The 126,876-nt window shown below is 39.8% G+C and overlaps 3 protein-coding genes across 3 annotated transcripts; 1 reads left to right on the top strand and 2 right to left on the bottom strand.

Moving 5' to 3' along the window:
• Positions 1-52,310: 52,310 nt before the first annotated feature.
• Positions 52,311-54,774, top strand: svbp (small vasohibin binding protein). Its single transcript, XM_008410225.3, has 3 exons — positions 52,311-52,465; positions 53,522-53,654; positions 53,775-54,774. Exons 2-3 carry the CDS (start codon positions 53,541-53,543, stop codon positions 53,859-53,861), a joined length of 201 nt encoding a protein of 66 aa, XP_008408447.1. The 5' UTR covers positions 52,311-52,465; positions 53,522-53,540; the 3' UTR covers positions 53,862-54,774.
• A 1,191-nt stretch (positions 54,775-55,965) lies between these two features.
• Positions 55,966-60,692, bottom strand: fbxo2 (F-box protein 2). Its single transcript, XM_008410221.3, has 6 exons — positions 60,324-60,692; positions 59,719-59,785; positions 58,727-58,853; positions 57,723-57,815; positions 56,533-56,668; positions 55,966-56,432 (listed from the first exon to the last, which is right to left on the bottom strand). The coding sequence occupies exons 2-6, from the start codon at positions 59,753-59,755 to the stop codon at positions 56,298-56,300; spliced, it is 528 nt and encodes a 175-aa protein (XP_008408443.1). The 5' UTR covers positions 59,756-59,785; positions 60,324-60,692; the 3' UTR covers positions 55,966-56,297.
• Positions 60,693-62,503: 1,811 nt separating this feature from the next.
• On the bottom strand, positions 62,504-118,517 carry LOC103465419 (integrin alpha-5-like). Its single transcript, XM_008410222.3, has 30 exons — positions 118,076-118,517; positions 105,866-105,990; positions 98,035-98,135; positions 95,882-96,005; positions 95,729-95,790; positions 95,136-95,181; positions 94,921-95,046; positions 93,570-93,614; positions 93,386-93,429; positions 93,210-93,266; positions 91,444-91,496; positions 89,815-90,023; positions 89,076-89,267; positions 88,948-88,993; positions 88,339-88,452; positions 86,139-86,194; positions 85,497-85,654; positions 83,516-83,653; positions 75,956-76,023; positions 72,835-72,985; positions 72,521-72,613; positions 70,864-70,943; positions 70,302-70,382; positions 70,099-70,204; positions 69,826-69,984; positions 68,827-68,934; positions 66,336-66,449; positions 65,541-65,642; positions 65,327-65,449; positions 62,504-63,221 (listed from the first exon to the last, which is right to left on the bottom strand). The coding sequence occupies exons 1-30, from the start codon at positions 118,276-118,278 to the stop codon at positions 63,138-63,140; spliced, it is 3,168 nt and encodes a 1,055-aa protein (XP_008408444.1). The 5' UTR covers positions 118,279-118,517; the 3' UTR covers positions 62,504-63,137.
• Between the last annotated feature and the right edge of the window lie 8,359 nt (positions 118,518-126,876).

The raw sequence follows: 126,876 nt of genomic DNA, 5'->3' as shown, positions 1-126,876 counted from the left end.
TTGTTGACAGCGCACAACATTTCCAAAAAGCTTCGTCAAACGGCTAAACATTGGCAATTTGGTTAAAATCTGTTAAAATAACTTACAACTTAACAGAGTATAAGTTTTAAGCAATTGTTTTCAATAGCCAATGGTTCAGACTGTCTATACGAAGCAAAGCGTAGAACAAGAGACAGATTTTTATCAGGCTTTTTATGGTACCAAACCTCACATTGACTAAGGTATTTGAGTACTTTCCAAATGCTTTTGTCATCCTGGAGCACGATGCAGTGACTCATTGTTATTGCAATAGTCACAGCATGTTTGAACATTTATTTCCTCAGTGAGTCAGTATGCTGTACCTTTTTATTTGGAACAAACGCATCTACTTATTCGCCATTGTTTTAAAGAACTACATTTGAGCCATCCTAAACTATCAGATGCCCTTGCTTGTAATTAGGACCTCCCTCGCACAATGAGCACTGCATCTAATAACTAAATGGAAATTTAAGTCGGTGTGTCCCAACTGATAAAAGAACTAAAAGTTTTAGTCCTTAGATGTAAAAGTGGTCACTGTTTCCAATTTCCCATTGAACATCTTTCCTAATTGAAGGAAAGCTTGAGTGTAGTGTTTAAACTAGTAGTGGGACTTGATTAAAATGTTTAATCAAGTTTATTGTGGGGTCTGTAATTAGCACAATTTTAATCAAAACCCATACGTCAACAAAAATATTTTCAAAATATTGAATAGACAGATGAGCCCAACAGAAAGATATTTGTTTTTCATCTGTTATTTAGATTCTTAAACCATCAGATTGGTACAAAGTGTTTCCCTTCCCATTCATCTTTCCAGTGTTTCAGGAACTCCTCGTCATTCATGGAACTTCTTCAGAAATGTGGACTGTGGACACAGTCCTGCGTCCACAGTCCACGTTTACCATTGAGATACTATGATAGGCTTAAATAACTTCATTGATAGGTTAACTTCCTTTAGCATAACTTGAAAACAACAACAGTCTTTTCCATCATCCAAATTCACCTCTGCTGGGCCAAGAGCAACAGCTATGTTGTCCATCGCTGTTGTTGCAGATGTTGCTTGTGCATCAGATCTGAGACACAAAGGATAGGTTCCAGATTGGGACTTTTGAACAAAGTCCCAGCCCTACTTCTTAAGAGATTAAAGTTTTAGGTAGCAGTCTGAACTGTCACACATGGTTCTAGTATCAGTGGTTTGTTCATATTTGACCTCGGGGAGCTTTTGGCCACCTAAAGAAATCCCTCAGACTGAAACCCTGTTCAACTTTCCTCCATTCTCTCTTTCTTTCTCTTTGGTGCAACCTTTTATTCCTTTTTTATGTCCAGTTCCCATCTATTTTCTGTTATTTTTCTCATGTCTCTCAACCTTCCTTGCTTTGTTGCAGAATAAACCAATTTAACCAGCTTGTGAAATTCAAGTGCCATCACACAGCACTGAGAGCAGTGCACCTCTTAAAAGGGTTCACTTCAAACAGCTTGAGATTAAAGGGCCCCGTCTGTTTACTTGCAACTCTTTCTGCTGCTCTTTACATTCCCACCACTTCCTAATTCAATTACAGAGGAAAGCTGTAGACAAGGCTAAATTATCAAGATGTGGACTTTCCCTGCATCGCACTGACCGAGAGCACTGGGTCACTGGTGTTTACATTGGAGTTATGAAAAGTCATGACAGGAAATAATGACATGAGTAAGTAGGATTTTGTATATTTTTATTATTCTTTCAAAATTGTGGGCCGCAGGTGGACATCAGTGTGCAAAGCACAGATGAGAAAATCTATGTCACGTGGTCGAGCAGACTTGGTTGTATGAATTACGTTTTTTGTGACTCAAAAAGAAGTAATGACTCATCGGTGCCAAAGAGGATACGGCAACATACCATTGGATCCGATTTCACCCAATTGCTAATCAAATTGCTTATCAAGCTTGGTCGTGACGTTTGTAGTGTGCCTGCTTGATGAAGCTATGAGTAGGGCAATGCCATTTTTATCAGCATTGAAATGTCTTGAGCATTCCTCTTGCTCTTACTTTAGTTGTTCAACGTGGACTGAACGGCTTCGTTCTTTTCCTCCGCTGTCTTTGACAAGCTACAGCCCTGCATAGGCAAAATAATTCTAAAACAGAGCAGAAAATCATCAGGAATCGGAAGTCGACGTTAGTCAATCTCAATGTCAGAATTGAGTGGAACTGCGTAGAAAGTAGGGTTGTCAACATTAACACTCATGATTAATCTGAAAAGTTTTAACTCGTTATTAAATAATGCAAATTACTCGTCTTAACTATTTTGACCTAAAAGCCTCTCTCCCACAGAGGATTGCTTAGTTCAAACCAACAAACATGTTGGTTTGTAACAATAAGGTCTTTTACTGCAGTCAACAATGCACAGTCACAAATGTGGCAAATGGAGATGGACATTTGGATTAAACAAGGTAGTACTTATTGCTACAATTAATTATCCTTCCACCAAAGCACAACCAGTTTATAGTTAACATTTCTAAATTATGTTAGAAACAAAATGACTTATTTTAGACCAGAGGTTCCCAAACTGTGGGGGAGCCTAGGGGGAGCGCCATGCCATTGCAGGGGGGGACAATATGGATGAATGGAAAAAAAAAAAAGATGAACGCTGTGTGCACTGGTCAGGGAGTCTCTAAGAATCTCCCGAGAACACCCCTCCCCCCACGCCACACAACGTAATTCTAAGAGTCTAATTCTGCCGATTTATAATCCAATGGTGGGCGGGGGCCAAAATGTTTGGAAACCACCGGGGGGGCCCAGGAGAAAAAGTTTGGGAACTACTGTTTTAGACCTTCCTGAATATAAAAACCTGGAAAACTTATATGGGACAACAAAATATTTTCTTCAGCATTTTTAGTACAATGTGTAGTTATAAATTTCAAGCTTTCTAAGTTAAGCATGGTGATTAATCTAATTACTTTTTTTAATTGATTTAACAGCACTTGTAGGAAGGACGGTAATGGCATATATATGTAGATGCCCATTTGTAATGACAATAGATTTTTATCTATCTATCATTTCTCCCAGTGATTGTTCCCCAGATAAAACGAATTACAGTTTGGTCAAAAACCAACAAAACCGATCCACAGATTCCTTCAAAGAGCCATGGATACCATCTTTATATATAATCCGCTGAAAACACATCGACACTTTTGGTTTCGATGTTGCAATATGTCAACAGGTTAGATCACAGGTGTGATCTAACTCCAGTCCTGGAGGGTCACTGACCTGAAACTTTTAGATATGCCTCAGTTGCACCACACCTGAATAGAATAATTAGGTCATTAGCAAGGCTCTGGAGAACTTATCTACACAAGAAGGAGGTAATTAAGCCACTTCATCCCAGTGTTTTGTACTTGTGTCACATCTAAAAACTGCAGGACAGCGGCCCTTCAGGAACGGAGTTTGAGGGATACGAGTATTCTTGCAGGAAAGCATTAGACCAGTGGTGGCCAAAGTTGGTCCTCGAGGGTCTGCATCCTGCATGTTTTAGTTCTCTCCCTGATTTAACACACCTGGATCAAATGATGGCTCATTAGTGGTCTAAGAAGAACATTGACATGCTGAACAGGTTGTTACTACCACCAGGGAGAGAACTAAAACATGCAGGATGCAGGCCCTCGACGACCGACTTTGGGCACCCCTACATTAGATTATGAAGTCTCTTGCTCACTGAATTTAATCCAACAGCATTTTCAAGATTCACCTACAAAATGAATTTCATATTCCTTGTTATTGTTGGCTTTGTGAGCTTATAGACTGTGTTGCTGCTGTCAACAGATAATAAAAGAAATGAAGATAACTTTGTGAAGCTTATATTCATATTACCTTACGGGATTAATATCAGATCTCTCACTCTGACATAAGACAGACCTCTGCTGACAGCTATAGCTAAAATATGCAAAGCAAGACCATAATGGGTATGAATTATAGTCCTCAGGCTCACCCGAAAGAAATGGGTATCAGACACCAGCACATATGTAGATGGAAGGTGGGGGATGTGAAAGCACTGACTGGTTTTCAGTAGCTCAGCGTTAATTTGACAGAAGCTTCCTTGACAATGTGGTATTTGTGGTCAGACGTGAGTGTGTGTGTGTGGGTTTGTGAATGTGTGTTAATGAAACTGTAATTCCAAGTCCTATATTTTATCCATAAAAATACAAACACACACACACACACCTCTGGAAATCTACTTACATGCAATTAAATCATAATTTTGGTCTGAGAGTAATGCAGAAATCACAGACATGGTCACACAGACACACAATCCCGTCGTACTTGGTTTCATTTTATTATGCAATTGCTCTCAAAATCTGGCTTTACTGTTAAACACTGTGGTGTTTGTCTGCGTGTGTGTGTGCGTGTTTGTCAAAACCCAGAGATGGTTAAATGTAATTTCTTGTCGGTTTTAATCCAGAAGGTGTCAATCTTCATTCCTGGATAATTTTGACTGGAAACACATAAAGTCAGCACATTGCTTTTTCAGTAATCACCTTGGATTAGTGTGTGTGTGTGTGTGCGTGAGAGAGATTGTAAACACCACCGTTTCTTAAAACAATAAAACATTTCAGTGATTTGGTGTCTGAAATAGATTTGGGGTTGACCAGCAGTGTTTTCTGCCATGTGCAGTAAGATGTGACCATATTATATTTTCTAAGCGTATTATTTTGCAACTTATTAAACTATTAGAGTGTGGTCTAGTGTAATAAATAATGTATATATTAACCCAGTCAAGAACTAAAAAAAAAATGGGTGCCAGCGAAAATTATCTCATAAATGAAATAATGATTTAGAAAGTAGATGTTAATATGACTATGCAATAAATAATATTCATAAAACACTTTTTTATATCTCTATATATGAAAACACCCTGATCAAGTTTGTTTTCCTGTCGATCTCCAATGCCAATCACATAGATTGACAATTTTTTTTTATTTAGGCATAAATGTTACTGGCTATATGATCTGGCAAAACCATCTCATCACCTTAATAAGTCAAAAACATTTAAGAAACATGCAGGCACAATGCAGCAAGTTTTCGGTCCGAAGGACAACTGAAAAACCTCCCATTAGAAATATTTAACTGTAAGGCTCTCAACAGCCTAAAAGTATACATAAAATCAAAAATCTCACAACTCTGCCAATATCAGATAATGTCAAGTAAAAAGGACACATTCAAAGCCAAATGCAGGTTGCAATCAAACAATCTTAAATTACTGAATCAAAACTGAATGAGAGCATAGCTGGCTGCTTTATGAATGACAAATCTGCTGTGCGGTGTCAAAGTGTGATTGACAGCACTAAGCCCCTCCTCCTGGCTCTGATTGGCTGTTTCTCATCGAGTGGTGTATTTCAGCAAAACACAGGGTGGGACTCAATGTTTTTCACAGCTTATCTGATTCATGTTAGGACATATTGAAAGTTCTGATAGACATAAACATTTTCTTTTTTTGTTGAGTTCCATACCTCAGCTGCTGCTGTCAGAAGAGGGGGTCCAGTGGACTTTGTTTGAGCCAGGGGTCCCCAAACTTTTTCCTTTGAGGGTCACACAGGAAAAAGTTGACTCCGGCCCCCGACCATTTTCTGGTCGGGGGCCGGAGTCAGTTTGTAACAGAAAAAGTGTGACGATTGCAGGAGTGCCTAAATGTAAAAATGTATTGTTTTCCAGAAAGTACAATCAAATAACATTCTCTGGGTTCTTCACAGAACAAGTCAGGAAATAAATAAAAACCAAACATATGATGATACTCTGATGTCCCATTCTCCTGAACCACCACCAGAAATTGACAAACACTGAAGAGTTATGATGACCTGGATAAAGGCTGGGGGGGCGCTGGCCCAAAAAAGGTTGAGAAACACTGACTTAGTTGGTAATGTTGCATGTTCTAAATTACTTGCAAAAACATTGATTGAAAGGACTCTAATGTTGGAATTTAATGGGAATTAATGTTGAGGGGTTTTTGCCTGTAAGGCAAACCTTTAGGACATGTACTGAAGTATTATTTTAGTTTGAGCGTTTAGCTTGTTAATTGTATTGTTAGAAGCAATTGTTCACTATTCAAAGACACTTTTTATTAAACTGTGGTAATAGCAATGCTATAGTAAATTTCTATCATAACTATAAGTTTCAGGCTCAGGATTTTTATTTTAACTTTAAGCCCTGTTAATATAGGCATCATGAAGGAACTGGGTTTTACGCAAAATTTTTGAAGGTGCACCATCTTTGAATCCATGGCTGAGTGTTTAGATTGTTAAAGCTTCATATCCAAAACACTAAAAGTCAGCCAACAGTTCCCATTAACAAAATAAACCTGGAGGCACAATATGGAAAAAGACAACAAATATGTGTGCGTTTACTCTAGGGAACACAAGAACTTTGATTTATACCCTCACTTTATCATCTCAACCCTCATTACATTATGCATGGAGTGTTTTGTGTTTGTTACTTAGAGCAGCGTTTCCCAACCCTGGTCCTCAATGCACACTGACCTGCATGTTTTAGATGTTGCCCTCCTTCAGCACACATGATTTCAATTGATGGCTGATTAAAAGGGTTCTGCTGAATTGCAATCATCTGAATGGGGTGTGTTGAAGCAGGGGAACATCTAAAACATGCAGGTCAGTGTGCCTTGAGGACCAGGGTTGGGAAACACTGACTTAGAGCACTTCTTGTCTCCAACTTATAAATAGAGAAGCTCTTAATAGAACAAAGTCGGTGAAGTGATTTATTGACGTGTGTGTGCAGTCTGGCTCTCTTTTTTTCCTGTGCCTCACTAAGACAAACAACATGATGTCACCCTGAAACTCCTGGAGGATCTGGTTTCCGATGAATGGAAACACTTACAGATACATTATTTGTTTTTATGGGCTTTTCCGAATTGTCCCTGTTTTGCAGCACACATTGTCCTGTAGGTTAGTGAAACATGAGTTTGTCCAACAATAAGACCCAAAACATCCATGCAGAATTACAAGGGAATGTTTCCAGACAGATGAGAGATATCCAGGGCGGTGCATGTTTTTGATGTTTTTCTGCTTTAATGAATGACATGAAGTGGTCATTAGCAGTCTCCTGTAGCACTGATGACACCAAGGTGTATTGGAGCTAGCTGTTGATGACCAGGAGTCCAGACCTAAAGCAAATCAGATTTTATGTAAATTTTGACAAAGAAAAATTGATAAAAACCTCAGTTTCTTGATCTGTAAAACTGATGGACGTTTACCATGAAAGAAAATTACAAACTTTTCATGCAAACAATATATCGAATTATTTTTATCAAAAAAAATGTTTTACAAACAAGTACACATGAAGTCTTAAAAACTATGAGTACCATTGACACTCTAAAGCAGTGTTGTAGTACTCGAAATCGGTCTTGGTCTCGAGACCATTTTTTGATGGTCTCGTCTCGGACTCGATCGCATTTGGTCTCGGTCTTGTCTCGGTCTCGGGCGCTGAGGACTCAGCATTTTATTTCAAGACCGCAGCTGTGAAAATATCACTAAGCGTACAGCATACTCTCCAGTTTATTTGTTAACATCTTTGTTTTCAGTGGATGCAAAACGCATCGATTAAAATCCAAGCAATAACGTGTAGAAAATAGGACTGGAGTGTCACTGAGAGCCGTTCTTTGTTCTTGTTATGCTTTGCGTACACTGCAGTAGCTATCATTATTTTATTTAATCATGTACATTGATATTTTTTTAATTAACAAATAAAACTCAAGAACAAAAGAGCAGACAGAGCATGCAAATTGCTCTATGATTGTTTTCGTTCAAAGTGGCAGCTGTAATGTCTGCCATGGTGTCAGACTACCTGGCTTCGTGTAGCGAGAGAGGGTGAAAACAGTCACGGTGAGCGCCTTGTGCTTGGTTTCTTCTTTGTTGCTCCTTGGTCAGTGTTCATAGTTGAACGTTATTTACTGTCAGGGCATTGCCTCAATTGCTATGTGTAATGGTGCAGACAGTGATGGTTTCTGACATGAGCAATATGGGCAAACACCCAGGGTGTTATCTTTTTAGGAATGGCACGAGACCACCGCGGATTGTAGCACAAAGATGGAAGCACTTCATTTTAATATTGGTAAAATTGATTAAGTATTTAATATCTAGGTGTTTTTATGGGAATATGGATCTTTCAGATCAATTTGAGAAGCAATTTTGATCATATTTCACATTTTATCGTGTCATTTAGCGCAGGCTGCTGGTCTTGGTCATGACTCGGTCTCGACTTCCCTCGTTCTTGGTCTTGACTTGGTCTCAGACCCTAAAAGTCTTGGTCTTGTCTCGGTCTCGATATGCTCTGGTCTTGGTCTTGTCTTGGTCTCGGGTTAGGTGGTCTTGACCACAACACTGCTCTAAAGTGACTTAATAGTGAATCAAACATGAACCGATTAGCAAGCTAACTATTTATCTAGTAATCTAATTATTTAGTCAGCAAACTAAATATTTATGTTCAAGCTTAATATGCAGTTTGGAAAGTAAATATTTAGTGCAGCTAAATATTTAATTTGCTTATTTAATTTGGAGCTAAATATATGTAAACTATACATTTAGTTTGCCAACTAAATATGTAGCTCAGATTTCACTAAACACAACTGAGCATTTAGTTGGAAACTAAATGTTTAGTTTGGAAATTCAACTATATATATTCTAATTCTGAATTAAATATTCAGCTTGGAACTCTGACAATTATAAATGTGAATAACATGGTGAAAAATTCCATCCATCCATTTTCTTTACACCCTTCTGTCATGTTTCTGGCCCGTCTGCCTGCTATGTTTCTCTCCTCTGTACTCCTCATCAAGCTCATCTGGTTCACCTGCATGCTGCTGCGCTGGAGCACAATCAGGCTCATGTCTTCCACCTGTTCACCAGCAGTTATATTCAGCTCTCAGGCAGGCAGACGGTGCCAGATTTTTGAAAGCCACCGAGTGAGTAGATATCCAGCGTTCTTCCTGACCTGACCACGATCACGAACACATTTTTGACCCTTGGATTTTCCTGCCTTGCCTTGCCCATGTCGGATTCTTCACTGGCTTCTGTTTTCTGGTCTCGACCCTGTTTCTGCCTTTTGACCTCTGCCTCCTGCCTCGCCCTTGGATATTGTCTGCCTGAGATTGCCTGCTAGTACTGGACCCTTTTTCCGTGACCTGACCACTGCTCTTCGCCCAACCCTCAGATACGTTTGTCTGGTCCTGCCTGCCCCAAACCCTGTGCCTCCCAGTCCTGTCCTTCCCTAGGTGTGCCACTTGTCTCTTCCACTGTGCTACCTGGATCCCTCATCCCCCACAACACCAGGAAGGTTAGTGATCTTTTTTCCCTTACAGACTTTTGGCCTTCCCCTCCTACCTACAACCCTCTAACCTGTTTCTCTGTCCTCACAGGTTCCTGTTCCTTGCTCGTGGTTCCCCGTCCCTATACCTGGTCCTCAATAAAGACCTTATTGATTTTTACTTTGTGTCTGACTGAAATTTCGGGTCCTCAGGTCTGAACATTACACCTTCTTGCTGCAAGACAACAAACAGCTCTACAAACTGCGCCACTGTGCAGCCATTTGGTGAAAACATAACTTTGAGAAATGACAACCATTTTTTCCCTATGACAGGATAAATAATAAAATATTGCTGTTTATTTCCTACTGTGTAACTCTTCAAACTGCATTATATTTATGAGTGCAGCATTTTCGCTTAATCCTGTGGATGTGGAGTGGAAGTCAATGGGGACTAGGCAGGCTGAAATCTGAACGTGTCACCAGTCACAGGTCCAACTCAAGAGACATACGAGACAATAAAATCATTGATGGATAATCTTAGACAAATTAGAAGCTAACATTTGAGTCCTTTGGGAAGAAACACTCAGAGTGAAAGAGAGGGGTCCGGGCTCATTGCAGGGCTTTCTTGCAATGATGCAACACTGTTAAAGACTTTTACTCACTCTTAAGATAAAGTTGCCATCTTTAAAAAAAATCAAGTCAAAGGTCTAAAATGGCCTTGTACTTGAACATGTTACAGAGTTCACCCAAGAGAAGAACATGAATTTCTCCATCATGGAGCTGAAGGAATGGAGTCTGACAGTCTAGGTGGAATGTTTTGCTAAACACGAGGGGTGGTGTGATGGAATCCCATTCCCACCGTTTAGCGTAAATACCTCAGCATACCACGGTTGACCAAGGCTGTTTGTTTGCCAGTGTGCACATGTCTTTGTGTGTGTGCGTTGTGTTTGTTGAAATTCTTGAAGCTTTATGGAAATTTGCGGTTATCACATGTCAAGCTTCGTATCAGGTATACCAGATACAGACCATTTTGATATGAAGGCAACATTTCTGGTTGTACACAGGAAATGAATTCAGTGGAAAATTCTCTCAAAGAGGACACACACACATACTCACACACACACACACTGACTTAAGATGAGTGCTTCATTCATGAGGAAGACCTTATAAAGGGGCATTTATAGAGGGGGCCTTCAGTCTGTCCAACACTGATTTGCACAACATGTCAAAGTGATATATATATATATATATATATATATATATATATATTTCAATCTTGTATATGCGCTGCTCAATTTCCTAATGGCAGAAAACCAACTAACCGTTACAGGAAAACCATTTGTTCGACATGAATCTGTTATGAATGCTAACTAGCTAGTTAGCTGTCAGGAGGAAGCTGACTAGCATAGCAAAAAGCAGGTGTGAGCAATGTGTACACAAATTTGATTAACAGCACTAAGACCTTCCTCCAGGCTGTGATTGGTTGTTTCTGACTGAGCAGAGTTCCTGTCGTTATCTCGTTTTTTTGTTTTTTTTCCACATATTGTCTGTCTCAGGTTCTACTGTCACCAGATAGCGACGGTTTGATCAAATGTGTGGAGATGCAATATCTTTCTTTAACTTACCAAAAACAAAACTGAAGTTATTATCTTTGGATCAAAGGAGAAACGATGTAGCATTAGCACACATTTATCCGACGTTATCTTTTAGTGATGTCAGATAAATATTTGACTTTATTCAAAACAAAAAAAAAGAAACCAAAAATTTTTTTTTAGAAGTCATACCCAAACTTTAAGTAATGCAGATAAAAAAGAAGGAAAGAAGGACACTTTCTGAGTCGGGACCCACAGTTTGTGTTCCACGAGCAGACAAGTGAGTGACATCATGGGCCTTATGCGTTTATGTGCAGTGGTCTGTTTATAAACTATTATGAGTATCAGCACAATTCATATCTGTGCAGAGTGGACTCATAAATCCTGACTTTTGAGTGTGAGTGGGAATGAAAGAGAGCTCCATTTGCCAGGGACGCTAACTAAAGCAGTGCTAAAAGTTTTTAAACTGTTTTCGGTAAAGTGCATCAGGCTGAGTACTTTGCACTCATACAATGAGGTCCTGTCTAGCCAGTGAGCAATGCCAACCATGACTGGAAGTTTTGCAGAGTGGAGGCCAATTCCTTGTTTGTTTGATTGCATTGCCAACAACTTGGCAGCAAAATGTTGCACAACAACTTTCTGAAGTATAATGGAGAGTAGGCTGCTGCACGTCTATCAAAACTCCTCGCATTGTCACATGCTGCATCGAGATGGTATGAGTTTAGTTTCATAAGAAGAGGAAAGTTTCTGAAGTTTAGTTTTGATTTTTGAAGACTTCACCTCAACTGGAGTGGAATGAAATATTGCAAAGAAGCTCAGAATGACATCAGTTCTGGCTTTGTATGAAAAAAAAAGATTGATTTGGTAAACATTTTATACATTTTAAATATAGGCCATTAATTAATTGAAATTGACAAATTAACATCCCAGGCCTGGTAATTACATGATTTTTGTGAGGGAATGCAGTGAAAAGAAATCATCTGTATTCCCACTGGGATTTTGTGTTTTCTTGATGTGTATTACCTTTTAAAATGCAGTGTATGAAAGTACATGGGATTCATACGGATTGAGATTAGGGGCACGGAAAAAAATGTAATCTAAAAAATTCAGATTAAATAAATTAAATTCAGAATTCTGAACTTTGATCTTAGAAGACTAAAGTTAGACTACAAGTCAGAATTAGGTTTAAGGCCACTGAAAAGAAAAGATGACTTGATCTCAGAAGATTGAAGTTAGAATTCTGACCTTAAACCTTAATTCTGAGCCACAGAATAAAAGGACTTTAGAATAGAATAGAATTCAACTTTATTGTCATTGCACCGTCACAAGTACAAAGCAACGAAATGCAGTCTGCATCTATCCAGAAGTGCTATACAGGGTATAAATATGTATTTACAGGTGTACAATGGTGGTTATAAAAATGAAATGTTCAGTATAAATATATAATATAAATAAAAATATAGGAGCTATATGCACATATACAGATTATACAGAATATACAGAAATGTTAGGAATGAATTGTATATGTATTAGTAGATTTACAATACAAGATAGATAATGGCAATACGATTTCCAGATTATATACAGATTATGTATGAGTGTGAGGACAATCCGTATGTTATTGTTGTATGGGGAGATGAGGGGGTACAGTCCTTTATAGTTGTGTCAGGAGGCGTTCAAGAGCGTGACAACTGTGGGAAAGAAGCTGTTCCGATGCCTGGTGGTTCTGGTCCGTAGGCTTCTGTAACGCCTCCCAGAGGGCAGGAGGGAGAAGAGTGTGTGATAATCTCAGAATTCAGATTTTAATCTTATGATATCAACTGTCAGAATTCTGATATCAAAAGTCAAAAGATTTTTTTTAATGGCTCTATCTCTAATTTTAGCTTTTGTCTGACTTTATTCTCAGAATTCAGACTTTAATATTCTGAGATTAAAATCAGAATACTATTTTTTTTCCCAGTGACCCAGTCCTTGTCCATAGATTCAGTTGATCCATTCTTCCTGAATGTGTGTATACTGACTGCAGGAAAAAACTGAACTGTAAATGTTGTGGGGTTTTGGGTGTGTGGCTCTACACAGAGAAATGAGTCTGTTCTCCACCAGCGGGTCGCTGCAGCCTGTCGTCATTGGCAGCAGGCTTATCAAAGTCACTCTGACTCATTCCAGCGAGCGGAGACATGATGACTGATCTGCACCTATTTGTGTCTGCATCAGTGTGTTTGGTGGTCAGGTGAAAGAGGCTGCTGTGACTGAGTCGGCCTCATTATGGAGCCACCTGAAGCTCCGTCTGTATGGGTGCATGGATACAGGGTCAGGGGGTCATGTCTGAATTCTGTCTTTACAACACAGCATCTGTGTCCCCCACCCTCAATAAATAGAGACAGTCATTCATTCACACCACCCATCCATCAGGGCTCTCAGCGTATCGCCACAGGGGGAAAAAAACCTGCAGAGACAGCCTCATTGAATGAGACTGAAACACCTTAAGATTAAGTTTCTGGGACTAGAAATTACTTTAAATCGTAAAATGAACAAAATGTGCTGATTTGCTTTAAAAAGCCCATGTTATGCTACTCTTCATTAATTTTTTATTAACTTTTCCCCTCTGTTCAAATATAGCATATTAAAATACAGGTCCTTCTCAAAAAATTTGCATATTGTGATAAAGTTAATTATTTTTCATAACGTAATGATAAAAATTAAACCGTCATATATTTTATATTTATTGCACACCAACTGAAATATTTCAGGTCTTTTATTGTTTTAATACTGATGATTTTGGCATACAGCTCATGAAAACCCAAAATCCCTGTCTCAAAAAAATTAGCATATTTCATCCGACCAATAAAAGAAAAATGTTTTAATACCAAAAAAAGTCAACCTTCAAATAATTATGTTCAGTTATGCACTCAATACTTGGTCAGGAATCCTTTTGCAGCCTTCAATGCGGCATGGAGGCCATCAGCCTGTGGCTCTGCTGAGGTGTTATGGAGCCCAGGATGCTTCGATAGCCTTAAGCTCATCCAGAGTTTTGGGTCTTGCGTCTCTCAACTTTCTCTTCACAATATCCCACAGATTCTCTATGGGGTTCAGGTCAGGAGAGTTGGCAGGTCAATTGAGCACAGTAATACCACGGTCAGTAAACCAGTGGTCTTCTCACTGTGAGCAGGTGCCAGGTTGTGCTGAAAAATGAAATCTTTATCTCCATAAAGCTTTTCAGCAGATGGAAGCATGAAGTGCTCCAAAACCTCCTGATAGCTGCTGCATTGACCCTGCCCTTGATAAAACAGAGTGGACCAACACCAGCAGCTGACATGGCTCCCAGACCATCACTGACTGTGGGTACTTGACACTGGACTTCTGGCATTCTGGCATTTCCTTCTCCCCAGTTTTCCTCCAGACTTCTCTCCCGCATAGATATTCCAAATTCAATCATCATCCATCCCTCCATCCACATACATACATCCATCCATCCATCCATCCATCCATCCATTATCTATTATTGTTTTCATCTTTAATCGGCTCCTTAAGTCCTAACTCAGTCGACTCACTTGTAGCCATGAAAGCCAAAAGAAAGGTTAGATTAGATCATTAAATTCATTCGCTTAGCAAGCCAAGGCAATGGGCTCTCTAAAGCAGATATCACCCGCACATTCAAAGTCCTTTTCATTCACCAGATTCTGGCGTTTATCAGCATGTCTCAGGAAGGAGCTTCCACTTCAGTTTACCTCACTTTCGTTCATCATGTAACCCCGAAACCACTTCATTCTTCTCAATTATACCCACTGAAGGATGTTTCTAACAGTTCCATGAAACATGCTATTCGCATCATTCCTCAGAGAAACCCTACATTCCAGCCAGTACCCCTCTTGTTTAAGGCTCACTCATCCTCAGTTACTCTTGCAAGGGCAAGTTTTCTCTTCTACAATGACTTTCTCTTTCAACCCGAAGACATTCAACTCCCTCAGAGGCTTGGTGGCAATTTCAGAAGCAAATAGCTGAAGCAAATGGCCTAAGAATTAATTTTTTCTCACATTTTGAACTCTTCATTATGGCAGTGAAACTTTGGGGACATGAACGGCGTAAGAAGTCTACTCTCATCTATTCAGACTCATTCAGGTCTCAGCGCGGCATCAGTTCCAGGTTCAAGCAGCTCACATTCCAGTAACTCAGAACATCCTCAATGTTCCATCATTTCCTTCAAATTCCGACTGTCTGCTTCAGATTCAGAAATTCATTCATCTCCAATTCCTCAGTCTTCAATAATATCCAACCGACTCCCCTGTTCCTTTTCTTGAAGCATAATTCTTTATCCTCCCATACTCGTCAGGTATTCATCATTATAACATTTAGACATCAGTCTTCAGTTAACAGAAGTTAACCAATCAGTTCGCTTTCTCTCACCTATTTCATCTCTTCAAACCACACCTCTAACTCTTCAAGCGGCCTATTTATACTCTGCTCATCCACTCTACTCAGTCTGTCGTGTTTTGTCAAACCCACCCTCCCTTACCCTTTACCCCTTTCATTTAACCCTTCTTTATCCGTAACTGTGCATTGTTTTTTCCTTTCGCTGTAGGTTTCGTCTGGGGGCTTCTATGTTGGCTCGGGAATAAATAAGAGGAATCGCGTCCCGAAGACATACCCCCACTCAGAGTGTTCACATCCCAAGCCCTCTGTCATTCTCCCAGACGACCAAATCAAGATCCTCCATCCCTTCATCCCTCCATACTTTCATCCCTTCATCCCTCCATCCCTACATCCCTTCATCCCCTCACCCCTTCATCCCTAATGCATTCATAAATAAATCTTTAAATGCATAGGTCTGTGGCGTGGTCCTTATAGTGAACTGAAGTTAACATAGTTCTTTGATTGTGCTATCAAAAGGCACTATGTGGCTGGACACACATTATCCTGCCCCTTTAAATAATGTGACTCCATCAGAATAGTTTATTTAAAAAAACTAAAAGATCTGGAAGGCAAAATGACATACAACCTTTTATGTTGTGGCACAACAGTCTGATCAAAACGTTTACTCAGTTTTTAGAAAGCATTTCTGCTGCAAGGTGCAAATCAGCATCAGGTGGTTTAACATTAACTGATAGGTAATGAAAATGGATCTCATTACCAAAGTCTTAAAGCACATAATGGAATGACTGGTAAGAGCAAAGGAGCCTTTACAAGAAAGTCTTTCAATGAGTGCCATTGGAGCTGTAATCTAGAAGTGGATAAGAGCCATTAACCAACTAAGGCCAGATGCACCTCATAAAACTCCTGACAGAGGAGTCAAAAGAATATTTAAGAGTCGTCCAGGAGCCAAGGAGAACTAGCAGAGCGCCTCAGAAAGACTTACCAATAGGCAAGTACAATTCTTCTCATGATAGAAAGTCCATGGGCTGTCTTACAGTTCTGGCAGAATTTCTAGAACTGAAGGACGCATGAATGGAGAAACGCACTGCTGAATTTCTTGTTAAAAATCTGAGGACGAAAGCAGTGTGAATTTCCTAGCAAAACTTCCAAGCACGCAGCCTTAAAGTCAAACCACTAGAATTAAAATTTTACTGGTGTTTGAGAGGGTGAACTTGCATTATTATGCCATTACTGCTTGAAAATGGTCTTGAAATTACAATATTATATTTATTGCAATAATAATTGGGACAATTTATCATTCAGCAAAATTTGTTGTAGTAACAGGTTCTTCAAGAACCTTTAAGATTTGAAGACAAAATTAAATTAAAATCATGTTGCAATTAATTTATATCTTGTACGCATATTGAGCACCACTTTCACAATATTACCAACAAAGGGGGGTCATTTATGGAAAGTGAAGACTATAATTCTACATTTAAATCTATTCCTTTAAGTATGTCAACAGGTTATTTTCTTCAAAGTAAAAGTCATATCTCTGTCTACCAAAGAATAAAGCAGTCCTCAATATATCATCTGTTTACCGCCATCCATTTTCCTGCAGTGAAGTCATGTCTGTATGTGGTGTAATTTATGCTTCTGCTGAATAAACCTGCGTCTGTTAGAACCTCCCCGCTTACTCAAGAATGTACATACTTCATTTACCTCACTTTGAGGTTTTTCATGCTGGTATGTACAGTGAGATTATGTATCTGAGTTAAGTCAAATGAAGATGTCATCAAATAGGACGGTGCTTCTTTCGTTCAGTCTCAAGTCTATATTAACTTAATTTTCTGTAGCAGGAAGCATTTTCTTTAACCTGAAGCATTTTATTTGCATCACTGGCCTCGTGGAGATAAAAGCATGGACATAAAACTGTTTTCTCTCAGATTGTGCCCTCTTCTACCCTCAATACATTAACATCTTTTTCTCAAAACTTTCATTTCTTCTGGAAAGACTTCAAATTTTGCCATCGTCAGATTACATACGACCTTACTCCCTTACAGCTGAAAAGACTCTTTAAGGCTGTTATCAGTTACCGTTGGCTTATGCCTGAAGGAGAAAACAGGAATTCTGGAAGTTGGACAATACATCAATTTAATTTCTAACAATTGGAATTAAAACATTACTCACTGTTTCAACTGTGTTCCTTACATGTTTTAGCGTTTTGCCTTAAGTGGAATTTAATTTGGTGAAAAATGTGAATCGCCAGAAGAACTGGAAAAAGACGCACATATTGTGAAGGCATTCCTGTCTTCGTGTGGACCAGTTACTGATAGTGTGTGTAATTGTGAAAGCGAGAGAGGGCGGAGGAACAACGCTGCAAACAGGAGATGGATAGCGAAGTGGCCTAAGGATGACAAAGTCAGTGTTTTGGAAGAGTTGTGTGCAGATCTGAAAAGACGTGTGCTACTAAGGTAGCCTACAAACCTGACCCAGTTCCACCAGTTCTGTCTGGGGAGAGGACCAGAACTCCAGCAAACTATTGTGAAGAAGCTTGTGGATGGAATCCCAAAAAAGTTTCACCCAAGTCATACAGTTCAAAGGCATCACTACCAAATACTGGGGGAATTATTGAAAACGTATGATTTTGAAGATATTAATGGCAAAAGTATCACGGGCCAGGTAAAAACCAGTCCCGTGTTCTACGCTTCACTTCCTTCAAAGGGTCTCACAGGTATTGAGAAGCTCCACTTCTTGGAGGTGTGGACTTTGTTGAAGTTTGAAATTTTACCCAACCGCTAACGTTGGTCCATGATGTGTGTAGTGCGGCAGTTTGACGCTATGAACCATCCGGGGAGAGAAGTGCCAAGGTGAACAAGGCAGCTGTTAATGTTAATTACTTATTTGGAAGTGTGGTCAACACGGACTGAATTTCTGTGGTTGAGATAAACTTTTTGTCAAAAAACAGACAGCTAGCATGTGGAGGCCTAGCTCTGCCTCAGGTTTGAACTTGGCCCGAATTAAAGTTTAACAAGCGACAATGAGGTTAGTTTACAGCAGGATTGAATGTTTTAGAAGCTGCATAGCAAGAGATTAAAACAATGTTTTGAAAGAATGTTATTGTTTGTCATATAATTATAATTTTTTTCTGCTCGCTGCTAAAGTACCAAATGAGTTCTAAGCACATATATCTGGATGTTTTTGTCATTTGAATATCGGATTTTATAGAAAAGGCACAAGAATTGTCAGATAATAAATCAAAAGTTGTTTTTTTTACTGATTTTGTGACTTATGAAGACAAATGGCAGCACATAGGAGGCTGAAGTCAAATACAAACCACATTTTCCAGATGATCATTTTTAAAATATTTTGACTGCAATGTATTATTTTACTTCCGTATTACTGTTTTTAACTGCTTTATGCTGCTCTGTCTCATAAAATCAAAATAAAATATGTACATTTTTGGCAGTAATCATTTCAATTGGTATGAATACTTTTGCATGCACTCATTGATACTTCTATGTGAGAACAGAGAAGACTTTAAAATTCTGCATCAGGTGAATATTGTAAAGACTCACACTGAAATCATATTTCACTGGCCTAATGTTTGTAGTGGCTGCCTTAACTTTGACATGGAGACCTGATCTCCTGGCCAGTAGTATGAACTGGAACCTGCTCACTACTTAGCAGAGATGGCAAAAAGATCGGCATGAAAGTCGAGACAAATAATTTGAAATGGTCCTCGTAAATATTTTCCCCCTTTCAACACACACACGCACACACACCTTGGCAATGTGAACTGCCATGAAAGAGATGGAGAGCAAGAAAGAGAGAAGTCCAATTAAAAGTGAATTAGTAGGTATGTGAGTGCAGCTTCTCCAGGGATTCCACCACTTGTCAGGTCTTGTTAAAATCACTTTATTTCAGTCATGTTGAACCAATGGAAAACCCCACAGGTGATCTCTGGAGATTTTGGTTCTGATTTAGTTCTGGACTTTGGCTAGGCCATTCCAAAAATTATTATTTTTTGTTTCTTGAAGAAGCCATTCTTTTGATTTTGACATATGCTTGGACTCTGAAATATAAAATCCCTCTTCATCCTCAGCGTTGTAGCAGGTGCCTACACCTGCTACAACTAAGCTTGGGGTTAAAACTGGTATCTGCACTCTAAAAAGAATATAGTTGAACCAACTTAATTGAATTGCTTCTATGGGTAACAAGCAATTCAATTAAGTTCATCCAACTTAAATTATTAAGTTTAACCAATTCAATATATGATAATCATCCAACTCAATTTGTTTTTTTGTTTATTTTTTACAAATTTATTAAGTATGTTCAAGATAAGAGATTTAAGTCAGTCTTACTCAAATCATTTAGTTTACTTCAAAAAAATGGTAAATGGATTGAACTTATATAGCACTTTTCCAGTTATTTTGAAGCACTTTACACTTGTCACATTCACAGATTTATACACCAATACGCAGATTTGTAGGCAATTTGGGGTTAAGTGCCTTGCCCAGGGACACATTGACATGTGGCAGGAGGAAGCTGGAATCAAACCTACAACCTTCCGATCACAAGACAACTACTAGCACAGAACCACGGTCGCTTACTAGGGAAGCTGTCCCTGGTAAGCTTGAGTCATGGTATTGAACTTAATTACTTCAAGTAAAGTCAAAGTAAAAAGGTCATTTAAGGAAAAGATTTGTAACTTTTAAGTTAGAGTGTATTTAGAGGAAACTGTAAAAAGAGTATTAGGTTTGGGCCCAAAGTATTTAGTTTGGAACTACTTAAAATTTTGAGTTGACTTTCTGTAGAATTAAGTCAAAGAGATTTTAAATGTTTATTAGAACAAAATAAATGATTTGAGTAAGAGTGACTTAAATTTGTCATGTTAAATCCCCTTATGAATTAAGTTATAAAAACTTAGCAAATTGAGTTGAAAGGGTAGTGAATTGAATGGGATGATCATAATAAATTGAGTTGGTCAGAAATAGGATACAAAACTGGCATTGAACTCAATTGTTTTAAGTGAAGTCAAAGTGAAAAGTTCCTTTAGGTTAAAGATTTGTAAGTTTTGAGTTAAATGAACACAAAAAAGAAAGTTGTCATAGCAAAAGCAAAAGAATTAAGTGAAATTAATGTAAATAAGTCCATAAGATGAACTGCAGCCCAAATACACTTTTTAGAGTGTGGAACTGGTGAAAATGTCTTTAATCCAAAGAAAGATAGCTGTTGTGTTTTTTTTTTTATTTAATTTTGTTGAGTGTGTGTGATGTAAGATGAGTTGTCCCAAACTAGCAGCATTCACCCAGCAGATGAATGTAAGTCAAATTGAATTTGTTTTTGCCCACCATTTTGTTCTTTTTGTACAAACTATCTTTACCCAAAGAATGCACATGAGCAAGTCAGGAATTGTTGCTGCATTTTTATTTCCTTCCCTCAGCCTGCAGTTCTTCTCCCTTTCCCAGCTGTTTCTCATTTCCTCATTTACTTCTGCCTGCTCCTGTCCCCAGCTGCCTCTACTCACCTGTGATGAGCTCCTCTGTTCTCTGTCATTTTCACCTCTTTCCCAGTTTTTAAACTTTGCCAGTGATAGAAAAGTTTCTGCCACTGACAGTTTAGATCTTTATACATTAAGAACTACTAAAATAGAGCTAGTCTAGTTGCCAGTAAGTTCAATAGGGGCACTTGCCCCTGTTGGTCCTTGTGTAGAAAGGCCCATGCTAATGTGTGACAAGAAGTGTTGCGTAATCTCACAGTTTAGCAGAGTCTCTTTCGACCTGGTTTGATAAAAAAAAATTGGTAGAGAACGTCTCCATGTGTTAATGTGACTGAATGGATTTCAAACTTATGTCGGGTAAAATTACTCTGCAAATTTGACACAAAAACACAACTAGAGACTCCTGGAAGGTGTTACTGTTTAGACCTGAAGATCCTTTACCATGTTTACTATAAAAGGGTAAAGAACTGGCGGGTTCCTGCAGTTCGGACCGGACTGCATTTCACTGGAATATATCGTCACATTCCCCCATCTCCAGCCAAGAGAATCTGTGGTCTGCCACACATACGGTTTTATGGTGGGAGAGAGCATGTCAAACGGCACGACTGCCAAAGAAGTGATTGATTTAATCTATCCTGAGGACTGGGCTGTGTGTGTGCGTGTGGGTGTGTGTGTGTGCATGTGTCTGTGTGTGTTTGGTGTCATGTTCTCCGCTGTGCTTTGTGTTGAAGACACATGTTTGATACATTACTTGATTTGGACCCCTCACTCTTGCGTGTGGCAGACACTGATCAGAACTCTGTCAAATAACATCACCACGGTGTTGGCCAGCAGGACATTTCTAGGTGTGTGTGTGTGGGGTGTGGGGGTGTGTGTGTGCGTGTGTGTGAGTGTGTGTGTGTGTGGGGGGGAAGGGGGGGGTGGATGTAACGGGACAAAAAAGGTCAATGGAGGACAGATAAATAGAAAGCTATGAGACATTTATTATCATGAACTTTTCTGTGTGTGTGTGCGTGGGGGTGTGTGTGCGTGTGTATGCGTGTGTGCATGCGTGTGTGTGAGCATTCTTTGAGAATCTCATCACTCAGCAGAAAGACAACGTTGCTGTAACAAATCTGTCTTTCTCGTGATGCGTTCAGGTCTGATTAGCTGCAGGCGGGAAAACACTGGAGCTGAAAATAGATCTGAGAGTTTTCACTGACACAAATGTAAAAATGTGAATATTCAACAAGCAAACATAAGGACAGCTGCACTTAAAAGTGTGCAGAATCCTAATCACATTCCAGCTTTTCGAAAGTTAAGAAAACCGAGGCCATAAATTTTTTCCCAACGTTTTGTGTTTCTAACAGGAGATTGGGTCATGTTGCCTGGAGAATGGAGCATCCAAAGCACAGAGATGCAGCAGAGAAAGATTTCAGTAATTAGTGACAAAAAACGAAAACAAAGAGCAGTAAACACACGTGGTAAAACCCAGGAAGGACTAACACTCCAAGTTTGAGGTCAGGTAGTTAGGATAGTCCATTGGTTTGTGTCACACCTATAATGTTCCCTACTGAACAATACAATATTATTTATCTTATCAAAAACTCCAAAGGTCATACTGACACAAATCTAATCACACTGACAATTGAATGTACAACACTTTATATTTTAGACAGGTGTACAGGACAGGAAAAGCGTGCTATTTTCAGTATGCTTAGCCCATTTTACACCACATACAGTCATATTTAATAAATTAAAGGCCCTGATCGTTTGTCAGATTCAAAGTACTTTTTGAAAAATAATCTTCAAGAAAACATAGTTTTTATTGAGACCACCTTTCTGTTTTTAAATATATATGTTTTTGCATTGGTCTGATACAATATTTTAAATGTACTTTTATTGCTGTAAGTGGGAAATCATAAATAACAAAAATAAAGGCTCTCAGGTCCTGGATTGCTTGGGGGTTTGATGCTAGTTTCACTGTTCTGTGTTCCTTAGTCTCTGATTTAGTTCTGTTCCTTCTTAGTAATTGTAGTTTATTATGTTTATTTCTTATTTACTGTGTCTAGTTATTCTTTGTAGCTCCAATTTAATTATGTTCCATATGTCTACTCATCCTTTAGTATTAGATTTATTTCCTGGTCCCCTGTGCCACTTTCTCTCTCTCTCCTCACAGGTCCGTTGCTCCACATTAAGCACTTCTGTTCCCCTCTTTTTGCTGGTTCCTCCCATTGTTTTCCCATCATTGCCTTGCTGCGCTTTTTCTTTGGATTCATGGTTTGTGTTCTGCTCTGTCTCTCTTGGTTCCCTGTGATTTTGGTAAGTTTTTTGATAATCTTTTTTTTCTTTTTTCTTTTTTCTTTTTTTTATTGCAATGCAACTCGATATCCCAGGCTGCAGCATTTGGGTTCACCAACAAACACATGTCATAGCAACCTGTGAATAGTTAGTCTATTTTTTTTTACTTAAAAAAAAATAGTTCCTAAAATAACTTTTTAGGCTTTTCAACAATATTTAGATTTATTGAATGGGTGTGTAGAAGTATAGTTTAACCCACAAGTGTACCCACATGAATCTCCTGGTATACACACTGAGCCTATCATGCATGACTAATTACATACATAACTATTCAGTTAGACGGTAATATATATCATTCATAGTTCACACATACTTGACCAGAGGAAAAGTTGAAGCTTTTTTTGATGATTTAACAGAAAGGCTGCAGGTCAAGGTGAGGATGGGAGGTCAGTGTGTCTGAAGGATGCTGAGCTAATTCCTGGATTCAGCAGTTCCTCTGGGTCTGGTATCCCTGGGTTTGTTATGGATGGAGGTTTAGGTTATAAAGCAGTGTTGCAAGCTCTGCTGAGATCTGGTGTGTTCTCCACATAAACTGTTGGGCTGAGTGAGATGCACCTTACCCAAAGAATCAGCTAAGAGGCCTGTAAAAGAGTTTAAAACTGTGTTTAATTAAAGTGGCAGTATTACTTGCACATAGTATCATTTTGTAGCACAAGTAACTAACAAGTAAGTTTGAAGTAACTATGTTAACTCCATTTGTTCAATATATATATATATATATATATATATATATATATAACTCCTGCTCTTTGTGAAAGTCTGACTTCAGGAAGTCATCATAACATGGCTTCTCTATTAACCCTTTAACGTTTTTACCAGCGTTGCTCGGAGAAGTAGCTCCTATTATGAGCTCAGCAGCTCTGCATTTCCACCAGTTGTTTGTTAATTGCTGCTGGCTAGTTTGAAGGAGCTGAGTGCACACTTTTCCTTCCAGTTGAATAGTCTACAATCATGCACCATGTTGTAATTTTCTATCACACAAAGTCCCAAGATGCAGAAAAACATTGTGCAGTATAAAACATTTAGCGAGAACCGTATTATGTATTATACCTCACTCTCCAGATTGTTCAGTCTTAGATGGAAGCAGGTTTCAGCTGACATTTACCAATATAAGTCACTCCTCACCTTTCAAGAAAGTCTAATGCCAGTTTTTTTTTCTCCACCTCAAACTCATGTGACTGGCATGTTTGTAAATTACCTACAAGAAAGTAATTTGAGGGAATATTAACTTTTCTTGGAGATGAAACAAGAAAATCTTGATTTGTTGCCAAATAAGACACACCGATTTCCAGAGCAATCACACGACAAGACAGTTTTATTTTCTTTGGGAGTCCGTGCATGATCGCACCGTGCATGTGTGTGGTATCAGTGATCATCAGTGACTCAGTACTGGCCCGAACTCGCTGGCTGTAGATGGAAAATGGTGCCTTGCAATAATGAGAAAAATATGTCATGTGAACGTGAGAAAGATCTTGTAAAAAAAAAGGGAATTTTCTCTTGGCAGCTATTTGAGGACGTTTTGTTGTTGTCATAGCTGTAGAAAAATTCTACACGATATTATCTGTAAATTTGATCCTTGTAAATATCTAGAATCAGTGATCCAGCACGTTTAGGAGGATGTGTTCCCTATGACCAGCCTCATCCTTTCCCAACCTAACACATATACATCCATATGTTTGCCCCAGCAAGTTCAGGCAGCTGGGCTATCTGCAGAGGTTCGTCTGGCCGCTGGCCTGTCCTGGTTTCCCACAGTTCGGTGATTTTATGAGCGACTGGAAGCCATTATAGAGAGGAGGGTTGCTGCGGAGGGCTGAGCGGTCCTCTCTTAGCGATGACAGGCCTCTCAAACTGGGTCCCCTTCCCACACAGCGCAAATTGAACACAAATGGCTCCAGTACTGTCACACTCATATTTGATATGTACACAGTTTTAGTCATCCAACACCACAGTACATGTACATGTTCTATCCATGTGCACCATTGGTAAACATGTACATCATCCAACATTGTTCAGTCCCATTTTGAATCCTCTATCCATTTTTCTTTCCTTGTCTGAGATCAGGTTGCCAAGGTTACAAGTTTGAGAGGGGAATCCTCTTCCAGAGCCCTCAATGTACTAGAGGTAGAATCTAAGCGGACGTCTGCTGAACATGTCAGTGCAAAAATCTGTTTTTAGCATCATATGTGCATACTCAGTGTCGCACTGCTTGGCAGAAGACTGTTCACACTGAACTGTTACCCATGTGATCCCGAGCTGATAGGGTTAAGAGTAAGCATACCCAGTTAAACTATACATCACATACAAACTGCCTTCCAAGGTGGGTCAAGTGCAAAGTATTGGGATTTCAATGAGATTTTAGTCCAACTTTGACTAGATCTCTCCAGATTTTTTAGCCATTCAGAGCTTGGTTTCAATGTGTGGTTCTTATTATTCAACCTCAAGTGAGTTTGAACTTAAGGCAGGATGTTCTCCTTCAGGATCATCTTCTAGACAGCAGAATTCTGGTTCCACTAATTCTGAGCAGTGAGACATCTCAACTCCAAAACGATAAAATGGAAGCAGAGGAAAGAAAGAATGGTAAGTTTGAACCTTGAGGAGTTAACTGGAAAGAAAGGAAAGGATCCACAGATCATTAACAAAGGAAAGGAACTTGGTAAAAAAAAAAAAAAAACACCTTTTCTAACACCCTTGTCCCTTAGTGGGGTCAGGAGGGTTGCTGGTACCTCTCCAGCTAACGTTCTGGGCGAGAGGCGGGGTCACCCTGGACAGCTCACCAGTCTGTCGCAGTATGTATAAGAAAGCACATGAAAAGTAAGGGGGCACCACACCAGAGCACACAGGACAGAAAAAACAAAAGTGCAAAATAAGAGGAAGTATGGATGTAGAAAAGAAGACAAGTTATGTTAGAAGAGAAAATGGATGAAGAGAGGAGATAAGAAAAAGAAGGTAGATAAGAGAATGGAAGGAGGATATAAGAAGTAGGAAGATGAGAAGATGAGTGTTGATAAGACACTTGGAATGGGCAGGACAGCAAAGAAAAAAAAACAATCAGAAAAAATGAAAAGAAATAGGAGGAGGAAAGAAAACTATCAACCCAGAGCTCTTGATTTAAAATAAACCCTGTCTCATCTGTTGCCTTTGCTTGTCTTGCTATGTTAACACACAGTGAGGTGTTCCAGACCTCTCTGATATCCCATCCTGAGAGGTACTGTACACACACACATGCACCCACCCCCACACGCACACACACACATGCACCCACCCCCACACGCACACACACACACACACACACACACACACGCACACACACCCACACACACACACACACAGTTCACACACACAGTTCTCACTGCTGACACACAGGGTTCAGCGTTGGTTTTATTAGCCTCTTGTCAAGAAGATAAGGAGTCTGAAGAAGTGAGCCAGCAAGTGAAAGGTGAAATCACAAAATGAGGCTAACAGAGATGAGAATGAGTGGTAATTTCTCATGTTTTATTTATATGAGCAAGAACAATGGACTATGGTTCTATACTGGCCATGCAAATTATTATGACCACCTGGTTATTGGTTCTTTTGTCACTAAAACTTACCAATCCATGGATTCATGAAGGTGATGTTTCATACCAGTATCAGTGGCAGACTCAATTTCATATTGGGCCGTTTCAAGATTATGAATGTTCTGAAGAGCCGGTTCTGCCCCAATGTGTTGATAAAATCCATTAACAGACTGTTAAAATATTAAGAAATAACTGACTCTGCATTCAATAAGTTCTTACAATTTTAATACATTTTTAAATCTTGATGTGTGAACCAGGCATAACAAATGTGATTAGAAAGGAAGCATGAATTCTAGAATTTTGACAATAAATCCACCCACTAAACCTTGTGTGTGCAACTTTAGAGTGAGTGTGTGATCCAGCCACAAAGTGACCTACACAGAGATTACACTCAATGACTTCAGAGACTTTTACGGCTCCGTTTATTTGGCTCCATGTGAGTGTTTCTCTCCACAGTTTGACCTGTGGTCATCTTCGAAGGAACAGTTCTTTAAAAAGTCATTAGCTCTGTGAAGTTGATAAAACCGTTTTAAATACTTTGGGGTGAGATGAGTGAAACCTCACTGGAAAGTTTCTTCACATTCTCACGAGCATTTCCACTTAGTCTTCATGATGTGTTATTCATCTGGTGTCTTTGCTGCTGTAGCTGATGACAAGAGAAGCCACAGTAAGCATAAATAGTCCAAGCAGGCAAGAAACATATACGAACCAGCACATGGAGAGCCACAGTATATATACACAGACATGAGCAAAGGCTTCACATAAATCATTCATCACTCTTTTGCATCAATATCTTATACAACAGCAACATAGAGTGAATTTATTGCTTTGTTTTTGAAAGAAGGTATTCTTGTGTTTCTGAAATCAAGTGACTGATACATTAGTTTCATATTTGTAACGTTAACAGATTATAAAAGGTTTATAATTAAGACTAACAATGTGAATGGAACACATTTCCTTGCACTTAAAGGTGAAAAATAGTAGAGAAGGACGTTTTTTCCCCCAAGAAATGCATTTTAGTCACTAAAGACACAATTAAAGCTAATTGGGGTGTTGCAGTGGTTAGTGTATACAGAGGCATACTGTATTAGGGCCATCAATTTCCACTGAAAAACACTGAAATTTTCTAAAAAAAAAAACAAAAAACATCAAGTACATTTCTGAACTCCAAAAGTTAAAAATGTACAACTCCAAAATTTTCAAATTAATCTCAGATATTTTTTAGAAAAATGAAAAAAAATAATAATAATTTGACTTTTGAAAAAAAAAAAAAACTGAGATAAATCGCATTACTTATACCTAAAACAGCGCTAATATGCCGTTGTGTGCAACTGACCTGGTCCAAGTTCCACTCCCGTCCTCGGTTCCTTTGCTACATCATTCCCCCCTCGCTGCCCTCTTCCCGTCACATTACAGTCGAATGAAGGCCTCTAACGTCGAAAAAGAAATCTTAAAAAGAAATCAAATTAAAGCCATTGGTAACGGTATCACGCAGACCTGGGAAGAGCAGATAGAGCAGAGGCTGGAACAGCAGACCCATCACAGCACCCACAGAGCTCCTGCCTGCTGGCTGCTGGGGACTCTTCATGATGGTGGTCCAGCTTTGCAGGTGAGATGTTTTATAAACTAATAATCCTCTTATCTGGTTCATCTGCTGTGCTGCTCCGCTCTCTTCACGCTACACTACATGTGAGATACACACTCTCCTCACCTGTGCATAACCACGCACGGTCCAGCACCTTCGTTATCTGATGCTGCCGCGAGTTTTCTCTGCCTGCAGTGTGAACGTCAGCTGGACACACACAGGTGCTCACACCAAGAGATCTGGCAAAAAACAAAGCTACCATTTTTTTAAACAAACCTGCAAAACAAAAACAATCAACTCAGACTGGTAGAGGAAAAATGCTTTTGATTGTATTTATTTATTTGTTTGTTTGTTTTCAAGCTCTTTAACTCTTTATTTATGCGTCCAATAGACCAATCAAAGAAGTTCATATTTTAAAGCAGCACAACACTTGTTGTAATTTACAATATCAAAATTATCAGATCAATAAGTACCACCTTACATACTGCCACCTTCCTAAAATAATAACCCAAGTAATTTTTTGCTCAAAGTGATTTTTTTTTTTCACTTAAATTAGGTCATTATTTTTGGAAGCTGACAATATGACCTTCATCCATTATTGCTATGAAATGCTTTAAGAATATATCCTTTTAGTGTTTATAAATGTCATAATACCAATACATTTCTGCTAGTGATCATCTTTGCAGTATGGAAATAAGAATGTAGAGTTTCAAGTATACAGTATATCTACACAAGTTTGACCTAAATGTAGATTATCAGTGGCCATAAAAAGTTACAATAAAACTTAATGAATAGTCATACAATCATCTTTTGTTTGTTTTGCAAAGTTAAAGGTTCTATATTTGTATATCTGTAGCCAAAAATTAACACCGCTGGTCACAGATTTTCCATACCCATTCATCTCTTCAATTTTCGTGTTTCTTAATACAGATGTCAAGAAGCACAATAGTGGCAAAGTTTTGATTAATTCTCTTAGCCTTTTTTGTGCTGCATGTTGTATGTTCTGCTCAGAGTTGCTTCTTGCGAAGAGGTGTTTGGTTTTTCTCCACAGAGTTTTGAGCACAACAGCATCAAACATGTTTATGGTCTCATTTATTCTCAAACCGCAAATGATCACAAGATTTCCAGTAACACAAACACCTGCAGACAACACAATCAGAATGAAAATTATGTCACAAATTAACCTAAAACATGCATGTCTAGACAGTGGGAAGAAACCCGAGAAAGAAAAGAGAAAGAAAATCCAAATGAAAACAAACATGGGAATCATCCAGACTTTCTGACATTTTTTAGCCTAAGAGCTTTGCTATAATAATCCATCCATCCATTTTCTAACACCCTTGTCCCTCAGTGGGGTCAGGAGGGCTGCTGGTGCCCATCTCCAGCTAACGTTCCGGGCGAGAGGCGGGTCACCCTGGACAGGTCGCCAGTCTGTCACAGTTGCTATAATAATAACAATAATAAGTTTTTACCTGCATGTAGTTTTTAATTATACTACTATTACTTATTATTATTATTATTATTATTATTATTATTATTATTATTAGTAGTAGTAGTAGTAGTAGTAGTAGTAGTATAATTATAATTCTAGATTTTATTTATAATATCCGTTGAGATGTCAAAGGGCTAAAAAAATTCACAAAACTAAATATTAATTCATACTAGTAGAATGACCTTATAGAATGACCTTATGATGACAGAGAAATACTGCATCTTGGATACTTATTCATATATGTAACCTTTGAATGACCTCTATGTGCTATATTTGCTTAACATATGCAGTTTACATTACTATCAGTTACATCTCTGTCCCTCACCGTCGCCTTGGAAACAGCCAGGGCTGCTGTAGATTAAAAGGAAGGACTGCACTAGATGTTTGGTGGTTTGTGTGCTCACTGGTGTGTGAATGTATGTAGCATAGGGGTAACAACTGCATGTATAAACAAAAACCAAAAAACACTGTACATGTGGGACGGTGCTGTATACTAAAGCACCTTAAGTGGTTCACCAGATAAGAAAACTATCAAATATAAAAGGTTTCTTGTCTTACAGAGGCCTGTGTTTTATGTGTTTTCCAGGTAAGTATGTTACTGTCATTTGTTATAAAAATGCCAAATACATCAAATATGACTTTAAAAAAATTATTTTGTAATTTATTGACTTTTGTTTTTAGATTTGTATATTATAATGTTATTCCCTCATCAAAAACGTACCTGGAGTATTTCCTTAATTATTTCATGCATATCTGATAAATCCTTTAATCTCCTTGGCAACCATTCATCTGTGCAAAAATGCCTTGGTGGACCTTAGCTGCATCTTCAAGGCTCCTCCCCAGAGCTGCAGTTTTCAGGTTTCTGAGCTTCCGCCTCACAGAGCAGCCCTCCCCTGCTACTCCTCCACTCTGCTCCTTCAGACTAGCCAGTTTGCCAATTGCTGCTCAACAGCTGAGCTCCTTATAGGATCTACTTCTCAGTGCAATAATGGTAAAAACGTTGTTAAAAGGTTAATTGAGTAACCATGTTGTGATGGACTTCCTGAAGGCGGAGTCTCAGAAAAAGCAGGAGTTTCTTAAAGAGACAGAGGCCCAATTTCAAGGTGTTAAATTACAGTCAATTTTTTTTTAAGTTATATCTGATATATACTGTATGTATTTAGCATTTTAATGTCAACTCAAGATAACATAGTTACTTGATTGTGCTATAGAATTACATTATGTACCTGGAAAGTACATAATACTGTCCCTTTAAATATCAAGTCAGAACATTTTCAATTTAGGAGCATTGAAAATGTCCTAAACCTTATATAATAGATAACATTTCCAGATTTTGCCATACAGTTACCTTGTTGGAGACCAAATACCGATGGATATTGCTGTTTATCTAAACGGGTTTCAGCATAAGAAATGTGTCACCTATCAGACAGTGACTGTGTTCAGTGCCCTCTACTGGTTGCTGTTAAAAACTAACATTTTGGAACAAATAATTTGTACTTTAGCATTAAAATATTCAGCACCTTTCAAAAGTTTTTACACCCCTTAAATTATTAGTTTGTTCCATCATAACCACAGTAGTTGTTACATTGTTTGTGTTTTATTGCTATTTAAACCAACACAAAGTTATGAAAAATTGTCAAGTGGAATGAAAACGATAATATGGTTTTAAACTTTTTAGCTTTTTTCAATTAAACATCTGGTCCACACTTTCACAGGGCGTTTGGTGTTTGTCTCTACTTGCTCTTTACATCTGCAGACTGATGTTTTGGCCTGTTCTTTTTAGGGTCACATTCCATTGGATTGAATTGTGAGCATTTTTGTGTAGCCTGTTACAATGACCACTAGTTTAATCAATACATTTATATTCACTTCAATGTATTGTAAAGCAGCAATTCACAGCAAATATCATCTCCAGGCAATTTGCTAAACAAATTTCATCTCAGCCTGGAAATGCAGACAGAGGTTGTTGCATACATTCTACAGTTGATTAGAATGTTGTCAAATACAGTTTATAATTTCAGTTAAGTTTTATATCTATGGAAACGCAGCTGATTGCCTTGTCAGTATTTAATACGATTTTGTATTTTTTTTCTACGTATCCAGACTGTACAGAACTTTGACAGAATTTCTGAGGATTTGTTTTTTTCTGTGTTAATTTAGGTTCCTGTTTTCAGTTGAGTCTCTGTGATGTCCTGTCTACCCCTTGATTGTTCCCAGTTGTGTCTTGTTTGCCCTGATTACCTGCTTCTGTTTCACGTCTAATCAGTCATCAAAGTTTTTGTCTGTAGTTGTATTCCAGTTTCTACCAGTTCTGAGCTCCTAGCCTTCTGCCGATCTGTATTGCCTGGATTTTGTGCATTATCTTCATTAAACCATCATTTCATTCTACAAACCTGGGTCCACTGCGTCTGCCTCACCACCTTCACCACCCCAAAACATGATGATTTCTGTGAATTGCAGATTCAAACTTGGGTATAATAATAATATAATAATATCATGAACTAATTCAGGGCAATTCATTGTATTTACATAGCTCCAATTCACAACAAATGTCGTTTTGAGGCACTTAAAAAAAATAAAAAATAAAAAAAACCCTCTCAATTCAATCACACATACATTCCAGTTGATCCTAGTTATCAAACTGTACAATATGATCAATTAATTATTCAGAGTAGTCTGAAAAGTTGTCATCTAAGTAAAGTAATTTTCTTGAATAGGACTGGAGGATTGTGGGTTTACTGATCACCAAAGAAACACATCAACCGACAGTCTGTGAGGTGAGTCAAGCCGCTCTGTTGCCGTCACCCTCGGCTGTTAGAGATCTGAGAGTTTTTATCTGCTCTGCAGCTGGAGCGTGACGCTGCGGGCTGTGGGCTCAGATTCGTGCCAGCAGCCTCCTCTCCGGACCTGTATGCCTCGTTCTGTTTGTGTTTATTAATAAGCTGACACTGAATTGAGTGCCATGCTTATTTCACATGAAAGTTTTACACTAAACCCCATTCTATCATCGGTTCACCTTGTCAATTTGCTTAATGGACCTCTCCAACCTTTCATGTTGAGCAATTTATCTCGGTGTTCCCCGGCCAACTCTGTTCTCCCATGGCCTGAAGGAACAATATGTCGTGAGAAGACCTAACAGCCAGAAGAAAAGTGTCTGGAATGCCTCCAAATACGAGGGGTTTTTTTCTACTTATTATTTCTTGCCCGCTACTTTCTGAAAATCAACTTATGCAATCAACCTTGCATGTTATTATTTACATCCGGAAATGTCGCACATGCGCACACAGCTGAAGGGCAAAGAGATTATTCTTTTACATGCCGTCCATAGCCGCATCACTGCAGCAGTAGAATAATTCTGTTAACAAAATGAACCCTGGAGATTTTGCCATTATTAGTTTGATGCGGTGCGGCACAGCGAAGGGAAAAATAAAGCAGAAAAAACATTGAAGAACAACTCAATTCCACTGCTATTCTTCGTTTTTCTGGCTCTGTCGACTACTCTACACACACACCCGGTCTCATAGATACTCACTAACGACAGCTCTACTAATGTACCAGGAAATAACACCAAGAAACACGCAAACATAATTCGGTACAGTATCATGTTTTCAGGCTTTTATGTTCATTTTTATTTATGTAAAAAAGGTCTTTAAAAAACAAGAAAACAAGCAATCAGTAGAATAGAGAAATCATGTGCATACATAACAAAATAATTAGATTATTACTATTTTTCTATTTTAAAAAGAGTAGGAAGAAGTGAACACTTATTTAATTCTACCCCTTATCTCAATTTTGTGATTATTAAGTGATCATCTGAATACTGTGGTGATTGATTAGCTAATTTAAACACCTGCTCTACTGATGATCTGTCAGACTTGTTGTGTGGGTTGGCTTCTTTATTATTTTTATTTTTTTTCTAAACCGAAACATCAAATTCCGTGGCACATCTACATGTTAAGATTGTCAGAGTCAAGCTAACATTAATGGCCTACTTCCATCTCCCTTTCTATCATTTACAATCGTTCTGGTTCTGACTGCATGTTCTACTTTTTATCCGTCTGGCTGCATCCAATCAGGCGGCTGGATCCAGACTGAAGCTGGGCCAAGAGTAACTGTCTCTGGCTGCTGTGAGGAAGGCCGGCCGTGACTAACACGAACCACCGTCATCATTGCTGCCAGCCAGGAAATAAATACAGCTGGATAAGTCTGCTGACCAAACATACCTTCCATTTACGCTCGGTCCCAGGTGAGCTTCCACAGACAAGGAGCGAACAGGCCAACACTAAAACCACACATCATGTCTGTCACTGGCTTCATAAAAATTCATGTCTGTAGGCGCAGCAGATGTAATTAAAGTTTTGACCCGAGCAGAATTATGATCACTAAAACACCCAGATAAAAATCAGAGGCCATTAGAAATGCCAGTGATTTTACTCATCGTGGACAGCACAACTCCCCATGTGAAAACAATCAGAGGAGATGCTTCACGGCTCCAGCGGAGCCCTGATGTCTGAGAAAATAACCCTGATGGTGTCACAGAGGTGACCTCAGCTTGGAAATGAGGAGTAACGGGCTATTGACAAGGGGTGTGGAGTTCAGAGGCAGCAGCAGTACACTCATCTGGCATGGAGAGCTGAAGCCATGAATGTTAGCTGGTTTCTCAAAAGAGTGAATCCATATTTTGACTCAATTTCTTGGTTATAATCAGGGGGAAAACATGTAAAAGCACAATAGCTGGGATTCCATTCAATGGCAATGCTCTGTCTAGTTTCTAGTGGAAACATCTTGGTACAAAACTAACTGACAAGTCATTTCTCAGAAAGACATCATAGCTTGTTTTAAGTCAGTATATCCTTTAACATTGATGAAAAGGTGGTTATAAGTGAGATCATTTGCCAGTGGAATTAATCCTTTTCATCAATATGACAAGTTTATTTGTGTTGAAGCATTATCAATATTACATTTCGTCAAACACTATCATCAAAATCATCAATCAACTACAAATTAAACATATTGATATTGTTCCAGTTACTCCTAAACAGGTGAGGTTTTAGCCGTGATTTAAAGGAACTCAGTGGTTCAGTAGTGTTTTAGTTTTCTGGAAGTTTCCTCCAGATTTGTGGCACATAGAAGCTGAATGCTGCTTCTTCTATTAAGGAATTATTGACTTTAAAAAAAGCTCCTGTTTCCTGCTGAAAAGCTACTTGTAAGTTAGTTTTGTATTAGTTAAACATATAATTTAAAAAATAAAATAAAATTCAAATAAAACAATGTTTTTCCAATATTTTGCTGCTTCCATGGTTATTTCAGAGATGCACATGTTATTGAATTATGGTACTTCAGAATCTAAATCCGTCTAGTGTATGAATAATTTTGGGCATACCAGTAAAATACTGTCTGTAAAAGTTAGGGACAGATGTAAATGTTCTGCACGACATTTATTTTATTCAGTCCATGGCAGCGTCTGTAGTCAGTTTGGAAAGAGCTCTGATCCACAGACCATTTGAGATCCCCGCTGGAACCGCGCTGCCCAGGCCTGTACCGCTGAGTGACCCGTGTCCCGTTCTCTGTGGAAAGAGGTATTCCAGCAGCTGTCACGCTCAGATCCTAAAGTAAACCCTGCTGGCGCAATCCTCCCAGTGCCGCGGCCAGAGGAGCAGCTAAAACACTGGAATCACGCACTCGCTTTACAGCGCCCGCATTGGAAGGAGCTGGAGAAGCGAGGCGGTCCGGTGCAGATGTGCAACACCTGCAGCACCTGTCCGGTTTGACCCACTGTTGGCGTCATGTGGGAGGAGCAGAACGTCTGAGGAGGTTCACGATAGAATTCAGCCAAGAAATCTAATGCTTTGCAAACAGTTTTGTTTTGCTAACTGTAGCAAATTGGCTTTGGCTAAAGGCCCAGACCGCTATGATTCTTCAAACACGGACAAGCCTCAATAAATACCTGAGAGAACTTTGGACAGGAGTCATATTTATTTTTTTTGTCTTTTATTTATTTATCTTTGTCTATTTTGAATTTAGAGTTGGTGTACCCTAGATATTATTCAACTTTTATGATCTTACTTTGAAGGGTTCAAAAAAAGTCAGACTTTGCAAACTTATCGCAGTAGAAAATAATGCAGGACGAGCTGGTGTTATAATGAAGTGCTACGTAAACACTGTTACACTGCAATCAGATCATCTCATTGGGAATATAAAATGAAGAAAGTACTTTTCTGCTATAAGTATGAGAAAATGTGTGATTTGTTCTCTGCATACCATTCTCCCTCGGCTGTGAAACACCTGCTTCACATCAAGTAGAGCAACACTGAGTCTCACTCTGGTGTTTCCACTAATGATGACACTAATGGCTCTGTGAAGTCACAGTCTTCAGGAGCCGTTCACTTTAAAGAGCCATTCAAGTGATCTAGTTTTTGAAAATTTACATGTTATCCATAATCTAGTTTTAGTCTCTTAGTTTTTGTGGGTTAAATTCACAAAAAAGTTAAATAATCTGTATCGAGTCAATACCCACAATATGGTATTACAGAAGAAACTATGTATATATGTTCATAAAATGTAAAATTTCAAAATATAAAATTCAAATACACAAAAAATAAGTGTTAATGGCATTTGAGGGCTATTTGTAATGTAGAAACCAAAGAAAAGGAAAATGTAACAAACAGTAGAGCAAAGAAGTGAACTTGAGTTGCTTTGGCAGAAACAAAAATCCTTTTCTACTTAATTAAATACAACAATTAAGGCAACAAATTAATAGTAAACAACACTTAACTACTAACTTGAAGCAAAGAGCAAAAATGTAGCATCAGTGTACCGAGACTCGAGTCCTATCGTCCAGGTTAAAGAGCCGTTCAAAAAAATTGGATCGCTTGTGAACTTGGCATCACACTTGACAGTCCGGTAGACTAGGTTCAATTCAAGATAAACAAAAAGGATAGTTAGACCTCGATAATTCTGATCATGTTCTGGCAGAAAAGTTAATTTGATTTTATGCTAGGTTTGATTCAGGTGACTTACAGATAACTTGGCAGAATACAGGTTTGCTTCAACAAGTAGCCAGATGTGTGTTTAGCAATCAGTAGCTTGGAAGACATTTGAAAGGAAAAGTCAAGGCCTTGATCAGAATACTGGACACTTACTTAAACACTCTGCTCTCTACTTGTGTGGTATTTTCATATTCATCTTTGAGTGTTCTGTGGAAAACATCCCTACAATGTGGATCAGCCAGTACATTAGCATCCTTAGTGATGAAATTTGGACAGTGAAGAAGGAATTATTGCAGATGTTGTTTCTGTGCTACTGGTGCATTGTATCAGTTTCATTGACCAATGAGAAGAATGAAAACCTTGATATTCTCCTACTTCAGTTCAGATGAAGACCTGCATGGATGAAACAGAATTGGACAAAGTCTGGTTTTTAAATGGGCACAGTAAATTAGCATAAGCTTCCAAAAGGGTCACCGATCTGTGCACCAGGTTTAAAACAAATCAATTTCAACAGTTGCATGGAATTCACAGAAAAAAGCAATCAAATATCCAGTAAGATTTATTTCCAAAGCGTATAAATTGTCTACAAAAAGTTTGGCATTAAGCTACAGCTTGCTGAGGGACTTTATACAGGCTCATATTAGTGAAAATAGCACAATGTCAAACAAAAACAACATAATCTAAAAATCAATCAAAAAAGCTCTGAGAACCAACCCTTCATTTTTTTTTTGACCAGCATAGTGTCAAAAAGTTAGCTTTAGACGCCACAGACAGATACCCTGGCTTGTTCACCGAAGCAATTCTGCTGTTCTAAAGTCAGTCCGTAGCTTTTTGTCCAACTCACACATTCTCATTCTCTGTCCAACACACGCACACAGAGGAGGGTCTGTGGGCGTCCTCCTCAATTAGATGTGTTTAGCTTTGACATTGTGCCGCCGTCGGCTAAGCCACGACTCCCTCGTGGCTTAGCGACTCAGGAGCCGCCAATCTCCCTGAGTCAACACATTCATACATACTACAGTGGCCCTGACCCACAAAACAAGTCTCTCTTACACACATCATTTTACACACAATTTGCTGACAACTTCAATAGGTGCACCAAGTTATTTGGTACTTCAGCACAGACAGCCGGTCCCTTGAGGGCCCGCCAGTGTACACAATACACCACTGATCCGCAGAACTGATGCAAAGCAAATTAATGTGCAGAAGTGATACACTACTCTCATTCATACAGAGACACCTGGTTGTCTTGGCACGTGTTTGTGTGTGTTTTAATGTGTGTGTGTTGGTGTGTATATGTTTTGACAGCTGTTTTCAACCAAGCAGCACAATGTCCTCAGCTGTCCCACAGAAATGTCTTAATCTTTTGACCTGCCACCTCAGAGTATTGTTGGTTCTTTGCACACATGGAACAGATACAGTGGATATAAAAAGTCTACCAACCCAAGCAGCCCCAAGCACATTTCACCTGACATAAAAATTGAAACCATTAAAAATTATCTAAGCAATGTTTGCACCTTTAGTACCACAAACATGGACTCCTCCAGCTCTCCCCTTTGTCACCAACCTGGTGTGTGGTTTATGTGGACAGGATGTTAAGGCGTAGTCTGGTTTGGGACATCAGGATCTTCTCTTTGCTTTTTGCAGATGATGTAGTTCTGTTGGCTTCTTCAGGCCACATCCTCCAGCAAAAAGTTAGACAGATCCCTTTAAGTTGTGGGTCAGTTCCTGCCTCAAGTAAAGGAATTTAAGGATGCATTCACAGCCCTGTTTAGTCTGCTTTAATTGAACTCTAGTTTTTTGACTAGATTAGAAAGTCTGGTTTGTATGGTGCAGTGTGAATGTGTAATTGAACTATTATCCCAATGAAAACGGGAGCTCTGGTCTGTCTACAAACCTAGGTCTCTGTTCAGTTCAAATGAACTCTCGTGCAGTTTGAATCAATATGTGAATGCCAAGTGAACCAGAGACTGCTCCAAAAGCAGGAAGAGGACTATAGTGCAAAGCATTCTGGGTCAATAAAACCAAAACAAATGCAAACTCTGTGTTTCAACTGTTCTGCAGTTTTCTGGAAGTTTGTTCCAGATTTGTGGTGTATAGAAGCTGAATGCTGCTTCTCCATGTTTGGCTCTGGTTCTGGGGATTCAGACCAGAACCAGAAGATCTGAGAAGTTTGGAAGGTTGATACAACAACAGCAGATCTTTAATTTATTGTGGTGCTAAGCTGTTCAGTGATTTATAAACTAGCAACAGTATTTTATAGTCTATTCTCTGAGCTACAGGGAGCCAGTGTGGGGACTTTAGAACTGAGTGATGTTCTCTATCTTCCTGGTTTTAGTCAGAACACCAGCAGCAGCGTTTTGGATCAGCTGCAGTTGGAGGATTGATTTTTTTAGGCAGACCTGTGAAGACGCTGTGGCAATAATCGATGCAACTAAAGACAAACACATGGATGAGTTTCTCTAGAGCTTCCTGAGACATAATCCTGGAGATGTTCTTCAGGTGACAGAAGGCCGACTTTGTGACTGTCTTTATGTGGCTCTGAAGGTTCAGGTCAGAGTCCATCACTACTCCCAGATTTCGGGCCTGATTGCTGGTTTTTAGTTGTAATAATTGAAGCTCTGCATTGACCCTAGATCGTTTTTAGGTCCAAAAATAATAACTTCAGTTTTGTTTCTAAAATGTTGGATGTCACATCCACACATTTATCTGTTCTAAGAATCTATTCAGTGCTTGGATGGGTTCAGAGTCTCCTAGTGATATCATAATGTAGAGCTGTGTATCATCTGCACAGTTAAAGTAACTAAACTTATTTCCTGTTTTAACCTGAGCGAATGGGAGCTTACAGATATTGAATAAGAGGGGTTGAGCCTTGGGATACCCCACATGTGACTTCTGTCTGCTTTGATGACAAGTTTTTATTGAAACAAAGAAATCCCTGTTCCTAATGTAAGATACAAACCAGTGGAGGACTGGACTCCAGTGTCTAGTACCAGATCCAGTGTGACCTCGATTGTGTGTTGCTTGGTTAATAAGTTGAATTATACCAAAATTATCAAGAATATCGCTCAGCTTTTTGCCCCTCTGTCTTGGGATAGAGATCAAAATTGAAAGAAAGAAATCTTGGATACAAGCTGCTGAAATGAGCTTTCTCTGTTCGGTGGTTGGATTTAGCCTTAGAGGCAGGATGAGGAAGCTCAAAGTAGAGCCACTGCTTCATCGCATCAAAAAGAATCAGTTGAGGAGTTTCAGGCATCTGATCAGGATGATTCTCTTTGGAGGTTTTCCTGTTACGTCCCACTGGAGTGAGACCAGAGGGAAGACCAGAACTTGTAGGTGGAACTAGGAGCCATTCAGTCTGGGAACACCGTGAGATCCCCCAATTCTAAAACAATGTATTTAAAGGAGCAGTATTATGTGTTTTCCAGGTGCATTGGGCCATTTTATAGCACAGTCAAATAACTATGTTAACTTCAGTTTTTATAGACATGTTGTATATATCAAATATGACTTCAAGCAAATTTGATTTTGTAATTTAATGCATTGAAATTGGGCCTGTGTCTCTTTAAAAAAAAAAAAAGGTTCTCTTTCTGAAACTCTGTGTTCAGGAGGACATGGCTCCTCTATTAACCCTTTAGCAACATTTTTACCAGCGTTGAACAGAAGGAGCTGAGAGGGGTGTTGTGGGGGAGGGCTGCTCTGCTCTGGGAGGCAGAAGCTTAGAATCTGAGGAGCTTCATCTTTGAAGGGGGGCTCGGTGTTTTGCACAGCTGAATGATTGCCATGGGAGGCTAAAGGATTTCTCAAACATGCATGAAAAAAAGTCAAAGCAACATTGCAGGTATGTTTTTTTTATGAGGACATAACATTATAACATGATGTAAACGTTGAACAAGTCAATTTTTTCATAATACTGCCGCTTTAAAGAGATAACAACTAATCTATATAGAAAAGCTGATATTGTTAGATAATACATCCTAACATAATTCATGGTATTTAGTCACCTGACTTGTATTATTGCCTTGTTGCCAACAGTGTATCAAATTCAAGTTGCACAAGGATTCCCCAATGTTCCAAAGAAAAGAGAGATTGTTGGTTGTAATCCACCGTCGTTGAGCAATATTTCTGATCACAGGGTTGCAGTGCGCCTGGCCCCATGGTGGAAAACACTTCTCACTGAATGGAGTGTGTGTTCACAGTCCAGCTATCTGTATATTCAAGTGAGAGAGACTATTGTACCTGTATACAATAGTTATATAACTACCAGGGGCCCAGACCACACAGCCACTGTCTGGATATGGGTGCATATAGATGCATGGGCCAAAAATACGAGTGAGATCCTGAGAATGATGGTATTGTTTACCGTCCTCCTGCTGGGTGCACAGGGAAACCTAAACCTAACCGGGTTTTAAGCTTCTGCAGTCTGTTCCAGACAGAAAATTGGGAGGGTTGGGGTCCAAATTACACTTGGTGAGAGAACACGCCTTTGTTTCCTGCCACATGTACAGTGCGTTGAGTCTGTGTTGTAGTAGAGTTTAATGGCTGTATGCTTTTCTCTGGTTTAGCCAGCTGTAGGAGAGCAGTGTGGCTGTGACGGACTCTTATGTGTATAATATCAACTCTATGAAAACAAAAGTGGCGTCAGAGACACAGGCACTGATGTTGACTGAGACAGATCAGGCAATCTGTTTTTAAATTCCATAATTTAAATGATGTCTTATGTGCTGTCTGAATTTATTATTATTATAACATTTCCTGAGCTTTTTACACACCTGTCACCTTAAAAACGCAACTCTTTTTTTTGTTGTTTTTTACTATTTCATATGATTGACCATTTAATCAATTATTTATTTAGCGCCTATTCACAACAAAGATCGTCTCGAGGCATTTTACACAAAATCATTTCAGTTTAATCACACATACATTCTAATTGAGCCTAGTCAAGCAGTGCAGTATGCTCAATCAGTTATTCAAATTAGATTAAAAACTTTCTATGGAAACACAGCAGATTGTGTCAAGTCATTGTTGTTTTCTGTCTTCTCTGAATTGACATCCATAAATAAAAACAAGTACTTTACACTCATTGCACATAATTGACCTGAGCTCCTCCTATTTAATAAACATAGGCCAAAGTGTGTGTTTAAATTAATCCCATTAAGTCTGAAGGCCAGAGGTCAGTCAGAGAACCTCCACATACAAGTGTCATCAGGAGTACGCAGAGAGCAGGTCAGTGGTGACCTGCTCTCCACTGACCTGCTTCAGCCTTTAACAACTTCAGTTTAAAGGCTGAAGTTGTAAAATATTTTTCTGAGCTTTGAACATCACACACAGGGATGTTCAATCCATCATGTCAAAGTGAAAAGACTGAACAAAAAGATGAAGTAATGCAGCATTACTGAAGCATGGTCACCCACATCAGCTGAAAGCCAGACGAGGAGAACATAAATTAATTGTTGAATAGAAACACATGAGTGTTTTTAATTATGCTTTGCCAAAATTAATGTATGTTTTGTGGATCACAGCTTTGCTCTCCTTTATCTCTATCACATAACATCATCCTAAAATAGATTGAAGTAATGTATTTTATTTGGATTAAAACTTCACAACTTAAGCTAACATCATGATCTTCTCGATTTACACTCTTGGGGCTACAGCCAACCAGCACCAAGGAAAATGAAGTTTGCTCCTGGATTGGCTGCTTTACAAACAGCAGCCAATCCCGTTTCAATTAGCCTTGGTCTTCAGTGTTTCAGTTTCCCATGGCTTGTTTTCCTCAGAAGATTTTAGATATGGGTGCGGTGGTTGTCCAGTGTTGGGGGTGCCACACATTTACAGCAGCTACAGTCATTGATGTGGTCATTCTAATGGCCTTGCCACATGTCAAGGCCATTAGAACAGAAGGAATCCTAAAAAAAAAAAGAAGAAGCATATATGCCTAGAAAGAAATATGTGAAAAAGGAGATTTTCTGGGAATAATCCAAAGTTCCACTGAAAAATCCTCAAAAAATTCACATAAACAGACCTGCAAGTAGGTAAAACATACACAGAGGTTCAGGGGTTCCTGGACACTGAAAATGGAGCTCTGGCTGAAAAAAATTAGAAAAGTTTTTATATGTAAAGGAATTAAATAAATGAAGTTTGTCAAACTTTATGTTTGCTGAACATGACATCTTAATAAACCGAGTATATTTACTTGGAGAGGCTCAAGTTGGTTCACCTGCTTTCTTTTCTCAATGAAGGCAAATACTTTTATTTAGTGCTGAATCCTTGAAAGGGACCAGAATTGTTTTCTTTTCAGATTTTTATCTTTTTTCGTCCGTCTTCACAAGCTGTTGTCAGACATTATGTGAAAAAGTAAAAATTTTGGAAAAGAAGTTGAAACGTATGGTTATGTTCTAATTATACCGACGTGTTTTTTTCAAGGAGCATCAGTTGATTACTCATGCAAAAAAAAAAAAACGCATCACATTATTGCTTAAGGGTTACCATTAAACTCCTGTGATTTAAAAAGACATTTTGCATTCATTTTTAAGCTGGTCCTCCATGTTTACAGCCCTGTCTCTGCATGTTTATGTGTGTGTGTATGAATGAGTCCAAGCTTGGCGAAAGTAAACACCGTGGTGTGTTTGGCGGATCGTTGGCGTTTAGAGGTCTGCTAAGTGGCACCTTGTCGCGGCCAAAACAAACAAAAGCTGCTTGTACGTGTGTTCGTGGGACGCGAGGCGCGTCGGAGCGCGCTCGTGACAGCAAGCGTGTTGCTGCTAAGTGCCAGCGTGAGTCGGCCAAAGCAAATAGGCTTAATGAGAAGCAGCTCCTGGGACAGAGAGGGAGAAGTGAGAGTGAGAGGCAGAGACTGGTGAAAGCCGGCCAGGCCAAACACACTGACCCCGCTGTCTCCTAGGGCGGACTTAAAGGACCCTCTGTTCCCCTTCTGTCCTCCTCCTGTGCAGCACCACCATCACCCTCAGCAGCCTCACCCCGCGCTCCTCCTCGCTCTTTTTCCTGTGCCCGACTCTCGCCGATGCCGAGGCGTAAGACAGAGTTGTGTAGGAGGTGAGTGATGGCAATTAGAGGAACATTTCTGGCCGTGTGTGGGGAAACACAGGTCGGTTATGCTGAACAAGTATGTCCACACAGATGCGGAGGCAGCGGCGTATTTTAGCTGAAACGCAGCCTTGACCCCTTGTGGCACAAAAGCATTTACTTATCATGACGCAAGACACAGATTTTACCAGCAACAACTGATTTGAGGGAGTAAAAAACACAACGTGTTAGCAAGTTAGAATTTTCTGAAAAGGCAAAATTTTTGTCCTGAGTTTGCTGAAATAAATATGTTCAGGAGGCATTCAATGAGAGAGATATGAAACAGACTTTAGAGTTCCTGAGAGTTGTGGGGTCTATGACGTTTTTTATGTATAAATTTAAGGATCTCTACTTTCAACAGTTCACACCAGAAACATTACAATAAAATCATGCTTTTACAAAGATTACAAAAAAGACATAATAATTAAAATACCTTAAGACACAAACAAAATCAAAACACAAAATTCAAATTAACCGCCTCAATAATTTTAACATTTTACAAACATTACAAAAGGACATCACAAAATAACATCAAACACACAAGCAAAATTAAAACAGGAAATTTCAGCAATTTCAAAGACAGACTAAAAACAATAAAAAATTTTACTTTGAGTACAAATTCACCAATTTCATCAGTTCAATGTTATTTCATTATCTATTGCTGTGATTGAAGTTGGAGATATATAGTATTTAGAGATGTTACTAAATACAAAACTTACAAAACTAAGTTTGGTAGAATCCAGCAGTGTGTAGATTCTACCAAACACTGCTGATTAGTCGCAGGGGACAGGTGGTTGACTGGGAACTGGGTGCAGCTGGGAGGGGAGACCAGGGAGGCAGGCTGAGTGAAGGAGAACAGTGAGCCTGACAGGAGCTGAGGAAATCCTGGTTTGGCCATTACCAAACCCTTTAAAATCGGTTTGTTAGTCTTTCCCACTTGGTGCTGTGCACACATCTGTAGCTCTTGAGATTTTGACATTTGACATTGACTAGACTACAAGGAGGAGCCGCACAGTGGCGCAGTTGGTAGAGCTGTTGCCTTGCAGCAAGAAGGCCCTGGGTTCAATTCCCAGCCCAGGTCCCTCTGCATGGAGTTTGCATGTTCTCCCTGTGCATGTGTGGGTTTTCTCCGGGTACTCCAGATTCCTCCCACAGTCCAAAAACATGACTGTCTGTCTAAATTGCCCCTAGGTGTGAGTGTGTGTGTGCATGATTGTTTGTCATCCTGTGTGTCTCTGTGTTACCCTGCAACAGACTGGCATCCTGTCCAGGATGCACCCCGCCTCCCACCCAGAACACCAGCTGGAGATGGGCACCAGCAACCCCACCAAGGGACAAGGGTGCCAAGAAAATGGATGGATGGATGGATAGACCACAAGGAAAACTTTCCAGGTCTACAGATTTACACCTTAACTTCATTGTTTGGACTTTGTTCATACTTACAGTTTTGACATTTATGGATAATAATTATGGATTATCAACTTGCATTGATAATAAAATGTGACTAGAATTTGGTTTTAGGAAATGTTCATGAATTTCTCAAGGCTTTGAGGACTATTGGCTCTTGATATTTACCAACAGACTTTAAAATAATTCCTGCCATAAAATTTGGATTTGATCTTTTATTTGGACTTGAGCTACATTTTTTCTGACCTCCTTCCTTTTTGTCTCTGAAGACACAGCTGAGATGCTTTGCAGCAACTTGTTACCCCTGCAGCTCAGTGGTTGAAGAACAGTTGCAACAGTTTAGAGTTGATTAGGGTTAAGAAGGCATAAGAACAGAAAACTGAAACCTCTAAAAACTAACATGCGATCAGTGTGTATGTGTGTGTACTGTGGGGTCTAGTGTAGTATCCATCCATCCATCCATCCATCCATCCATCCATCCGTCCGTCCGTCCGTCCATCCATTTTCTTTCTCTTATCCGGGGTCGGGTCGCGGGGGCAGCAGCTTCAGAAGGGAGGCCCAGACTTCCCTCTCCCCAGCCACTTCTTCCAGCTCCTCCGGGGGAATCCCAAGGCGTTCCCAGGCCAGCCGAGAGACATAGTCCCTCCAGCGTGTCCTGGGTCTTCCCCGAGGCCTCCTCCTGGTGGGATGTGCCCGAAACACCTCACCAGGAGGCATCCTGACCAGATGCCCGAGCCACCTCAACTGGCTCCTCTCGACGTGAAGGAGCAGCGGCTCTACTCTGAGTCCCTCCCGGATGACCGAGCTTCTCACCCTATCTCTAAGGGAGAGCCCAGCCACCCTGCGGAGAAAACCCATTTCGGCCGCTTGTACCAGTGATCTCGTTCTTTCGGTCATGACCCAAAGCTCATGACCATAGATGAGGGTGGGAACGTAGATCGGCCGGTAAATCGAGAGCTTCGCTTTTTGACTCAGCTCCCTTTTCACCACGACGGACCGATACAGCGCCCGCTTCATGGCAGACGCTGCCCCAATCCGCCTATTGATCTCCTGCTCCCTTCTTCTCTAATTCGTGAACAAGATCCCCAGATACTTAAACTCCTCCACTTGAGGCAGGACGATCCCCCTGACCACTCTACCCTTTTCCGGCTCAAGACCATGGCCTCAGATTTGGAGGCACTGAGCCTCATCCCCGCCGCTTCACACTCGGCCGCGAACCGCTCCAGCGAGAGCTGCAGATCACGGTCTGATCAATCAATCAATCAAATTTTATTTGTATAGCACATTTCAGCAGCAAGGCATTTCAAAGTGCTTTACATAATTAAAATTAAAATAAAAACAGAATAAACAGTGAGAAAGAGAAAGAGATTTTGAAAAAGATTAAAAAAGACAAAAAGATAAAAACATTATTAAAAGTAAAAATAAAAACATTAAAAACATCGATTCACGTGAGGACTTGCCCTTATGGGGTCTCCTCGAACAGAGATTTAGCAGAGCGACATCATACAAGTATTCTCAAACCTAAGACATTAAAACCCGCAATTTAGCCATAAGCAACTCTAAACAGGTGGGTTTTAATTTGAGATTTAAAAGCACCCAGTGTTTCAGCTGTTTTACAGTTTTCTGGAAGTTTGTTCCAAATTTGTGGTGCATAGAAACTGAATGCTGCTTCTCCTCGTTTGGTTCTGGTTCTGGGGATGCAGAGCAGACCAGAACCAGAAGATCTGAGGGGTCTAGACGGTTGGTACAGTAATAACAGATCTTTAATGTATTGTGGTGCTAAACCGTTCAGTGATTTATAAACTAACAGTATTTTGAAGTCTATTCTTTGAGCTACAGGGAGCCAGTGTAGGGGACTTTAAAACTGGTGTTATGTGCTCTATCTTCCTGGTTTTAGTGAGAATGCAAGCAGCAGCTTCTGGATCAACTGCAGCTGTTTGATTGATTTATTAGTCAGATCTGTGAAGACACTGTTGCAGTAATCAATGCGGCTAAAGATAAACGCATGGATGAGCTTCTCTAGATTGTGCTGAGACATAAGTCCTCTAATCCTAGAGATGTTCTTCGGGTGATAGAAGGCCGACTTTGTGACTGTCTTAATGACTGTCTGATGAAGCCAACAGGACCACATCATCCGCAAAAAGCAGAGATGTGATCCTAAGGCCACCAAAACTGATCCCCAGCTCCGCACCTCTCTTCACCCGAGTGTCCAAGACATACGGCCGCAGATCAGATGATCATCGAACAAAAATCGATCATCGAACTGCGGCCTAGCGTGTCCTGGTGCCAAGTGCACATATGGACACCCTTATGCTTGAACATGGTGTTCGTGATGGACAATCCGTGACGAGCACAGAAGTCCAACAACAGAACACCACTCGAGTTCAGATCGGGGGGGCCATTCCTCCCAAACACGCCCCTCCAGGTCTCACTGTCATTGCCCATGTGAGCATTGAAGTCCCCCAGTAGAACAAGGGAGTCCCCAGGAGGGGCACTCTCCAGTACCCCCTCTAAGGACTCCAAGAAGGGTGGGTAATCTGAACTGCTGTTCGGCCCGTAAGCACAGACAACAGTCAGAACCCGTCCCCCCACCCATAGGCGGAGGGAGGCTACCCTCTCGTTCACGTACAGGCACCAAGATGGGGGGCAACAAGTATGCCCACTCCTGCCCGGCGCCTCTCACCGTGGGCAACTCCAGAGTGGAAGTACATCCAGCCCCTCTCAAGGAGACTGGTTCCAGTACCAGAGCCATGCGTCGAGGTGAGGCCGACTATTTCTAGCCGGAACCTCTCAGCCTCGCACATTAGCTCCGGTTCCTTCCCCACCAGAGAGGTGACATTCCACGTCCCAAGAGCCAGCTTCTGCAGCCGAGAATCAGACCGCCAGGGTCCCCTCCCTCGGCTGCCGCCCGTAACACAATGCACCCGACCCCTTTGGCCCCTCCGACAAGTGGTGAGCCCATTGGAAGGGGGACCCACGTTTCCTCTTCGGGCTGAGCCCGGCCGGGCTCCATGGGTAAAAGCCCGGCCACCAGGCGCTCGCCACCATGCCCCACCTCCAGGCCTGGCTCCAGAGTGGGGCCCCAGTGACCCGCGTCCGGGCGAGGGAACGTCAGATTCAAAGTTCGTCTCCATCATAAGGGGTCTTCGGGCTGCGCTTTGTCTGGTTCCTCACCTAGGACCTGTCTGCCTTGGGTGACCCTACCAGGGGCATAAAGCCCCACACAGCATAGCTCCTAGGATCATTGGGACACTCAAACCCCTCCACCACGATAAGGTGGCAGCCCAAGGAGGAGGTCTAGTGTAGTATATGCATGTATATGCGAACTGACCTCTTCTTGTTAGGTCACATCCTGTTCATATCGTTCTTTTTTTTTCTTTTTTTTCTTTTTCTATTTTTTCTGGTTTCTGTGTGATGTTTGCTTTGGCGGCTCCGGGTCTTTTGGGGTTTATGTTTGAAAAAAAAAAGTCAGACTGTGTGCATGTCTTGGCTTTACATACTGTATGTGTGTACAGTAAGTGTGTGTTTGTATGTGCCATCTCACAGTTATTTTAGGCACATTTGCCATGATCATTTATTTTTATTCCTGAAAGACTTGGTGTGTATGGATATGTACAGGTCTACAGGGATTTATACAAAGTGTGCTTTGGTCTGTGTGCGTGTGTGTGTGTGTGTGTGTGTGTGTGTGTGTGCGTGTGTGTGTGTGTGTGTGTGTGTGCGTGCGTGCGCGTGTGTGTGTGTGTGTGTGTGTGTGTGTGTGTGTGTGTGTGTGTGTGTGTGTGTGTGTGTGTTTGCGCGTGTGTGTGTGCGTGTGCGTGAGGGTGTGTGTGTGCGTGTGTGTTTTGGCAGGGGGTTGGTGAATGGGGTTAGGAGGTTGTAGTCAGTTTGTATGTTCAGGTCTGCTGGTGTGAAGGAGCAGTCAGGACTGGACTCACTGTAGAGAGAGCTTAATTTAAAGAACAAGGCTCCTAACACACACACACACACACGTGCGAGCGCACGCACACGCAGACACACACACACTCAGTGGCGCAACTACACATTATTCAGGTGGATGCGAAAACATAAATCTGAAAGTATTTTCTAAATTGTGAATAGCACTAGAACGCAAGGTAGAAAAGAAGGCAAGTATGCAAGGGAAGAAGAGACGGAGTAGAAGCAGGAGACAAGCAAGGAAAAGAAAGAGATGCACTACAAATAGGGAACGGGAAAAAAACAGAAACTGTAAGGCTCAGTCAGGAATTGAGGGAGGAATCAAGAAACAAAACGAAAAAGAAAGCAAGAAAGAGAACAGGTACATTATGCAGGCAGGGAAAATCACATAAATGATATAAACCAAGAGTTCCCTTGTTTACCTGCACTTACAGATATTTGAACATAAAACCTTCTTAATGCAAGAGTTGAGACTCACATTACCAAAATGCACCAATAGAAGCTGCCAGGCCTGCAGCCCCAACCAATGATCAGTACTGCAGCTGAGGTCACCATGACGATGGGGACACATCCTGCCAGTGACGTCTGCTGTGGTATGACTTTCTATGGGCTCTTAGTGGGTCTACATGCAGGGTGACACCCTGTACATAAAGGGCTATAAAATGGTTCTATACTGTATGCCCAGGACATAATAAGCAACACTTCATTTTCTCACAAAGTTGTTGCCACAGAGATGAGCTGAGCTCTGCCAAGATGCCATCTTGTTTTTTGGAATAATGTTTTCCATCTCACTGGCAATAAGTTATACTATCCCTGATTGGACAAATGATGCTGTTGTCTATAATGATGAAGCAGCACAAACAGACCAGAGCTGTTTTCAAAAGAGCCTCTCAACATGACAACACATGGACTTAATGTGTGGAAACACATGAACTACAACACAAATCCTGTGACATGTAGACAGCACATTCATTTAAGCCTCATCCCTGTAGCTGCGGCTCGGCCAGCTGATGGCGAGCGCAGTCCCTTAGCTTCAGCTGCAGGTCAACAGGAAGCTGGAAGCTTTCAGGCAATTCTGGCTAAGATACTTCCACATCTCATGAAGACACATTTTAAATCACTGCACACATTTTTAGTGCTTCTTGAAAATGGATAACTCATTTTCAATTTGATTTTCCCACTTAATATTTGGAAAAAGACCACTGAAAAAGGTATGTAGAAAAAGCTAAAAGAAACTAAAACAAAACATTTCTGGGAAGATGTTGCAAATGACTGACAAGTAAAGAGACTTGGCATAAAATAATACTATGCTTCACCCGTCTTCCAAATTTTATTAAATTAATTGCTTTTACAATGGATGGGTGGGTAGATGGATGTGACTTATTCATAGCTGTGTTTTTCCTGCTAAATAATCATTTTAAGAAATCATTTTCGAAAGTGAAATGTAACATATGAGCTACACAACCTGAACAGGTTGGTTATGTTGCCTCATTGCTGCTGGTTGAATATTCATCCTGTATTTTGCTGCTTTCATTCAGTCATCACTGTGGTTGTTTGTGTTTCTTTACTCCCCAGAAACAGCCTGTCAGTCAAAACGACACGGTTAGCACCGTGACGTCTTTCAGCCGGGTTTTCTCTGGGTGGTGATGGCCATGATGACTTTTCTGACTTCCCAGTTTGTTCACTCGTTGCCACTCAAGTGAACTGAGAAGTTGATTTTATGTAGAAGCTACACATCATTCCCAGGTTTCTGTGGACCGCTTGTCCAATTCGTTTAAATGGAAGTTAGGGGATTTTATGAAACTGCATGAACTGCAGAATATGAAAAGTAAATAAAAATAGGTTTTGCGATAACAAAATAAAGTATAAATAAAGCATGTTTGACTCCTTCTAGTTATCCTGTGGTGTATTTTGGGGCAGTATGGCCGGCTGTTGTCTGCTGAGTTCGGCACCAGTTCTTGGGAAGATATTGTTCCAAAATAGAGCCGCTGGCCGAGAAATCCAGGTAAACCATTTGGGGTGCCGTTCGATTATTCTCTGTGGTGTGGAGAGAAGAGAAGCGCATTTCAAACCTCCATCTTAGCAGCAGACGCTGTAAGGTTGTTTGGCATGAGAGGACGATTTGCTCACTTCATACGTTTGGGTGTTTGGTTATTCTGTGTTGTCGTTGATGGCTGTTTTGGTTTCAGCAGTGATGAATGTTTCTCAGACCACCATCACACTCACTCACCACCCAGCTGATGTATGCGCTGAGAAGGCTTCATGAGGGAGGTCTGCACATTATGCACCGCGGTCTCTTCACGCTTATCAGTTGACTCTTCTGATTCAAAACTGAATTCAAGAGCTGAACTAGCAGTTAATTTCACTAGACACCTTTGTCTGTATTTTCTTTTTATTATGTGTCATGTCACATACAAGTATTAGACTGGGATTCAAAGATGATTTATAATACAAGGGCGACATCTGGTGGTCAGACCTATTGGTTCTCCCTGATCAAAACGAGAAATTAGGTGGTTTTGCCTGAAATGTACATCTGGAAGTTAAATTTATTTGCATTTAAAATCTGTTCATGTGATAGTAGTTAGTTATGGGGGAAAAAAAGTGGATTTAGGATCTTGTTGCGAACATTTCAGAGGAATAGAATATAGCTAAACGATATTGTTAAGAAAATGTACATTAATAATATTCTATACAATCCCCAAAATGGGGTGAAAACAGTAGTATAGCTAAACTCAACCAGGTATTCTCTTTATCTACTCTATTCTTATCTGTCTCTGTCCAATTTAACTTTCTCTTGCTTTCTTTCCCGTGTCTTCTTGTGTCCATTGCATTTGAAATACACCGAAAGCAATTGCTAACCAATTGCTTTGGGTGTAATAATATTTTCTTGGTGGAACTTGGTGGCAAAAAGCCTCCTTGATAAATATTAATAAAATTTGTTGTAACACTTCAGTTTACCAGTTTGCTAATTAAGACTGATTTCAGGCGGGGGGTAGCGGCGTCACATCTAAATAATTTTTTTCTACGTTTTGATGCTAAAGTACTTTATATTTGCTGTATAAAAATCAAATAAGTTAATTTTCATAACAAAAAAATGTAGCTTTCCAAAGTTAGAAAAACACAATATTTAGAAATTAAACCTAAAAAAAAGAAGATCAAGAAAATTCCTTACCGGAACTATTGAGCTTTATTCAGCTGAACACGGGTTTGTTTATTTGTGGCACACAGAGAACAGCTGCTGTTCTGTCTGCTAGTAGCTTCCTACAACCAGTTTTTATTCTCAAAGCTAATGAAAGCCTCCTTGTATTGCTTCATTTGACTTGCGCTCATATCACAGGTGAGTTCACCATTATCAGAAGGCTAATGTTGCTACTATTTGCGACGTCAGCGTGTAAAACCAAACCGATAGCAGGCTAATGTTAGCTGAACTGACTAAGACGCTAACTTTAACGACTAATAGACTATTTTATCTCAGAGGAACCTGTCCCGTTAAATATTCTCATTTAACATTAACATTGGTAGCTGGTTTGAATTCAGAGTAACGTGTTGCTATGGGAACATGTCGTTTTCACTTATGTCTGTTTATTAGCTTCGAATTAATTAGTTATGCTCCAAAAGCACCTGAACTTTATTAACGGCGGTTTTCAGTCTATGTAAACGTTTTGTTGATGCTCAGTTGCAATGCCTTCAAAAGTATTCACACCTCTTGAAGTTCTTTGTCCAATTACATCTGCTACTTTAAGTGTATTTTAAAGTAGTGCATAAATTAACCCATGTGAGTTTTTATTTTGTAGAAGTTACAACTTCAAGTCTTTGGGTTTATGTCTTCACCTGCTTTTTTTGACTGGGCTATTGAATCTGGAACAAACTTGCAGAAAACTGTAAAAGAGCTGAAGCACTGACTTCCTTTAAATCTCGACTAAAAACCCATCTGTTTAGAGTTGTATTTGGAACGTAATCAATTATGAATTTAATGATGGCACTTGACTTAATGTAATGTTTTGATTGTTGATTCTATGTTGCATGACTCTGTGTTTTTTTTGTTTGTTATGATGTTTGAATGCCTTGCTATACAAATAAAATTTGATTTGATTTTGATTTGATGAATATGCTTCTGTGGCTGTATGTTTGAGGATGGTGTGAACCTCAGCCACAGTTTCAAGTTCAATTGGTTGCTTTTAAATTAAAGGAAATGGAGGCGAACATATATGCACGTCACACTTTTTACAATTTATTTTAAACAAAAAGAACATTTGAAATATTAGTGTTTGTAATGCAATGCAATTTGGAAAAACTTTTGGAGGCACAGTAGAAACTTCTCCTGACTACATTTATCAATCTGTCCCCCATCAAGATTTTTTAGGATAAAAGTTTCTCTCTTGGACTTTCTCAGGTGGAGTTAAAGTGACGCCATGGAGCCGGCCTGCCGCAAGGACAAACCAAAGCTGAACTCAACCCCGACCAGAGGAGACAGAGCCAAGCAGAAGTCTGCACAGCAGGAGGCCAAACAGCGACAGAGAGCAGAGGTATCCCATCCTCACTGCAAATCTAAACTGTAGATACTCAAATGATGTTTTGGTTGGTGTTCTGGGCTTTTTTTCTTTTTTTTTTTTATTCCTGCTTATGTCTGCTTCTCTTATTTTCAGATATATGCATTGAACAAAGTGATGACAGAGTTGGAGCAGCAGCAGTTTGAGGCCTTTTGTAAACAGATGCAGTCCCAAGGAGAATAACAGCAGCAGCTCCGCTTCCGCCTTCCACGTGGATCAGTTTCTGTTATTCTACCCAAAAAGACACAACCTTTGCACTTCCTTGAACTGTTACAGATAAAATCACTACTGGAGCATATTCCTGATACACATCTTAAAGGTGCAGAATCTTTATTGCTGATGTTTTATAAACAGTTTTATAAATGGTTCTGGTTTTCTTCATCCTAATCCTAACATGTTCTTTCATTTTCATTCATGTACTGCTGTTTCATTCTTTACTTCTTCATATTATGTGGAGAAACAAGTTCATTTCCATGTACACAACTATTGCATAGCAGCTTATTTGAATTTCTATTAAATTATAAAAAGAATTGGAAGCATATATTCTATTCACATTAGATTCCATCCGTTGTCTAAACCTGCCTATCTGTTCGAGTCATGGGTGGGCAGGTTGTGTTAACTCTGTCAGAAGTTTCAACAGTAATATAAATGTAATTTTCTGTTTCATTTTGTTATCTAAGAAGGTAGTTTTTATTTCAATGTTTCTGACTGTATTAAAGCCTGTCGATGCAAATGTGCAACTTAAAACCACAGAGTATTTTTTGGAGAATATACATTTTCTTTTAAATAGTTATCAAATTATTTAAGATCAGGTTCATAATTTGATGTGACATTACTTAAAGCAGAAAGACCTTTACCTCTGAGTTCCTACTTTTGATGCTCTATGAAACCAGACTGATGCTTCCAGGTTACATTTCAGTTTTAGTTTGGAATCAGTAAGTGATGTCTTCAGATTCCTGAGAATATTTACTACTGTCTGCAAACTTCTAACAGCCAAACACTGTAAAACCTTAAATGTTTCAAAAAAGTTTTCACTATTTGATTGACATGTGTTGTTACAAACTTTGTACTATAAAGATTAATATTTGCTGTTCTACCCGTGTTGTGTTATAAAAAATGTATTTAATGAATAACAAGTTTGTTGTGATATTTTATGAACTTTGTTTCTTGATAACATTTTAGATGATTTTATAGGAGTATTTTGGAAATGAAAACATGTTTTCAGAATATTTTTTGAAAAGTATCATTTAAATCCAAATATTAACTATAACATAAAACATTCTCAAAAATGTCCTCTGTATTGTAATGAAAGGTCCAGTTAAAGGAGTAATCCCTAGTTTATGCCTTTCACTGGGAACATTTTTCAGCAACTTTTCAATTGCTGAAAAATTGCTAGCAATTTTTTGTTGTCAAAAATTGCTGACACCTTTCTTGGTGTAAACTCCAGGTTTTTTCAGAATCTGCACAGTAGTGTGTTCCCAACTTCACTAATTACAACCATATAACTGGTTATGTGACATGTTCTCTGAAGTTTATTCAAGTTGAAAATTAATGTGAATATTTCAAACAAAAAAAAAAGTTAAATTCCTCTCAAATCAACCTGTCAGTGATCATTTTTATAGGGCCTATTTCAAAAAGTTGAAATTTTTGAATAAAATATATCACAATTAAACTCGTTATTTACATAAATGCTCATTTTGATGTCTAATATAGAAAAATGTATATATTCAGATTAAAGTCATTTCCAAACCCACTAACAACCGCACACAAAAAATGTTTGAAAACGCTCAACGTGACTTACAAAAATTAACAGTCAGCACAATCTGAATCTAATCTTCATTTCACAAATTCAGTTTATATTTTAAATTGTATCGTTTTCATTTAATGAGGGAGCAGAACAGAAATATAGTCAATTAGAATTCTGACTGTATATTCTATGACATTATTGTACTATTGGGTTAATTTGACTCGCTAAACTACCTTTGGGTGTTTTGTGTGTGAGCTCAGATTCCCATCTGTTCAGTTGGTTTTTCTCCACCAGGTAAACATAAGAAAATAAAAAGAAAATTTGCCACAGTTGCTGCTCTTTTTCTCATTAGCTGCTAGCAACATGCCGCTACACTCGCTTTCAGTGCTGCGGGAGTCTTCATTTCGTGTTAACGTCATTTGTCTTCTCACAGCTGAGCTCTATTTTGTGTTGGTCCAACACATAAAATCCTACTGAAGTCCATGTGGCTGGAAGTAGTTCAATGACATGAAAAATAAACCACCACCACACGTCAACACATTCTGGATTGCATGCAATAGTTTATTTTATTACTGTGATTAATATTTGAAGGGTTGCTGATTAGTGCAAAGAGAAGTTAGAGGCTAGTTTAAAGTTAGTCCAGCAAGCTGTGGGTTGAATATATAAAGGTTAGTAAAGTGAAGGTGCCTATTTTGTGTGAACATTAGTTTCTTGAACCAAAAGCAGCACCAGGTTAAACCTCAAGATTTCAAACAGCTGCTTTGGAAATACTGCAATGGCTATGATATTTAAAATAAACTAAGATGAATAATTTAATATTGTATTCTTGGCTATATTTGTTTCCATTCTCCTCATCTTGTTTCTCCTCTGGTTCAGACTTCAACCGTCACAGAGCTCCCAGTGACCCGAACTCCAAACCAGCCTTCCCAGTAGCTGGTGTCACATCCTCCATGTTCGAATGAGATGAAACGCATTCCAGGGCCGTAGTCAGAAAACGTATGAATGACCTGGAGATGAACAAGGGAAGGGAAAGGGGACTGCTGGTTGGATAATATCTTCTCTGCAGGATGTGTTGGTGTTATTTTTCTATTAGAAACATTTGAAAACCTGTCTCCATGAGCAGTCTGCCTCGGGGTCCAGAGTCTCCGGATCATGAATATATTCCTGCAGAACCTCTTGATTCTCATCCAGCAGACAGGATGTCATCTGATAGGTGCAGCCGCAGTCGGTCCTGCCGCAGAACCTGCAGGATGACATCACAAGCTGTCTTTCCACTGATGATAAAATGATGCGAATTGGAATTACAAAAATATATTTGCTTAATGAACACTTGACAACTTGGGGGAAAAAAAATCATGCTTTTTAACCATATTGATGTGCGTATTTTTCAAAATTGCAATGGAAACACTTTTTTTCCAGTTTGTATGCAGCAGCAAAGTGTTTATCTGTGGACTCTTGCCTCATTGGACAATGTGCAGCTGGATCCAGCAGGGCTCTCAAAGCCATCTCACCAGCCTCCTGAACAACTCGCTAGTGAGATGTTTAGGGCACATCCCACCAGAAGGAGATCTGGTGATAGGTGAAGATGAATCTGTATTCAACTAGATTTCTTATTTCGCAATAAGTTTCACAATTGCGTTTTGAGTATATTTCTAATGAAAACGCAGCTACTGTAACTGGCAGCTCACCTCACTAAGTGTGTTTCCACACCTGATAGTCCAGTAGACTCATTTCGATTTGGGACTAAAATAGTAATATTTGCTTCATTTTCAGCTGGTGCGGCTCACTTTCATATTGGACTCTGTCAAATGATCCAGACTAATTGAAAAACCCCTCCCCTGTGGTGGCGCTGAACCAAGATCTACTGAAGGAAGCAACACAAAAACCTCCTAAAAAGACCAGCACAACTTCCTTCTTCACAAAAGGTCATCAAAATGGAGATTTTAACAGTTGTGGGATTTTTCTAGTCTTCGGTATAAAGCTGATGCTAAACAGTTGCATTTATTCCAGACCCAGAATGTCCTGCGCTGTAGTTTGCTTCCTGCTTGTGGATCCGTCACCAGTCCACTTGCATCCACATATGCATTCAAACCAAATCCAGACCGAGGTTTTTAGGCGGACCAGAGTTTGTTTTATTTTTGGTCTGCATTAGAGTTGGATTGAGCATTCACACCTCGCCAAACAAACCAGACTTTCTTGACAAATTAATTAGAATTTGATTAAAGGGAACTAAACAGGGCTGGTGTGAATGCATCCTGATGCAAAGCGTCTGTCTTACCTGTATGTTCAAGCCTTACCAGTCTTTCACGGTGACAGGAGGCTGAGCGTCCAGCTGCTCTGGGTTGTAACCCTCCTCTATCAGGTCGATCACCTGCCGTTTTAGGCAAAGCCTAGGATAATCCATGGGGACGATTGTTAGCAGTTAGCTAAATCAGATTCAGTGGTGGGCACTGCTAACTCAAATGTTAGTTGCTCTAACCTTAATGCAGTAATCATAAACACGAGTTCTGCTGACACTAAAGCACAACACCAATACAGAAGCCCATTCTAAAGCACTAACTTCCATTCAAATTATAACTGCCATTGAAAGACTACAACTTTTGATCACTAATTTAATTTTGACATTATAATTTACATGTTCTATATTGCTCATAGATATTGTATTCATGTTTATGTCTTGGATTCTGCTGCCTGTGTTTTATTTTGTTCCTGTTTGTTTCTTTGAAATAAAGTTAGTGGACTTTATTTCATGCTTTTTAACCATATTTTAAGCAGGTTTGATCAGGTGTTCCCTGCAGACAGACAGTACAGAGTAACATTCAACAAAAATCACTATAAATAAAACTTGAGGAAAAAATGGCAGTGCTGCACAAACTGTCGTCACCCACTTCAAAGTAAGAGTATGTGAATTAACTTCTAACTACTTAAAAAATAGTCGACAATCAAAACTTCAACACAGATTTCAAACTTTCAACTGAAAGTTTAGAAAACAGTTAAGTAATTTTTCTTATCCGGAAATATTAATTCAAGGGAAGTTAAGAACGCTAAACATTTTCAAAGTTAGCAAAAGTGCTAAAACTCTTAGCGAAAAAATAGCTCTGCTGTGAGTGCATTTGCAGATTAGTGAAAGTGTGTCCACAGCTGATGAGAATTATAGAAACAGAATTCAGGTTGAGCATGAGACATTAGCGCTATTAAAGCTGGTGCTGAAGACAGGCAGGTCTGAATGGTAGCATAACAGGCTTATTTACATGTGGTTTAATTGTCTTATACTATAACACAAATGGTAACAACCACTCACTCAAAGGAAGTCGCAAAATATTTGGTCACTTCTTCATTGCAGAAGTCATGGCCACAGTCTCCTGGCATGTCCTCCACTTTCCACTGGTTCCCACCGTTTTCTGTCAGCTCCCAGGATTCCAGCTGCTCTAGGAGGGAAAGTCAATCTCAGATGACTAATTGTAGCACTATGTATCTTATCTCTAAATCTAGAATTCATTTTACAATCTCAAAACACCAGAGCTCACTCGTTCACTTTCAGTCAAAATACAATTGGCTGTCATGTAAGGAGGTTATTTAAAACATGTATGTTTTGGAGGTTTGATTACACATTAGGCACAATTTCACTCACTAATTCAAATTGCTGTGTGGGTTAATTGGTCAGGTGTTGATGACTAAGATAAAAACTTAAAATATATGTTTTTTAATTATTAGTTCTTTAGCTCAAAGCTAAAGACATACAATGTGTACAATGCTAAATCTGTACATCTAGAGATGTATCATTTATTTCTAAATGATACATCTTGTACAATGCTAATGATGTTGATGCTATATGATGTTTAACTCTCATTAAACATATTGACTGATGATAATTGATAGTATGCTTCATTTTTAGACTATCCTGAGATTTGGGGGAATTTGGTGACATTGTGTCACTCTGGAAGTGAACATTGAAACTTCTGCTAAAACTGCAAAGTATCCGATTTTTATATGGACTTTTAAAGAAATATACATCACATGTAGTGAAAACTCTTTAAATCTTGACACACCAAAAGGTTCACCTTATTGACCATGACACTGTGTTGTATAAAGCTTATAATTCCTCAAGGCTCTGTTCTTGGGTCTTCTCAGTGTAGGGACTACAGTACAATATATCTTACTATGCTTATGCTAATGATACACAACTCTAAATGTCTGTGTCACCGCAACCCCTTATAGTCTAGTGTTGTCTCCCATATACATTATTGGTACAGTTTGGAGCTGCATAAGAGAAGAAACAAAAAGACATCTCACCATTTCCACTGGGATTCTTTAGCAGGTTTCTAGCCATGGTTACTGGATAAATATGGATTTTCTGGGCCTGCAAAGAAAAACACATTAGATCGCTAGCTAAACATGTCTTCAGATGTCTTCTGGTTTGTTGTTTATGAGGAGTCTGCCGCGTAGGCAGATTTCAAAAACTAATATCTGATTCAGCGCACAGCAGACAAAAAGCAAAAGGGCAAAAGCCGAGGTATTTGGTTTCTGAATAGGAGGCATCACATCGGATCACCCAGGGTTTGAACAGATCAATCTCTGTAGGACAAACAACTGGGGGTTGGAATCTCGTATAACCACTCCCCCAAAATACCAAATCAGTCCCACACTTTGAAGAATCAGTCATAAAAATGTACAAAATATAATTTATCTACTACCCTGTCAAAAATCAAGGTTGTATTAAAGCTCACTGTCCACCATACAGTAAGTTTGTTTGTCTTTTTATAGTTCAAAACAAGGACAGAAAAAATGCTGAATCATCTGCCACTGCAAACTCAAAGGAAGCAGTATGCATGATCAGTATGCATAAATATTAAGCTCTACTTTATCTAACTGCATAAACTATGACATGTGTTACTCACAGCTAGAAAATGACAAACGCTTCTCTGGTTCCTCTGGATCCTTTAGTTTTCCTCTGCAGAGCAGCAGCTTCAGCACAGAGGCTTTTATACACTGCAGGAATGCACACAGGGAGAGAGAGGAGCAGGAGAGCAAAAACAGAAACACTAGAGCTGCAGGAAGTGACAGTCAGCAGCATTCAGCTGACCGCCACATGTATATACTCAGCACTAATGTAAGAGCCAACATAGCAGCTGCAGCAGGACAGTCCAAGACCTGGATTAATATTATAGCAGATGTTCTGTGAACCTGAAAAGTTCAACCAAAATACATTAGAGATTTATTGATATTCATTCATGATTGATGTTCTGCATCATGAAGCCATCTCCACCGTCTCTTCTTCAGATCCAGACGGAAGTGAGGTCAGAAACAGGAAGTAGCTCTCTACTTCCTCCCTATTAATCCAGTGTTGTCTGAAGCAAAGCTGAAAATAACAATTTGTCTTTCAACATTACACTGTAAAACATTGCAGTTGTAATTAGACGTTTACATGCACTCAAACTTACCATGAATGTCACAATAATTATTGACTTTTAACATAGTTTTTGGAACTAATACTTTGTTGGGTGGACTTAATATATAACACATAAGGAATTTGCTTAAAAATGTGGGTTTTTTTTCTATTTTCTAATTTGTTATTTTGCTTTGAATCATCACTGTATCTACTTAAATAAAATGGACCAGTAACATTAGCAACAAAACATTACACTTCTACCAACATACTTCTGGACATTTGTCATTGTGGCCAAAAGACATTTGGCTTATCCATGTTGAACAAGCTTTAAATATTAGTAAAATGGACCAACTAAAGTTGCCAATTGTTTCCTTTCTCATTAACATTTCAGTCCACAAAGATGTAAAACTCATTTTACTATCTCAGTGGTTCTTAAAGTATTTTTAAAAAGTCACATATTTGTACCTCAGTGTATATCAACTCCTTAGTGTTGATCTATTTAACTTAGGGTAGTGCAAAGCACCAACCATAAACTACAGGAAAACTGACCTAATTAGTACCATGAAGATCAGTACCTTAGATGATTGATTGGTGCTGACTCTAAAATATAGACTTTTATTCACTGCTAAGTCAATAGTGCTTTTCCCATAGGATGGTTCTTCCTGGATACATTCGATATGAGGCATTTGGGAAGCGACTGCTGACCTGACAGCTTTCTGCAGAAAGTTCTCGAAATCCTATGCAAGGAGGGAAAGCTACAAAAGACCACTGCTCTACAAAAACTGTATGTTTAGGCAATGCTGTGTGTGCAGCCAGCCAAAATTCAGTTTTTCAGAAAATTTGAATGATAAATGTTTGATGAGCAATTAAAGCTGCAGTATGTAACTTTTATAAATAATTTTTTTATTATTTTACCTATTAAAACTGTTTCTTTGTATTATGAAACAGATAATCTGTGAGAAGATTGTCGTTCACCTCCTCCCTGAGCTACAATTGTCATCCAAAGAAAAGAGCACCACTCCCAACCAAAAACAGCCAATCAGAGCCAGGAGGAGGGATTTATCACAATCAATCAATCCTGCTAAATGTGCTAATGGCGAAGAAACAGGAAAGATAGTATATTTGCAGTCATTGATGGCTATGCTAACTAGCATTAGCATTCACACCAGGGTATTCTAGCTGTAGCGTAACAGAGATCAAGCGTGGGAAGGAGAGGGAAGATGAGCAGTGCCACAAGATATTGTGATTGACAGCACTAAGACCCGCCTCCTGGCTCTTATTGGTCATTTTTAGTTAGCACTGGAGAAGGTCGAGGAGCTCAATTTTTTTCTGATTATCTGTTTCAGACCATACTGTCACATAATAGTGACAGTTTCAACAAACATAAAATGTTACATACTGTAGCTTTAAGAAAATTTTATATTAAATATCCATCTCTGCTCATTGTGTCCTGAAGACCTTCTGGTCTACAGACCAGCATCCTCACTGTTAGCAAGAGTCTACTCCAATTCAAAATCCAGATCACTCACTGAAATCATCACATCATCTGCAAAGAAGTGGAGTAGCATCATATTGGACACCCTGCAGTCATCCAGCCTAGAGTTCCTCCACCACCCGTTTGAGCAGCTTGTACTCCTCTTTGGATTCTGTTTCCTCACAGCTGAAAATCATGAGACCCATTTTAGATGATTATATAAAATTAAGCTTTATTCGGAGCCACAACACCAATAAGGTCAACACAGTGAATGAATACATACATACATACATACATAAATCCTCCCAATATGGGAGAGGAATGATTCAAGTCAGACGTTGCAGTTTGATCAGGTGTTCCCTGCAGACAGTACAGAGTTAACATTCAACAAAAATCACTGTGCCATAAATAACAAGTGGTGATCAGATCAATAAAAAGCAGGAATTTCAACAGATATCAAACACGAGGGCCAAGCTTGGCTTAAAAAGTCAACATTTTTGGAAAGAAGCGAAGCTGGAACTTTAGTGCTGTTTGTTGGAGATGCATTTGTTTTCTTTGGTTTGCATAAGATTAGCCTTTTCCTTAAGCCTGAGCGTCTGATTATTACATGACCGTCCAAACTGGTGTCCAAAACAGCAATGCTTCTTTAGCTGCACAGCCCCAGTCTTCTCCTCTTCTTTGGTATTTTAGTGCAGCACCAGGTTAACATTATTCCAGTGATACAGCACCCATAAATGACCCTGCATGAATGGGGTGCCAGTTTATGATCAGTGAGTTGCTTTCCTCGCTTGAGAAGGTGGCGATCTTTTCCAGTTACTTGGAATAAGAAGGAGAAACCCCTTCTTCGATCTAAGCTTCAGAGGACGCCTGGGGTTTGAGGTGGGCCTTCTCCATAGTTGTTCCATAGGGGTCTGACCTTTTGAAGAAGCCCATCTGGAAAGAAAAGTATATAAGCAATGAACTAACTTCAGAATATCTCCGAATGTTTGGGTTGCCAGAGGTTTGAATCAATATTTTGTCCCAAATTAGAATGACTAAATTACATGTACTATATGAAAATATGGTTTTGTCAACCCTACATACAAAGAACATTGGTATGTGTTGAAAATGCATCAAGTGACATTATTGGGATAAAGACCACTTTGGCATCATTAAGATCGGAAGCGGTTGAAGTTGAGTTTGTAATAATAGCCTTCAAGAAATTAAAGGTATTAGGCAATGAACTGAAGTCATAAACACCTTATTTATGTTATTTTAGTTTTTTGCAGTGTCTGAAATTTTTCCAAACCTTAAGGCATCGGCACCCAGGCATTTTCATGGGTCAGTGAAAGCCCCCCAGACACCCCAGGCAGAACATGAAAAAAAACATTTCAGAAGACAATGCCAAGGCTTTGCCACGCCCACATGCTTTGATGTGAAGCCAAAAGCTTTGATCCCCAATGCATTAAGACTACACTAGCTGATTATGAAGACTAAGACCAAATCTGTAGGAGGACTTCGATCAGATACAACAACGGTAAAAGGCACAAAATGGTGGCTTTGGACCAAAATGGCCGACTTTCTGTAGGGTTTGTATCATGGGATGTTTTAGTGGGTTCTGAGAAGTTACGGATGTGCAAACATCCGTAACAAGAAAAAAAAAAAGCAAATATTATCCCCAAACATCGCTTGGGGATAATATTTTTGTTTCTAAGGAGCACTGTGGCCATACCCACAAAATATTTCCTTACTTATCTTTTAGGAGTTGAATTAATATTCATAATTTTCAATTTGGTGCAGCTCAGATGATATATGTGTGCACATGTACGGCCATGGTCTGGCAATAGACTGCAACAAGATGGCACTGCCCCGCCCGCTTTTGAAAGCTCTCAGTACTGTACTTGTCTTCTTTCGATGAACACAGTTAAATGTTTTTAGGTAAAGGGGGTCAAATATGAACCGTTTAAAGTAAAACATTACACTTCCTGTTTTCAGGGGTTGGAACTTGGACGATGTCAACATTTGACTTTTAAGTCGTGTTTCACATCAACTTTTTGCCTCTTTGTCTTTCTTTTCAGGAGTTATAGTTTGTCCTCCGGTCTGGTTTCTAAGCTCACCACAGAGCCAAGGCCGCTCTTGTCAAAGTGTTCAATGACATCCATATAAATACAGACTGTGGAAGAACCACAGTGCTGGTGCTGTTGGACCTCAGTGCAGCATTGGACATTGGTGACATATTACTGAAATTACCTTAAAAGTTCAGTAGGATCTGGTTCAGTACTCAATTGGTTCAAGTCTGACATAAAGAATAAGTCAATACATAACTATGTCAATACATAACTTCTCATTGAAGTGGACTAAAGTCATATATGTGGTACCCCAAGGTTCAATCCTTGGACCCCTCTTATTCCATATCTAAATGCTCCAGATAGCTAAGGCTACACAGCTCTACATTATGATGTTCAGTTGACTCTGAACCCAGGCAAGCACTGAACAGATACTTAGAACAAATCAATGTATTGATGTACCAACCAGGAACTGTAAACTAAAGCTGGCATGCCTTCGCTGAATGTAAAGCTCTTATTGGCTTGCTTCCTATTTATCTATTTAATGTTCTTTGGAGAACCAAAAGCCTACAATCAAATAATGTTTTATTTCTCTATGTTCCTCGTGTGTGAATGAAAAAAGGGAAGAAGGTTTCAGTTTCTTTGCCTTCTTTGATTAGAATCATTGCAATCTAAACAGAAACCGATAGAACTTGTTCCACTGAACGCTTCCTGCTCTATTTTAAGAAATCAACAATGGAAATCCTTTCAACAGGATTTTCACTGCTTTTATTTCTTTTGTTATTCTAATAACTACTACATTTACTGTCAAATGCACTTAAATATTCTTAATGTTTATTTTTGTTGTCCATTTGTCTTGTCCATTATGTCGTGTGCTGCTGCTTCTCTTGGCCAAGTCAGCCTTATGAAAGAGTTGTTGATCTCAGAGGGTTTTTTATGTGGCTAAGTTAAAATGTAAAATGTTGGGTTGTGTTCTCCACCAGCCCATTCTACCTTGTACAGTAGATATATGAGCACCGCCAGCAGCAGCAGCCCAGCTAAAACAGCCAGGATGATGATCCACACTGGAACTGAGAACTGATTCTCCGGCTTGCTCCACATCACAGACGCCACCACCTGGCCAACAGCAACACCGTCACATCGTCACACTGACACCCACATGTACAGTAGAATAACACTCAGAATGACACAAACTTCAGGAAGTTACCTTCTTTGACCCGGATGACTTGAATTTGGGAGGAATGGAGTACGGCATCTTATTCACTTCATACTGGACTGAACACTCCAGGATGTGCTGCTTGTATGGGCGCTGGGGACGAGCAAACAGACGGGATAGCATGCAGAAACAAGACAGGTTTCATGGCTCTTATGTAAGAGCCATACATTCATGGCTCTTACATAAAAAAATAAAATAAAATATGAATATCTAGTGTGATTTCATAAATATACTTCACAGACTGCTGATATTTGATCTGCTGTGTGAAATGATTACAAAATCCTTCATATTCTGTAATCACAAACCTCCAAGTGGGGGCAGTATGAGCAAACGGATAGCTTCAAGCAGAGTTCTGCACTTTTACTGAGCTTTATGTACCGTATTAATCATGAGCATCAGGGCTCCACCCTCTGAGCCCTGCTGCTCAGTTACATTTACTTGAATATCTATTTTGGAAAAACATACTTTCAGAAGTATTTTTACTATTCTGTACTCTTACTTGAGTAAAAATTCCAGATTCTCTACTCACTGAATGAAAAACAGACAGAACAGAAATTCAGTCTGTCAACCTGTCAGTCTGTCAGCCTGTCAGTCTGTCTGTCCGTCTGTCAGTCTGTCAGTCTGTCAGCCTGTCAGTCTGGCAGTCTGTCAACCTGTCAGTCTGTCAGTCTGTCAGTCTGTCAACCTGTCAGTCTGTCAGCCTGTCAGTCTGTCAGCCTGTCAGTCTGTCAGTCTGTCAACCTGTCAGTCTGTCAGTCTGTCAACCTGTCAGTCTGTCAGTCTCACCTCCATGAAGGTTTCAGCCCACAGTCTGGAGCGTACAGTCAGAATGACGCTGCTGCCTTTCTCCAGCCGTTTCACATCACAGTGCAGCTTCCAGCATTCCACTGAGCTGCATGTCTGCAGGAGGTCAGAGGTCAACATTACATGTTTTCTTCTTCTACTTAACCTCTAAAACAGACACAATGGACTTGAAAATTCACACCAGCATGTTTAAATATACAAAAACTCTGTCCTATATATTCTTCATTCAAGCACAATCAACCTGTTACTGAAACATCTTAATCAGACTAAAGTCCAGACTTCGACTAGGCCAAACCAAAGCCTTAACTTGTTTAAGGAAAACCAGGGTCTGACTTTGAAGTGCTACAGTCTACATGCAGAAAGCAAAGACTGTTGAGGTTAAGGTCACCAACTGATGGCCAGACATGCTAGTGAGCAACTGAAGCAGCAAAGCAGCCAAGATCATCATTCAACCCTCACCATGTTTTACTGTTTGTCTGATGGACTTTATTCTGAAATACTGTGTTAGATTTACATCACATGTAACAAAAATGCTCACTACTGTCTCGTCCATTTCACAAATTTTTACCCAAAAGTAAAGTCTTGCTGTTTTTTTTTTTTTAAACAAAATTAAAAAAAACTCTAAAGAGGCAATATTATGTATTTTCTTACGTTTTGTTGCAAAATCAAGTGCTACCTTAAGTTTATGTAACTTAAGGTAGCACTTATAACTTACTTTGTAATCTAACTCCTTGAAATTGGGCCTCTGTCTCTTAAGAAACTCCTGCTCTTTCTGAATCTCTGCCTTCAGGAAATCTTTACAACATGGCTCCTATATTAACACTTTCACAACGTTTCACCAGCGTTTCACTGAGAAGTAGCTCCTATAAGGAGCTCATTATTGGAGCTGATGTGCAGTTCCACCACCTGTTTGCTAATTGCTGCTCACTGGTCTGAAGGAGCTGAGTGAAACTCTGAGACTACAGCTTTGTCCTCAAAGACAGGGCTAGGTCCATCCAGGCATTTTGCACAGCTGAATGGTTGCCATGGAGATTAAAAGATTTCTCAAACACGCATGAAAGAATCAAGGCAACACCCCAGGTATGTTCTTGATGAAGGAATGACATAATAACATGATGTGAAGCTCAAAATATCAGTTTTACATAACACTGCCACTTTAAGTGTATGGTTGTAATGTAGCAAAACACAAAAATGTTTTAGGGGTGTGAATAATTTTGTAAGCAGAGCTGTAAACTCCTGGCTGAAAAGTGACTGAACGTTCAGTGTTCAAATAGTGAGAGAGCCTCTTCATGTGGCCGGATTATCTCTTTTCAACAGGCCTCTTGTGAATAACAGGGATGAGCTGTCAAACATTCCGGTCACTGACGCAAGTCGCATAAATCACTGAGCTAATTAAGGTCGTTTCATAAACAATTACAGCTGACAGGGGGAGACGTTAGCCTGGACTCGTCATATCTGCTCCCACTTCCTCTCTCAAGAGAAATAACCTCATTAAGGTTTAAACATATGAGTGGAGGGCAGAACCTCCAGCACCATGTTGTTGGGTTATTTGGGTGAACCGACTGCTGTCAGCAGAACCACCATGTAATAAACAACAGCAACATGACAAACTGGGACTGAACACCCAGTGGAGTGACTTTATGTGAGGACCTTTGTGACTAGTCAAGTTTACTCTAACATCAAAACTCACTTTCTCTGACTTGTTTATTTTGTTGAATTTTTTTCTGTTGTACCATTAATTGTATTCAATTTTATTGATATCTGCCTTTTTATGAAATTGTGCAGAAGAGTCTTAATGTACTTTGATTAATAAACAGTGATAAACTTTATTTACAAAGGGACCATGTATAGCTTGATCATAAATGACATCATTTGATGTGCTGCACCAGATCATAGCATAAGTTGATTCACCTCTTCAGTCCTTTAACATTTTAAAACAGAAAATGTAACTCTACATTTTGCTTTCTAATCGCAATACACAAACACACACATACAAATGTAATTACTGGCACGCGCGTACACACACGCACGCACACGCACACACACACACCCACACACACGCACACAACTACACACACACCTACACACACACACACACGCAGTCATACAGTTAGTGTATCACAGTTATCTAAGCAGTTAGCAATTATATCAAGTCAGATTTGAAAACTACACAATGGAACATCCTGTGCTGTTTGATCATTATATCAATTTTGATGAATGTGTCATTGAACTGAAATCCAATTTGATTATATTTTTGTAAAGCGCCTTGACAAGACATTTGCTACGATTGGCGCTAAATAAATAAATAAACTGAATTAAATTATTGTTTTATATTTGATCTTTCGCTGTTCTGTATTTCTTGTTTGTGATCTTGAGTGACTTGAAAGGCACCTTCAAATAAAATGTATGATTATTATTATTATTGTTATAAATTTAATTTGCAAACCCATCCTTCATTCCTGGATTGTCTCACCAGGTTTCCGTGTTCAGCCAGAGGATCCCTGATCTCCTCTCTCCTCCAGATGTAATGCTCTGTGCTGGACTTTAACAATGCAGGACTTTCTGACGCTGGAGCCTGAAGCTGCATACATGGGCAGACTCGTTAGCAAATGTGATGTCATGTTCATTAGCCACAACAACTCTTGCCTCTATAGAGACGTTGCAATATGATCCCACACACGCAAGATCCTGAAAAAAGCCACAAAACACTGACTGCTATTGGTTTTAGCTGTCAATTTGTCAACATAACGCGCTAAATTGTAAATATACGGCGGGTATATAAATGAAAAAGGGATGCAGTGCTTTGTTACTAATTGTCAACACTACAACAACTAGGTAACAAGGTCAGGAAAAAGTTTTAATTAAGCAAAAATAGTGAGGGAGGTAAATAGGTCAGTTATGCTAGCTTGACTTTGAAAACTTTTACATGTAGATGTGGTGTGGAATTTGGTGAGTTTTGATTCCATTAAAAAAACAGGCAATCCATACACCAACTCTCTGACAGATCATCAGTAGAGCATGCGCTTAAACTAACTAATCAAGCACCGCTGAGTTCAGACGATCACTTATTAATAATCACAGAATAAACATCAAACCTGAAAAAATACTGTAATGGCCTCTTTGTGTGGAAAATGTTTGTGTGGTTTTTGGTGTTGAAATCTGCTACAGTAGAGGAGCTGTTGTCAGTCAGTTGCTATGGCAACAGGTGTGTGCGTGTGTGTGTGTGTGTGTGTGTGTGTGTGTATAGCTGACACAGAGAGTGAAAAAAATGAAAAATATGAGTGGTTTGGAATTGTTCTTAAACAGTTTTTTTGTATTATTTTGTGGCACACTGTACTAAATTATTAATACCTACATCTCCCAGTTTTCAACAGGTCAGTTATTTTCCCCTCCAGTGTTGTGCCCATGCATGAAACAACCATATAAAACATTAACATGCAACATGCCTATAGGCAGATGTGTGTGTCCTAACCTTGAGTTTTAGAGCATTGAAGGTTGTTTTGGAGGAGCAGCTGAGTGGGCCCACGGTGATCACCTCCATGGGGTAGAGCAGAGCGTGGCCCTGGGCCCTCAGGGGACATCTCACCTCTAACGTCGTGCGGCTCACCACACTGGGGCCGTTGTTCACCAACTGTGAGAGGACAAGTTTCGACATCAGAATTTCTAAACATCTTCTTCCTTGAAATCACAACACAGCTGGTTGACTCAGAAGAGCTAAGAATAAGAGCCATAAATCACGTCAAACCTCATAAACCTGCTGCAGCTCAGGGCCGACGTCCTGCTCCTGCCCCAGGCTCTGACGGGCGCTCCAGTTGGGAGGAGGGAAGATGACTTTGTCTGGCCGAGAAACACTGCAAGAGCCACAGTCACGTCTCAGCTGCAGGCTCAATCATTACCGTTTGAAACACACTGAAAGGTTATGCTGTAAGGCTGGTGATGAAGCTTTACCCCTGCAGGATGACCTCAGCCTTGGCAGCAACCTGCACCTCCAGCAGAACCTCGTTACTGTCAGAGTTATTGAAGTTTTTACTGCAACACAGAAAACTCCATGATTAGCATGTTCTTAATCAACTCCAACTTCTGAGAGAAAATTAAATGAATTTAACTTTGGAAGCATGACTCCCGAGGCTCCTTATACGACTGCTTTACTTCCAATAAGATACCGATATTGCAGATTTGAGTATTGGCCGATATGAATATTGACCCGATACGATATCAGCACGAATCATACATATTTTTATTACTTATTTTGAAGTGTATAATGTTATAAAAGGCTTTGTTATGTGATATTACTCAAAGAGAACAATAGTTAACAACAACAGGTATGAGAAGAACTGACCCATTTATTATCAACCAATGAGTCTGCCTAGACATACAAAAAATACTGGGACGGACTAAATACTGTAGCGGACTAAACACACACTGACTAAATAAGCCTTAGAAACCACTCTTGCCTTTTGCAATCGGATGGAATGATGAAAATGAATCCCATCAGACAGTATCAACCTACCTTCGTATTTGGAGCTGAAACTGGACAACATCGTTAGCATCTGTCAGTCTCGGCACAGTGAATCGAAGGCCAGCCCATAACTACAGATGAAAAAGACGAAGCACTCATTTCTACGGAGCTCGGACTCTTAGTGATCAGCAGGGTAAACACAGATAGACTGTACTCACAGCATACAACTTACATTTATGATTGCATCGTTTATCAGGTTATCTAACAACGTTAGACAAACTTGTTGAGTTTTCATGTATGTTAGTCATTAAAGGCATGGTATTGCACTGTTCTCCAGTCACATAGTGTCACTTTATAGCACAATCAAATAACTATGTTACCTTCACTTGTTTAAAAGGGCTGTATATACCAAAAATGACTTCAAAGAAATATGACATTGTAATTTAACACCTTGAAATTGGGCCTCTGTCTCTTTAAGAAACTCCTGGTTTTTCTGAAACTCTGCCTTCAGGAGGTAATCACAACATGGCTCCTCTGTAAACCCTTGAACAATGTTTTTACCAGTGTTGCTCTGAGAAGAAGTCAGTATAATGAGCAAAGTTCCATCAGGTGTTTGCTAATTGCTGCTGGCTAGTCTGAAGGAGCTAGTAGTGTAGTTGCGGTGGGGAAGTCATGGGGGAGGGCTGCTCTGTGAAGCTCAGAAGCTTGGAACCTGCAGCTCTGAGGAGGAGCTTTGTCTCGGAGGCGGGGCTAGGTCCACCCAGGCATTTTGCACAGCTGAATCGTTTCCATGGAGTTTAAAGTATTTCTCAAACATGCATGAAAGAATCAAGGCAACACTACATGTTATGATTCATGTGCTGTTCATGCTGTGTTAAACACTCATTCAGTTCACCTGCCACGCCTGATTGCTTACCTGTTCCACCTGGGCCTGGCCCTATTTAAACACCCCTCAGCCTCTGCTTCCTTGCCAGATTATGGACAGCCACGAGCCAGTAGAGATCCAGCGTTTCCTTCCAAACCTTCTGTGTTTCTTTGACCCCCCCTTCTGACCACGAATTTACCCCTCCTGCCAAGCCCTTCACGGATCCCTTCTATTCTGGATTTCTGGACCCTGACCCAAGATCTGCCTCACGACCACCGATTACCGCACGACCACCGATTACCGCCTGCCCCTCAAAGCTAAGTTTGCTCTCTCTGTCCTCCTGTGTATGACCTCTGCCTGATTATTGACAAAGTCCCTGGGTGTTGCATCTTGGATCTCCCCGTGGAGATCTTCATTGCCTCCACAGAAGCCTGTTCCACTGGTTTCCTGCATCTCCCTGTCATCAAACCCTCTGTTCCTCTGCTCCACCCGTCCACTGCTCTACAGGTCAGTTAAGCTGAACATTTCTAAGATACCCCTCCTTTATCCGTACATCCCCAGTCTTCTCCCCTCTCTCCTCAGTGGTGTGTTTGATGACCTCTCCCTGAGCAGAAACCAGAATCTGAAAAAATTAACTTTTTTCCTTTTATATACTCCTGTGTGTGGTTGAATTTCCGGGCCCCCTCTGAGTGTCCTTACACTACAGGTATGTTTTTGGTGAGGGACTAACATTAAACATGATGTGAAGCTCAAAAAAGTTGTTTTTACATAGTACTGCCGTTTTAAAGTTGACTAAATGAGTACAGAGAATGAAAACAGAATAAAGCAGGCCGCGGTTCTTACGCTGCTGCCAGACTTCATGGGGTTTCCCAGGTCGCACACAAGATGGCGGGTCTGGTTATCGGCCTCGTAGCTGCAGGTCAGCTGAGTCAGACTCTGGAAAAAACATCACATACCAAAACAAGTGATGATCCTTCATATCAGAGAATTTCATAAAGAACTTTGCCGTTGCACTTTCTTGATAATAATAACATTTCAGAGATGAAATACAGATAAAAAAAACCAAACAAAAACACCCCTTGTTTCATTTACAGTTTTCCAGCAGTAAAACAGCTATGACCATCAGGTTTATTTATTGTGATGAGTGTTCGTCTCACCCCGTTGTTGCGTGCGATCCCGCTGTAGTCGGCCTCTGGGGGCAGCACCACGTACAGCTCCGCCTCATAAGCCCCTCCCTCTCCCTCATTCCTGGCATTAAAGATCAAGCTCAAGGCGTTTTCGTCGCCCAGGTAAACGTCTGATTTATCTCTGGGAAAAAAGAGAATACCAACATCACCGCCATGCTTCTTCTACACGAAGCAAAGCTAATTAAAATGTTATAAAGTAACTGTTTGGGAGTTGTAATAAACCATCAGGAGAAAGTTATATCACATTGCATTATATTTTTGGCACAAAATCATTCAGGTAATGAGATTTTAGTTCGGCCTAGTTTGAGCTCCTTTCAGAATGAGCTTGTTTAAGGTGTCCTGTCACTTTAAATGCAAATTAACTGCTGCTGGCCACATCAACCCAAAACCCAGAGTCAATAAGTTTATTACACTTTCACTTTGTTATATTAAAAACATCAAAATCAAAACAGCATAATCTTTCCTGTACATTTTTCTAAAACATATCCTGGAATTCCAGCTAAGTCTGTAGACAAACTCAGAAAAGAAAACATAATCAAACCATTTGTTTAGCAAATAGATTTTTAGAGATGTTTTTATTTAAAGGGTGAAAAACACAATTTTAACTCCTCACAAAATGATTCCACACCTAAATCCCTCCAACTGAAGGACAATTGTTTTTGATATTCATCCTGACAGCAAAGCACAGGAACTCATCTGAAGGCAATGACTTAGATAAGATGATACTACTAATAAATTCATCTTTTCTCTCTTTCTGCTTAAAAATGGATGATAAAAGTCTTCAGTCTGATGTTTTGGTCTCCACTAGAACTTCTTCTTGAAGGACCATTTTGTTTAAGAGACTTTATCGTTAATTATATTTGTTGTTTTGTTTATGTATTTCGGATATTTAAAATGTCTTCCAGGTCCAGTTTTAAATGTTCATTATAATTGAAAGTTTATTGATCTTTGAGAATATGTTCTTGCAGTATTATTATGCTGTTTCTCTCATATTACTTGAAAATAACTTCAAAACAACAATATGATCGTTTATCACAATATCTCCTGAGACAATGTATCGCCCAGCAACATTTGTCACGATGACAGACTCGTAAACAGTGCGCCATTCTTTCAGCCGTTGCCGGTCGGGAACCCGAGCCCAACCCGACCGCTGTGATTTGTCTCAGGAAATCGACCCCCCATGCAGTAACGAGCGCCAGCACATTTTAACTGTTGTGATAAATTCTCTCCACACCCTCCCGGCCGTGGCCCCGCCCCGTCTGCCGCCGCGCCATAAATCCATGTTTCTATTGAGCAGGAGAAGGAGCTACGAGGTCCGTGGAGGGTTAGGACTGGGGGTCTTCTTTCATTCCCCCTTCAGCCCCCCGGACTGGACGCAGTGACCCTTCTCTAGGTGGAATAACCAGATGATTTTAATTAAGCCAGGAAGCAACACTGATGGAATAACACCAACTCTCAACAGATGCTGAGAGTGAAAAGGGAAAGGCAGTCCACCGCTGAGACGCAACACAGTCAATTCATTTAAGAAAAAAGCCCAGGGTGAACGGAGGACGCTCAGTCAGAGCGTAACAAACACACAGTAATAAACCTCGGGGTTCATCCTGGATGTTAAACGGCCCAATCATGAAGGAATGTTGGCCCAGGAAAGCAAACTGCTGATGTTTTACAGCGAGGAGGAATTCTTCTCATGCATGTGCTGAATCACTTGGCCTTGAAACGGATCCTCAGGCAGAACTTTGGGCCTCCGTGGGAAACTTGTAGCATTGATTGGATTTCTGCTGCGAAGAGGAATCACATGGCCGCATAATTCAAAACACTCCTCATAACAGAGCCGGCTGCGTGGGAGGAGTGAGAGCCTGTGTGTGTCTGTGTGTGTGTGTGTTCGCTCCATGAACGGGAGGGGAGACACACTGACTCATATCTCTCTGGTGTTCATTCATAAACAGAGAACGATTAAGCATCCACCCTACCAGACTGAGCCAAGAGAGGGACTTACACAACCTGCTGCAGAAAATCTCAATTCAGATGTAAAACATGGCACTCCTGGCCTTGGTAGCATTCAGATCGACTAGTGCTCTCCTGAAGACCATCTCTCCTGTTACAGCGCTTAGAATGACATTTCAACACATCAACAACTCTGGATCAGTCTGTCATCTGTGTGCTGAGCTCAGATGCTACTAGAATTTATGTGGCTGAATTCGGGTAATGTCTCTTTAATTTTTGTGTCTTGGAGCTGCCGCAATGGTCGGCCCAGTAATACCAGTAACACAGAATCTGAATATACTTCGTGAATCCCATAGGAGAAACAGATTATTTGTTGACCAGTTACTTTATCCAAAGAATAAGTATGTAAGAATAAGTATGTACACATAAATATATGAATCTCTAAATAAATCAAGAAATTAGACTAGAGTATTTTTTAACTTACAGAAATTTTTTTAAAAAGCCAGAGGAGCAGCCACTAACCTGCTCTAGTCTGTCATCCATGAGATGATGCAGAAAATCATCTCATCTCAGATAATATTTTGTTCAGAAAGCATTCTGTGGTGTCTGCCTGTACATGTTGAAAGGTTTAATATTTCCACACTGGTTGTGAACTTTCTGGAGTTCCTCCCTGCACCATCTGTGCTGCTGGAGGATTCAGCGACCAGAGCAGTTAGCACCGATGATAAGCACGGCGGGTTGTTTGTTATGACTTTGGTTTATATTGGACTCTTACTGAACTTTACATGTTTATTTATGTAAAAACTAACTTTTTTTAAATACATGCCTCCGGTGTGCATTTCTAATTTTACTTATGAGCTCCAGACAGTATCAGAAGTAGACATGGTGATGTTGTATGAACATGGTGGAAGAGGCCTACTGAGCAGCAATCAGACGATGTGTTCAGGGTCTGTTCCAACAATTCTGATCACAAATCAAACTGGGTTTGAAATATTCAGCTTTTAATGTAGAAAAATCTAGTTTGAGAAGTCTGCGTGTTTGGTTTTTTTTAACTAGAGCAGATTAAAGATGCTCGAGTTAGTGAAACATTTGGAAGATTAAAAAAAAAGGAAAATTATGGCCTTTATGGCCTACACAATATTCTCACCCAATAACAGCCAGTTTGAGGTCGGGGACACAAATGTTGTCCTCACCGCAGTCCAGCTGAATCTGGGCCTGATGGGAAAACACAGAGAGAAACGGCTTCAGCTAAAACAGGAAGTTCATCAGTTCTTTCACTTCATAGTTTTCTAATATTTCAGTTGACATGCACAGCAGATGTTTAAAACAATCAAAGAAATCACAGCAAATTAGTCCACAAATGGAGTTATGGGTACAAAAATGAAATAATAAATGAAGTACCCTACAGAAATATATTAGATATTACATAGGAATGCCTTTTATGGTAATATCGACTTTAAGATGCCTGCTGCATGAAGAGACCGTTAAATCTGAAATACTCTGGGATCCTCCACATCTTCTCTGTTCTTCAGTTTTTTTCCATACAAATTTTCATTAGCAAACTTTAAACAAGTTTCATATTTTTTTTATCTTTTCAGCAGTGGAGTCTTGTGCAGTGACTGTGCATAGAGGTCATTGCAGTTGAGTGCAGAACTTCTTTTTAATGAAAAAAAAAAACTGTACTTGTTTTTCTCTCTGGTTTTGAGAATTAAAAGTTTTGAGAACAAAAGTCATGAAATCCTGCTTCCAGACTGGAAATGTGTCCTCTTGAACTGTGGCATAAAATTGTCCCCTAACCTTTTTATTGTTCATCAAATATTAAGTTAGTTGCATAACAGGAATACTTTCTAAATACTAACAACTTTTATCTGGTTTCTTGGTTTTTTATCCACATCGTTCAGTACTTATTCCATGAACAACATCACTTCATTACACACAATCTACTGACTCGTCAGGTTTCTTTGTGCGCTCGCATTACTTTGGCTGTTACAGACATCTGATGTGAATCTGAAAAGGCGAAAAGGAGAAATCTCTAGAGGAAGCTGCAATCTACTCACAGACTCTATCTGAACTCAACTAGCAAACATTGCCACAAAGCTCAGAGTGAACGACCATTCATCGCTGCGAGATAAAAGAAACTTTTTCTTTATATGTGGAAAGAAAGCAAAGGAATAAGATGGAGAGTCAGAAGATTAATTCCATCAAAACAATTACATTTCTGTGGAGAGCCTCCATCAAAAAGAGTTGGAACCTCAAAAACACAACTGGGACTCATTTCCCTTTTAGTTTTCTGCAACAGCTGAGTTTGTAGAAACCAAAAGGAAAACATGAATGGGATTTGATTTGGCAGGACTGACGTTTCCATTTGAGCCCTTGATCTTTTCACGTCCTTCGGTCCTCTCTGCTCTTTGGTCTCATCAGTCTGCAGCGCCGCGCTGTCAGCCACGCCGCGGCCTCGTCTGCTATACATGTGGGAAGCATTAGACTCCAAAATGAATGTCAGACAGAGCGAGGGACAAGGTTGGTGGAGGTTAGCACCAAACTCTCCGTGAAGAATCCTCGTTCAACTTACTGCTTTTACATTTATTTACAGATTATGTGAATGAATCTTTCACTTCCAGCCATCTTTACTTCAAGCCCACTTTCTTCTCTGTATTTAAGCAAACTGTCATGTTTCTCAACCTCAGTGAAGAAAATGAAACATGAGGAGAAAGGAAGATTTGACTTTAATCTCAAAGTAAGCAGCATAAACCTAAGATGTCTCATGATTTTGTTGTCAACTTAAATGTTTCTTTGAGCCTCACTGCTGCAGCCCTGAAACTGTAAGATGTGATGCAAGATGAATCAGTACTCAGCATACTGCCTTGACGTTTGTCAGGACTTATTGTGTCCTGTTCTTCCACTTAATGCTTCTTTAAGCCTGCAGTGGTAAAAGTTGTCACTGGAGTTTCTCTCAGTTCTCCACTCATGCTGAACAGTGACTAATGTTCCTTTTGTGCTTGGAAAGAATGTCTAATTTAGAAGTGAACTAGAACACCTTGTAAAGTCAGAACTCAGAGTGGAAAAGTTTGAAGTTCTTCACCGACTCCGACCTCAGAGTCCAAAACGGGGAGTGGAGATTAAGTTTAACTTCTGATGGTTTGTGTCTCAATAAATCCGTCAGACATGTAGTCCTGAGCAGCCGTTGTCTTTTAGTAAACTCTGGTGGCTCCATGCATGTGTTTAAAGGAGTTGAGGAGATTTGAAGTGGGGTTCTGCAAGGAGGGTATGAGTAGCCAACAACAAGAAGTAGTAGATGATTCTCTTTGCTTTCTATTGTTTGGTTATTGTATGTGGTTATTATTACTCTGATGTCCCCTGGTGAGACGTGAGTAAGAGCAGATTTCACAATCACTTGAACCAGTGAAATTCTTTTACACAACTTAACTTTAATAACAGTTTGTGTTTTAAAAAGTGTTTTTCCCCCAACCTTACTGGTTGGTTAAGGTCCTAGTTAATGTCTGTTGTCTCTGCTCACCTCATGCTACGCTGCCGGTGCCGCTCCTTTGATGTCCTCACTTCCCCTTCACTTACCATCTCTCCACGTTACCACTCACCTCTCTTCAATCACCTAATTGTTCCCCCAGGCATTTCCCACTTCCTGTTCATTCCTGTGTTCAGTCAGCTCAATCCAGCCACATTGTTTTAGCTTCAGTCAGACAAGATAACACTTTATTGATTCCACCACAGAGAAATTCAGATGTTTAAAACCACCGATGAAAGCAGAACAAAGAAGCAGGAGTTAGGATAGACTATGGAGTATTAAAAAAAATGTAAATAAAAAACACAAATTCATTGCTAAAATACAAACAAAAATATAATTATATTATCATTTCTAATCACTATGATTTTGTGTTTGATTATTTATTTGTTCTCCATGACAGAAGCTTCAATCAGCCATCTGTATCTGAGTCTCTGTTACAAATGTGCACAAAACATTGTCTATATTCCACTAATGTCGACAGAACACAATTTAGTAATTGCAGTGTTTCCACTAAATAAGAAAATGCTATTAAAATCAGACATGAATACATTTGTTCATGTGATAAGTCCTTAAAAAACATACTGCGCTGCGCCATCATCCATCAGATACTTCCTGCCGTCTTCTTTGTGGTTTTTGCCAGCAGTAACATCCGGTTGTTGGCCATGTGATTTGTGCGATGCAAAAAAAAAAAAAGTGTTTCTATTGCAGTTTCGTGACATAAACTAATTGCAATAAGGCCTAAAACCACCTCATCATGGGACAGAAACTTTATTTTAAAAAAAACTAAAAAAATTTAAATTGCAACATTTAAGTAAATTTACTTTCATAATCCAATTGGCATAAGTATGTTGTCATTATGGCTTTGATGTGACATCATGTGAAAAAGTTCAGGGTCAGAGGTCAGTGGCAAAGCAAACTTTCTTTAGTGCAAAGATGCATCTAAGGAAGATCAGACCTTTTCCTTTAGTTGGGAAACATTTCTGCCTGAGTTTACATGCAGTGACTAATGTGTTTTGAAACTTCTCAGTCCTCCAGCTTCCTGATTATTTCCCACTTCACATAACAGATTTTCCATGTGGCCTCTGACCACATAACACTGGGATCATCTGATCTTATATTTAAACTGAGAGGAGAGGGCGAAATTTCTTGTACGTCACGAGAAAATGACAGATGCCGTGTTTAAAAACCAATCGCGTTCTTTCTTTGCCTTGAATGGCTCTCATAACGTTGCAGGTTTTGAAGCTGGGCCTATCACCTTGCGCAGGACAGGAGCATGCACAACAAACCAGGAGCAGATGTGAGAGCAGTGAGCAGTGCTCCACCCAGACCGGGCTGTCAGAGCTTCCTTTGTGTTTGTGCAGAGCTGTGACCCATGTGGCCCCACAGACCTTCCACTTCTGCATATATGAAATACAAACAGGAGCAACGAGACGGCGCTTCGGGTTTGGGATGCACCGATCCACTATTCTTACTTCAGGTACCAATATAGGTTTGGTATCGGCCAATAACGAGCCAATACTGAAAAACAGCTGAAACGACTTAAAACGTCTGTTTTTAAAAACATAGAAATGAAAGTAGTGAATTACACATTTATCTGATAACTCTGCACCAGTAGGACACTTAAATATACCAATAGCTTCACAAGGTTAGACAAACACACAAAAACACCTTTAGTTTGTTCAGTCAGTGTAAATAGGAACAAAACATCCAATGTAAAATAAAAAATGAAGGAACTGAAAATGACAAAACGAACAAGTTAACTACGTTGGTCAAATGTAAAAAATAAACTGCATCAAACTGTCAAATGGTTCAGAAAGCGTGATTAGGAATTCTAAATATAATGTAAAATAATTAATAAAGAATGATGTCGTTCACAGCACAAAGCATAGAATTAGACTGAATAGATCTGCCCTCATGTATGGGGAACAGAGCCACCGATACCCAACCTAGAATTTTGTTCAATATCAGGATCGATACAAATATTAATATTGGATCAGTGCATCGCTACTACAGGTATTAGCATCAATAAAAAAATCTTTTAACTTACTATGCTTTGAAACATCAATCTCCATTTTCATTTTAATGAATTTTTCTGCATTAACAGGAACACAGGACGTTCTGCTGGGGTGAGCAGAGGAAGTCACAGTGTGTGCGGGGCGGGCTGCTCTATTTTTGCACATCATGATGTTTAGGACATCATCTGCTATGCTCTTGTGGTGACCATCAATTTGGTTCCTAAAAGTCAAGCTGTGTGGCCGTGTAAGTGGTGTGGTCACTGTGGTCAGTTAACGTTCAGGCGTAACTCCTCACAGAGCTACGCTCTCTAACCTCAGAGGTCTGAGAGAAGGCTGGACCAAACGGATCATTCTGGACAGATCATCTCCTTTTTTACTCCTCCTGAATCAGAAATCACTTTTATTCACCAGGTTTGTGCAATAGTTTGATCTTGAAATGAAAAGGATCTGGCAAATCAATGTCTGAGTAACTGATGCCGGTAGCTTAATATTAAGTAAAGGTTTATTAAGAAATAGAGGTAGAACCTCTCCACAGAGCAAAAGTTTTTTTCAACATGATGTGCTGCTCCTCTCTTTGGTTATGTTCTAATCGCATAATTCTGTTTTTCTGTATTTTCCAGGCACAAAGAACCATTTTATAGCACAATACCTATTTTAACTTCAGTTGTTATAAAAATGTTATACATAACAAATATGACTTAAAAGAAATTTGACTTTGTAATTTAACACTTTGAAATTGGGTCTCTGTCTCTTTAAAATCTTCTGCTCTTTCTTAAGTTCCACCTTTGGGAAGTCATCACAACATGGTTCCTCTAGTAACCTCTTAGCAACGTTTTTTGCCAGTGTTTCACTGAGAATGAACTCAGCAGATGTTTGCTAATTTCTGCTGGCTAGTCTGAAGGAGCGGAGTGGGGCAGTGAGGTGGCTTACACGCTTAGAAACTGCAGTTCAGAAGAGGAGCTGCATTTCCAAGGCAGAGCTATGTCCACCCTTGCATTTAGCACAGCTGAATGGTTGCCATGGAGATTAATGGATTTCTCACACAAGCATGAAAGAATCAAGGCAAAACTCCAGGTATGTTTATGATGAGGGAACATCATTATGACATGATGTAATACTCAGCAAAGCTGACTTTACATAACACTGCCCCTTTAAAACAAAAACCTTCTAATCGTGTGAGTCCCTTGCCTGCAGTCTCTGTGTGTGTGTGTGTGTGTGTGTGTGTGTGTGTGTGTGTGTGTGCGTGTGTGTGTGTGTGTGTGCGTGTGTGTGCGTGTGTGCGCGAGTGCGTGTGTGTGTGTGCGTGTGCGTGTGTTCATGTGTAACTATCCAACAGGGGACATGCGTGTCATTTTACACTGACCAACAGGGGACTCACCGTTGAAGAGGGGACATTTTGTAGGTCCCCTCTTGGAAATGACCCTGTTTTAGGGTCAGGGGTTGCAGTTAGGACTAAGGTGTGAATTGACTTTTGGTTAGGGTTAGGAAAAGGGTTAGGTATGTGATGGTTAGGGTTAGGAAAAGGGTTAGGGTTAGGCTGTAGAAATGAATGGAAGTCAATGGAATGTCCCCTGTTGGATAGTAGCGTACGACTGCGTGTGTGTGTGTGTGTGTGTGTGCGTGCGTGTGCGTGTATGTGTGTGTGTGAGTGCGTGTGCGTGTGTGTGCGTGTGTGCGCGAGTGCGTGTGTGTGCGTGTCTGGGAGTTTGATCAGCCGAGTTCAGCTCCACTAATCTGTTGGCTTTACCTGAACTAGAGTCAGAAGACAAACAGGGTGAATGAATGTGGTTGCGGCCAAATGAAGCCGGTTCTGAACGTGTTTCATTGGTCTGCTTCAACTTCACCAGTGATAAATGGAGGCTTAGAGACTTGGACGGGTTTTTTTCGCTCTGAACTGTGGAATCACAAAGAGCCACACATGATGAGCAGCTGAACAGAGAGTGAGCCAGAAAAAACACGGCTATGCTAAATGATTCTAAAGCTCCTGAATTCACCTAGGTTTGATTCATTATCTTTGTTCCACAGAGTGTCGATGTGCAGACGTGGGCAAACCCAAGATAAATAAATGGCATTGTGCTGTGCAGAGGATATTCTTGAGCAGCAGCAAAGATCATATCCATGCGTTTTCAATGATCCAGTTAATGTCCAGACATAGAAGCAATTTCAAATCTGTGGTGAAATAGAGACACTGGCCATCCAATCTGATAGAAATTAAGATATTTTGACAAAGAAGAATGAGCAATAATTTCACTCTGTAGATAAACAGAGCAGGTAGAGACCTAAAAGACTGCAGCTCTAACTTCAGAAAAAGGTGGCACCGACTCACAGAGGCTAAATATAAATGATTTCCAGACTTTTCAGATTTTTATTTATCGTGTCATTCTCCTTCTACTTCATACAGCACAGCATGTTCTCACAATCACTGAAAATTCCACCTAAAATCTAAAGGATAAGATTTGATGTTCTGTTTTAAAGCCCAGCAATAGTAAAACACAGTGTGTATTCACACCGGCCCTATTTTTTTAGTTTTAATGGAACTCCGGTCCGTTTGCCGAGAAAATCCAGTCCATTTGGTGAGAAGCAAACCCTGATGAGGACCAAAAAAGTGAACTCTGGTCCACCTACAAACCTCAGTCCATGGTTTTTAAAACATTCAAAAATCATGGAGTCGATATATAGAACAGAAGATCTGAGAGCAACGCAGCAGGCTGAGCTCTTCAAGTCCTCTGAATGAAAGACAACTTGTGTCTATTTCTGCTTTAAATCCCATTTACACACTAGCCGAAAATGTAACAAATATTGAAATTTTGATCTGCCATAGAACTAAAGGTAGCAAATGTAACAACACAAAGCTTTTACAATATTCACAGAATCTCTGCACTGTGAATCTTGTGACTCAGTCACCTGATGGCTGTGGAGGAAAATCACTCACAAACAGCAAATTTTGCAATTTTATCAAACTTAAAACATTTAGAAACCACGGAGTCAACATATGTAACAGAAGACCTGAGAGCAACTCAGCAGACTGAGCACTTCAAGTCCTCTGAATGTCAAAGAAACCGCTTTGACCTGTGCCACCATTCTACCAGCAGTGAGAACAGATAATCCATTCATTATGTTGGAACAGTAATGTTTACGGTGGGCCGCCAGCAGGACATAATGATCCTACCTTCTGCTCTACACGTTGCTCTGTCTGGTAGTTGAGGATTGGACTGAGGCCGTGTTGATCCGCCGCCACCCGACCATCCAGACTGAAGTTCAGGCTGATGTCGATGGGAGACAGTTTATCCCGAAACTCGTCCTCGGTCTGTGGCAGAGACAGAGACGCAGTGAAAAACCCAGCAGTTACAAGCTGGAGAAAGAGGCGGCACACAAACATGCAGAAGAAAAGAGATTGCAACGTGTAAGTGTATCAGTGTTTTGAACTGATACACACCTGGGATTTTCCACTTTCAGAGCTCAGAGATGTAAAGACAGATTTCCAAAGTTATTATGAATTGATTTGAGGCTGTGGGCTCAACCAGGGCTGTCACAATTCCTCCAATGATTGAAATACTTCAATAGTTAAAATTCAAGGCAAATTATCTGCCTAATTTAAGCTTTGTTAAATTACGTTATTATGAGCTGTTGACCAACTAGCAGCATAATGTCCAATTTTGAAGTTTGATCCGGGGGGATTTCACTGAATGATGATAATGCTCAGGTTTTTATCGTTTATGGAGGACCAATAGGAATCCTTAAAACGTATAGAATACGGAGCTGCTGTCTAGTGGTGGGTTCAGAACAAACAGCCTGAAACAGTGAACAGCAGAGAGTAATTTCCTAAACTAGAGAAATGTAATTGTTAGGGATGCACAAATATGAAAATTTGGGCTGATTTTGGCAGTATTAATATCAGATACATTAATACTGCTGATATGGCACATGTACTGACACATTTACATGCATCACAGGCAAATGTTAGTGACTGAGTAACATTTAAAACCTCAACAGAGTCCACGCCTCCAGGAAACCATCATTAACAGCAGAGAGCTCTGAGCCTCTGTACGAAACCAAGCGTGGAACAAGATGCTGCTTCTTACCAAGCTACTCATGTTCATAACTTGGATTAACTTTTTGTCACATTATATGATTTCTAATTTTTTCATGCTATTCAGACAACTTTAAAGTAATGATATGCAGAAAAGTCAGAAACTGAGGGCTGAAGATGTCTGACACAGACTGAGACAGTCTTCATGGTTAGCATTAGCATCTGCAAAACGTTCAATATGTTTGGCGACTTGCCGTTAGCTTTTGCTAATGTCTTTGTGTTTAGCGGTTTGGCATTAGCGTCTCCTAATGTTTTTATGTGTTTAGCTGTTTATCATTAGCATAGTTAAGATTCTTGTTTAGCCCATTCATAGTTAGTGAACTTGACTTTTAGGTTAGCTGTGTCCACCAATAACTACTGCAGAAATTAATTTTCCATGACAACCATGGATAATTATTAGTAAATATAATTTAGATGGGTTCAGGTATGTGTGATTTGATACTAACAGTTTTCACCTGTGATAAATATTGGCAACTTTAGTGCAGAAGTGAATTTTGGTTCATGACCATGAAGGCCATGATGAAAAATAGTCGCCATCTTTAATTTTTCTGTGATTTTTTTTTTCTCTAAAAAAGCAAGCTCATGGAAACATTTGTGCCAAGTTAAGTGCTTTTAACCACGTGTGAAACATTTTATGTAATATTCAACTATCTGCTGCACTATTTATATGTCGTCAGCTCAGCTTCTTTCACAATGACCAACGTTCAGATCCGAGCTCTGTGTGCTCAGATCAGCTGTGTTGGTCTTGCTGGACTCCAAACATGCTCGGTCACTGTGGTGAGTTTTTAAAAATGAGGGGACTGAACTAGTGACTCGTGACTCCAACCCTTTAGCCAGTCAGGGACACACAGTCTTCTCATGTTGTATTTTCAGCCTGACTCCACAAAGTAGGTTCTAAAAAAGGCGCTGGTACCAGGTAACCATTATTAGTGTAAAACTATTATACCTGAGTTCCTCACTGAGTAGGTACTAGAGGAAAAGGGTCATTGGCTCACTAAACAAATACTTTGTTGATTGTTATTACTGTTTTTTAGGGGGAACACACAGTTTAAAGACTCACCCGCAGGTAGATTTTGGTTTCATGGCAGAACCTTTGACCATTTGTGAGGTCTAGGGTCTTCAGCAGGGTGGGCTGCTGACTCTCCAGGAACAGCGCCCTCCTCACAGACTCCTTCTGGTTCTGCTTCGCTCTATCTAGCTGCACTTCCACCAGGAAACCTTCAAAGTCCACATAGTGGTGGAAACAAGCATAGAAAAAAAAGGTCCATCATCTCATTGCTTTTGGAATGTCAATGTATGCATAGCCAAAGATAAACACTATGACTGAATGCAAACACACATGCACAGAGAAATCCTCTTTTCTCTTCTATGCTTCTACTGAGAAGCGCATAAAACATCGTCACACACCACATTAAAAACGCAGCAGACAGCAGAGACAATACAGAACGCCATACTTTAAATAAACACACACACACTTCTCTAAACCGTACCCTGTATTTACACAATTGCTTTTTCATCTTGATCCTAACTGCCAAATTGACCGCAGAGAGGTCCAGCATACTTGTGGCTGCACAACAAAAGCAAGGTAATGGGGACCATGTGTGTGTGTGTGTGTGTGTGTGTGTGTGTGTGTGTGTGTGTGTGCGTGTGTGTGTGTGTGTGTGTGTGTGTGTGTGTATGTGTATGTGTGAGCATGTCTTACCTAAATGAGAGGGGAGGTGCTTCCCATAGGCCTCCAGACAGAACCTGGTGCTCACGCTGCAGGTAGAACACAGAGCAAGAAGAAATGCTACTGCTGCTCATTCATTATCCATTATTTAGTTATTGTTCAAGCAGAGTTACAGTAATCTACAGAAACTGTTCAGGCTGATGTTCCTCCTTGACATGGATCTGTGGGTAATGTAGTTGGACGTAGTTTTGGGGAGGTGAAACCGAGCTGAGAAATATATTTACCTGGGTGAAAAAGTGTTTCTTCTGTCCTGATTTTTTTTTTTATGTCTGTCAGACTTCAGTGTTTCAGAACATCACTCAAAATATTAGCTAAAGACAACACAAGTAAACAGAAAATACATTTATTGACTCGTCTCAGGCCTGAGTACTGCCACACCTGCTTTTAATCAACACATCAATAGGGCCTGCCTGTGGCTCGATGGGCAACCTTCCCGTCTTTCAACTGGAAGGTTGCAGGTTTGATTCCAGCTTTCAAAAAAACATTCAACCTCAATCTGAAACCAACAGTGATCCAAAACACACCATCTCTGAATATGTGAAGAAAATCTAAATGCAGACTTTGGAGTGGCCTAGTTAGAGTCCTGATCTGAATCCTATTGATTATGTGGCATGAATTTAAGAAATGCCATTCCCTTGTGGCTAGATTAAAACAATTCTGCAAAGATCTGAGGCCAAACATGCAGTTGTTGCTGCTGGAGGCCCGGCCCGTTGTTCGCTTTGAGGGGGAATCAGGTTTTTCCTCCCTTAATAATAAAAAATTGGATTTAAAAAGTGCATTTTGGGTTTTCTTGTTTTGTCTTTGACCAATATTTAAATTGATTTGATGTTGTGAAACACTGATGTGTGGCAAACACGCAAAAAAAAAAAAGGAAATCAGGAACAAGGCAAACATTACGTTCCACCCCAGTTCACAGAAGTTTTTAATTCAACCGTGATATCTGGATTTATTTTTATCTAGACTGACCAAAGCTTCAGAAAAACTCTTATCTTAATGTTGTTCATGTGTGTCAGAAGTGGAAAATAGTCCAGACTGATGCTAATTCACGAGCTGGTTTCTGTGGTTCTGACTGACAGCAGCAGGTTGGAACAAGAACTAATGGAGCTGCAGAGGAAACAGCCAGCGAGGTTCAGGCTAAATATTTCAGATAACCAAACAAATGTTTGTAAGACACACAAAGACAACCTGAGTAAATGATGATTTCATTAGTTTATGGACGAAAACCTCTGCAGCCCAGCCTGACCCTACGGTGACCCTAACGACTGGTTGTTCCTCTCTTGCCATCAGGTGGAATTTTGGCCGACTCAGCTCTGCAGAATTATTTTCATTAAGCCACATTGGAGAGTTTACCAGCATGAATGGCCCTTCGCATCATCTCAAACATGTTTGTGTTCGTTCTTCGTCTAGGCCACTTCAAAACCTTCATTTTGTTTTGAATAAAATTATTCCAAAGTCGATTTGCTCATGTGCTTTAGGTCATTACTCTGGCAGCTCTAGACTCGTGTTAGGTTCACGGCAGACGTAAAAAAGTTCCAAAAAGTTCCACTTTGACTCATCAGTTCCCAGAACAAGTTTTAAAAAGTCCTAAAACATGAATCTTTGATGTTCTCTTGGGTCACTCGTGGTTTTGGTTTTCCCATATGGAAGCCATTTTTGCCGAGTCTCTTTCTTATTGCTGAGTCATGAACTTTGACCCTAAAGCTAGTGAGACATGAAAAGCAAAAATGGAGGAAATCTGTGAGGGTGTGAATACTTTTTCACAACTCCGAATGGATAAATAAAGTAGAGGAGTGAAGTCATATTGTTGACCAGTACGGGTTTCAAAGGTCAACGTGTTAAGCTCCTAACTGCACAACTATTTTCTGCTCTTTTTCCATCTTTTTTCCAGCTGTTCTGCCTTTTTTTCTTTCTTACATCCTTGTTGCCAAGGCAACAAAAAATAACAAGAAGCACTAAAACAGTACTTGCTTGTATTCGTTTAAAGAGATCAAGACGCCTGCCAATTTGGCAGATGCCACACACCAAATCTAAAACTGTTCCATACTTACGGCTAAGTGGAAACTGTGGAAAGAGCCTGAAAGCAGAATAACTTCTCCCACTCTGAACCAAAAAAAGAAAAACATCTATATGTTGGACAAAAACTAGATCAAATGGAAATAGGTAGAGTCCATACCAGGAAACGGAGATGTTTCTCTCTTCTCTGATGAGCGAACAGGTCTTCTCCTCCTGGTTGAACATGGCCGGCTGCACGGTGAGAGAAGCACCGGCTGTCACTATCGGCCGCGCTCTGATGGGAAACACACAGCACAACTAAATGGCAAAGAAAATGTGTGTAAACATCTGAGTCTGAATACAAAGAAAATATAAAAAATGCGTTAAAAAGCAAATCCTGTTGGGATGTTCTACAACTCAACATATGAGAATCTCTCTTTTAATCCTATTTTTAAATAAATTGTAATTTATTAAATATCACAGTACAAAATACATGGTACACTACATTAGCAAAAAAAAGCATAAAGTACATGTGTGTTTGAAGTTTTTCAGTCAGTAAAAAGATGGAAGATGAATCACCATCGAGAGTTCTTCAGCACTTTGTCACAAAACAATAAAGGGAAAGTTCAGTCTCATTTTGCATCTGCATGTCACAAACAGCCACTGCTTTGTGTTGGGTCATTACATTAAATCCTAAAATTCACTTAAGTTTATTAAAACACGGCAAAATGTGAAACAGGTCACAGGGTGTCAGACATTCACTGTAAATATGCAAAGTGAGGAATCATACCTGTACAGGACGGCCTTATCAAGGCCAAAAGCACCAACAATCAGATCTGCAAAAAGCAAAATGAAGACATCAAAGAAGAGGTTTCATAGGTAAAAGTTGCATAAATGATGAATCCCACTTTCTCATACCTGGGTAGCCGTTCTGATCGATGTCCATGTCGCCTCGCAGAGTGAAGCCGAAGCTGGCAGGGAAAGAGCTGGAAGCCCATTGGCCAGAAAGAACCTGAGTGGGCGTGTCCTTCAGTCCTCCAGCGTGACCGTTATGGATGAAGACCACGCCCTGCTGGTGGTCTCCACCGTACGGACAGCCGACGGCCATGTCTGATTTCAGACAGCAACAGAATAGCATTAAAGCTCTCCATCAATGTCTTTCTACTGGACCGTTGCCAGGCAACATGATGTGGTTGTAAATGTGAACAAGCAGCAAAAACTAGCAGATTCTCAGATGATATTAGGGGATACTGACTTTTTTCTAATGGGATCTACTGCTTCTGACCTTTCACCCTTTCTGGGTCACACTCATTCAGGAAAAACATTCTGATTTCTCATCTTTACTAACTTCAAGTTTGATTGAGGGATATTGATTTCTATCACTCTTCTTCTATGTCTTGAACTTCCACATATTTTGGGGGATTTTATGTGAGAGACACAAGGTGAATACTCATCAGCGGTGGTCACACTAATAGCACAGCTAAAAATGGCCCAAGTCTTTTCTAAGGAAGTAGGTTTATGTCAAAGTGGCAAGATAAACAACTTATGACCAAAAACCCACAATTTTGCATACAGTTGTTGCGAGAAGCTGCAGGCATATATTTAGATATTGTATCAAGAGAGTCAGAACTTCATTAGGTAAAAGGTGCAGGTGTACCATTGAAGCCGTCCTGGTTGAGGTCACCCAGAGGAGCCAGAGAGGTGCCAAACCGACCGAAGACCTGTGTGCCCAGCAGATGGGTCTGAGCCGGCTCCAGACGCAGCGGACCCCTCTGGAGGTAAACGTACACCTTCCCCAGCTCCTCCAGTCGCCCGTTGAACCCCGGGTGCATGAATGTCGGAGCTCCAACAACCAGATCATCCAATCTGTCAACAGAGTGGAAAATACAGGATTCTTAATAATGAAGACAGATAGATAGAGGAGGCATTAGAAAATAGAGAGTATAAAAGCACTTTGAACCGTATTTTAAGGAACCAAAGGAGCGCAAGGATTCCTGAAGAACAAAACTGAAACACTGACTCTTTTTATGAGACATCTCACTTCAGAAAGGGGCCCGATGTGCCATGGCCTACATCAGAAAAACATATGAGTGTTTATTCCTGTAAAGCTTGATTACAGTATAAAAGTATTCATAGGGCACTGCAGGGTTGGCTATTAGACGAAGACAGAGGATGGTGACGGATACCAGCCAACAGTTGTAAGAACTCTGTGTATTTGCAGTGAATGCTACTTACTTCGTAAGTAAGTAAAATTACTAAGATGCTATTAAGTATTGCATTTTGCCAAGGTATGTGTTTAATCATTAGTAGCCATGGGGAAAATGCCCGACCATCATGTAGCTAAAAAACAGTTAGTATCTAGACTTTTGTAGACTTTTGAGTCTGCTCTGATGTAAGGAGAAACACTGTTTGGGGCATCAGTTCAAACAAAGTTGGCAATTTTAGCTAAACAACAAACACTCAGGAGGGAGAAGGTCTGCGTTCATAAACTAGCTATTTCAAACTTTTGTAAATACTGTTAGCTTATGAGCCCCAAGGAGGTGAGCTACTTCCAGACAAATTTAACTTCACTGCAAAAACACAAAATCTTACTAAGTATACTTGTTCTAGTTTTATAAGTAAATATCTTAATACCTATGAAATAAGAGAAAACTAACTGAAAAGTAAAATTTTAGCAAGAAGCTTTTTTAAAGTCAATAGTTCCTTAATATTGATGAAGAAGTTCTAGTCATTTATCAATTTATTTCACTAAAAACATGGGTAAAATATATTGTTAGAAGAATCATTGTGTGCAAGTACTTTTTCATCAGTATTAAGGAATTATTAACTTAAATCTAGCTTATATAAATATAAGCATATACTTCTGAATCAGAAGTATATGCTTCAAAGTTGTTTGTATGTTAATTTTGTCTTATTTCAAGTGTACTAAGATATTTGCACTAGAAACTAGAATACTTGGTATGATTTGGTATTTTTTTCAGTGTTGACTTGAACAAGTGGAAGCCATGGCTTCTTCCATCCTGGTGCCTCAACAGGGTGAACTGACATGGTTACAAACGGTCAACAGAAGGAAGGAAAGTTTCTTGGCCTCTTAGATAATATAAGTCTACTCTTCATCTGCCTGGGAAGGGTTCAAAACTCCCTCAGTCGACAGGCGCTCCAGTGAAATCCCCCCACACACATTTATCTTCTGTTTTAGCGTATTCTCCCTCTGCTCTTATTTCAACCATTTTACATCCCACTATTTGGTGCCACCATGTGCGTCACCGCGCCTCCATTCACTTACCCGTCGTCGTTGATGTCAGTAGCCGAGACTGCGTAGCCGAAGTAAGACCCCATCTGGAATACATTTCAAACAGGGCCGAGTTAGCCTGTAATCACACCACGGTGCACAGATCCCTCTTTTCTTTCATTTTCTCCTGCTTGTCCCTTTCATCTCCTGTCCCCTCCACCACTCCACAAGATTTGCTCCAAATCTCTCAATACCACAATCCCCTGGAGTCTTTTTTCTCCCTTTTCATGGAAGCTCAGCGTTTGAGCTCCTGCAAGACTGAAGTAACACAAGGAGCTGGAGAACTGAGAAATTAAAACCGTTTCTGGACGACAGAACTGGTCCCTGGTTTACTTTTTGGGGATTAAGTTCAAACAAATAAATCATGTAAATTGTATTATCCTGAATATCGTCACCTTCCTAAAATAATTGCACAAGTCATTTACTTGCTGTTTTTTTTTTTAATCACTTTTGCTTAAAAATGGTTTATGCCATTATTTTAGGAAGGTGATGTGTAGCTACAGAATGATTTACTGAAATGTTGAATCCTGTTGTAAGAGAATCAAAATATAATATTTCATCATATTCACATAGAAAACAGCCAAACTGAAGCCCAATCAGAGCTCCTACATTTGAAGAGTTCAAACGTTTTCAGAAGTTTTTTAGAGATTTATTTTAATGTTAGGGACATTAACCTTGAAAACACTTCCATACTTTTCAAATGTTATCTGTCTCACAAATCAAAACACAACATAACCTGAAGTGGGCGTCCAAATCTGAGGTGAAGTGCTTTCTGCTACGTTTTTAGCATCCAGACTAACTTACTTCAGCTTTATCTTAGAACATAAACCACTGAGACTGATCATATCAGGATAAAATACAGGTTCTGAAAAGCCATTGTTTGCACCACATTTTATTTAGGGGTAAATATGTGAAAAAGTTCAGGGAGTATAAATATATTTTCAAAGCACCACTGTGTTGTACAAAGTCATCCTATAAATAACGGTGATGCTAAGCCTGTCACAATAAGCCATAGATCAATCAATCACATGACAAATTAAAATGGGCTCAATAATCTCCATTTGCTGGTTTTCCTTGTTTCTCTCTTTCCACTATTTGTTTACAAAAGTCCTTATTGGCAGTTTTGTCTATTTTTCCAGTGTGAAACATTATTTAGTAATTATATTGTATTCATTTTGAGAGAGAGTATTAGCATTATTATGCCATTATTAGAATATTACTTAAAAACGGTAATATCGTCACGTTCTTAAAATAATGGGCTATGTAATTTTTTTCCAAAATGACTTTTTCTTTTTTTCTAAAACATCTTTTGACAAAAAAATGACTTGAGCCACAATCATTTCCAGGACAAAATATTTGTCAAGCAAAACGTGTTAGCGACAGGCCTAGACGTGAAAGAGAATTTAAAGTGGTCTATTAAAAATTGGTAAAGCACATATGACTTCAACATGAAACCCAAAAACCACCTAAAGCAGAAGGTCAGTAGTAGGAAGTTTCCCTTACTAAAGCAAAATGAATCAGAGTATGAATGGGGAACTTTGTGCTGCTGCTAAATTAAGCCAGTGACATTTCAGTCACTGAAATGATTCATCATCCCTGAGTGTATTTTCAGAATGTGGTTTAACATCCAAACCCGCCTCCATCGAGAAACCAGCACCGTATTTTGTTTCTGGCTTTAGTTTAAGGCTTTTTAGGAACTTTCAGCAGTGCTCACTGTAAACATTGACCTCTCTAAGGAGTCAAGCTTTGGAAACACATACCTGTTCACCCGTCAGGTTCAACACAGACTTCAGGTCCTTCCCACTTAAAATGGACACCTACAAACAAAACACGGATTGCTATTTTTATAAAGAAAGAAAAACAGCAATATGACATCTTTAGACTTTTTTTAGCTTCCATTTTAAAATGTACGGAACAGTAATAAGAAACTCCTTACTAAACCATACAGCATGAGTCCTTTTGGAACTCCTGCGATGAAATCTGCAAACAGAAACAGGCAATCAGTCCTCGAGTTTGAAAAATGTTCCAGTTTCCTGAAAAGACTTAATAATCCCCTTCCGTTTCAACACAAACATGTGTGTTGTTACTCCGGCTCTCTGTACTGTAAATATGACCCTCACCTTCCTCAGCGTCCCCACTGAACTCGCCGCTGGTCACAGAGTAACCTGCAGGAGAGGCGGAGTGGGAGGAGGACAGAGCAAGACATTGGAGAGTCATTACAGCGGCTAAACGATTGCACAGTTTTGATTTCAAGAATAGATTTGCTTAATGGAAACACACCAGTATAAAAAAAACTCATTATGGTGGTTTTTCAGCCAATTTGAAATTAGTTTATTTTGCAAAACTGCAATGGAAACACTATTTTCACATGACATGAGTCACATGATCAACAACCAGATGTTGCTGCTGGCACAAATCATGAAGAAGAAGAAGAAGACAACAGGAAGTAGATGGAGGACAATGGTGCGGCATGTTTTTTAATGACGTTGTGTGAACAAACATAATCATGTGATTTTAACTGTTTCACTTGCGAAATTGTGTCATTTTGACATTAGCGGGACATCGACAAAGTTTTACGCTGATCTGTGATGGAAACACAGCTGATGTCATCGACGACAACACTTTGGATGAGTTGAAGTTTTTGGTAAAGCACTTCTAGTCATGACCAACAGTTCAGTTTTAGATGTCCTACAGAAACATTTCTTCCTCTAGAAGCAAAAAGTTTCCAGTTAGGGCTGAAACTATTAATCGGAGTAATAGTGATGATTTGATTATTGAAATAATTGTCAAATAATTGAGTAATTAATTGATTGTTAACTGGAGTATAAAGACTCAAAAAGAGGCCATTTGCTTAAAGGAAAAGATAGTCAGAGCAGGGAGTAAGGAAAAACTGTACAGAAAACAAACATTTTATATTTTAGATATTTTAGATTAAAAAAAGACTTTGACTGTAAATATGTTGTACCCTGAACTCCTCAGATGACAGTTTCAGTTTCGAATTCTGTCACCTGCTGCACTTCAATTAACAGATCAATTATTAATCAGTTAGTCCAAAAGTCACCAGATCATCCCTGCACTGTACTGATAACAAGAAAAAAGGAATTGTTATTGTATTTTAGGCAATGAAATGTAAATTTTCTTATTCAGAACAGCAGGGCTGGATGCCCGAGTACGTGGAGCCTTTATTGAACAGGTTGTGTCTAGGTAACCAAAGTGTGAGTGAGATAACTGATTCCACCAACCTCGTTACACTTAGAAAAGTTTGACCATATTCTACTTAAAAACAAACTATTGGAAAAAAGTATTTTCTCTGCCTACATCCCCCAGAATGCCATGTGGTTGTTTATTGGAGTTGAGTGAAATTATTATTATATATTATATATAATATTCTAATGGACATATTATCAGTTGATATTGTCTGAAGCTTAACTTCGTGTTGGAGCCTGTTTTGAATCAAATGTGCTTTCTCACCCAGGTAGCTGTCGTCGTAGCTCCCCTGGACCTGCTGGGTCTGAATCTGTCCAGCGACCGACAGCAGGAAGTAGGAGGGGTAGTAGGCCTTAACGATCTCCTCTGTAGAGGCTGAAATCAGCTGACCTAAAAAAGGTTCAATGACATTTGACTTTTTAGGTCAAAATTCATTTTCTGAAGAGTTTTCATGTTGCTTCACGCTCATCTCATCTCACCTTGCCAGTAAAAGCTGCCAGGTCCTCCAAGAACAACCCTTCCATCCTGTAACACACACGCGCACACACACACACACACACACACACATAACAGTAGCAGAGCAGTTCCTCCTGAAGTCCAAACAAAGTCTGCAAGAGTATACTGTGCCTCATAAAAACTTAATACACCTTCAAGTTTTCCACATTATTTTTATTAATACAGTAAGAAGCTTTAGTGTATTTTATTGGCTTCATAAGCAACCAGTCGTTCACTGGAGCATACAGACTTAAAATAGCATCTCAAAGCTAAACATGTAGCAGCTAACGCTAATGTCAGCAGCATTTCTAAAAAAGTTCCATGAATGATCAGAAGTTCCTGAAACTCTGGAAAGATGAATGGATAGAATAACACTTTGCTCCAACCTGATGAAAATCTCTTATGTTTCTTCCACTTTAGTATTATATACTGGTTTCTGCTTGTCTATTACAATAAATCCCAATAAAATGATTTAAACCCTTTGAAAGGCACTCTACATATATCACATATCATTTTCAAACAGAGCAGAAACACGATTAAAACAATAAGTGAACAGCTGAGCACATAACTGTTGTACCTTGGTAAAGTCAGCACTGAATCCTCCCTGACAGTAACCCTGTCCAGCAGGGCCGTGTCTTTCTGCAGTGAGAAACACCAAAACATGGCCACAGCTGTTAATTAGTGTTGCAATGAAACAGCTAAGAGTTGGTGAGATTGTATAGAAACCCGCCTGTTCTGCAAGGGGCGAACTCCACAAAGGTTTTGAGAGCGTCAACAGAGAGGTAGCAGGTTCCTGTGATGTCAGAGAACGGCGTGTCGTGTTCCGTCCTCCAGTAATACCTGGGAGCACAGGCCTGGACACAGCAAGAGCAGGACCGGGTTAATTATGAGAATAAAACAGAAACGTGAAAAAATGACAAATCTGGCATCGTTAACAAGAAGAGAATGTCCAGAAATCCCAAATTGTCCAAATAAAAAGTTTGAAATACGCCTACAAGAGATAAAAAGCTGCTGAATTTGTCACATTTATTTCACCAAAAAAAAAAAAAAAAACGAACTAAAGTGGAAAACAAATTTTGTGGTTTATGAATAATAATTTATTAGATTAAAATTTGTTCAATTCAATGAAATAATTTCCACTTCAACCCTCTTTCAGTATTGGAGTGTAGATTAAATATTATATATATTTATATATAGTACAGACCAAAAGTTTGGACACACCTACTCATTCAATGAGTTTCCTTTATTTTCATGACTATTGACATTGTAGATTCACACTGAAGGCATCAAAACTATGACTTAACACATGTGGAAATATGTACTAAACAAGAAAGTGTAAAACACCTGAAAATATGTCTTATATTCTAGTTTCTTCAAAGTAGCAACCTTTTGCTATTATTACTGCTTTGCACACACTCTGCATTCTCTTGATGAGCTTCAAGAGGTCGTCACCTGGATTGGTTTTCACTTCACAGGTTGTGCCTTGTCAGGTTAATAAGTGGGATTTCTTGTCTTATAAATGGGGTTGGGACCATCAGTTGTGTTGTGCAGAAGTCAGGTGGACACACAGCTGATAGTCCAACTGAACAGACTGTTAGAATTTGTATTATGGCAAGACAAAAGCAGCTAAGTAAAGAAAGACAAGTGGCCATCATTATTTTAAGAAATGAAGGTCAGTCAGTCCAAAAAATTGGGAAAACTTTGAAAGTGTCCCCAAGTGCAGTCGCAAAAACCATCAAGCGCTACAAAGAAACTGGCTCACATGAGGACCGCCCCAGGAAAGGAAGACCAAGAGTCACCTTTGCTGCAGACAATAAGTTCATCCGAGTCACCAGCCTCAGAAATCGCAGGTTAACAGCAGCTCAGATTAGAGATCAGGTCAATGCCACAGAGTTCTAGCAGCAGACACATCTCTGCAACAGCTGTTTAGAGGAGACTGTGTGAATCAGGCCTTCATGGTAGAATAGCTGCTAGAAAACCACTGCTAAGGACAGGCAACAAGCAGAAGAGACCTGTTTGGGCTAAAGAACACAAGGAATGGACATTAGACCAGTGGAAATCTGTGCTTTGGTCTGATGAGTCCAAATTTGTGATCTTTGGTTCCAACCACCGTGTCTTTGTGCGACGTAGAAAATGTGAACGGATGGACTCTACATGCCTGGTTCCCACCGTGAAGCATGGAGGAGGAGGTGTGATGATGTGGGGTTGCTTTGCTGGTGACACTGTTGGGGATTTATTAAAAATTGAAGGCATACTGAACTAGCATGGCTACCACAGCATCTTGCAACGGCATGCTATTCCATCCGGTTTGCATTTAGTTGGACCATCATTTATTTTTCAACAGGACAATGACCCCAAACACACTTCCAGGCTGTGTAAGGGCTATTTGACCAAGAAGGAGAGTGATGGGATGCTGCGTCAGATGACCTGGCCTCCAGTCACCGGACCTGAACCCAATCGAGATGGTTTGGGGTGAGCTGGACCGCAGAGTGAAGGCAAAAGGGCCAACAAGTGCTAAGCATCTCTGGGAACTCCTTCAAGACTGTTGGAAGACCATTTTAGGTGACGACCTCTTGAAGCTCATCAAGAGAATGCCAAGAGTGTGCGAAGCAGTAATCACAGCAAAAGGTGGCTACTTTGAAGAACCTAAAATATAAGACATATTTTCAGTTGTTTCACACATTTTTGTTAATTCCACATAATTCAACTATGCCTTCACAATGAAGGCATAGTTTTGATGCCTTCAGTGTGAATCTACAATTTTCATAGTCATAAAAATGAAGAAAACTCTTTGAATGAAAAGGTGTGTCCAAACTTTTGGTCTGTACTGTACACATATACAGGTTTTAATCACAGCTACAAGTGTCACTTCTCTAGTCTTACCAAGATGCTGTTACCATGGGAACGCACAATAGCTCCAAACCACTGATGGGACTTGAACTCAACTTGAGTGTTCACACCATTTATATAAAAATGGCGGTCACCTGCAGAAACACAGAGGAGAGAAGTAGATTCAGAAATCCAGAGTTTCATTCAGGCAGCAGCCAGAGCCTCCTTCATCAGGACCCCTGGTAAAGACGACCACTGAAACCTTACACCCGTCTTTCACTGCAGCAGCACAGAACAGCTGAGTCTGTTTGGAAACAGGATGGCAGTCCGGACGAGCCACTCACATCAGACCTTGAAAACTAATTAAAACAACTTTGTTTTGGTATTTTTTATCTGCTAATATTGTGACTTTATTCTCATATATATATATATATATATATATATATATATATATATATATATATATATATATATATATATATATATATATATATATATATATATATATATATATATATAGACCAGGGTTGTCAGTCCACATCTGTAGATGGAGGCTGCTCTCTAATTTAGTAACCATGCCATCGCTGTGTTGTGCATGTGTTACTGTTTTCGTTTTTTTTCTTTTACATGGATGTATTATGGTTTTGTTCCAGGGCTCTGCAGCTTTAATCTGCTTTCTATGACATCAAACCTCTCACAGAGATCATGCTGTTCCTGCAATCCAAATGGCTGTTCTTCATAGTCAGGTTCTGTTTTTAGATGGGGCCCTGGCACTAACACAGCAATAATAACTTCAGGGAGAGTTGGAAGTAAGAAAGTCTGTGTTGATCTCTGGCAACCATTTGGAATTAAGCAATTTGATTAAATATCCCATCTCCATAAAATGTTGCTTTTAAAAAAAAACATTCTGCTGTAGGGTTGGGCAATATGGACATCTATCACCATATTTCATGGTGCTATTGTGATAATGATGATAAGAGCAACTTATTACTTCATTTTTTAGGGAACTGTATGACTGTGACTGCATCACAAGTAGTGCTCATCACATCATAAGTAGTGCTCTCGAAAAACATTCCTATTTGTGAAACGCTTCTTTTAGAACACCGGTCATAAAAAAGAAGTGTGCTTTGAATCACTAAGCTGCACACAGTAACTGCATTTAATCATGTTTTTATGCTTATTGGTATTTTTTATATACTTTCAATGAAAAAACAGTGGAGAAAATAGCAAAACTAAAAAAAAAACAGACGACGCAGACAGTTGGAGAGTTTAAGCAGTAATGGTGCGTTCACAGCAAATGCATTACGTATGTCAAAACATGCGTCAGACACTCCAAGTTCGGCGCTTGTGCACTTTGAATGCAGATGCTTGACATTTTGCTCTACGCCTAGCATTTCACAAGTCTGGTTTCCATTCAAAGTCTATGTGGAGGCGCGTAGAGCGCGTCAGGCAGATCAGACTAGCTGTTGTTTTTTATTGCCGATCTATTTGTCATTCGCGTCAAATGCTTCAAATCACGCCTTGTTAGATCCGTCTCAACGGGCCCCCGATGCATCTCCACATAGATTTTGAATGGAAACCAGACGCCCCTGACGCACAAAACGCATTTGGTGTGAACGCACCAGAAGTGTAATCAAAAATCTTACCATGATAAGGTAGGTATGTCAGCACCTTAATAATCCATGTGGGATTTTCCCTCAGGAAAATTGTAAAATGTATCATGATAAACGATACAATAAATGTCCACCCCTGTTCTGCTGAAACGAGTTGCATCAGAAAGTTTTCATGTGTTAAACAAAGTGAGCATTGGAAAAAATTGTGAAACTGTAAGATTAACGGCAGAAAGAACGGTGACCCACTGGATGTAAAAAAAAACCCCAGAAATCTCCTAAGTGTTGTATTTCCCTCAGACTGCCTGTGTTTGTAAACATTTTTTTGGGTGTGTATTTATGCACGCTGGGTTTGCACTCACGCTGCGTAAACTCCATGCTTACAATAAGCTACACCCTGTGATCCTCAAACAGCGGTCCGTATTGCTTCCTGCGTTGCTGATGGAGCCAATTATTTTCCCAGCAGGGTCGGACGTGGCCCATGTCCTCTGGGGTCCTTGGCCCATTATGAGTCTGAGCTCATTTAACATGTGGCCCAGCAGAATAAAACAAAACTTTAAAAAAAAACTGCATTCATAACCCTTTCACCCTGGCTGGGGTTGGGGAAGAGATTTAAGAATCATTAAAACACAAGAAAAACATAAAGAGCTGGTTTGAACCTGCAGGTAAAGGGGGCAGCAGCTGGACTTTCTGACTGCTGGGTCAAGCACTGCGGTGGTTAACTCAGGACGGTTCTGCCACTTTTATAGCTGAACAGACAGAGATGATCATCCACTAGTGCAGCTGACTTCACTATAGGGGAAAGTGACATCGTAACATCCTGGATGGCAATATGTGTTCTGAAGAAACAAACTGCTAGAGCTTAACCTTACATGTAATCGTACATTTTATTTGCAGTACTTTTAATGAATATTTCAAGTCATAAATTTAGACTAACAGCTAAGGCACAGTTTTCCAAAAGCATATTGCTATCTCAGAGGAACAAGCTGTGAACATTTCCCCAACAACCCCAGCAAACATGTTCTGTTTACTGGTTAGCTCGCATAGCTAGTTAGTATGACTGTCACTTTAGCCTTAGCGCTGTCGCTAAGCTGTAGTTAGTTGGGAATAAACTTAAATTCCTGCTCAACCAATAGTATTATTAATGTTTACTGACTTAATATATTTGCAATACTACAAATGTTAATCAGTAATTTTAATCTAAGTGTTTGATTTTAGCTTTGAAGACATATATTTACAAACTTTTCTGCTTTAGAAAATGTGTATAAATTTACTATGGAATAAATATAGTCTAATTAGAATCTGACTTTTTTTTTTTTACACTGAATTTATAATCCTGAAATTTTACCTTGTCTATTATGTACATGAAGTTTTTATTTTTACCTTAAAGATTTGTGTCTCTTAATAGTTAACTGTGACCCAATGCAATGGTGTCACATGATCAAAGGAGTGCAATCTGATTGGGTAAAAAGTTGTTTGGCTGTTTGGCTCCATCTATTGCTGACCGTTCTGGCTGGGTCACCAGAAGGTCACTACGTTTGCAGCAAAAATATAAAAGAAAATCATATTCATAAAAGTAGAAAGTCAGATGAAGGGCTGACTTCAACTTTAATTCAGTGGGTTGAGTAAAAATATGAGGAACTAAGGCACATTTCAATGCAATTTCTTCAATTTAGCAGCTCAAAAGTAATTGGACAAATTAAATAACTAAAAATAAAGTGTTCATTTCTAACACCTGGTTGAAAATAACTGGTTGGCACTGAAGTCTTGAACCCATGGACATCACCAGATGCTGCACTTCTTCCTTTTGAATGTTGCATTCTCTGTTCTTTCTGTCGCACCACAACACATGGTAAGGTAGGAAATAGTCTGATGCCAACTCAAGTTGTTTAACATTTGCTTTCCCACAAACATACATGTATCTGTTAAGCAGTGTTGTGGTCAAGACCACCTAACCCGAGACCAAGACAAGACCAAGACCAGAGCGTATCGAGACCGAGACAAGACCAAGACTTTTAGGGTCCGAGACCAAGTCAAGACCAAGACCGAGGGAAGTCGAGACCGAGTCAAGGCCAAGACCAGCAGCCTGCGCTAAACGACATGATAAAATGTGAAATATGATCAAAATTGCTTCTCAAATTGATCTGAAAGATCCATATTCCCATAAAAACACCTAGATATTAAATACTTAATAAATTTTACCAATATTAAAATGAAGTGCTTCCATCTTTGTGCTACAATCCGCGGTGGTCTCGTGCCATCCCTAAAAAGATAACAACCTAAGTGTTTGCCCATATTGCACATGTCAGAAACTATCACTGTCTGCACTAGGCCTGTCGCGATAAACAATAAATCATTTAATCGCACTATAAATTAAACCTATCAACTTAATTTTAATTATAGGCTTTATCGTATCTTCCTGCCTTTTTTTCTTTCTCTTGATGACACTGAATGAAAAAAGGCTCAACTCCGGTGCTCTCCACTGACCCTCCCTTCCTCATTTCCTTAGTGTAATGTCTAGCGACACGAGTTGTTGGCCCATAATTTCAAAACCTGAGAGACCACACATTAGCCAACAGAAATCCTAGATATAACGGTTCGATCATGCTGTGTGGTGTCCAGCCACACAGCCATTATTTTGGACTTGTAGCCCATGATAATGGCTACAAGTCCAGTTAACTAATTTTAAAACCAAACATTAATCAATGCTTTACTGGAATCTACCCGTGACGCATGTGACTAGAGTCACATGCGTCTCTAGCCTCTAGTCAGAAAGCGGAGGAGAATCCGCGCTTTCTGAATTGCCTCCTGTCACATTCAGCTTTAAGCTCCCAGTCGGGGAAAACCCCTGACTTAGATCGGAGCTGCCACGACGATCTAAATCACACTGCAGGACGATTGGTTACAAAATCACCAGCGACAATCTTAGATCGGCCAACGATCTAAGATTATCGTAAAGGGAAAATAGGGGCAAAAAAATCATGTAGTATGAACTACTGCATTAGGTAGTCGGATGTGCCCGTCTTCTCTATTTAAATCTAGTGATTACTAAAGGGCAATATAGTATACAGACTTCATAATCTGCACTCTTTTGGTTGAATGCAGTATTTATTTCCACTTTGGCTTTATATTGTTTACTTTTTATTCAAGTAAGTTTTTTGTTATTGGAGACTGAGAATCCATTTTATTTTTGTTTTTGGTTGTTTTGTATATGTAGTTTATCAGTTCCAGTGTTCTTTTGAAAATAAAGTGTATCTATCTATGGCAGGAAATAGCATGTATTATTACGCAATTTCCATTAACCCTCTGATGCGTGAGTGACTGACCCGGGTTACAATAAATGTGTTTTTATGCTACTTTTGTCATTTTGATTCAAAATAATGTTTTGTATAATACTTTCTATTGTGTTTTATTTCACCCAAGAATTATTTCATGTTTGAAATATTTTAATTTTTCACTTTTTTAAACATTTTTAGAACAATTTGTAGAACATTTCTGACAATTTGTAGAACAATTGTAAAACAAAATGACAACAGCAGCAATTTTACAACAGCAATGATCAAATGTCAATAATGGACAATGTTAACATCCATTATGTGTGTGGGCGGGATTGGGGGGGGCTGCAAAAAATAACATTTCTTGAAACTAGCTAGCTAGCCAAGATAGCTAACATTACTGTCTCAATAGTATTATGCTATGTGTATGATTTATCCATCCATCCATACATCCATCCATCCATCCATCCATCCATCTTCCGTTTATCCGGGGTCGGGTCGCGGGTTCAGCAGCCTAAGTAAGGAGGCTCAGAGTTCGTTCTCCCCAGCCACTTGTCCAGCTCCTCTAGGGTGTTCCCAGACCAGCTGAGAAACATCGTCAGCGTGTCCTGGGTCTTCCCTGGGGCCTCCTCCCTCATTAGGCATCCTAATCAGATGCTGAGTCACCTCAACTGGCTGCTCTCGACATGAGGGAACAGCAGCTCTACTCTGAGTCTCTCCTGGATATCTGACCTTCTCATCCTATCTCTAAGGGAGAGCCCAGACACCCTACAGGGAAAACTAATTGTGGCCGCTTGTATCCACCTTGTACGTACTTTCGGACATGACCTAACACTCATGACCATAGACGAGGGTAGGAACTTAGATCAACCGGTAAATCAAGAGCTTCGCTTTTTGGCTCAGCTCTCTCTTCACCACGACAAACCGGTACAGCGCCACTTCACTGCAGACGCTGCACCAATCCGCCTGTCGATCTCCTACTCCATTTTTCCCTCATTGGTGAAAAAGATCCTGAAATACTTGATCTCCTCCACTTGGGGCAGGACATCCTCCTCGACCCAGAAAAGGCACTCTATACTTTTCTGGCTCATTTATTTATGCATTTATTTCTATAGCTATGAATTTTTATTTTATTTATTGAGATGATAAAAGAAAGAACCTTGAACACATTGATCAACAGGTTTTGCATGTCATTCAACACACTCTCTCTCTTGGTTTTCTCATCCATGGTGTCAGACACACACACACAAATAATAAAGATGCACAATAAAGTATAGGTGGTAATGTTAGCTAGTTGGTCAGATAACTAGTGTTGGCTAACTTTGAAGAAGGCTAATATGTTGATTCGTGACAATAATGCTGTCACAATACTCATGATTGACACACACAAACACATTTGTGAGATAAAAAAAAAAGATAATACTCATATGTAAGAGTCCTTGCTGTGTAAAATAATATTATTCAGGGGTGACACTTAGGTCTCAGTGTGTTTGGTTCACAAAAAAATGTTTTTCTGATAGTCACAGTTGGTAAGAAACAAAGATTCCCATTAAATTCCATAGGAAATGAATGCGGGTCATTTTGGACCCACTCACGGAAGAATGGCGTAGTAACATAAAACATGCTATTTCTTAAAAAGTATAAAAGGTAAATTAAAAATTTGAATTGCATGATATCAGTAACATGTTTCTTGAGGAATACCTGGAATATGAAGTGATGAAAACTTTTCATTACAAAGATATAACAAAAAAATGACCTCACTGGGTCAAAAAGGACCCACTTACGCATCAGAGGGTTAAATGAGTGTCAAAAGGTCTTGAAACAATATTATCGTTTATCGCAATAATTTTTTTGACAATTAATTGCTCAGCAAAATTTGTTATTGTGACAGGCCTAGTCTGCACCATTACACATAGCAATTGAGGCAATGCCCGGACGGTAAATAACGCTCAACTATGAACACTGACCAAGGAGCAACAAAGAAGAAACCAAGCACAAGGCGCTCACCGTGACTGTTTTCACCCTCTCTTGCTACATGAAGCCAGGTAGTCTGACACCATGGCAGACATTACAGCTGCCACTTTGAACGAAAACAATCATAGAGCAATGTGCATCCTCTGTGTGCTCTTTTGTTCTTGAGTTTTATTTAGTTGTTAATTAAAAATATATCAATGTACATGATTAAATAAAATAATGATAGCTACTGCAGTGTACCCAAAGCATTACAAGAACAAAGAACGGCTCTCAGTGACACTCCAGTCCTATTTTCTAAGTAAAGAGCCGTTCAGAAGAATCAGACTGTTCCTGAATGTCACATCACTAAATTGCAGACTTATGGACACAGCGTTGTCCCATATATGCAACAAGTCAGTCAACACCTCCGCACAATAATTAAGTGCGGTGAGTGACAACTTTTTTTCCACAAATGCTTATGTGTCTCTGTACAGCTAGCTTTGCTAGCATCACGTCAACGGAGCTTACCTTTCTTTGAGCTTCTTTTCTAAGTGACGATAAAAGTTAGACGTTGTCCCCACCGTCTGTGAAAGCGAAGCGCTGCTGAGTTAGCTGTGGCCATCGGATTTCTTATGATTTATGCAGCGCTATTCTATTACTGACGATTAGACAGACATCTTCTGCCGCTGAGAGAAAACCACTGCGCATGTCTTGGAGCGCCGCGTGCGAGTGAAAGGTGGGGAGTTATTGCTTGGATTTTAATCGGTGCGTTTTGCATCCACTGAAAACAAAGATGTTAACAAATAAACTGGACAGTATGCTGTACGCTTAGTGATATTTCCACAGTTGCGGTCTTGACTGGTCTTGAAATAAAATGCCGAGTCCTCAGCGCCCGAGACCGAGACAAGACTGAGACCAAATGCGGTCGAGTCCGAGACGAGACCGAGAGCATCAAAAAATGGTCTTGAGACCAAGACCAATCTCGAGTACTGCTGTTAAGCAGAGAAGAAGTAATTGACCGGTAGAGTCTGAATAAAACCGTGGTACCTTGCTGGTCAAAGTTGATAATGCTGCAGTTGTTCTGGCTCCAGGAACAGTGGTAGACAGCTCCTCCCTCGGTGACGTTCGGCTGGCTGGTGTTGGCTTTTGGAGCTCCAATAAGGACACTGACACTGGACAGCAGAAAAACAAAGAAAGTTTAACAAGCTGCTGGAAAAAACACAAAAGTGCACAAACATTAAGGCTGCACGATAGATATATCATGAATATATTGTTATTGAAGATCACTGAATTCAATATGCACATCACTAAGAACTGCAGGACTGCAATAAAGGTTAGATTGAATTACTATGTGGCTGTAATATATTTGGTAACCCTTGTTGTTAGAAGCAGAATTAAGAAGATTTAGTCAACATTTGGTCAAATCACTAATAAGCAAAGTTGTTTGATTGCCCAAACAGCAGATGTGATCCAAAACCTCATTGTGATTAAAGTTTTTGTATTTTTATTTTACAGTGCCTAGAAGAATGTCTTTCATGTAACAGTTACATGAATTCATAATTCAGTCATGCTAGTGCTCATCATCTACCAGCCAATCAGAGACATCGGAGTTTTATTCAACTGTTGGAGCAACAAGCCCCGCCTACTGGGGAGCGGCATTTCGGGAAAATTATATTTAGTGATTTTATAGAAGTTATGGATTCAACACATTGGAAAAACTAAAAACAAGCCATCATCCTCCTTGTACTTCCTGTCGTCTCCTACGTGGTTTTCATCAGTAGAAACATTCAGTTGTTGATCATGTGACCCATGTTATGCAAAAAAAAACCACCTCATCCAAGTACAAAAACTTTTTATCAAAAATCTCTTTTTTTTAAATTGCCATGTTTCTACTAGAATTTGTTTTTGTAATTTCACTTTCACTTTATAGTTCAATGGTTCCCAAACTTTTTCTCCTGGGCCCCCCCAGTGGTTTTCAAACATTTTCTGGGCCACCCCTATGGATTACAAATAGCTGTCTGGTTGAACAACGTGTGTGTGTTTGGGGTGTGTGTGTGTTGGGGGGGGGGCTGGGGGGGGTTCTTAGAGACTCCCTGTAAGAATGGGGGGTGGAGGAAAATCGACTTTTTGGGGGCAAAATTAATGTACGTAGCTGGACATAGAAAACAACATCGGTAGCCTACAGGCTACTTGTTAAGCTTAAGGTGCTGTATTGATATTAGCTAGCTAGTCATCTTTAAGCTAACTTTACCTGCATCCAACAGCTTTACTCAACTCAGTCGGTTAGTTTGGGGGAAAAACTGTGAATAGTTCTTTCCGTCCCCACACTTTGGGAACCTCTGTTATAGTTAATGGAAACGCAGCAACAGACAGTTAGCACTTGATAGACGTCAGGTTTGGGGTTTGTGTAAATCAATGCTATCGCAGGATGTGATTGGCTGGATCGTCTTGACAGTCCAGTAGATTGTTGGAACCAGTGGGGCCATACCCATCAGTCCCAACATAAGATCACTGTGACATCTGTATAAGCTGTATTTTGGGTAATTGGGCAGAAAATCACCAGGCAGTCAACAATGATTCCATGGATTTACTCGTGATCCCATCATTTATGTCCACTTTGGCCACAGTAGGCATGCCCAGAACCATAACTGGTCTGGGTGAGTACAAAGGTTCATCCAAATCTGGCCTATGTTGGGATGCTTAACCGTTACCTTTAAGTCATTTACATTTACACTTACAGTACTAAGAAGTACAGAAAGGCGGCTTCAAATGCAAACTAGAACTAATGACATCAAGGTTTTGCTTTTAGGTGCTTGTAAGTTTTTTCACAACTACTTCATGAGGTTTTAAGAGAGCAGTTTCCAGCTGTCACATCTGCGTTGGGGTAAATCTCTGCCACTATTGCTGGGTTGTTACAGCTGGAATCTTAGCATATAGTTAAAAATTACTGTGCCTTAAAGTGACTGTAAGAAAGAACTGAGACAAACAACTCCTTTCAAAAGAACATAAAAACTAGAAGCTGATTGGATGGAACATCTATCAAACTCAGAGGAGGCGTCTCACATCTGCAGCTCTGATATGCAACATATGTCATGTTATGGCTGCCTGTTAAAGTCCAGTCAGGGTTATTTATATTTCAGCAACAAGGCAGTTTAAAGTGCTTTACACAGAAAAAACATAATACAGTAACCAATTATGAAATGAGAAATATACATTGCATTTGGTCAAATGTCATCATCAAAATCATCAAGCAAATATACGTCAGATATCAATGATACGGTTATTTGTTATGAATCAAAGCAACTTTGGACAGGTGGGTTTTTAGCCCTGATTTAAAGGAACTCAGTGTTTCAGCTGATTTTGTCATGAATTGTGTTAATTGAGGTAGTTCTGGTTCTGGCTCTGGATGCAGAGCAGAACCAGAAGACCTGAGAGGTCTGAGGGTTGATACAACAGATCCTTAATGTATTGGGTTCTAATCCGTTATTAGATATGTTATGACATTCATCTGTCATAACCTGGTATCTTAAAACTAGCATAAGAATTAGCTGCCTAAAAGAATAAAATCCCAAAACAGATCCTATAATTACCCTGCAATTCCACTGTTAGTATTATAAATGGTTTGAAGACAACAAGGAGGAGGTTCTGGAGTCTGGTCTAGTCAAAGCACAGACCTCAAAGTAATAGAGAACTTGTGGTAGGACTGACAAGTGGTGTTCAGAGCTGCTCTCATCGCAACGTGACCGACTGAACAGCTTAGCAGAAAGAATGGAGGAAAATGGCAGGTTATTTAAATAAAATATATGTTACATATTTTATTTAATGTAAATCAGTTTAAACATTGACAGTAAAGGGGATTTTTTTTAATTACTTAGTCAAAAATGGCAAATTTTGTTAACAATAATTGATGATTTGTGAAAGCAATAAAAAGAGTAAAATATCCAGAGGTGTTCATAATATGGATGCATTTAAGATGCTTTTACAGACCCAGCTCTAGTCTTTGGCATTTGAATTAAAAAGAGCTAGATATCATTTTTTTAACTAATGAATTATTTCAATAATATCTTCCATGATTTTTTTTTTCTTTTTAAATACCCTACCAATTATTTTGTTCAAGTTGGTGCAATTAGTTTGCTGTGAAGCTCTTGAAAATGCAGCTGAGATTGACACTGACCAAAAACAGGAACAGAGTTCGTCTATTCAACGCCAGAGAGTAAGGAAAAAAATTCACTTTCCTTTTTATGCCATATGTGTAAACATGTATTCAGCGGTGAATAACGGATACTGAATTGTCAGCATTTAAACAAGCAACAATAGAAGTGGTTTTTATAGCCATAATGGATCATGTACTTGTCAGGCCAATGTAAACAGGATTTGCAGATGACAAACTTATTTCATGATGCAGTCATTACAGCTGAAACAGAGTCAGATTTCACCAGACGTGGCTGTAATATGACATTTTGCAGCCCACTGGCCTGTCTGTCCCAAAGCTAAGCTACCTCAGTCTGTCAGCTCTGTGGTGTTTCTGGACGATCCACAGGGAACAGCTCTGATGCACAGAGGTTAATGTGGACCAAACTATTTTAGTGGCGGGAAACATCCCCAAATCCACATCCTGAAAGACGGTTAAAAAATTTTGGGGGGAATTATTGCTGGTTTACAGTTTTAAACATTTTAACACATATGTGGTCATGACAACATATTGTAAGAGTTGTTGAAGCTTTTCATTGGTTTTTCTTCTGCAACAATTTTTCAGTCAGTTTAAATTTTTCTTACTTTGAACTTTACCTCAACGTAGTAAGAGGAAACTTTGCTGGGTAATTAGCTGGGTTTCCATTGATCATATAATTGTGCAAAAAGGAATTACAAAATAAATGTGTTTAATGGAAAAACTGCAAAAGTCATGTTGTTCTATGAAAAGCTTTTGTGCTAGAATCAGGTGGTTTTTCAGGCAGATAGAAATGTGTGTTTTTCACAAAATTGAAACGGAAACACTTTCATCGCATCATAAGAATCACACGGCAGGCACTGGCATCCTTAGACAATGAGCAAAACAAGTCTTATTGCATTGTGAAGTTTACTTAGTCCAAAAGTGTTGAATCCATAGTTCTTCTGTAAAATCAGCAAATACAATTTCCCCAAAGCGCTGCTCCCAAGTAGGCGGGGTTTGTCGCTCCATCGCCTGAATAAAACGCTGCTACGACCCGGCTCGGCCAGAGGAAAGGGAAGTAACATTAAAGAAACCTAGGTGGTAAGGTTTAACAATTTAGAGGTTTATTGTTTTGAGTTTTGACAAAAATAAAAAAGTAAAAATTAACAATAATCAAAATGTAGGGACTTACAACAAAAATGTACTAAATAAAACAAAATACACAAAACAATCAGAGTTGTAAATCAAAGATCTTAAGCAAACAAAAATGGACTTTCAGTACAGGTTAAACAAAAACAAACTACAAATCTCTAGCCGAGATACAAAAATCCCCCACAGGGACAAAGCGAGTTACACAAGCTATCAAAAGCTGTCAGAGCTGACTAAAGCTATCAGAGCAAGCAAGTTTACAGCAGTCAAGAACAAACACCCAACAAAGTGGCAAGCTGTCTGAACAAAGAAACAGCCACGCCTTCTCCCAGGAAGTCCTTGGTTTTAAAAGGGAGGCCTCAACAGTGATTGGTGGAGCCGGCAATTGATGACCCAATCACGGTAGACCTCAGGGTGTGGCATAGGACAACAGGGCAGCACCCACTTCCAGGTGAAGTCAGTCTGATTAGCCACTGCAAAAAAAAAAACAAATAAACACAGAAAAGGCCACTGGCCGTAACACCTCCCCCCTTAAAATCCTAAACTAAAAGGGGTTTGGGAGGAACATTTCCAACCGAAGGTAACTATATAAGCTACCTAGTGGACATACATATAATTCATTCAATCATGACACACTAGACAAAGCTGCTGAGAAATTGACTGTACCATTCTTAAATTTGATGGTAATTAACGTAGGACTAGATCCTAGGTAGACCTCAAGGTGCTGAGGCGCTAGAAGCAAAGCCAGAGTTTCTCTCTCAATAATGGGACACTTGATCTGACTTCTTGTAAATTTACAAGAAAAGTAACAGACGGTATGATAAGCTCCGTTATCACCTTCCTGTAATACAGCTCCCGCTCTCACAGCACTATCATCCACCTCAATTTTAAATGCCTTAGACATGTTTGGAGAAGAGAGGACAGGTGGATGGGACAAAAGAGGTTTTACATTTTGTAACGAATGCCGATACTCAGAAGTCCAATATAGGTTTACTTTTAAGCTCAGCAGAGTTGTAAGGAGGAGGACTACAGTTAAGGTTCTACAGAAGTTCCTGTAAACACTAGCCATGTCAAGGAAATGGCGAAAGGCTTTTATTTTGACTTTCCAGCGACATACCTTAACCATTTCTGCGTTGGGTCGCAGTGGAGTTTGATAAGAAACGAAATGGTGAATAGCAGGAGGAGTAACCTTGTCAGGCTTACCAGTCATCTGAGAGGTGGGATAGCTGTGGAAGTACTGAGCATAGAATGACACTGGTTCAACTCTGGCCTTGTCAGCACTTACCACACTTGAGAAAGACCTTTTTGGAGCTTGATCCACCTTCTAACAAATGCCAACGTCTCCTCTGATTGGCTGGTAGATAATGAGCACTAGCACCATGACTGAATTGTTAATATATTTCATGCAACAGTTGACTTCTGTCACTGCCATGATTTTTAATGACTTATGAATAAACTTATTTAGATGTCACTTAATTTCTTATTTCTTATTTAACAGAAACATTAGCAGAATGTTAATGTTTCTACATTAGAAGAACAACGACAAAGTACTGCACACATTTGTAGTGGAAACACAGCTACTCTTATGCTAACTGTATGCTAGTATTTAACTGCCTTTTGACAGACAGTTAAAATGATGCATGAGATAGCACACAAATGTTAGCTTTATGACCATCAGTGACAGTAGTAGAAATCCACCAGACTGTTTTCTCTGCCCATCCCCAGCATGTCTGGAAATCAGAAGTGGAATATTTACATGGCAGGATAAGCTCATCTTGTAAAGTGCTCACTAGTGGACACTGAGGCAGCCATGGCACAGGCCTCTGTTTCAAAACTTACTTGACTTAATCACCCTCACCTCCTGTGATCTTTGCACGTGTGGAGTCGTAACTTACACCGCCGAGTCAATGAAAAGCGCTAGCAGTGAAAATTTAACAGCCAATGATAGGCTCCTTGACAATAAGCTGTGCATTAGAGGAATGATGGATGCCTCTGTTGAGACCTGAGAGCAGGATTCCTTTCCTTTAGCTCGTGTTCACCAGGAACATCTGCTCATGGGGAAGTGAGTCATAGGCAGGGTGAGGTCAAACATGTACCGTGCAATTTTCCCCTGAGTGGATTTTAAGACAACATATTGGCATTCAATGTCAAAAAATATATATTATTAAAGGTTTTAAAGTTTCACATTCATCAGGAAACTATTTGTGATGCTCATTTCGATGAGGATGTCAGCCACTGAATACTGTGCAACATGACTTCTTTCAGGGTGTTTTCATGCCTGATAGTCTCTGGTAGACTCCATTACGGAACGTGGAACATTTGCTACATGTTCAGCTGCTGCTGTTCTCTGACACAGAGCTGAGTCAAACCAACCAATCCCTTTGCAAAACCTGCTTACCCCTTCTTGCCTGTGGGGGCGCTGCACCAAGAATTGCTGAAGGAAACAACATAGGATCCTCTGAAAAAGACACTGAGTGCAACTTCCTTCTTCATGAAACACAAACAAAAAGTGCGGTGTCAGATTTTAGCAGTCGTGGGATTTCTTTTTTATCTTTGGAAAAAGACAAAGAGCTGTTTTTTCCTCTCACTTTAGACTTACCTACACATTTGTTTTGGTTGTATTTACCCAGAATGCCCAGGGAAATAGTACGCATATTGTTTTGGTTGCGATCTCCAGTCCACTTTGCATTCACATAAGTATTCAAACCACACCAATGTTCACTTCAACCGAATCCAGAGCGAGGTTTGTGGATGGACCAGAGTTCACTTTTTTGGTCAGCATCAGAGTTTGATTGAGCGTTTACGTCTCCCCAAACAAACCGGACTTTCTAGGCAAACGGACTGCAGTTAGATTAAAGCAGACTAAACAGCACCCTCAAGATGTAATCTAAAGGAAACCTCAATGAGGTACACTAAATCATTCAAGATGGACTAAAATGTAGGAATCAATTTCTTTTTTATGGTCCAAATTTGTTTTACACACTGCAGTAATATGTCTCTATTAACTGTTAGTTATGCGCCTCACAATTCTAGACATCATGGTCAAGTCTATAGTATGCACCACAGTCTGCTATAAACAAGCCATCACAGCAAAACATGATGCTGGTATCATTATGTGGGGATGGTTCTCTTTGAGATCAGAGTTGATGGGAAGATGAGTGGAGCTAAAGACAGAGTATTACTGGATGAAAACCAGCATGGCAGCAAAAGACTAGAGGCAGCAGGATAACAACCCTGTTGCCTTGAGGAGCAGGGTTGTCATCCTTTAGAATGTTTTTGTGTGTCAGAGTGGCCCAGTAAAAGACCAGACATAAATCCCATTTATGATCTGAGACTCACAGATTGTTTGTCCATCCAATCTGAACAAGGTGATATTTTTTGGCAACAATGCAGCATTGTCACTCTCTGGATGGCGCAAAACCAGTTGATAAACACTCTAAAACATCTGCAGCAATAACAGCAGGTGGTTATATAAAGTATTTTCAAATGGGGATAAATGCATGTCACACTTTTTCAGTTTTTACGGATAAATAATGTTGAAAACCATGTATCGTTTTTATTTCCACTTCACAATCATGCAGAAAACATAACTAAAATAAAGGGAAGGTTATCATATAGCAAAAAATGAAGTGATTACTTTAGTGTCACTCAATTATTTTTGCTGTATTGTTTTAATGCGGCCAAACAGCCAGAACTGTAGGAAAACCAAGAAGCAGAACAGTCCTTCACCGTTAGCAGAGGACATACAGAAAGAGGACTAAAACAGATGTGTAATTATTTCCCACATGGCTTTGTATGGACACACTACCTTCCCACACATGCTGCATCTAACCTTATACTGAACAGTGAAAACAGAGCTAACCTGGAACCAACAAAGGCCGCTCTTCATAATGCTAAGTATGGATAAACAATCTAATAACTGTCAGAATGCATGGCAGCCAGAAAAAACAATGCTATCAGCAGAGACGTGTTCAGGAGAGCTTCACTTTCCCACAGGCCAGCAGTCTGGATTCATGTTCCGCAACAATTGTAAGCTGTTAAAACACATGAAGCTGATTGAGGACAAAGCGTAGCATTGTTCCAAATAATAAGTGCTGCAAGGGAAAAAAAACAGCTCCCTCAAAACAAATAGGTCTAAATCAAAATCTTAGTAATTAGTCCACAACATGCCTGCTAACCATCGTGGGTTTAACAAAGCAAGCCCAGAGAATCTTAACCAATTTCCAATGAGGAAAACATTAGCCCAACATGTTAGCCTGCTAGCCCCAGAGGATGATGGTGAGAGCAAACCTGATGGAGAGCAGGCAGGATTTACTGTAGGCTCACCTGCTAGCTGTTGAAAGTTAAATTTCCTACTTCAGCATCGTAGTATCTATTATATGTCGCCTGTACAGTTACAGTCAAAAATTAACCTTTTGATTTTGATTACATGGCCCATCGTAACATAAAAACTGGGGAGTTCATTTTACAAAGTCCTATTTTTACAATTTTTAAATGCCACAGCTTCAATCTAAAGATTTAATTCGAGTAGACTAGCTATTTAGCTTCATACTAAATGTTTAGTTAGAAGGCTAAATATTTCTAGCCTCAAACTGAAGTTTGCCTAGCATTGGAGGATTCCTGGTTCAATCCCCAATCCGTCCGCCTCTGTCATGTCTTTGGGCAAGACACCCACAGCCTTGCCTGCTGGCAGCCTGTGGCTACTATCCAGTAGCTCATCATCACCAGTGTGTGAATGGTTGAATGACTGACTGTAGTGTGAAATGCTTTGGAGTCCTCTGGACTTGATAAAGCACTATAAAAGTACAGGCCATTTATCATTTACCACAGTTCAGAGTCAAATATTTAGCTAATATAAACAACTACAGCTCTGTAGCTTATATATCATTTAGCCAATATACAAATGTTAAATAACTGTTAAACATATTTTCTTTGTTTTAACAGTTGTTGCATTGATTACAGAGTGATTTCTGTTATCAAAAGGAAGCAATGAAAAAAAAAGACTTGTTAAAGTGTTTGTCGTCTCACGCATACAACAGCCAGTACTACAAACTTGACGATGGCTACAAAAAGTAACAGTTATGCAAATGCTAGTGGAGGTGTTTGTGCAATATTGACCTTGGATTAAAAAAAATCCACAATAAATTCAACACCGGGAACCAGGTCTTGTTTGCCTCATTAAATCCATCATGAAAATGAAAGTCTTATGGCATCAAAAAAAAGCCCAAAGAGAGTATTAAATCCAGGGCCACGAGTGAATGGATTTTAGGTGATAAACTGAGTCCTCAGGAGATTTACAGCAGCTGTGGAAAGTGAGCATCAAGAGTCGACAAGCCAATCAGCTTTTGGCTGTGGCCTCAAATCTAAAACCTTTGATAGCAGTCAGGTTGTTCTGATGGTTCTGTTAGTCTGGTTCTAGCTCGCAGTAGGCTTGTCTGGTTATTACAGCCTTGAATCTTAAGTTGTTCAGCTTTAGGTTAGCCAGTGAATACTGAAGTAAAGCCAACCAAACTGGTACAGTGCCAAAGTAGTTTGAGTGTCTGTTTGGCATTAGATTGTTGTCTCCACCAGCTCTGGTAGCGTAAGATTGACACTACCTCAGCTCAGACTGAAGAACCACAAGCCTGAGGAAAGAACAGGATCCATAATGATCTGAGGTCTGGATCATTAGCTGTGTTTCCGTAACAAATGTGCGCAAAACTTTGTCTATATTCCGCTCATGAAAAAAAAAACACAATTTCGCAATTGTGGTGTTTCCAATAAATAAGAAACAGTTAAAATCCCGATATGTCACTAAAATATACACCACGCCATAATCCTCCAGTTACTTCATTGTCATCGTCTTGTTGGTTTGTGCTAACGGAAACATCCGGTTGTTGATTATGCAGCTGGTGCAGTGTTTCCACTGGAGTTTTGCAAAATAAACTCATTTCAGTACAGTCAAAAAAACCACTTCAGCCTAGTGCCAAAACTTTTTATTGAAAAACGAGATTTTTTTTAAATTGGCATGTTTCCATAAAGCAAATTTATTTTCGAAATGTCAAACTGAGCAATTATGTTGTCAACAATTATGTTGGCTATTGAGACTAACAGCCAATCAAAATGTTACAGGAGCCAGTGAAGACCCAAGTTTAGGACCAGACAAGTTTGTTTTAACACTGGAAACACTGGAGAAACTTTGGTCTGAAAATGTATCACAATCTGTTTAGATTACCCTAGTTTATTAGTAGCATTTTTGTGTGTGTGTCTGTGATGGACTGACAAAGCTGTGTGCTGACTCCAGATCGAACCTCTGTAGGCCTGAAGATAATAACTTCAGGTTGGTTTCTGTTCAGCTGGAGAACGTTATGGCACATCCACAAACTGATTTGTTCTAAGCATCTGTTCAATGCTTGAATTGGTTCGGAGTCAGTGAATCCTGTCTATTCTGAAAATACACAGATTTTTCTGTGGAATGTAATTCCAAATTATCTAAAAAAAAATTTTTTTTTTATTTATTACATTTTTTCTACTGGAGCATATCTCAAGCATAAATGAAAAAAATGCATCTTGTAAATCCAAAATATCAATGCTACCAATTGGCTTGTGTTTGCAAAGCAGCCAATCCAGGACCACCTGCATTGGCTGCAATAAAGTGAATGTTAGCTTTGACCTGAAGATGTTCCCACTGAGCTTATTAATGCATATTAAGGTATAAGTTGTGTTTTAACTCGTAGTTATTAGTGTTTTTTGAGGGGGTCTCTTAATTTACTTATCATGGTCCCTGACCCCTGCAAATACTAGAGGTGCACTGTAGACAAGCACAGAAAAACCAGTGCATATGGTCTAGTCAAATTTCAACTGGGGTATTCCTACACTCATGACACTTTGTTTAAAAAAACAGTTTACAAAACCGTTATTTAAGAAAACAAAACAGGAAGTTATTTTTTTTTTCAATTTTCCAAAGAAAATGTCTAAAGCTCATCTCATCTCATGAACTAAATATTATGCAACATTTTGTTACTTCAGCTGCAGTTATTTATTGAATGCAATATTTTGTACAGTGCTGCACATAGACTCCCCCTATTTTATTGTAGTTTTATTTTTTTTCTTAGGCAAATAATTTTTTTTCTACAGGCCTTAACACACATCATACAGCCTTCTCTGTTTTCCATATCAATCAATCAATCAATCAAATTTTACTTGTATAGCACATTTCAGCAGCAAGGCATTTCAAAGTGCTTTAAATCATAACAGACACAAAAACACAAAGTCATAGTGAGCTACAAACTAATTCTCATCTATTAATTTTTGTTACGTGAAAGCAATCTGAAGCAAATACTAGGGGTGCACTGTAGACAAGCACAGTGCACCCCTAGACAAGTTGGGTTAAAAGACTTCACACCTCATTCATCCCCTTTAGGGAACTTGAGCCAAACCAGGTGATGGACCTTTCTGTGTGTAGAACAAGAAGAAGACTTTTGATCTCTGACTGCATCTCTCTCTCAGCAGTTCCTGAGCTGTCAAAAAAAAAGCCAAATGAAAAAGCCCCACTGTCCTCTTGGAGCCCTGTTCGGGGTAAGAGTCGTGTTTTTCTTTGCTGTGGGTTAACCCCCTCCTCTGAATCACACAGACTCGTGCGTCTGGTTCCAATCAGACTCGCGCAGGAATTCCATCTGAGTGTGCACGTGTGTGGAAAAGATCAAAGTGCAAATGAAGGATGTGTGTTTTAGTAGAAATAGTTAAAAAATACGAAACAACTCAAAATCACCTTTGAAATGGATTTTTACAATAATACCTTCTAATATTCAGACGGGTTGGGGTCTTTGTGTCTGTGCTAGAACAGAAGACCGGATGTAAACATAAACAAAAGATTCGAATTAGGAAGAAATTATGATTTCTAATTATCCTTCGTTGTTTTTTTATTCAGGTTGTACTAAAATACAGCCGGTCTTGGCGGAGTTGTGCTGTGACCTTACCTGGACGAGTTCCCGAAAAATTCCACGGAGTATCCGAAATAACTCCCCCGCTTTCCCGTGAAAACGGAGCGTCCCTCCGCGTCCAGGTTAAAAGCGGCACAAAGCTGAAGTGCAGCCGCCACTACAGGTAGCAGCAGCGCGGCGCGGCAGCGGCGGTCTCCCCGCGGCCGGTACGAAGGTGAGAGTCCAGGAAGGGCGCCCATCTCAGCTGCTGAGAGACTCTTCTTTCATGGAAGAGGCGCAGCGCAACACGCATCATCCGTCCTGGTTCCTTATCCCGGCCAACTTTGTGCTCTTAACCCGAAATCAGAACCCTGAACAACCCCACTTCTCAGCTCCAACAGGTCCGTTGTGGTGCTGCTCCAGAGTGGATGGGGCCATGCATGTAAACACGCAGAAAGAGAGAGAGAGAGAGAGAGAGAGAGAGAGAGAGAGAGAGACGAAAGGAGGGAAAGGTTGTATCTTCTGGGGTGGAGCTGTAAGTATTCCCAGAGGCAGCCTGGTCCCTAGTTTACACATTACAGCAGAAAGGGGAGTTTGTTTCAACTTGTGTAAAAGAAATCATACAGCACATCTCATTATATTGCTTTTCAAAAGCATTCATAACTATTGTATACTATTAGTCAGGAAGCCTGGATTAATGCTTGGTAGATCCACCTTCAGCTGTGATTCCAGCTCTGAGTCTTCTGGGTTATTATGCCTGGACCTTGACACATCTGCAGACTGAATTTGTTAACAAGTGATAGCAAAACAACTCTGGCTCACTGAGACTGGATGAGTGTTTATGTAGTATGTTACCACTAATTTTAAAAAATTTGACACGGACTCTCAGCTTTGGCTTTCATTAGGTCATTCCAACTTGATTATCCTTTAATGTGCATCATTTTCTGTCCCTGCAGATGAGAATCACCAACACAGCATGACATTATCACCATTGTGTTTCACCATGGGGATAGTGTGTTCAGAGCCACACAGCGTCTAGTATGTTGGCCAAAAATTCTGGCATTCACAGACATTTTGGACACATACATTCTCAAAATTAGGCTCTTCTGATATGTTAACAGAAAAAGTGGAGACAGGAGACAAAATCAGCCATCTTGAGACAACAAGGTTCACATTTGTGGAGCCGTTCATCCATATGCAAGATATGGAAAGAACAATTCAGTGTGACAATCAAATGATTGACTGATTAAATGTCCCAAAACTTCAGCTTACAGTTTTAGGGGCATTCCTACAATTGTACCATAATATTCACTGTAACACTTAACATTTAAATATGACCATGCAATGTGCCACCTTTTCTGTCTTTTCATTAGAGTGTCAGCTTCCAGTGACACTCTCTTACAAATTCACTATGGAGGTGGCATATTCTCCCCGTACTCTGGCTTTCTCGCACAGTCCAAAAACATAACTGGTCTTTCTAAATTGCTTTTAGGTGTGAGTGTTTGTCTCTCTGTTGTCCTATGATGGACCTGGAGATGGACACCAGCAACCCTTCAAGGACAAGCAGCAATAGGCAACGGATGGAACTTGTGTTCGCATCAGCAAAAACATTCCATGGCAATGCAAGCATCTTATATAGTTCTTTTCTTTTCAGTCGTTTCCGTTTATGCGTACATTCACACTCTGAAGGTGACAAGCAACTGGACTGTAGCCACAGCTATCCCAAGGCAGTCTGACAGAGGCGTCATCGACCCCTCTCGCCCCCACCAGCAGGCAAGGACAGTGAAGCGTCTTGACCAAGGACACAACAACCGTCAAACAGAGTGGTGGGTTCACTGAGAGTGAGAGCCGAGCAGCAATGGGACAAAAAGTGGGTTGTCTGCTCTTTGGATTCACTATAAAGAATCAGTTTTTAGAGGTGACGGACCCTGTCACTTTTGTGAATGAATTCCTGTTTAATTGTTGTTTTAATTGTTGTTTTCTCCTTGCAGTTGATTAGCTGGAAAGGGTTTAAAAGGATCAAGCCCCACCCACCAAGCGAGCAAGGAAGTTTGGATGAGCACCTGGTTGGTCGCGTGTCTCCGAGCCTCGCTCCCGCTCCTGCTCTATTGATGTCACTTTCTGTTTGTTAACCACCTCCTTGTGTTGTTTGGTCTGGGGATCGTCCTTGGGTTGTAGGGTGAGTGATCCGGTGAGGCAGGGTGAGGGAAGCGGCCCGAATCCGACGGCCAACTACTGGCTCGTCTGTGAATGCTCCCACACTTTTGTTTATTTTGCCACTATTCCCCAGTACCTCTATGTCCAACCTTGGGTTGAATAAAACCACTTTGTTATATGTAACTTGGTCTGGACTCCTTATGTTGTGTGTCCTGTATGGACCGTAACACCAAGGACACAACAACAGAGACAAAAGGAGTGGTGGGTTCACTGAGAGTGAGAGCCGAGCAGCAATAGGATAAAAAATGGGTTGTCTGCTCTTTTGATTCACTATAAAGAATCAATTTTTAGAACCAATTCTTTTGAGCATGATCCATCACTAAGACAACTTATTAGTGTTCAAAATGCTGTTTGATTGATTCCAAAATAAATTAACAGTTATGGGAAGCTAATTTAGAATTTTGAATATGATTGCACTGAAATTGATTATAATTGTACTGATGGAACATCTCAGCAGATGCACTATGATACACTGACTGTTCTATATTCTCTCTCATGAGGGCAAACTATCATTCTAAAAGTTCTCATTATAAGTGCTTTGAGTGTTCTCTGACATTAGTGTCACAATAAGGAGGGAACGCAGAGATAACTGACCTCTGTCCAAGTCTTCGTTTGTCTCAACCTGGAGTTCACTGAACTGTGAGAAAACCCTCAGCAGACAAATGACTGTGAAAGCTTGAAGTGTTCTGTGAGTTCACCTTCAGTCAGAAAATTAGGTTTTCCCCAACAAAGCTAGCATGTCAAGACAATTCAACATGACTAAAGTGAGAAATCCCACGAACTGATCACATCTATTCTCGACTTCGTCTCTCAGTACTTTGCCGGAGCTAAGCTTCTCTCTGTCACAGCAGACAGGCAGGTATGCAGTGTGGGATTATTTATAGGTATATTTGTGCATGTGTGTGTGTGTGTGTGTGTGTGTGTGTGTGTGTGTGTGTGTGTGTGTGTGTGTGTGTGTGTGTGTGTGTGTGTGTATGCGTGTGTGTGTGTGTGCGTGTGTGTGTGTGTGCGTGTGCGTGTGTGTCTGTGTGTGTGTGTGTTGTGGGGCAAGAACGGTAACTGCTCAAGGAGAGCCTCTGATTTGAATAACACTAAGCCATGCCGTTTAGCAGGCCAAAGGCAACACCACTTGGAGACGGAGAGTGTTCACTCTGTAAAAACACGACTCTAAACGGCACATTAAACTGCACCCTGTAGCTCCAGCTGATAGAAAGAAGAATGATATAAATTATGGCTTATGTGTTTGGTAGCTATTCCAACTGGCAGTTAATTTCATCATGAGCTTGAGTTGCGTATGTAACCAGGACAGACTGTGTTGTATACCACACTGTACAACCAAGTGTTATGTTTTGTTAGTACGACTTGTCCCCATCAGTCAAAACCCTAACTTTCATCTCCATAATCTATTCCCAATTAAAGTAATGCAGCACTGTGCAGCACAGTGGCATCTTTTTTACCTCACAACAGAGCAAGTAATGAGTCCCATTGGAGTTCTACTGGCATAAAGTATGAACTACCTGTTGACACAGCATGATTATCTGTTCTACAAGTCCTTGGAAATGAGTTCACATACCTTGAACTATGTATTCTACAATGCTACAACCACTGGCTTGGTAAAAACCACCTGCTTTTGCAGGTGGTAAATAGCAGGCCAGTGCTTTTTACCACTGGGGTGAACCTTGAGAAGTGATTCCTTGTTGGAGGCGTAGACTCTCTTGAAGTTACGTTCTAAAACAGTATGCCAAGGCTTGGACTTCTCACAGAGCACATAAATTCTTATGAAAATGTAAAAACTATATAGAAAATTCATAATCACTATGATACTTGACCTTCCACCTAACAGGCAGGCAGGGTAAGTAGAGCATTGATCACAGAAGCTAATAGTCACTACAAATACAGCAAAATGTGGTTATCGAATCATTGATTCATATGCAACCCTAACTTTTTTCTTTCCACTTCTCAGATATATTTAATCTTTTGTTAGTGTATCACTAAACACCCAAATAAAACAAATTCACACTTTAATATATCAACATCTTTTTTTTTTTTAATTACTAGTAGGGAAGTCAGCATTTTTCATGCCGGGCCTTGGCTCCCTAATCCCCCCTTTGGGGAGTGCCACCTGCAATTAAACACTTTAATTATTTAAACTAGATGAATGGTGTCTGAATACTTTTATTTGGAGATTTTTAAAAACATGAAGGAACTTGGGGAGAGGTCCTCTTTACCCTACGAAATATTTGTTTTTCTGTGGTATCTACTATTTGGTTAACGTCTGAACCATCCCTTCCTGTGGTGTGGCTCTGCATCCTGAAATATGTCAAATTACGGTGGCCAATTGTCAGCGGAGTGTCATAAAATCCCAGCTGTGCTTTTAAAATGACTTATCAGATGCAAACACATGCCCTGCTCTAAATCGACTGTTGCTTTTTCGAACCAGGAAATGCACATCAAGCTCTAATAAAACATTTGTTTTTTTACCATTTTTTGATAGCAGAAAACAAACTGGAAGAAACTCAGCAAAGGTTATAAAGATGGATGCCATCCTGCATTTCAGAAAGATTACTTTGTAATGATTAATCCCAGTCAGCTGGAGTAAGCTAGTAAACAACAAGCATACCAACTTGAAACATGGAGACAGGAAATTATATTCCCATCTGACGTATGGACCCTGTGGACTGCACTGGATCTTTTAAGCTAATTTTCAAAGACGAAACGAGGAGAGGAAATGAGCATTGGGTGATCTTAACAGATTTGGCACCGGCCTGTGGAAAACCAGTACATTTCTGGCCGAGGACGGCTGTGAAACTGCAGAAAAGCTTAATAGCTGCTTTTCCAGTTACATTAGCTAGCTAATTGGAAAGGTCTGAGTAACAGAAGCTCCCCGAAACACCTCTTCAGCTTGGCTGCAGTTACTTTTCCACACGGGTGCTTGTAAAGTTTAAAGGTTTCATTCTCCAATAGCCATGGAGCCAGCCATGTTGAGAAAATTAGAACATTTCACAGCCAAAACTACCACAGACTGCCAATAGTTACCTCCAACACACACACACACACACACACACACACACACACACACACACACACACACACACACACACACACACACACACACTCACACACACCCACACACACCTACACACACACACACACGCACACACACCCACACACACACACACACACACACACACACACGCATACACACACACGCACGCACACACACACACAGAGGACATGTCTGCGTTAAGTCAGAAAAAGGGGCGATAAGGGATACACACTTCGTATGAGTCAGGCTGCTGTTGGTTCTGCATAATGGAGGACTCTTCCCTGCACACTTACAAACATACACAGGGCCACCCAAACACGCAGAAAGCCACATGATTGTCACAATTAAAATAGCGACGTGGTTGCTAATGTGGGAGTTTTGGGGGTGGGGGGGATTCTGCTGAGTACTTTCTAAAGTCATCGTGTGGGTATTTAAAAAAAACCTGAAATTGCTCATGTGTGGACCCATGACAACAGGCTAGGGGTCTGTGAACTGCATTTCTGGGGCCCAATGTGGCTCTTAATTACTTAATTAGCCAAAAACGTGGGAAGAAGGAGAGAGCGCATGTTTAAACTAAAGCGAACGGGGAAGCCTGCACTCGTTCTTCTATCTGTAATGATCTAATCTAGCTTGTTCTACACAAGGAAGGTTTTTTTTCTAATACTCACAGCATGAGAAACAGTTTTACTTTTCTAGGAATAAAAATAATTGTAGTTTTCAAAGCTCACAACAAAACAAAAGCTGTGTACAATACAATCCAGCAAACGAGTATTTACTCCTTTAAAAAAGAAAGACTGAAAATCTAACTACTTTTCAGATTATTGAATTAGTTTGCTAATTTATCTTTCTTTCAACAGGTCGTATTGGTTTTGGGATTCTACACAATTTTAACTTAAGAGGAAATACTGCAGAAATATTCCTTCTATCCATCCATCCATTTTCTTACACCCTTGTCCCTCAGTGGGGTCGGGAGGGCTGCTGGTGCCCATCTCCAGCTAACGTTCCGGGCGAGAGGCGGGGTTCACCCTGGACAGGTCGCCAGTCTGTCGCAGAGAAATATTCCTTTAGATTGAAAATATTCTTAAAACTCTACATTAATCTGTTGCTTTATTTAGAAAAGAAAATAATGTGTGACCATTTCAGATCAGATGTATTTAATTCTAGTTCCTGATTTTTAAATTTCCTTTGCACATTTTTGACATTTTAGTGTTTTGGAGCATCAAACCAATTTAAATATTTGTCAAAGACAACACAAAATATAGTTTCCAGATTGTTTTTAGATGAAGGTGAAAAGGGTGAACCAGCTAGTTAGCCTTCCTCCACTTTAAAAATGTATTTAATATTATAAACAACATGCCAACATCTGTCTACATCTGTCTAGAGGATTGTTGCTGAAAACTCCACCAAAACTCACCTCTAAAAGATCTGAACCAGCCTTTCATGTATAAGAAACTACCAGTAATGCACTAAATCTGTTAGAACCAGTCACATTGTGGTATTTTGTAGCACAATCAAGTAACTATGTTAACATCAGTTGCTATAAAAATGCTTCATATATCAAATATGACTTAAATGAAATGTAACTTCATATTTTAATGTCTTGAAATTAGGCCTTTCTCTCTCTAAGAAATGCCTGCTCTTATTGAAACTCCGCCTTCAGGAAGTCATCACAACATGGCTCCTCTATTAATCCTTTAACAACATTTTTACCTGCATTGGACTGAGAAATAGCTGGTTTAATGAGCTCAGATGATGCACAGTTCCAACAGGTGTTTGCTAATTGCTGCTGGCTAGTCTGAAGGAGCTGAGTAGAGAGGACTCCTCTGTAATGTGGAAACTTGGAAGCTTGGGAATTGCAGCTCCCAGGAGGAGCAAGGGTCAACCAGATATTTTGCACATTTGCATGGTTGCCGAGGTAAATTAAAGGATTTCTCAAACATGCATAAAAAAATCAAGGCAACACTTCAGGTATGTTTTAATACCTTTAATAATAAAATAATATGATGTAACGCTCAAAAAAGTCAGTTTTATATAATACTGCCCCTTTAAATCTGTAAACACTAGCAGAACCAGTCAGCAGTCATGTTAGCTTTAGCGTCAGTTCTTCAGGTAGAAGATTAACTGTGTTAGCTCCCAGAAGCAGTGGCGCAACTACACATTATTCAGGTGAATGCGAAAACATAGATCGCCCCCCTCCCCCCGCTACATTTACCTCGTTATGTGCGCGAGGTGAAGGAGCGTAAGGCGCGCTGAAGTGTATGGGAAAACATCATTGGCGCGCCGTCCCCTCCAGACGGGGTTTTAGCGCCCCCTCTGGTGCTGCGCCCCTATGCGTTGCACACCCTGCATACCCACTTTTTGCGCCACTGCCCAGAAGCACTGAGCTGCACACACGTCCATTCCTGCTAATGTTGTTTTTCTAACTGCGACCTCTGACCTCGCCCTGACCGGTCGTGTCTGCCCACAGTGTGGAGGAATATCATTACAGGAAGAAACACATATTAAACATTTCCTCTGTTCATTTCCACAGAGAGCAACTTGTTCTCCTGCGGCCTCTCATGTGAGGCACTTTGTAACGCTGCTGCCAGAGGCTTATTCAAGAGATGTTTAATCGATGTGAAATGGAAGATTAAATCACTTTTTATATCACCTCAGGGTGTTTACACAGAGTGAACTCTAAAAAGGTGAAGAATGCGACCGTGCAGGGGTTGAGACTCTATAGCTGATAGGGGAGCTTTTTCTGTGTTTATCCACCGTGTGCCTCTTCACGTCAACGCTGCGTAGTGATGGAGCTGCGTAGTGATGGAGCTGCGTCATGGCAGCATGGAGCCCCGAGTGACCTCAGAGGAGCCCGAAGGAAAACTCACACTGCAAACAAGCAGAGCAGCGCAGCGCAAAGTCAGCAGGGAGGAAGCAAACCTCTGACATGTCCTCACCCAGTTAGGGCCCCGCTCTGAAAAAAATACAGGACAAGTAACAATAAATTAGATTCATACTGGAGCAAAGCCCAGAGTGCTCCACTGAGAATATCTCCTTTTAACATTAATCTCTTCATGGCTGTCCATGTCTATGAAGTATGCATAAGCCCCCTGATAAAACAAACAAACAAAACAAATGGATCACCAGCTGTTAGGATCAGAAGTGTCCAAACTTTTTGCCACATGGTCCAAAATTGTGACATTGAAAGAACTTGGCGGGAAGGAAGCATAATCCTTTTTATTTTCACAAGAGAATTTAAAAAAATAAACATTAATCTGCTCAATAATAGACTAACCACGCAGGATCTTATTCAAGCAAAGAATTTTTGCAGAAATGGGATCTGTAAACCATCAGAGATCTAAAACATAAAAAGGTTTTTCACCATCGGGTTGTTTTACCGCAGGGTTTATGCAGGTTTCACCAACTCAAATCTAAGACTTTTTAAGGCCAATACTCATGGAATTTAAGACCTACATGTCCAAAGAAATATAACTTCATCCAGATAACTGCCAATAAACTTTAACTCACACAAGGTAGACAACACAACAGCTAGTTAGCTAGAACCAGTGAGTCACAGAGCGCAAAAAAGAGGTCTGCGTGACTCAACCTGGTGCCT

The sequence above is a fragment of the Poecilia reticulata genome, chromosome 5 (assembly GCF_904066995.2).
Source record: "Poecilia reticulata chromosome 5, P_reticulata-male-v2, whole genome shotgun sequence".
NCBI lineage: Eukaryota > Metazoa > Chordata > Actinopteri > Cyprinodontiformes > Poeciliidae > Poecilia > Poecilia reticulata.
This window is presented reverse-complemented; position numbering and strand designations above follow the sequence as displayed.

Excerpts from the sequence above, each read along its gene's own strand:
- svbp (XM_008410225.3), top strand. The coding sequence starts at position 53,541 with ATGGAGCCGGCCTGCCGCAAGGACAAACCAAAGCTGAACTCAACCCCG. Across the intron at positions 53,655-53,774 it reads AACAGCGACAGAGAGCAGAG|ATATATGCATTGAACAAAGT; the intron begins GTATCCCATCCT and ends TCTTATTTTCAG.
- LOC103465419 (XM_008410222.3), bottom strand. The coding sequence starts at position 118,278 with ATGGGCGCCCTTCCTGGACTCTCACCTTCGTACCGGCCGCGGGGAGAC. Across the intron at positions 72,986-75,955 it reads CTCAAACTGGCTGTTATTGG|AGATAAATCAGACGTTTACC; the intron begins GTGAGAATATTG and ends CTTTTTTCCCAG. Across the intron at positions 70,944-72,520 it reads CCATGAAGTCTGGCAGCAGC|TTATGGGCTGGCCTTCGATT; the intron begins GTAAGAACCGCG and ends TTTCATCTGTAG.
- fbxo2 (XM_008410221.3), bottom strand. The coding sequence starts at position 59,755 with ATGGCTAGAAACCTGCTAAAGAATCCCAGTGGAAATG. Across the intron at positions 56,669-57,722 it reads CCTGTCACCGTGAAAGACTG|GTTCTGCGGCAGGACCGACT; the intron begins GTAAGGCTTGAA and ends GTCATCCTGCAG. Across the intron at positions 56,433-56,532 it reads CAGACTGCTCATGGAGACAG|GTCATTCATACGTTTTCTGA; the intron begins GTTTTCAAATGT and ends GTTCATCTCCAG.